Raw genomic sequence first — 144,179 nt, forward strand, 5'->3', positions numbered from 1 at the left:
TGGTAGAATTATTATGTTTTCCATAGAGCTGACTGACAAAATGGAATAACTTTAGGACAAATGTGGTTGCTTAATTTATATTAAACATTTTAAACTCTCAGAGGTTTAATTATATGTGTTAGCAATAGCAGAAATAACTATTCTGTGGAAAATTTCATGTGAATTCTATTCTCACAAGAAAATATTTTAAAGATTTGGCTGTCTATTTTTATAGGCCTAAGAAGTAGTTCTTATGGGCTCCCCTGGTAGCTCAGACAGTAAAGAATCCACCTGCAATGTGGGAGACCTGGGTTCAGTCCCTGAATTGAGAAGATCCCTTGGAGGAGGGCATGGCAACCCACTTCAATATTCTTGCCTGGAGAATCCCCATGAACAGAGGATCCTGACAGGCTACAGTTCATGGGGTCTCAAAGAATCAGACACAACTGAGTGACTAAGTACAGCACAAGAAGTAGTTCATGACTATTTCTTTGATTTATGAACAAAAAATATGTTTTTTCTGGGTTTTAGCCACCAGTTTTGGGCTGTTACTTATTTCTTTAGTAACAATTACATTTTTGAGTTATTGATGATCCCTCTGGCTAGAAAATAACTTCCTTAAACTGAAAAGTCTGCCTTCCATTTGGTAAATATTTTAAGCCCAATTTTCACTCTGGGAAACTGAAGAAGTTAATTTTTTGGTATGTGATAGGTATGTGATCAAATTAACAGCAAAGTCAGGCTTTTGAGGGATTGATACTCTTAGCTACTATATATGAGAAGTATATTAGAATTAAATCTGACATTACCAATGGTGAACTTCTCTGTTAATATCCTGAGGAAAGCTTATCTCCCTTAGTTTGCAAGTATCTGCCAATGTTAAGGAATATTTTGTCTCTAATTTGATCAAAGCACCCATAACCTGTGCAGCCAAGCAGTCAAAGAGAAGGCCAAGACTTTAACAGGAATGGAACCTACAATCAGAAGTATTCCAGTGGATTGTGAACAAATAAATCAGAGGGGAAGAATACTAACGTATGCTTTTCCTGAAAAAGTTACCTTCAGTGGGTACTGAGGTCCTCTTAGTAAGGTTTATTACAAAGTTCACTATCTCGCTAGTCACTGAGGAGGGAAACTAGATGTAAGGACCTGAATATGTGAGTTTAATTGGCCAGGCTTGTGCTTAGTCACTCAGCTGTGTCCTACTCTCTTGCGCCAGGTTACAGCAAACCGAAACACCCTTCAGAAGCAGCCTAGTGCCCCAGGGTTTAGTTCTCATGTTGGGGAAGAATCTATGCCTATCTCAAAGGGTGGGAGAGCTGATAAAGTGACTCATATTCTGACAACATCATAAAAAAAGGCATCTACAAACAACAGAGGGAAATTTTCTGTAGATATTTAATTTATAGGCATTTCCCCTGCTATATGTTTTCTACTAACCTTTTATTATTGAGGATAGAACTGGGAACTAAAAGTTCTGTCACTCAAGGTAGCTACATTCTGGTGATAACATTCTGTGTAGGAACTAAAGCAGAGTAAGGGAACAGAATCAAGGCTGATTTTTTTTTAAGATGGAAATTGTTTCTGAGTTAGACAAACACACACAAAGTTGTGAAAACTAGGTATAAGCTCACTGACTTAAAAGTTGCTTTTCAATTGGCCTAATTCATGCATGCTCAAAAGGGGCAAGTATCATAAGCTGCATCTGAACAAAAATCACATCTAGCCAGTTTTTGTGGGAGGGGAAGAGCACTGACTAATTTTGCTGAGCCATTTTGTCCTTTCATAAACAGGAAACTGTTCTAGATCTACTTCTTTGATCTCTACAATTGCTTAGGACTTATTTCAAGTTCAGGATCACATTTCACTTAAAAATTTTAAAAATAGAGATGTAATTTATGTAACAAAATTTACTATCTTAAAGTGCATAATTAGGTAATTTTTAGTATATTCACTATGTTGTGCATCCTTACTAATTCCAGAACATTTTCAACACGCCCAAAACAAAGTGTCTCTGTTAGCAATCAGCTCTCATTTCCATTTTTCCCCACCCTGATGCTGGGAGAGATTGAGGGCAGGAGAAGGGGGTGGCAGAGGATGAGATGGTTGGATGGCATCACTGATTCAATGGACATGAGTTTGAGCAAACTCAGGGAGACAGTGAAGGATAGGAAGCTTGATGTGCTGCAGTTCATGGGTTGCAAAGAGTCAGAGACAAATGAGTGACTGAATAACAACCATCCACTGGCAACCACTGACCTCTTTCGCTCTGTGGAATTGCCTATTTTTGACATTTCATGTATCCTTTATTTCATGTATCCTTTAGTGTATGACTTCTTTCCTTAGGATGTCTTCAAGATTCATTCATGTAGCCTAAAACAGTATTTCATTCTTTTTTGTGACTGAATAATAATCCACTGTGTGAATATACCACAACTATGTTTAGCCATTCATGCGTCAATGGACATTTGTATTGTTTCTTTTTGCTATTATGAATACCTACGCTATGGAATGCTATAAACATCTGCGTACAAGTTTTTATGTGAGTATGTTTTCAGTTCTCTTGGTTATATGCTTAAGAGGAATTTCTGATTCATGTGGTAATTCTATGTTTACCTTTTGAAGAGGTAAACTGAAAAACTGTTTGCCACAGCAACTGCACCATTTTACATTCCCACCAGCAGTTACAGTGGGTTCCAGTTACTTCCATTTTCAGCAACACTTGTTATTGTCTGTCTTCTTATTTTAGCCATCCTAAGTGAATGTGAAGTGGTATCTCACTCTGGTATCTCACTGTGGTTTTGAGTTACATTTTTCTAATGAATAATGATTTTTTTCATGTGTTTATCAAACATTTGTTTATGTTCTTTGGAGGTCTTATGTTCTTTGGAGGTCTATGTTCTTATGTTCTTTGGAGGTCTTTCAAACACTTTGCCCATTTAAAATTGAGTTGTGTTTTCAGTGTTGTAAGAGCTCTTTATATATTCTAGATACAAGTTCCTTATCACATGTATGACTTGACAATATTTTCTCCAATTCTATGTTGCCTTTTTACTTCCTTGATGGTGTCCTTTGCATTCCCGAAGTTTTCTCTTTTGATAAAATTCAATTTATTTTCTTCTTTTGGTGGTTTGTGCTTTAGTTATCATATCTAAGAAACCACTGCCTAATTCAGTATCACACAGATTTATACCCATCTTACTTTATAAGATTTTATTGTTTTAGTTATTACCTTTATGTCTTGGGTCCACTTTGAATTAATTTTTGTATATGGTGTGAGGTACAGGTCCAACTTCATTCTTTTGCATGTGAGTATCAAATTGTCTCAGCGCCATTTATGTAAAAAAACTGTCTTTAATTTATTGAGTTGTCTTAGCACCCTTGTTAAAAACCAGTTGACCATAGATGTTTGTTTATGGACTCTTGATTCTATTCCATTGGTTTGTGTCCTTATGCCAGCACCACACTTGTTTACTGTAGTTTTGCAGTAAATTTTGAACTTGGGAAGTGTCAGTCTACCAGCTTTGTTCTTTTTCAATACTGTTTTGGCTATTGGGGGGGTCCCTCGAGTTTGAACGTCAATTTAGGGACAGCTTGTCCATTTCTGCAAAAAAGCCCTGTTGTAATTTTGATAGGAAGTACATTGAATCAGTTGCCGTATTTGGAGAGTATTGAGATCTTAACAGTATTAAGTTTTCCAATCCATAAGCATGGTCTATCTTTCATTTATTTAGATCTTCTTCAGTTTCTTTCAGCCGAGTTTTGCAGTTTTCAGTGTGCAAGTTTTACTCTTCTTTGGCTAAATTTATTCCTAAATATTTTATTCTTTTTGATGCTATGTAAGTGGGCTTGTTTTCTTAATTTCAATTTCAGATTTTTCATTGGTAATGTGTAGAAATATGACTAATTTTTCTATATTGATCCCAATTTGTGGTGAACAGTAAATTTGGGTTAGAAACACACCATAGCATGAATCAAGGAACTTGGGTAATGTTCACCCATAAACTGACTTAATGAGCAGAAATCCAACTTGTTGTTATTGTTGTTGATAACTTTTTAACTGATTATTTTAAGATTATTCCTTCAAGTATTACTTCTGTTTTTCTTTTTGCTAGGTGAGGAGTGAGTGATAGGTAATTTGGCTTTTGCTGTCTATAGTCTCAGGTCTTTCACATGTATTTTTCCTATTTAAGTAAAACACCAAAGGAAAAATCCTCAGCACCTTGTCTCTCTGTATCATGAGAATACATTCTGTATATTCCTCAATGCTATACATTGTAAAGATTAATGGTGATGCAGAGAAAGCTAATTTATTCAACCAGTTTCTATGTTCTAGGTCTTATGCTAAGTGCTAAATGATAAGGAAAACTCAAGGATCAAACCTGAGTCTCCTGTGTCTCCTGCGTCAGAAGTGGATTCTTTAACCACTGAGCCATTGGGGAAGCCCAAACAAAACATAGTTCGATAAATGACAAATCCATCCACCAAGGAGCACATAGTCTGCTGAGTAAAGACAGTAACATTTTGACCATTTGAATGCGTGAAGGAACATGGCACTGTAGTGACATACAAGTGAGTTACCGGCCAGGTTTCTATTTTAATGGGACTCACAATCTAAAGGAGAATATAATGGCTCTGGTAAAAAAAAAAAAAAAAAAACATAGAGGGCACAATGGTAATATGGACAAAGGGCTTTTAACTTTCAAGGGTAAGGGAAGGCATCCCTAAGAAGGTGCCTGTTGTGTGCGGACAAGTTGGCTTTTAGAAGGTATAAGAACAAGAGGAATATTCATGTCAATGTATAGCAAAAAACCACTACAATATTGTAAAGTAATTAGCCTCCAATGAATAAAAATAAATGAAAGGAAAAAAAAGAGCAAGAGGAATAGCATTTTAGACCAAGAAACCTCATTGCAAAGGCCAAGATATGATCACCTACTCAGGGAACTGTAAGCAGAGAAGTAATTGTCCTAGTATATTGGAGACTCCAAATAAGGGTCTGCTGAGTGACTGAATTTAGCACTGGATGTAAGAGATGGCTGGAGCTGAGGATAGCAAGGTGGCTGAGATCACTGAAGGACCATACCAAAGAAATGAAAGGCTATGGAAAGCCTGTTGCATTTATTCTGTGCAATTTACACAGCAATTGGACTGGTTTAATTTGCAGCCTGAAATCTTTTTTCTTTAGACACAGTACAGATGATGTACAAAATACCAGAAGAGAGTTTAAAACCCATTTAGTTCAGTTCAAAAGCATCAGTTCTTCGACGGTCAGCTTTCCTTATAGTCCACCTCTCACATCCATCCATGACTACTGGAAAAACCATAGCCTTGACTAGACAGACCTTTGTTGGCAAAGTAATGTCTCTGCTTTTTAATATGCTGTCTAGGTTGGTCATTAATTTCATGGCTGCAATCACCATCCACAGTGAGTGTAGAACTAATTATTTGCAAATAACTAATAGGTGATATCTATGTCTATATTTATATATTACACTGATTTCAAGCAAAACTCCTGAGGAAAATACTTTTCTTTTTTTTGGTCTAGTGTGAGAGAGGGTATTTTAAAAATTATATTTGAAGTATAAAATAGCCTTTCATGAAACAATTCCATATTCATGTAGGTCATTTTTCAAGTTAGTGACATTTGACTTCATATAAATAGTACACTATAAATAACACCACAGTCAGGGCAAGGGAAAAAGGTAGCTGAGTCAAAATACTATCAAAGCCATATTAACATTTCAGTTTTGTAGCGGGCAGTGTGAAGGTGGAATGAGAAAGTCTAGCCTTTAGTGCTTTGATTTATTTAATTCTCCTGGAAAAGGTATTTTTTTAAAGTATTAATCAGGAGTAGTTCTACTCACAATCTTAATATTACTATGGGATGATTCATGATCAGACAATTAAACTAACTGAATTAAAAACAATAAAACTATAACCTTTCCCTCTTCTTGCTTGGCATTAATTTTTCCTTAAAGAAATGTAATTTTAATTTTTTTCAATGTGACAGTGATATGGTTTGAGTCATATAATTACAAGGTTCATACAAGAAACAGAAGGCCCTGTTTCATTGGCCATCACTGTGATGCCCGCTTCCCAAAGGAGACTGCTGTCCTGCTATTTAACTCCATGTTTCTGAAGAGCATCCTTCTACTGCCATGTCTTAGTTGTTCCGTTTTAGCTATTTTATGCCATTTCCTAATTTCCCAGTATACATATATCATATTGTTCAGTGTTTACTGTATATATTTTAACCCCTATTTTATACATTGTCCACCACATTCCATGTTCTACCAGTCAAGAGAGGTTAGTTATGCTGCATTAACAAATTACCACAAAAACCTTGGTGGCCTACAACAATAAAGGGTAACTTCTCATGTACACTGCATGTCAGCAGCAGGCCAGCTGCAGTTCACGCTAGAGTGTCAGCAGCTGGGACTCTGACGGCCAGAGGCAGCCTCCAACAAGGGTCCGCCTGGTGGCAGGCCGAGAGACGGGGCCCTAATGCTTCTGCCCAGAAGTGGCGCATTCACCTGTGATCGTATTTCCTTAGCCACCGTAATTCACACTGTCAGGTCTGACATCAGTGGGCAGGGAAGTATAATTCTCCTCCAGGGAAGTAACATCAGGTATTCCCAAACAGTCATACAGTCCACCACACTTGTTTTGTTTTCCCTGGAAGTTATAGTCCCTTCTTTCTTGGGTTGCTTAGTTTTCTCTAGATGTATCACCATTTCATCTATGTTCCACCAGAGCTGTGAAACAGAAGCTTCCAACACGTTAGGAAATGGATCATGTTGTGTGGGGGGCTTCGGTTGCCACTGCTATGTTTTTTCTCTTGGAGACATCCCTCCCTGGAGCCCTGCATTCTGTGTCAGAGCAGATGCTTTGTGCTCTGGGTCGGCTCCACAGTTGTCCTCCTCGAACTTCCCTTCACCTTTATCTCAGGAATTCTCCCTACTTTCTCCTTTGCTGGTGCTCCTGGTTAAGAGGAAAACCAGGTAGGTTTTCTTGGTTTCTACCCTTATTTTGATGAGATACCTCTCTGTGGGGCTTCCCAGGTGGCACTAGTGGTAAAGAACCCTACTGTCAATGCAAGGGACATAAGAGATGCGGATTTGATCCTTGGGCTGGGAAGAACCCCTAGAGGAGGGCAAGGCAACCCATTCCAATATTCTTGCCTGGAGAATCCCACGGACAGAGGAGTACAGTCCATGGGGTCACAAAGAGTGGGACGTGACTGAAGCAACTTGGCACACACCTCTCTCTAGCAGATTCCTGGGCACAGGCAAGGAAAAGTTTTGCTTTGACATCTTTTTCTGCTTCCTGCATTGGCTCTATTTCTTTTCTTTTATCTTCTTTCCTTTTTCTTCTGCCTCTCTCTCTTCCTTTTTCTATTTTTCTTTCTTTCTCCTGTTTGTTCATTTCAGGCTCTTTCATGTAAAGAGGTGTCTTCAAATATCTGGAGACCCTTGACTCCACCCATGTTTAAGAATGAGATGATTAAAAGTTGATGCGAGTCTCTGCGGGTGGGACTAGGACTTGTCTACTGTCGGGCTTCACTGTAAAGAGGTGAAAAGCCACATTCTCCATTCTCCTCAATTATCAGTATTTCTGTGCCTTTTCTTCTGTACCAGTTGGCTTTCCACCCAGAGGAAGCTTCTAATTCCCTGACAGGATCACAGCACGAATCTGAATTTGGAAAAGAAATTGGTGGGGGTGGGGTAATGGGAATATGTCTCCTAATTCAATATACACAACTTCATTTAATTCTGCTTTTCTAAGGAGTGAGTCACCCCTGCCCTGAGCTCTGCCTGGTATCCAGAGGAGCTCTGAGTCAAACCCTCCAGAAAGCAAACTTCCTGAATGCAGAGTTAAGGCCGCAGAGAGTGGAGATAAGGACTAGGGGTAAGAAGGATCCCACTGTTCTTCACAATAATACATAATACAAAACTTTTATCATACATTCTCATTTTCAGGCCCACTCTACTGCTTTCAGAGGTGGGGGCAGCTCCAGTTTCAGAGCCTTTCCAGGGTCTGGGATGTGAAAAGGTTCACCCTGGCTGGCTCAAACCCCTCCCGAAAGCTTAGGTACTAAATTTCTCAGTTTGGGTAAACTAGTTATCACTCATCCATCTCCTTCCATATTCCTAAGTTTGTTGACATCCTTCTTCAGCAGGGATCTCTTTTCCTGTTTGCTTTGTCTTTATGGGTTTATACCTTTTTTAAAAAAAAATCCCTTCTCTTTCATTTTAATGAGGTATCTGTAGTGAGAAAAGAAAAATGTGTGATAATGAACCACGTTTAACCAGAAGTTTCCTTACCATTAACATCATAGATGTAGTGAACATCTTTTCTAAGTAGGAAAAGTCCAGGTGTGACTATAGGCAGTTCTATAAGACGTAGATATAAGTACAATAATACACCTAAATTTTACTGAGTGCTTAATATGTGCTAAATGGTCCTTGAAAAAAAACATTTTGGCTGTGCTGTACAGTATGCAGGATCCTAGTTCCCTAACCAGGGGTCACATCTGTGCCCCCTGCATTGGAAGCATGGAGTCTTAACCACTGGACCACCAGGGAAGTCCCTAAACCATCTTTTAAATGCTTATTTTATTATATATATATACACATTAATATTTTATCTTCACAATAACCCTGAGATGGATTCTGTGATTCAACACCTAGCAGTCTGACTCTAGAGCACCTATGCTATATAATGTGGTACATCATTTCTAAACTACAGGAAATCTTATTTTCTTTCTTTCTTTCTTTTTTTTTTTTTAATATTTATTCATTTATTTGGCTGCACCAGGTCTTAGCTGCAGCATGTGGGATCTAGTTCCCTGACCAGGGATCGAACCTGGGGCCCCTGCATTGGGAGCTCAGAGTCTTAACCACTGGGCCAGCAGGGAAGTCCCAAGAAATCTTATTTTCAACTTGTCAGGTCTCTAGTCAATCTATACTTATTGGTAACTTAAGCTATAGCTAGGTTTTTCTCATAGATGTTGAGTATTTACAGCACATTATTTGTTGTGGCAAGGCTAGCATCACTTTTGAAGTGTCTATTTGAAGATACATGTTGGAGGTAGAAGAGAGTAATTTATGACAAATTCTAAAGCAGAGTCATTTAAACTGGGAATCCTGGCATGTGTTTGTTTTATAATACAGACAGATGGGCCTTTCCTGTTAAAGAAAGCAGTTACCGTCTGTAATCTGAGGGGTCAAAGAGAAGCAATTACAAATCCCACATTAGTAACACAACACTAAAACGCTTGGGTAAACGAAACATAACTACCAGAGTTTAATATCTTAAAGCACTGATGGCCTTGAACACCCTTACTCAGAGAATTCAGCTCTTCATTCTCTGTAGATTTTAGGACAAGATTCACTATCACTCTCTCCAAGGCCACTCATACTCCAACTCCACTGTTACTTCGCAGATAATTCTTTGCAAGACACAGATATATCTTTCAATCCTTCTGCCTCTCAAGTCCTCGACCTCTCTTGGAATGATCTTTGCCCTCTGCTATCTCAGGTACCCACTCTTATGGTCATTCCCTATGCCTTGTCATTACTTCTAATTTTAATTTCAAGCCAACTACTCTCCAACCCATCTCTTCTTTTTTCAGGTCATTCTCTACAGTACCTAAACTCCAGCAATTCTTCTACCTGATGAGAAACACATTCCACGCACTCTCCCACCTTTTCACAGTTCCCCACTGCTCTCAGTTCTCCACCTTTCCCTCTCAAAGCCTTACTTCTTACCGTGTCTGAAATTGGAATGCCTCCTTTGCATCTACCTTCAACTACCCTTTGCCCATTTCTCCCCATCATACTTGCCTGACCAAATCTCAGGCCTGGGTAATCGGACTGTCTACTCAGTACCTGCACATGAGCAACCAAATCTGGCTGGAGAAAAATGTGTGATCATACTGACTTACTTCATGACTGTAGCCCACCAGGCTCCTCTGTCCATGGAATTCTCCAGGCAAGAATACTGGATTGGTAGCCATTCCCTTCTCCGGGGTATCTTCCTGACCCAGGGATCAACCCTGGGTCTCCTGTACCATAGGCAGATTCTTGTTTTTTTTTTTTTAATTTTTTTTTTTTCATAGGCAGATTCTTTACTGTCTAAGTTACCAGGAGAGCCTTCACTATACTGGCTGATCTCATTATAAATTCATGTGGGCCCTTAGTAGTGCCTGGAAACCTTACCATGTTTCTCTCAATTCCCTCTCCCACACTCACAGACTATATTTCACCTCTCTTCCTCCCCCCTCCCCCACTAACCCCCTCACTACTTTCAGTTAATAACTACACGAACCAAAGTAAGCTAAACTGCTGTAACAAACAAAAATGTTATAGCTCCCACTCAACAGAAATTTGTATCTTGCTCACATAATAATCCAGAGTGGGTATTCCAGGCCAGTGGGCAACTCTCCTTCATCTCTACACCTTCTTTCTTACTGTCTGCCAATCCCAAGGTCTTGTAGTCATCTGCATAATCTAGCTGGCAGGAAGGAAAAAATGAATGAAGGCGGCATAGTGGCCTGGAAGTAGCCCACATCATCTCTGCTCACATTCTAGTAGCAATAACTTCACATTTGACCATACCCAACTGAAAGAAAGCCTGAGAAAAATAGTCTCTGTGCCCAGGAAGAATGAGAGAATAATACACTGTGATGGACAAATAGCAGTCCCCTAAAATGATGTTGTTTCTTATTTCACTGAGAAAATAGAAGCAACTAGAAAAGAACGTCTACTTTGTCCTGCTATCAGATCCACAAGCCTACTTCAGGATGTCCCATACATACGGAGACTGGAGGGATTATATTTCCAGGCTGTTCCCTAAGGGGCAGTGTCCAAGCTTTCAGTTAGAACAACATGGTCATAATGACCACATCACCTAATTACAAGTTCAAACATACCTTCTTTCCTGGTGCTTTTTTGACCTCTTTGGTTTTGGATATTGCGATCAACTCTCCTTCCTGCCCCTGTCTTTGTGAAACTCCAATGTATCTTGGTTTGGTGATTCTGTTTTACTCTGGTTCTCCTCCCACTTCCTCCTCTCCTTTGTTGACTTCTCTATCTAGATGAAATCCCTTCTTTATTTGTTGGCTTTTCTTGTCTAGGTCTGAGCTTCTTAAACTTCAAGGTGATACAATCACTTGGGGTTCCTGTTAAAGACCCGATTCAGCAGGTCTGAGATTCCACCTTTCCAACAAACCTCCTGGTGATGCCAGTGCTGCTGGGCCATTGACCACAAGGTTCTAAAGATGATGTTCTCCAAGATTCTGTCCTTTGTTTTCTTCTCTTCTCTCACATGTTATCACTGCCAGGCTGAACTTCCCAAACTATCTTCTAGTTCAACCCTCTTTCCCTTACTTCAAAACCTTTACATCTAACTTCTTAGTTGTCCACCTCTATTTGACTGACTCAACAACCTTTCAGACCTTTAAATGTCCAAGTCTAAACTAATCTCTTGAATTCCCTTGTGGTTCAGACAGTAAAGTGTTTGCCTACAATGTGGGAGACCTGGGTTCAATCCCTGGGTTGGGAAGATCCCCTGGAGAAGGAAATGGCAACCCACTCCAGTATTCTTGCCTGGAAAACCCCATGGACAGAGGAGCCTGGTAGGCTACAGTTCATAGGATCACAAAGAGTCAGATATGACTGAGCGACTTCACTTTCAAACTGATCTCTCAAAAAGTAGTTCCTGTTCCTACTGATAATTGTCTTTTTTCTATCTTCTATAATTATCTCCAAACTCAAACTCTCCAATACCTTTTATTTTTCTCTTCCTCCTTCATGCATGTTATGCTATCCTCTCTTACTGGAAAACCAACGACTCAGTTGCCAAATTCTGTAGATTCTGCTTCCACATTACCTTTCAGCCAAACTCTTTAAAATTTCTCCTGCCTTTACCTTTTAGTCCAGATTTATCAATACCTTTTACCTGGCCTATTGCAAGTTTATCTGACCATTTTCCCACCTCTAATTTCTGTATCCAGTTACAAAGAGGTGAAAGAAAAGCAAAGCTTTTAAACCTCCAATTTTTTATTTTTTATCTTTAACTTATTTTGTATTGGGGTATAGCCAATTAACAATGTTGTGATACTTTCAGGTAAAGAAGGAAGGGATTCAGCCATACATATACATGGATCCACTCTTTCCCAAACCCAGCTCCCCTCCAGGCTGTCAGGTAACATCGAGTAGTTTCATGTGCTACACCGTAGGTCCCTGTTGTAAACCTCCAATCTTTTAAACCACGAAAACTAATGTTTTAAATACAAATTCTTCCACTTAGCATTCCAGGCCCCATTCTCCTCGCTGTCTGCCACTTCTCAACATGCCCTAGGGTGTTACCATTTGCTTTTCCTTAACACGACTTTCACCGATTCGCCTTCATACCTGTTCTCATGTTATCTCATCCCTATCTCCTTCAAGGTCAATCCCAAACGCCTTCTCCTCCTTACTGCCTTTCTTTCCTCATTCCCCGGACTGGTCTGAGAAGTTTCCTGATATTCTGCAGTACTCTATTTTTAACGTGGCACCTCTCATGATTTATCTTTTATTATAACTGTTTTATCCCTTATTCTGAAGGCAAAGTAACATCTTCAATTTCCCTCAGTAACCCTGCAGCGTCTTACCTATGGGGGCGTCTACTATTAGTTGAAATCAAAGTGATTTAGGAAGATAATGTGATGCAACGGTAAGCAGCAGAGAATCCGAAGTCAGGACAGTTGGGTTCCTGCTCTGCCATTTATTAGACGTGAGGCTTTGGCTAAGTCGCTTAACTTGGCTTGGGCAACGGGAATCCTACTACTTGATGGAACACTAAGGGAGAGAACTCTACAGAGAACTAACTAATCGATGTTCGTTATTTTCCTTGCAGAGAGCTGGTGCAGCCTTTCTATTCAAATCTTGTTTGCAGGACCACTCCTACTTAACCAACCGGAGGTCGGGCCCCCAAACGGCTAGGAATTCGGGCCCCCACGTTCCCCGGGCCTCTTTCCACGGCAGGGCTCTCTGTTCTCCGCGATGCAGGTGAAGCCGCCGACCTGCGGGGGAATGGCCTGGAGTCCTATTCTCTCGGGAGACCTCCCTCCTCCCACTCACTCCGGGAAAGCTCTCCCCTTCCCGGTAACCCAGAAGACCGCGGCGCCGCCGCCTACGTGAGACGTTTGGACCCTGCCCGGCCCCCGTAGCTCCCCTTCTCCAGCAGGTGGTTCTGGTCCTTTCCCCCAACTCTGGGCGCTCACGTCACCGGCGAACCTCTACCCACGCGCCAGCGCCGCAACCAACCGAGAAAATAAACAAACCCCAGCGCGCGGCGGCGGGCGCGCCAGGCCCCTCCCCCGCCCCGCCCCGCGGCTCTCACACCGCCCCCTCAGCCGGGACTTCCCTCCCGCCCTCGGCTCACGGCCGCGCTCTCTCCGCCCCTCACTGCGGCCCGCAGCCGCGCTCCCCGCCGCGGTCCGCCCGGCCCGACGCCCGTTAGTGCCCGGCGCCCGCTCGCGGCGCCGCCGCGCGACCCCTGCCCGGTGCGAGCCCGCCCTGCCCCCCGACACTTGACCCAGCGCAGTCCCAACGCCCAGTGCGGCCGCCCCGGGAGCCGCGGAGCGGCGGCGGCGGCGGCGGCGGGGGGAGGAGGGAGAGGAGGGCCGAGCCGGCGGCCGGGGAGGCCCGGTGAGTACGCGGAGGGCGGGCCGCCTCGCGGGGGGTTAGCTCCGGCGCCCCTGAGGCAGTGGTGGCTGCCCGGCCGCGCCACTCAGGGCGCCCGGGCTCGGCAGTTGGGGACTCGGCCTGAGGCGACGGGCCCCGCTGGCCGGAGCCACTGGGCAGAGTGCGCGGGAGGGCCGCTCCTCAGGAAGGCCCTCGGCGCCCAGCTCGGGGGCGGCGGAGAGGGACCCGCGCCGACCCCAGGCCCGGGCGCACCGGCGGTGCCTGCGCCTCCCGAGATCCCGCGGGGGCCGGGCCAGGGGGCGACCGCGGTCGCGGGGCCGCCGAGTGACAGGTGCCGCCGCCCCCTCCCCGCCGCGGGCATCGCTCTCTCTCCCGGGAAGCCAGGCGCTCGGAAATTTCTGGAGCAACTAACCCGACTCGCTCTTTTTCTCCGTTGCAGGTTTTGAAACCGCTTCTTTGCCAGAGTTCGGTCTCTCCCAGCCCTGTTTCTTTCTCGTGTGTACTTTGCGCGAGTAAGTTTGGGAGCATCGGTTAACAGCCTATGGGTGATATTTGGCTTTCGTTCGTGCATGAGGTATAGTGAATTACTTCTTGAATAAAGTGCTCCTCCTCCTCCCGCTGGCTATTGAAAAAAGAGAAGGGTTTTGAATTTTTTTTTTTTTTTGGCAGTTATTGTTTGTAATAAGCAGTCTTCCAGAAATTTTGTCATCTCTAACACTTAGGGATCTTGGTCGATATTGAACAGTAAAGTAAAATGGCTTATTAAAAAAGTAAAAATGGCTTATTAAGTTGTATTTTCTCTCCACCTTCTTTTAGATTTTTCATTTTTAACTTTAGCTAGAGTCTCCAATTGAGTAAGTGCTATGGCTTTCATTAGACGCACTAATGAGAAAAATCGTCTTTCCTCTTCTGGACAGCCACTGAAATATTCGCTACACTTTTCATCATTGTCTGCTTCTTTACATAGTAAACGTGCTTGTAAGTGTAACCTGAATCGTCAGTTCGGTAAATTTGACTTGCTAGCTATAAGAATATTAAACTTGGTGGCAATTAAAAATATAAAAAATCTGTAGAAATACAGATTTTTTTTCAACAAGTTCATAACACATAAGTTTGCATTAGTCATCCTGATTAACGGAAGATGATGTCATACTTGTTAACAACACACTTAGCTATAAGATATCAATAAGGTGGAAGAGTGAAGAATTCAGAAGTTAAACAGGAAGAGATCATTGGGACTAATGAAGATACGTGTGCTTTATTCATGGGAGAATCCCTTAGTTCCTCACTCAGTACCTGCTTGTACTGTTTGCTTAGGTTTTTCAATCCACACAAATTTAGATGCTGCAGGTTAGAGATGGGAGACAGTATTGAACTATGAAGGAAAAAAATGTATGTATTAAGTTCGTTGATAGCAAAGTTTGGGTATGTTCCTGGCACTTACTGGTTGTGAACCTTAGTTTATAAGACGCCAAAGTGAAAGATATTGTGTAGTTGTGTTATTTGAGGAACAACATGAAAAAAATACAATGAAATTTTCACCAGATATTAAGTCACTCATACGCAGTGCCATTTCATTTTATGGCTTTTGTTTTTTAAAATCTAAGCTACTTTTCAGTGAGACCACACTGTATTCATTTCTTTTTTCACCAGGCTTACTGGTTGATTATGTTAGTGGAAGATCACTATTGTTTTTATAAAAAGGGATATATTTGGTGGTTCTTGATTGAGGAGCTTATACATATGTCAGTTGTCAAGTGCCCTAATTATGGTTCCCTGGACTGAGGGATGGCTACTGCTACCATCTTTCTTGACCCTAGGATGATCATAGTCGAGAAGAATGATATCATAGTGGCACTTTTTCTCAGAACTTTGGTAGAGGAACCCAAGAGGCTCAGGCATTTATAAAACCTGCTTCTTGCAGTTTAGGCTATTCATTTAGTAAATGTATTTACTTAACCTCCTGATGTATTCTAGTTCTTTTAAATTAATGTTTTAAAACCAGTTCTGTTTCCTAAACAAATATACCTTCTAAATGATATTAGTTGTGGTGATGATGAGTTAGTAGAATGGCACTTAACAATGAAGCAACTTTGAACTGCTAATAACCACTATTAACTCACTTTTGCATTTTGGGAATTGAGGATTATCTCTAGTGCACTTTGTGTTTTGCTACATTCTATTTTAGAGCAGGTCTTTGAATGAGTAGATAGTTGTGTACTTGGGGAATATAAATGTTTTTTAAAAAACCAAATTCAATAAATGTATCTTTTGTGTGCCAGGTCCTGTGATTTTGTTGGGGGTGGAAAGAAGAGGCCCTTGCCTTTCAGGATGTTGAAATCAGGATTATAAAGAGCTGGGCACAATAGTAAACATAATTTTAATTAAATCTGTCCAGTAATAAAAGTAAATATAAAGTACAGAAATATTGCAGAGGAGGAAATGATTAAACAGGCAGGTTAGAAGAAGCATTTTAGAGATGCTAGCACCTGATCAAGATTTTGAGGAACAAGTACTGGGTAGGCCAAAAAGTTCCTTTAGCTTTTTCTGTAAGATCTTATGGAAAAACCACAAAAAAAACACTTTGTGGCCAACCCAATACAGGTTGTAAGTGGAAGAGATATAGGACATTTTAGGCAAAAGGCATAGTAAAAGCTATAAGCAAGTAAAAGTAAATGTGTGGTCAGGAAGTTTTAAGTAGTTTTTTTGTTTGTTTATTTGTGGCTATGCTGGGCCTTCACTGTTGTGCACAGGCTTTCTCTGGTTGTGGTGAGCGCCGGCTACTCCTAGTTGCAGTGCAGAGGCTTCCCATTGTGGTGGCTTGTTTTGTCGTGGCACACGGGCTCTAGGTGCTCCGGCTCAGCAGTTGTGGTGCGCGGGCTTAGCTGCTGTGTGGCATGCGGAATCTTCCCAGGCCGGGGATTGAACCTGTGTGTCCTGTGTTAGCAGATTCTTATCTACTGTGCCACCAAGGAAGTCCTAAGTAATTGTTTTGGTGGAGTACAATGTCTGAGGAAGGACAGTTGCTTTTGAAAATCCTAACATATGTTCTAATATTAAGTAATTTCTTTTCTAGTACTGAGTATAAAGTGGAGACTTTCCTGTAATTTGATATTACTTACTAATGGTGTTCATTAAGAAAGTATAAAATATTGCACTTCATATGATGAGTTGCCTGCATGTTTATATTTGTAAACTTATTGTGCATTTGTTTTTAAGTTATCTTGTGAACTTTTGTCTTCCTTCAACTACTTAAATTAACCTTTAAATTATTTTTAAAAAAAAGACTTAGCAGGAAGAGGGATAAACAGAAAATGATATTACATTTCTGGACCAAAAAAACTGATTGGTGTAGTATTTTAGTAATGTGTATCTGTTTAACATAGAACACTAGCCATTACAGTCATAGACTGACCAATGTAAGTAACTTAGTGGATGTCCACTATATTTTTGTTTTGTGTACCTTAATTATCTCCATGTTATTTAGGTGTATGTATATAAATGTCTGAGCATTTGAGTACCTGTATTTTAAAGACCATGTGATAAAGAAAGAACGGGAAAATGGAGGAGGGAGAAGAGCTCCATTTGCATCTGTTTACCTAAGTATCTCTTTGATATGACTATAGGTGGAGATGCAGAAGTGTAGGACACAAGATCTCTAACCCTACCCTTACAAGAATATTGACCCTAGCCCTTTCCCTGAAATAGTATCTTTAAAAGTTTAATGTTTTTGTGGTCTGCTTATTTGTCTCTTTTTCTCTTTAAGATTTTTTAAAAGTAGTTTCAAATGAATTCCTGGATTATATGACTTTTCTTTTTTGTAAATTCAGAAAAATTTGTTAATGACGGCAGTGTTCTCTTAAAAACATGCAATACAATCAGTCTTTAACAATTGCTTTCTGTCATTTGTCTTCTCAGTCACTAACATAAGGGACCTGAGTCATGTCATTGTTAATTCTGACCTGTAGTTGCCCTTTCTAAGTTTTGACACAGGGCAGAAAAATCAATATTGCATTGATTATATTATGTTTTCTTTTTTGATTTTGGGTATAGATAGCCATTTTCCCTTTTCAAGATGAGATTTTTTTTTTTTCTTCTTACAGAAGGTCATTATAGACTATTTGGGGAAATAATGAAAACTATAGAAGGGAAGATAGGCATCATGGGTAGCCCCATACATCTCATTCTTTTTGGTATGTAAACAAATAGCATGTTTACAAACTGGGGATTATTTTTATTCCCTTCTTTCATTTAAAGTTTACATTTCACTCCTCTTCCCACTTGTGAAGTGTTGGTTAGTGTATGGTATATACATTTTTGATATATAGATTCCTCTCATGACTAATGAGGGAGTTGATGTGTTGTCTATCACTTTTTTTTTAAAAGTAGAACATATGATATAGTTGATGAGCCCTTCCAGTTGTCCCATCTCTCTACTCCCTCAGCTGCTAAGTAGAGCTATTTTTTGCCTTTAATTTTACTATTATATAAAGTCTAGTACAGGTGACTACCACTCTTCTATTCTTCTGACTAGACAAGGGATCATTGCTGGTGAACATTTCCCCCTTTCCATCTACCTTTCATTAGTTCAGCACATGGATTGCTAAGGTGTAGCATAGGTAGCTGCCTCATCAGAAAAAGTTATTTTGAGTGTTTATCACTAATTCTTTTCTCAGTTAACACAATGTATTCTATTGCTTTCTTTTCACTTTTATTATTCTCATTCATTCAGGAAACATTGGTTGCTTGTCACGTGTGTCCACTATTTAAGACATAGTCACTACTGTGATTCTTGGGTTTCAGGTAGATTGGTGTTTTCCTTATGCAGTATGTTAGATAAAATCTTTAGGTCTTTGACTCTTTCCAGTGGCTCAACCGCAAATTCTCAAGGCCAAAAACTTTTTTTCTTTTCATTTCAAAGAAAAAAAATTTCTGTGAGCTTTTAAGAGATGTTTAGAATGTCTGTGAACATTTCACTCATGCAGGACAATCCAGATATGAAATTCAGTTTTGGTATCAGTCCTAAATTGGAGAGGAAGTATATTTGTGTAAGCTGTTGGTGATGATAAGGTTAGATAATATTGCAGTGACAACCTGAAAAGCTCAGCAGCTTAATGCAGCAAAGTTGCTTTCCTTCTCAAGCTACATATCCATTACAGGTTAATAAGGAGATTTTTTTCATTGTAGTTTCAGACTCCATCAGACTTGACTGATGGAGACTTCTTCTCAGTATATGCTTCTGCAATAACAGAAGCAGAGGAAAAGCATGGCTCACCATGCTCTGGCTTTTAAAGCTTACATTTCACTGGTAAGTCACACTGGCCATGTCTGCATTCAACATGAGAGTGATACATAATTCTTTTTCAGGGAGGGGCAGTGAATATTTTTGAATAGCTATCATATGCAATTTATAGTTGCAACAGTTAAAATTAAATACAGTAGTTGTAGAACAACTGTGTAGGATTAGTGTGCCTAAAGTGGTCAGAACTACTAAAACTTAACAGGATTTTAACATGGCATGTTGAAGTGGAAGCAGAATTAATGTTTTCCATAATATTTTTGAGTCTGAAAATTTCTTTTCATTTTGTAGTATTTTCTCCCTTTTAATAACTTACAAAGCCTTAATTCTCATGTTTGTGGGAAAGAGTTAAGCCTCAAAATATGTCTTAATTTTATCGGTGTAATGTCATCTCTGTATGTTGTGGTATTTTATCTTAATTCATTTATTTTTCGGCATAGGAACAATAGGTATTAATATATTATAATAAAAATACTTTGATTTTGTAACTATTAGATGGCATCTTCAAATATCAGCTCTTCTTTGGTTTTCCCTCATTGTTGAGCAAAAAACTGAAAAATTTCTAAATAATTTTCTGGATTGTTAGGTCAAGATAGAACATTGAATATATGCTTCTCATTTTTGTTTCCTCCTGGGGGGTGAAAACATGATAACCATAGTGTGTGGTTAGCTTTCAAAATGTACCTTAATGATCCTTACCTCCTGGTATTCACACTTTTAAACAGTCTCCTTCTGCAGTGTATAAATAGGGTGTCCTGGGTAAGCAGTAGGATATTGTGGAAATAACAGTAGCTCGTTTAGGTGTGAGCACTGTGGCTCAAGGCAGACATGATAAAACTATAAAGAAAAACAAAGGAATAAGTAACACACAAATCAGGATAATAAATTATCTTTGAACAGGTTGGGTGTTAGGGGGATGCTACTGGGGAGAACCATAGGTTGGGTTAACATTTCATTAATCTCAGTGCTGGGTACTTGGAGTGTTCCTTTAGTTTTTTAAACTTAATATTTTATTCAGTTTTGTATTCAATACATTTCAAAGTAAAACATTTATGAATTTCACAATTAAGAAGATCTGTTTCTTTTGAACTGAGAATACTTAAGTCTTCTAGTAGTTACAAGGCTTCTTAGAACCTGCAGAGTGTAAGCAAATCTAATTTCTGGTCCTGACTTTGACAGTAACTTGCAGAATGGCTTAACCAGTCTAATTACCAGTTGTCTCATCTGTAAAGCCAAAGGATTTGGGTTAGATATTACTAGAGGACCTTTTTAAAAACAATTTTTATTGTATAGTTGATTTACAGTCTTGTGTTAGTTTCTAGTGTAAATAAAATGATTCAACTTTATATATATATTCTTTTATTAGAGGACCTTTGATATCATGAGTTTAAAAATTTCTTTAAAAGCTGAAAGATACCAATAAGGGATTAATTTCTAAAATATATAAAGAGCTCATACAGCTTGATATCAAAAAGACAACCCAATCAGAAAATAGGCAGAAGACCTAAATGGACATTTCTTCAAAGACAACATACAGACGGCCTACAGGCACATGAAAAGATGTTCATTATGCCCAGTTATTAGGGAAATGCAGATCAAAACTGCAATGAGGTATCATCTCACACCAGTCAGAATGACTGTTATTTTAAAAAAATCTACACATAAATGCTGAAGAAGGTGTGGAGAAAAAGAACCCTTTTATACTGTTGGTGGGAATATGAATTGGTGCAACCACTGTGGAGAACAGTACGGAGGCTCCTTAAAAAACTAAAAACAGAGTTACTACTATATGATCCAGCAATCCCACTCCTGGGCGTTTACCCAGAGAAAACTTTAATTCAAAAAGATATGTGTACCCCAGTGTTAATTTGTTGTTGTGTTCAGTTGCTGAGTCATGTCTGATTCTTTGCAACCCCATGGACTGCAGCAAGCCAGGCTCCTTTGTCTTCCACTGTCTTGCAGAGTTTGCTCAAACGCATGTCCATTGAGTCAGTGATGCTGTCTAACCATATCATCCTCTGCCACCCCCTTCCCCTTTTGCCTTCAGTCTTTCCCAGCATCAGGGTTTTTCCAGTGAGTCAGCTCTTCACATTGGGTGGCCACAGTATTGGAGTTTCAGCTTCAGCAGGAGTCTTTCAAAGGAATATTCAGGGTTGGTATCCTTTAGGATTGACTGATTTGATCTCCTTGCTGTCCAAGGGACTCTCAAGAGTCTTCGCCAGCACCACAATTCAAACGTATCAATTCTTTGGCACTCAACCTTCTTTATGATCCAGTCTCACATCCATACGTGACTATTGGAAAAACCATATCTTTGATGAGACAGTCTTTTGTCAGCAAAGTGGTGTCTGTTTTTTTAATACACTGTGTAGATTTGTCATAGCTTTCCTTCCAAGTAGCAAGCGTCTTTTAATTTCATGGCTGCAGTCACTGTCCACAGTGATTTGGGAGCCCAAGAAAATAAAATCTGTCACTACTACAAGTTTTTCTGCTTCTGTTTGCCATGAAGTGATGAGACTGGATTTCATGATCTTAGTTTTTTGAATGTAGAGTTTCAAGTCACCTTTTTCACTCTCCTCTTTCACTCTCGTAAGGAGGCTCTTTAATTCCTCTTCATTTTCTTCCATTAGAGTGGTATCATCTGCATATGTGAGTTTGTTGATATTTCTCCCGGCAATCTTGATTCCAGCTTCTGATTCATCCAGCCTGTCATATCACATGATGTACTTCACATATAAGTTAAATAAGCAGGATGACAACATACAGCCTTGTACTCCTTTCCCAATTTGGAACCAGTCAGCTTTTTCCATGGCTGGTTCTAACTGTTTCTTCTTGATGTGTATATAGGTTTCTCAGGAGTCAAGTAAGTAGTCTTGTATTCTCATCTCTTAAAGAATTTTCCACAGTTTGTTGTGATCCACACAGTTAAAGGCTTTAGTGTAGTTAGTGAAGCAAAGGCAGATGTTTTCCTGGAATTCTCTTACATTTTCTATGATCCATCAGATCTTGGCAATTTGATCTCTGGCTCCTCTGCCTTTTTTAAATCCAGCTTGAACATCTGGAAGTTCTTGGTTCATGTACTGTTGAAGCCTGGCTTGGAGAATTTTGAGCATTACTTTGCTACCATGTGAAATGAGTGCAACTGTGTGGTAGTTTGAACATTCTTTGGCACTGCCTTTCTTTGGGATTGGAATGAAAACTGACCTTTTCCAGTCCTGTGGCCACTGCTGAGTTTTCCAAATTTTCTGGCATATTGAGTGTAGCACTTTCATAGCATCATCTTTTAGGATTTGAAAAGGTTCAGGTGGAATTCCATCACCTCCACTAGCTTTGTTGGTTGTGATGCTTCCTAATGCCCACTTGACCTCACACTCCAAAATGTCTAGCTCTGGGTGAGTGATCACACCGTTGTGGTTATTTGGCTCATGAAGATCTTTTTTGTATAGTTCTTCTGTGTATTCTTGCCACTTTTTAATATCTTCTGCTTCTGTTAGGTCCATACCATTTCTGTCCTTTATTGTGCCTATCTTGGCATGAAATGTTCCCTTGATATATTCAATTTTCTTGAAGAGAAAGAAGGGATTTTCTTGATATCTCTTTCCCTTCTATTGTTTTCCTGTTTCTTTGCATTGTTCACTTAGGACGGTCTTCTTACCTTTCCTTGTTGTTCTCTATAACTCTGCATTCATTTGGATATCTTCCCCTTTCTCCCTTGCTTTTTGCTTCTCCTCTTTCCTCAGTCATTGTAAGGCCTCCTGAGACAACCACCCTACCTTCGTGCATTTCTTTTTGTTTGGGATGGTTTTGGTCACTGCTTCCTGAACCTCTGTCCATTGTTCTTCAGTCACTTTCTCTACCAAATCTAATTCCTTGAGTCTGTTCATCACCTCCATTGTATCATTATAAGGGATTTGATTTAGGTCATACTTGAATGGTCTGGTGGTTTTCCCTACTTTCTTCATTTTAAGCCTGAAATTTGATCTGAGCCACAGCCAGCTCCAGGTCTTGTTTTCACTGACTGTATAGAGCTTTTCCATCTTTGGCTGCAAAGAAAACATAATCAGTCTGTTTTTCATTATTTACTATCTGGTGATGTCCATGTGAAGAGACATCCCTTGGGTTGGAAAAGGGGGGTTGCTGTGACCAGCATGTTCTCTTAACAAAACTGTTAGCCTTTGCCCTGCTTCATTTTGTACTCCAAGACCAAACTTGACTGTTATTCTGGGCATCTGTTGACTTCCTACTTTTGCCTTCTGATCCCAATGATGAAAAGGACATCTTTCATCTTTTTTGGTGTTAATTCTAGAAGATCTTGTAGGTCTTCATAGAACTGGTCAACTTCAACTTCTTTGGCATCAGTGATTGGGGCATAGACTTGGATTACTGTGATGTTGAATGGTTTGCCTTGGAAATGATTTGAGATCGCTCTGTCATTTTTAAGGTTGCACCCAAGTACTGCATTTCAGATTCTTTTGTTGATGATGAGAAATACTCCTTTTCTTCTAAGGAATTCTTGCCCACAGTAGTAGATGTAGTGGTTATCTGAATTAAATTTGCCCATTCCCATCCATTTTAGTTCACTGATTTCCTAAGATGTCGATGTTCACTCTTGCCATCTCCTGCTTGACCATGTCCAATTTACCTTTATTCATGGCCCTAACATTCCAGGTTCCTATGCAGTGGTGTTCTTTACAGTGTCAGACTTTACTTTCATCACCAGATTCGTCCACAACTGAGCATTGTTTCCACTGTGACCCAGCTGCTTCATTCTTTCTGGAGCTGTTAGTAATTTGCCCTCCACTCTTCCCCAGTAGTGTATTGGATACTTTCTGGCCTACGGGGCTCATCTTCTGGTGTCACATATTTTTGCCTTTTCATACTGTTAATGGGCTTCTTGAGTCAGTAATGATTTGCCATATCCTCCTCCAGTGGACCACATTTTGTCAGAACTCTTCACTATGACCCTTCCGTCTCGGGCAGCCCTGCACAGCATGGCTCGTAGCTTCATTGAGTTATACGAGCCCCTGTGCCATGACAGAGCTGTAATCCATGAAGGCACTCGGTTTTCATAGCAGCCTTGTTTACAGATTGAATATAGTTCCCTCTGCTATACAGTAGGTGCTTTTATATATCATAGTGTGAATATGTTAATCCCAAACTAATTTAATCTTCCCCTCACCCCTTCTATCACCTGTGGTAAGTATGAGTTCATTTTCTATGTCTATGAGTCTATTTCTGTTTTGTAAATAAATTCATTTGTATTATTTTATTTTTTTAGATTCCACATATAAGTGATATTATATGATATTTGTCTTTGTCATGTTTACTTCACTTAATATGATCATATGTAGGTCCGTGTTGTTACAAGTGTCATTATTTCATTCTTTTTTATGGATGAGTATTATTCCATTGTGTTTGTATATCACAAACAGATGACTTGGATTACACAAGTCTATACACACACATGCATCCTCTTTATCCATTCATCTCTTGATGGCCATTTAGCTTGTTTCCATGTCTTGGCTATTGTTAATAGCGCTGCTGTGAACATTGGGCACTGTTTACAATATTTCCCAGGCAAGAAAACTGGAGTGGGTTGCCATTTCCTTCTCCAGGGGATCTTCCTGACATGGGGATTGGACCAGCATCTCCTGCATTGGCAGGTGGATTCTTTAGCACTGAGCCACCAGGAAGCCCCATAAATAATATGTATATATATATTTAAATAATTGAGTAAAAATATATACATGTATATAAATAACTGAGTCATTTCCCTGTACACTTGAAATTAACACAGCATTGTAAATTAGCTACAATAAAAGAAAAAAAACTGAAAGACATAGGGTGCACTGAGATTAGTTAACTAAAAGATAACGGTAGAAGGTGATTTTGAAAAGTTTCCTTTGGTTGAGAGAATTTAAGTTCTCTTTTTTTAACTATTGAGGTAACATGTATATTATTTTTACATAAAAACATTTTTACACGTATATTATAAAAACAATATATGCTATTAATTTTGTAATAGAATGTTTTTATATTATATATAATTTATATATTATATAGTTTTTCTTAGATATAATTTTTATATATATAATAATTTTTGTTACAATAGTCATGCTTTAGGGACATTTATATAGAAGAAAATTTTATGAACTTAATCATTGTAGTTACTGTTTCCAGTATTCTTCTGTCTATTGTGAAGAGCCACATTTCTATCTGGGATGATTTTCCCTGTAACTTAAAGAACCTCCTTCAGTAATTCTTGATGTGTGGTTCTGCTGGTTATGAATATTTTCAGGTTTTGCATGTGTGGTGGTGGCATTGGTTTAATCGCTAAGTTGTGTCTGACTGATTCTTGCGACCCCATGGACTGTAGCCTGCCAAGCTCCTCTGTCCATGGGATTTCCCAGGCAAGATACTGGAGTGGGTTGCCATTTCCTTCTCCAGGGTAAGTTCTCTATTTTGCCATCACTCTAGAATCAAACTTAAGGCGGAATTTGTATATAAGAATGTTCTTCCTTTCCTACTCCTTTTTCCCTGTCTTCAAAGTTAAGGATAAGCATGTAGTAGGGCCAGTGGTGGGAGAAGGAAATGACAGCCCACTCTAGTCCTCTTGCCTGGAGAATCCCATGGATGGAGGAGCCTGGTGGGCTGCAGTCCATGGGATCACTCAGGGTCAGATATGACTGAGCGACTTCACTTTCACTTTTCACTTTCATGCATTGGAGAGGGAAATGGCAACCCACTCCAGTGTTCTTGCCTGGAGAATCTCAGGGACGGGGGAGCCTGGTGGGCTGCCGTCTATGGGGTTGCACAGAGTCAGACACAACTGATGCGACTTAGCAGCAGCAGCAGGACCAGTGGTCTCTAGTGCAGTGAAATGATATATGTATTTTTTAATTTTATTAATAAACTGTATTGATTTAGGATGTTTTCCATAAATATATGTCTATATTATGGCAGACTTAGGATGTTCTTCATAGATATATGGTGGCATATTTATTTATTTATTTATTTTTGATAGGTAAGAAGTGATTTTTTAGACTAGGACCTTTGTGAGGTTGACAAGTGGGCGGGTGAGAAATGTCACACCCTTCAAAATTACTGGGCTTCTGTTTTATGTGTGTGTTAGTTGTTCAGTTGTGTCCTACTCTTTGGGATCCCATGGAGTGTAGCTATGGTGGCGTATTTAAAAGAAAGAGGAAAGTCACTAATTTTTGGAAACTGAATGGAAAAATAATTATATTGGTGGTAGACTTGTAATAATTGTGAAATCTCAGTATATAATTTTTTGTTTTATATTATGCAATTTTATGTTGTTTACTTAAGTTTAAAAAGTATGTTATTGCCAGTAGGACTGTGGGTATGAATCCAAATGTTACTAAATCCAGTGTCAGGAGAAGTGTGTGTGTATTTCTGTTTGTTCTGAAATATAAAACAGTAAAATCTAGAAACAGATTTTACTTTGTTTACTTATCTGCCTCCTTTCTCCCTTCCCACAGGAATTCTTGACAGAAGTATTTTGAAAGAGAAATCTTTACAATGGCCTCAGCAGTACTTAGTTCTGTTCCCACTACTGCCTCTCGTTTTGCCTTGTTGCAAGTGGATAGTGGCAGTGGTTCTGATTCTGAGCCTGGAAAAGGCAAAGGTCGAAATACTGGAAAGTCTCAAACAAATAAATCAACTACAAATGAGAAAAAAAGAGAGAAAAGAAGAAAAAAGAAGGAACAGCAGCAGAGTGAAGCAAATGAGGTAGCGATTATATTTCATGTCTGCTTTCTCAGTAGATTGTAAGCATGAAGAGGACAGTTACTATCTTGTTGATCCATGTATCCACAGTTCCTGGTCCATAGGTACTTGGTAATTATGACTATAATATATATAAATATATGAATTTGTGTGTATTTGAAGTCTAATGTAATGAACATATGGAATGCCTTTCTTTTCCTTGTCTCTGGAAGCTTATGTGCTTCTTCCAAAAAGTTCCTGAAAAACACAGGCAGTCTTAAAACGAAACAAAGATCATTTGTGAATATAAAATAAAAAAATATAGAAAAAGAAACAGATCAATTGTGAATATAAAATAAAAATATTTATTCTCTAGTGACTATAACTAGAGATATAACAAATTAATATTTTGGTATGTGTTTTCTGTACACATATATGTTTTTTGAATATATAGACATGTGCACACACATATGTCTACATTCATATTTAACTTAAATGAAAATTAGATTATATAATAGACTTTTATAACTGGTTTTTTAAAAATTAGCATGAGCAGTTTTCCATGTGAGTAAATAAAAATCAACATTATTTTAAATGACTCCACATTATTTAAAAGTATGTGGCTTTGTCATAGTTTACTTAATCAGACTATTGAGATAAACATTTAGGTTTCCCATTTTTTTAATTATTATAGATAATAATCCTATGACTAGCCTTGAAATGCATACATTTTTATGCATTTGTTTGTCATCTGTTTCTTAAGGGTAGTAAGTACATGGCAGATCCCTCTCACCTAAATACTCCTCAGTTCAGTTCAGTCACTCAGTCTTGTCCGACTCTTCGCTACCCCATGAATCGCAGCATGCCAGTCCTCCCTGTCCATCACCAACTCCCAGAGTTTGCTCAAACTCATGTCCATCAAGTCGGTGATGCCATCCAGCCATCTTATCCTCTGTCGTCCCCTTCTCCTCCTGCCACCAATTCCTCCCAGCATCAGGGTCTTTTCCAATGAGTCAACTCTTTGCATCAGGTGGCCAAAGTATTGGAGTTTCAGCTTCAGCATCAGTCCTTCCAATGAACACCCAGGGCTGATCTCCTTTAGGATGGACGGGTTGGATCTCCTTGCAGTCCAAGGGACTCTCAAGAGTCTTCTCCAACACCACAGTTCAAAAGCATCAATTCTTCGGTGCTCAGCTTTCTTCACAGTCCAACTCTCACGTCCATACATGACCACTGGAAAAACCATAGCCTTGACTAGACGGACCTTCGTTGGCAAAGTAATGTCTCTGCTTTTTAATATGCTATCTAGGTTGGTCATAACTTTCCTTCCAAGGAGTAAGCGTCTTTTAATTTCATGGCTGCAGTCACCATCTGCAGTGATTTTGGAGCCCAAAAAAGTAAAGTCTGACACTGCTTCCACTGTTTCCCCATCTATTTCCCATGAAGTGATGGGACCAGATGCCATGATCTTAGTTTTCTGAATGTTGAGCTTTAAGCCAACTTTTTCACTCTTCTCTTTCACTTTCATCAAGAGGCTTTTTAGTTCCTCTTCACTTTCTGCCGTAAGGATGGTGTTATCTGCATATCTGAGGTTATTGATATTTCTCCCGGCAATCTTGATTCCAGCTTGTGCTTCATCCAGCCCATCATTTCTCATGATCTACTCTGCATAGAAGTTAAATAAGCAGGGTGACAATATACAGCCTTGACATACTCCTTTTCCTATTTGGAACCAGTCTGTTGGTAAATACTCCTAGCTTGAGTTATATGACCAACATGTAATGTGCCCGTTTATTTTTAAAAGAAATACTGAAAAACATCTCTAGGCTGTGTTTGTCTTTTAATAGAGCAGTAGGTATATAAGGACCTTTCTCTATCACTGAGTAAGAGAAGTAGTAAAAGTGTTTTTTTCTCCCTATATTCATTTTATAATACCCCAAGACTGCGGAAAAGCCTTTTCAATTTGTTAATTTCCATCACCATTGTTTTCTGAGTATCTCTTTAAAATTTTGCCACACAGGGTCACTTTTTTAAAAGACATTTTTCTCACTATATAACCTTTCTGAAGTCCAGTCTTACAGAACTTTTGATTGCCTACCATTTCTTTTTGGAATTAAAGATGATTTGGGGTAACAGAAAATAAGGTAATAGTGGGGTTTACATTTGCATTACTGAGAATGAGCCTGAGGATCCTCCCTTCCCACTTGCGCGGGTATAGTTCTGTCAGTCTATTTTCTGTAATAAATAAGCACTGAACCTGCCATGGCTTCATGTCTAGCAGCATCTCCTCTTCTGGCTTTCCCACAGCAGAAACCACTTACTTAAAGCAGTGTTTGTATCTCATCACTCCCTCCTGCACAATGGTCTGTTGATTATCAGTTAAATTGTTGATCCTTGATTTAAAGCTTCTTTATTGTTTTTTTAGGACTTCTGTAACAAAATACCGCAAGCTGGGTGACTTAAAACAACAGAAATGTATTCTCTTAACAGTTCTAGAGGCTGGAAGTTCTAACCATGGTGTTAATAGGACCAGGCTCTTTCTGAGTAGAATCCTTCTTTTCCTCTCCTTCCTAGCTTCTTATGGTAGCTGTCAGTCCTCAGTGTTCCTTGGCTTCATATATCTTTGTCTATACCTTTCATTCACTAGGGCCCAGCCTAGTTCAGTTTAACCTTAACTTGATTATAGTTGCAAAGATCCTCTTTCTAAATGAGGTTATATTCACAGACAGCAAGAGTTAGGCCTACAGCATATTTTTGAGGGATACAGTTTAATCCATAAGAGCCTCTCAGTGCCTTTCTCCGTTTCAACCTCTGTGTCTCAGGTTGTTCTTCCTGTGAGGAGTGGCTTGGCCAGTTCAGTTTTAATTCATTATGTTACTTTGTGGGCTAGGCCCTGTATTTTTTAATAAACTTATCCATTGCTTTTATTGGAAAAATCTCTAAAGCTATTAGATTACAAGTTTTGTTTTTTTCCCTTTTAGAGATACAGAGGAAACTGCTACAGTCTTTACAATATAAGAGGAACAAAATTAGCATCTGTTCTCACTGGAACTTTTTACCTTGCTAACATTGTTAGGGTAGACGCTAATGTCTGCTGCATTAGAAACTCATTATTCTACATTAAATGTAAACAGCAGACATCTATAATGAGATAATCATGGGGCATGAATGTTTGAACTGCTCTGTCTCTTGTCATCATATTTTAAAGTTCCTCAAACTTACTAATGCCTGTAGAGCAATCTGTATCACCTAAGACAGACTGCTTTGATTTGTCCTCTTTCCCCACTGGACTGTTGTAACCATTTAAAGTATTTTCCTAACCATATATTACTAGTTGTAGGCTCTGTATTTTTCAGGACTAGCAAAGTAGTTGCTAGAGTTCCTTAAGCTATCTGCTCCCACTATTTAAACTTTTAAATTTATAAGCCATTAAAATTTAATCTTATTGAACCTTATTCTTTTGGATTTTAAAAGCACACTTGTTAAATCCATGGCTGATTCATGTCAATGTATGACAAAAACCACTACAGTATTGTAAACTAACTAGCCTCCAACTAATAAAAATAAATGAAAAAAAATAAAATAAAAAGCACACTTGTTATCCTGTTCTCTATTCCTATAAACCCTTTAGTAAACCAGGATCATTAAATGGTATAATAGAGTATAATCCATTTTTACGTATTAATCATTTCATCTAGAAATCCACCAAAACTTTCTTAAATGCTGGTGAAATTCTACAAAGATTACAAAAGTTCACATAGTGACTTTGTGAGTTAGCATAATGAGTATTTAGAAGTATAAAAATATTGATTTCTTAACTTCCAAAAAATCATTAGTATCCCAGTATTGGTAAACTGAATTTAATTTTTTTTTTGTTTTTTCCATAGCTCAGGAATCTTGCTTTTAAGAAAATTCCACAGAAATCCTCCCATGCCATTTGTAATGCACAACATGAGCTTTCATTATCAAACCCAGTACAGAAGGATTCACGAGAAGAAAATTGGCAAGAGTGGAGACAAAGAGATGAGCAGGTACAGCTAAGTAAATTAAGTTGTTTTGCTTTAGTTTTCAGTGAATTTTTGCATTTTTTAGATAGCATTGCATCCAACCATGATGCTACTGTTCTGAGGAGCATTTTATATTGGATTAACTCACATGTGTATGCTACTTTTAATAAGAGGTTCTGGTTTTTATCTAACTAGGAAAGCAGATAGACACATTTATTATTTTTGTTTGTTAGTTTCAAACAGTTATTTTCTGAGTTTTTACTTCATCTGCCTTTTTACAAATGAGGTAGAGATAGGGAAGGTAGAAAAGCAGGATTAAATTATTTAAAGTAAAGAAAATCATATTTGTAAGAACAATACTAACTAGAAATACTCAGTGACAGTTTTGTTTAAAGAAGAAAGACTTTGCGGGAAAACTTTTCCTTTTCAGTCTTGTTGTAAAATAGTTTGTGACATTTGTTTTTTTAAACCTATTTATGCAATGTTTTCTTCTTTTATGCCTCTATTAAATAAATGTCATTAATAACCAAATCAAAGAGATAATAAAACCAATCAGCTTCTTTTTGTGTTTGTGGTATTCAGGAAAATAACAAACTAAATTTGGAATGTACTCTAGGAGATGCTGTATGTATGAAAAATGAATAGTTATTTTCTTATCTGTTAAACTGTCATTTGATCTATTGGAAATATTATTTTAGCAGATGTTTGGCTTAATGGAGTGGCTATACCTATTGTGCTTGAGTTTCAGTTTTAAAAGAATTTAACTGTACTAAACCATGCTCTTAACATAAGCTATGTTAATTATAACATTTTCTATAGAAATTTGTAATGCCTCAGGCTCATCATTACAAGCATTTGTTATTACACTAGAGCTGTGCAAAAAGGATATTTCCAGGTACTGGTAAACTGGATAAATTGTCTTATTTTAGGGGGATTATTTGACTCTTTTTTTCCTTTTACAGCATTCATTATGACAGATTTTATTCTGGTTTACAAGTATTATTAATGATACACTTATTTAGACAGTAATAGAATTTTCCAGTGTCCTCACCAGAGAGAATTCCTCCCAGTGGCCCAAGGGACACTTGAAAATTAATAAAGGAAAACTGCTCAATTCTGCATTAAAATAAATTCCATGTAATATGGGAACTTAAGAACAGATATTTATTGCCTTTGTTCCTGCCCCCATTGATTATCGCCAAAATGACCAGGTAATTAGGAGGAAGAAATAGTTAACTTGGCCCTAACCCTATATAAAAATGTCATCCAAGGCTGAGGAACTTTGAGGAATTTCTACTAGATATACTATTGATGGGTCACTTAGGAAAACCTGTTACCTTATTTGGAAGTCTGACTTGTAGGAAAATAATCAAGGTCCTGGGAAGTAGCGTAGTTCCTGGGATAATTACACTGATAAGTAAAGAAGAGATAAGGCAAGCTCTGGAACTGATAGACAGTATACCACTTGAAATCTATATTACCGTGTGGAATAATAGATTTTAAAAGGGACCAGACTGACTATAGTAGGCAAAAGGCATGCAGTTGTGGTGGGTATTCTTCACACAGGGCAACAGCACTGTAAGAAACTCCACCTATGTCTTTACAACAAATGGTTTTGGGGAAACTGGATATCCACTGCGAAAAGAATGACATTCAAACTGAGCCGATTGAAAAGCTGGATATAGAAATCTTGTCTGTTATATGACTATTTTAAATACAGAAGAGTAATACCAAGACAAAGTTTCCTACTCCTAAATCGTCAAAGTGATAACATAAATTTACATCAACTAAGCCTCAACATAAAATCTGATAGCTGCATTAAACAGTAACAAGATAGACAGTAAAGAAGCATCCATTACATATACTTAGGAGCAAGCACTGGATCTTAGTTAATCTCATGTCAACGGAAGAAAAGTTTCTGCCACATAAAAGGAGAACGTTGTACTTAATGTCCAAAATGAAAGTGTACTTTGAAAAAGATTTGTTACGGGAACAGAAATTTTAGACAGCACCTATTTTTTGTTTTAATAAAAACCAAGGAGCTAGAACATTTTATAAAAGTCGAGGTGGCAGTTAACATTATATGGAATACAGTCCATAGAGCCTCCCAGTCTGTCATGACTGAAGTGACTTAGCATACACAGTACTGATTCCAGTGTTACCTTTTTAAAATTTTACATCATAGCCCCAAAATAATAGAAAAATCTCTTCTAATGGATGTTGAATGAAAAATAGATCAGATTCTGTGTATTTCTTTCTCCTGTTGTATTGATTCAGACCCCACATATCACTGGTTTTGTCCAACTCTGAAGTGGAATGTCTCCTAGCATGTGCATAGTTAATTGTTTTCTCACATTGTATCCTCTAGTCCACGTGATAAAGGCATTTTGCCAATAGCTTGTTCTGTTTTTTGTTTGTGAAAGTGATGTTTCTCATTAACCTTGTGGCTGGTATAATAAGTCTCTTGGTGATAATTTGACTTGCACTTGATTTCACTATAAAGAGTGCTCTTTGTGTTTTTTTTTTAACTTTTTCTTTAGCAACAAAATTCATCACTTTTGTTCTCCAAAGCATTACTTGGTACTTGTTTTGGAAAAACTCATACAGGTCACTGCACTTTAAAGTGAAACAAAAACTATGTCTTTAGGTCTGACCATATTTCATAGCAGAAAACTAGGAATAAATAGACTGATGATTCAGTAAATTGAAATTTCAAGTAGTTGGTGTCTTTGTTGTCGTTCAGTCGCTAAGCCGTGTCTGACTCTTTGCAGCCCCATGAACTTCAACATGCCAGGCTTCCCTGTCCTTCAGTGTCTCCCAGAGTTTGCACAAACTCATGTTCATTGAGTTGGTGATACCATCCAACCATCTCATCCTCTGTTGCCGTCTTCTCCTTCTTCTGTCAGCCTTTCTCAGCATCAGGGTCTTTTCCAGTGAGTTAGCCCCTCGCATCAGTGGCCAAAGTATTGGAGCTTCAGCTTCAGCATCTGTCCTTCCAGTGAATATTCAGAGTTGATTTCCTTTAGGATTGACTGGTTTGATCTCTGTGCTGTCCAAGGGACTCTCAAGAGTCTTCTCCAGCACCACAGTTCAAAAGCATCAATTCTTTGGTGCTCAGCCTTCTTTATGATCCAACTCTCACATCCATACATGACTACTAAAAAAACCATAGCTTTGACTATACGGACCTTTGTTGACAAAGTGATGTCTCTGCTTTTTAATATGCTGTCTAGGTTGGTTATACCATTTCTTCCAAGGAGCAAATGTCTTTTCGTTTCGTGGCTGCAGTCACCATCCACAGTGATTGTGGCACTGAAGAAAATAAAATCTGTCACTGTTTCCATGTTTTCTCTGTTTGCCTTGAAGTGATGGGACTGGATGCCATGGTCTTAGTTTTTTGAATGTTGAGTTTCAAGCCAGCTTTTTCACTCTCCTCTTTCACCTTCATCAAGAGGCTCTTAATTTTGGTATTTTAATTTTCTATTATTTTCCTTTTTAGCTGCTTATATGATATCACTTTTGTCCTGACACACAAATTTACATTCTGTATTCGCTGTATTAGAGTCCTGTTCATTTTTTAAATTAATGCTATTTTTATAAGTTGTATTATTTACTACTTTCATTGCTACTTTTAATCCTTCCATGAATCAGTGAACTATTTTTATTACTTTGATATATAATTAAAGCATTTAACTTAGTAAATGTCAACAGCACTCAAAAGATATGAAGGTGTGTTAGCTGACTTGAATGGAACATGATCATTAGTATGAACACATTTGTAGAATATTGACAGCTTTTAAAATGTTAGTTCAATAAGATTATTTAAAGTTTTCTGGGAAATGATTCTGCTGTCTACACTTTGAAAATCATTGAGTTAAAGGAGCAGAGGGCATTGCTGCTACTGTGGCTAAACACTTGGTTGCAGGTGTTAAATGGTATCAGAATTATGTCCTGTGTTCTGCAATAACCCTGTTCCCATGGTGCCTACGAGAACTGGAAATTAACTCTTCCTTTGGGATTGTTTTGCTTGGATTTAAAGTGGGTAAAATATTTATGGTACTTTGATTTGCAAATTTTTTTAAATGTAGTCCTAAAATATTTACTGCCCTCATTTTTCATCAGTTTTTCATACTCTTTAACTGATCATAAACCCTTGAGGCCATAGATTTATTTAAATACAAAAAAAATGTTTTACTACTGGATGGGGATAGGAGACATGAAGGAAGCTAAGAGGAAGGGAGTCTGAAGTACTCCGTCTTGGACACATGTAAGTATCTTCTCCAATCCTGTAGGCATTTTAGGGTCATTTCCTCTTTTTCTTCCTTTCCTCCTCTTCCCATCGGTACAAAGAAAATGATGAGCAGCTCTCAATTTGCAAACTTACATATAAGGTACTTTTTAAGAATCATGGTTTTATTTGCATTTTCTTATCCAGTACCTGTCTTTCAGGCCCAAACTTTTTCCCCTCTCAGTTCTACCTCTACATGTACTGATAATTAATTACATTGAAAACTACATTTATAGAAGTCTTATGATTAATTCTCTAATTTAGACAACTTTAGGAAATTTGGAATCATGTTTTCTTTCTTTTTCCTGATATTGTAGCTTTGTGCTACCTTTCTCTCTGTTATATGGAATCAGAAGTCTTATTTTTGATTCATCCTTCTTTCATTCTTCATATTTAATCAGTGTTCTAAAACTTGGTCATTCTTTGCTGAGAAATAGTGTTCTTTGTTTCCCGCATTGCTGTGGTCAGGTCCAGCTTTCTGTATGCTGGGACTGCAGTAGTTTAGCCAGATCCGTTGATTCTAAGTTCTCATTCTCCTAATATGCCAGTGTATGTCTTTAAAATCACTTTATCTTACCCTCTTTCATCTATCCTGAATCCCTAGTTTTTAGGGAGTTTCTGGAACCCAATTTTACCTACCTAAGCAGTCTAATTTTCTACTATTCTCCAGCATAGAGAAGTGGAATTCTAATTTACTTTGTGCATCTCTTGTGCAAGGTAGACACTGTACTAGATACTTTACATATTAAATTTTTAAAAGTACCCTGCAAGGTAGATATTTCAGTTATCTTTTTATGTATAAAGAAACTTGAGATTCACAGAAGTACATAACTTGCTGCGTGTCACAGCTAGCATGGGTGGAAGAGAAATTTAAATCATCCACCTGTGTGATCTCCCAAAGCCTGTGTTTTTTCGCATTCCTCTTGTATTTCATAGAATTCATCTTTTATCATGTATCCCATAATGTGTCTGTTCTTAATATCATACTTTTGTTCATATGACTCTTTCCTCCTAAAATACTTCCATTCCTTTTCTACCTATCCAAATGATATCTATCCTTTAAGGACCAACTTAATAGTTTCTTTTGTGTATGCTTCTTTGTTCTTGTTTACCTTTTTTCCGTCAACTTTTGTAGCACTTTTAATATCTTATTCTGTTTTCTGTGTGTCATGTGTGTAAGTTTTCTGTTCCCAACTGGGATAGAAATGCTTTGAGGGCAAAAGCCAAATTTATGCTGCTTCTTTAAGGCCTACAGGCAAAGCACATAGAAGGTTCTCTATGAATCCTTATAAACTGATTGATCATATAGTGACATTTTATAGAAGTTTTCATAAAGCTAAACTGAAATTTAAATCATTTTATCCTAATTGTATTTCCTTGTATACAAGCTTTTGTTAATAATTAGAAGGTAAATGTAAGCTCTAAACTGCTATATTTAGAATCAAATGTTGGGGAGAGCCATATTTTTTACTTTAAGAAGTTCCATTTCATTCATTTTTATCATGCTCTTAGAATCAGCTACCTATATACTTAAGTTATATGAGATAATATGAAAAAGAATAATGACATCTTGCAAGACTCCCAACTTCATCACCTCTTCTCTTGCCCAGGGATTTATTTTTGGAATATTAGTCAGAATATGTGACAAATTGGAAATAATCCTAAATGCCTTTTCTGTAAATTTTAAATGTCATTAATATGGATTAATAGCATGGTGGTAAATTGAAACAACTTTGCTCACAATAAATTTAAGTAGTTTTGTTACTTTTTCTATGGGGTTACTTTTGCTATGCTCCATATTGAAATATTTTGTCCTGTTTGCTTTGTGTTTTGGTGGAAAGGTTGATATAAATTTCTTTTTTGTGTGTGATATTAACATGAATCCATGTCGTTAACATGGAAGTAAGATTGCCGGGAGAAATAGCAACAACTTCAGATATGCAGATGATACCACTCTAATGGCAGAAAGTGAAGAGGAACTAAAGAGCCTCTTGATGAAGGTGAAAGAGGAGAGTGAAAAATCTGGCTTGAAACTCAGCATTCAAAAAACTAAGATCATAGCATCCAGTCCCATCACTTCATGACAAATAGAAGGGAAAAAATGGAAACAGTGACAGGTTTTATTTTCTTGAGTTCCAAAATCACTGCGGACGGTGACTGCAGCCATGAAATGAAACAACACTTGCTCTGTGGAAGAAAAGCTATGACAAACCTAGACAGCGTATTAAAAAGCAGAGACATCACTTTGCCAACAAAGGTCTGCATAGTCAAAGCTATGGTTTTTCCAATAGTCACGTTAAGAGTGTGAGAGTTGGATCATAAAGAAGGCTGAGTGCCTAAGATTTGATGCTTTCTAACTGTAGTGCTGTAGAAGACTCTTGAGAGTCCCTTGGACAGCACAGGGATCAAACCAGTCAATCTTAAAGGTAATCAACCCTGAATATTCACTGAAGGACTGATACTGAAGCTGATGAAACTCCAGTAGTTTGGCCACTGATGTGAAGAGCCAACTGCATTGGAAAAGACCCTAATGCTGGGAAAGACTGAAGGCAGGAGAAGAGGGCAACTGAATGAGATAGTTGGATGGCATCACCGACTTAATGAATATGAGTTTGAACAAACTCTGGGAGATAGTGAAGAACAGGGAAGCCTGGCATGCTGCTATTCATGGGTTGGACACGGCTTAGTGACTGGACAACTACAACGACAACATGAATCCAATTTCTTTTTACCTTTAAAAGGTATTGTTCTTTACAATACCTTTTAAAGGTATTGTATTGTTCTTTAAATACACATTTATATAATAAAGTATAAAAAATTAACCTTTGAGAAAGATTACTTTTTTCTGATTATTATCATTTAGATTGAAGTAATTCTTCAGTTCTTTTCAGTTACTCCTTACCTTAGAAAAAGTATGTACAATTCACTTGGGAATTAACGAGAATTTCTGTATGCCCTTATTTATGATTATAATTGTAATTGTATTTTTCTCTGAGTTAGATCAATTATTTGTGATAAACGTAGTTTTCCCCCTCTTTTTGTTATCTTAGTATAGGGTTAGATGAGATGCTTTCAAAGGGATGACATTGATTAGAAATAAATGATTTATCAGTTCCTAATGTCCAGTGTTAACATTTTTCTAATTTTCAAGGTATTCCTTTGAAACAGATTACTCCTTTTAGGAACTGATTTCTGTTTTAGTTCAGTTTTTTAAAATCATTAAACAGCAGAAACAAATCTGAGTAATTTTGGCAAAAAATAATTTGGTAAATGATACTAATTAACAGGTTTGAATTAAAAACTAAACAATGAGACCTTGGGAAAGATGAAAACTAAGAAATTCTGGGTGCTTTTAGGCATGAACTAGTAGAGCTGGTATACTCACTTTTAGAGGCTATGATCAGCTGATTGAACCCTTCTTACTTTGTGTTTGTTCTCAAAATTTAATTCCCAAGAGAACAAAAAAATAGCTCGGTCCTTTGCTCCCATCCTGTTGGTGGTTGCAATGGCAGCTGAGATGTTTGTGTGGTTATGCTAGCAAGTGGTATAAAGAATCAGGTGGTGACTGTCTTGCCAGAATCCTAGGACACTGGATTGAAGTGTTGTTATTCAGAGGAATAAAGGAAGGTATTGTGGGCAGATTAAAAGCAATGCCCCCTGAAGTTATATTTTTATTATATGGTATGCATAAGTTGACACATACATGTAAACAAATCCAGGATAGTTTACTCTTATCCTATTGCAACTATCCTATATTTAGCTGCAGACATACCTTACCCCCAAAGGTAGACAACCCAAAGTCTCCTTCAGCTATGGTACCAATTCTGTTGGACAGTTAGGAAAAGTAAGTCTTAGAGACTAATTTGATTGGAGGTGGCAGAAGCTGGATTGTCAGAGCTTAAGGTGAGACTGAGTGGTGAGAGAGAGGAACCAAAAGAGACAGATCGCAAAGAATCATTTTACTATAGTAGTATTAGATGACTTTAAAGGTAGACCAGTCATACAAAAGGAATAAAAAGAAAACAGTAAAAAGATGCACTGTAATTTTTCTGTAACATCAGGCATATTCCAAAACAATTGGTCACCTTATTTAAAAGTTCTGTACCTGCAAATTAGTCTATATTAACGATATGGTATGTTTTATAATGCTTATTGAGTTTTTAGTATTCTTATTTGTTTTTAGTAACGTTATATTTTCTGTGTCCAAAACTAGATACCATCTTTGACATCTGTTATAGTGTCAATTTCTTTGTAAGATTTTTTTATTAGAGTAAAAACATTGTGTTACACAACAGATAATTGACAATGAGGAAGTAAAAATATCAGAATTGTAAGTTTTTGCTTTGGTATCATCTATAAAACATGGAGTTCTCTACTTTGGTATGGATAGATAACTTTGGAGAACCCAGTTTTTTAAAGTATTTGTTTTCTTATTCTGTATATATTATCATGGTTATTTTGCTGGTGTTGTATAATGCTATATGTTTATTGTGAAACTGTTTTTACTTTTAGCTGACATCTGAAATGTTTGAAGCAGATCTTGAGAAGGCATTGTTGCTGAGTAAATTAGAATATGAAGAACACAAAAAGGTATTTACACATTTATTGATTTAGATATTTTAAGACGTCAAAAGTTTGAACCAGCCTTCCCGAATTTTGTATAAAAGTTCTCCTTTAAAGTCTGTCGTAAAAATCCATCCTTGTATCAAAGTATTAACATAAAGTTTTTATGAGATTCTCCTCAAGTTTTGAGAGATACCACAAACACGTGGACTGAGCTTTGTCTGGTGATTTGGAATGTTTAGTTAAGAAATTTCTCCACCCACAATGAAAGGGAGAGAGGAAATGAATAGCAGATGATTTATTTTAACTTATTTTAAATGAACACAGAAAATAGTTAAGATTTAAAAATTTGAGTAACTCTGTGTACGGGGGCATCCATTAAAAGACCCTCTACTGAAGATACACTGTAGTTAATTAAAGTAAATGAGAGGACGTTTCTGATAATTTGACCTTGTGAATTTAGCATTTATCACTAAGCTTTGATATTGGGTTATGTGTTGAAATGCATTATATAGCTTGTAACTGTAGGGATATTTAAGCAAAAAGCAGCGTTTGTTTCTATTTTCTGTATTTAATTGAGCATTTATATTATCTCCATATTGTTTAACATTTTAGTCTTTTGCATACATTGGTAATTTTTTTTTTGGTCTGTAAAATTTATTCAACTTGTGGTTACTCAGTGGTTGGTCATAAATGGCCTTTGGGCTTAAGGGCCTTTAGACTATATCACTGTACACTAACTCCTTCATTCAACATGAAGGGTGTAGAGGAGTGAACATTTACAGTAGATGATTTTGCTATTTATTTGTAGCTCACGGGAAGAGGATGAAAGTTGCCATCAGACTGGACTTGGTACACTGTATGTGTTAGTTTCATTTTCCATGTCCCTATTTGTATTATCTGGAATAATCAAGAATAACTGTAATCCTTACTGTTATTTGTTCATTTAGACACAAAGCTATCAATTACAACTAACTTTACTGTGGTTTAATCATTTAAATGAACTTTCAGATTACACTGGAAAAATCCTCCTGACTTGCTCGGTTTGAAGATAAAATTTATCAAATAGAATATTATCATACAGTGATGGTTTGTTGTAAAATATCTATCTACATTCTAAAGCTAAAAGGATTAGCTATACCTATAGAGGAGGAGTAGAGTAGATGGTATTGGTAAAATATGCTCCCAGCCAGTTTTTTTGCAGCAGTCATAGGCCGGCACCGAAAAGCGCAGGCTTTACTGGACTGTAGTGATTCTCAGGGAACGGCGGTCAGACTCCTTCCCTGTGCAGTGGTGGCGGCTGCCACTTAGTTGCTTCTGCTGCTGCTGCTAAGTCGCTTCAGTTGTGTCCGACCCTGTGCGACCCCATAGATAGCAGCCCACCAGGCTCCCCCGTCCCTGGGATTCTCCAGGCAAGAACAGTGGAGTGGGTTGCCATTTCCTTCTCCAATGCATGAAAGTGAAAAGTGAAAGTGAAGTTGCTCAGTCATGTCCAACTCTTAACAACCCCATGGACTGCAGCCTACCAGGCTCCTCCATCCATGGGATTTTCCAGGAAAGCGTACTGGAGTGGGGTGCCACTGCCTTCTCCAATGCATGGCTAGTTTGATGTAATTACACTGATGTAGATATTAAGTCAGTATTCCAATAAAATAACTAATTATTTTAGCCTAAATATTTTCATAATAGCTAAAGTGTGGGATGGCATTTTCTCTCCTGTCACTCGTTCACCAGATATTTTTTTTGAATAGTCAAAAATTGCTAGGCATGCAGTACAAAGATAGAGACATGGTCCAAGCTATTGAATTTAGTAGAGGGAGTGAAGTGAGAGACACACATATACTTGTAGTGTATAGTATTGAGAGATTTTATGTTTTCATTGCAGTGGGAATTCAGTAAGATAGAATTTTCTGTGCTTTTGTGGGGGTGGATTTTAGGAAAGGATTCTTTTTTTATTTGATAAATCTGAAGTGTTACAGTATGTAAATATAAGATGTATAGTGTGTTAGTTTGATCTGTTTGTATATTGTAGTATGATTGCCAGTGAAGCGATATTTATCATATGATAGTGTTGTAGTATATAGTATTATTGATTTTTATTCATTATACTGTGCATTGGATCTCTGTGGTTTATTTATTACTCATTATAAGTTTGTATACTTAAACACCATTGGTCTCATTTTACCATCCCCTGGTAACTAATTTTACTCTTTTGTAATAGGTTTGACTTAATTTTTTTAAAAAAGATTCCCCATATAAGTGAAATCATTCAGTACTTCTCTTTCTCTGTCTAACTTACTTCACTGAGCATAATGTTATCAAGGTCTATCCATGTTGTGACAGGATATCTTAGGAAAAGGTTCTTAAAGAGGAGTCTTACTTGATATATTAAAGGTTCATCAGTAGGCAAGAGAAAGGCATTCTCAAGGAAGGAGAGGAGGGTATGTATCTTGTATGTATACATGTGAGAGTAGCATTTTGAAAAACTATAATTTAGTACTTAGAGTTGCTGGAGATACTGCCACCAGAATAGACTATAAACATTGTGTGCAGACTTAGAAGATTGACTTTTATACATTTGTTGGGAGAGAGCTGTTGAATATTTTTAACTTTTCAGATTTCAGGTTTTCATTTTAGAAACTCACGCTATAACAGTGTAGAAGATGAGTGGTGGGGCTAAAATTAGAGAGTATTGTAATATCAAGTTAAAGAAGGCAAGGGAAATGACAAAATACGAAGTCCATGGGGTTGGAACGAGTCGGACATGACTGAGCGACTGAACTGAACTGAACTTCCCTGTTGGGGATGAATAAAAGAGAATAGATTTAAGAGCTCTTTAGGAGATAAACTCAACAAGACCTAGTGGCTAATTTGCACATAAAATATGAAAGAAGAATAGGCAAGGGTCACTGAGGTTTCTAGCCTAGACAGTGTGTAATGATGGTGACATTAAATAAGGTGCTCACCAGGAGTTCAACATGCTTAGTTTGCAGATATTTACTGAATATTCCTTGTGAGTTGTCTGTACATACACAAGTCATCAGGTAGAACTTTAAATTTTGAGTTTGAGGAACAACGGGTATAAAGGATATGAAGATAGGTTAAGAATGGAATAATGGTGAACAGCAGCTGCATTTTAAAGAATATAGTTGGGAAAAGAGAAACCAGTGAAGGAAAAATAAGCATAGTCAGAAGTGTATTGAGAAAACCAAGAGATGCTTAAAAAAAAAGTCTTTGGATTTAGCTTTGAAAAAGAAAACTGAAAGTGTGAGTTGGTCATTTGTGTCTGACTCTGCCACCCCATGGACTGTAGCCTCTGTCCATAGAATTCTCCAGGCAGGAATAGTGGAGTGGATTGCCATTCCCTTCTCCAGGGAATCTTCCCGACCCAGAGATCAAACCTGAGTCTCCTGCATTGCAGGCAGATTCTTTACCGTCTGAGCCACCAGGAGGTTGACTTTAATTTTAGTGTCAGAAACTAGCAGAAGCCAGATTTCAGTTCGTTTGAGAAAGGAAATTGACCCTAGATTATTGTGTTAAGTTTGGTCCTGAAATGAAGAAGAGGATGAGCAACTCAGAGTTATAGATCAAGGTATAGCTTTTAATTTTTATTTTAGTGTTTAATAGGCAAAAGATTAAGTATATCCGTAAACAGGTAACTTTTTATACAGTTTGGCTAGCCTCTGTTTTGATTTTTTTATTTGCCTCTTATCTTTAAAAATATAACTTTAAGAAACATATTGCGTATTGGTGAATTGATTTTACTGGTGTAAACCAAGCTTAATTATTTTTGGTACTTTTTTTTAGGACTATGAAAATGCTGAAAATGCATCGACTCAGTCAAAGGTTGTGAATAAAAAAGACAAAAGAAAGACTCATCAGGGAAAAGACAAACCTCTCACAATATCACTAAAAGAGTTTCAATCTGAAGGTAATATATGTACAAAATTTATTAAGCCAGAGAAACTATTCTGAGTCTTTGTATACTTAAGTTTAAGTACCTTTCTAATTTTTAAAATAAGATTGTTTTATTAATATGTTACTTACAATGTAAAACATGTAAACCTGCTTGGAAATAAACTATTTGGGGGTTAAAGTGATTTAAACACAGTCATTAAAACCTCATAAAATTTCAGTAAGAATTTATCTTTCTGTATTTCTGAATTTGCCCCTTTTCTAAAATTCACTGAAAATAAAAATTGATATTTGTAGTTTTGAGTCATCTTGAAACATATTATTGTCCTTACACATAAAGTAATTTGACTTACACTAAATTAGAAATAGGGGGCTTCCCAGGTGGCACAGTGGAAAAGAATCTGCCGGCCAGTGCAGGAGACATAGGAGACCTGGGTTCGATCCCTGGGTTGGAAAGATCCCCTGGAGAAGGAAATGGCAACCCACTCCTGTATTCTTGCCTGGAGAATCCCATGGACAGAAGAGTCTGGTGAGCTATAGTCCATGGGGTTGCAAAAAAGTTAGACATGACTTAGCAACTAAATAACAACAAGCCATGCTTACACCAGTCAAAACAGTTGCTGACCAGATAAACAGCAAGGTCCAACTGTATTGCAGGGAATTATATTCAAAGGAAAATAAGAGTAGTTGCTGACCAAATGAACAGCTGTTTGTTCATTGATCTTGAATTCAGTTTGACTCGTATGAATTTAAACTTAATACATTGGTCACCTCGTGGACTGTAGCCCACCAGGCTCCTCTGCCCATGGAATTCTGCAGGCAGAGAATACTGGCATGGGTTACCATTCCCTTCTCCAAGGGATCTTCCCAACCTGGGGATCGAACCCAGGTTAGGTCTCCTGCATTGGAGGCAGATTCTTTACCATCTAAGCCATCAGGGAAGCCGTCCATGAGGATTAGTAAGACCATAACAGTAATATAAAAGAAAAAAAAAATTCACTGTTTTTAGAAACAAGCCTGTCTGTACGTTTAGTTCAGTTCAGTTCAGTCACTCAGTCGTGTCCAACTTCTTGCAACCCCATGAACCACAGCACGTCAGGCCTCCCTGTCCATCATCAACTCCCGGAGTCCACCCAAACCCATGTCCATCAAGTCGGTGATGCCATCCAACCATCTCATCCTCTGTCGTCCCCTTCTCCTCCTGCTCTCAATCTTTCCCAGCATCAGGGTCTTTTCAGATGAGTCAGCTCTTCGCATGAGGTGGCCAAAGTATTGGAGTTTGAGCTTCAATATCAGTCCCTCCAATGAACACCCAGGGCTGATCTCCTTTAGGATGGCCTAGTTGGATCTCCTTGCAGTCCATGAAGCTAGGAATAAATTTAGAGGATTGCATTGTTTACATTTAAGGATGAGGAAAGTTTTTCCTATAGCCGACTTTTCTGATTAAGTCATTTTGTTTTGGGGTTAAAAGAACAGATACATGTTAAATTTCCAATTTTAGTAGGAATGCTTTTATTTTTTATCTTTTATAAGAGTTATGTCATTATAAACTAGGCAAAGCTATGAAAAGAATGTTTTTTAAAACTTTATTTTTCATATGTTTAAATACTATATAAATTTATTAGATGAGTTGAGAATGATATTAGTACGATATTGTTAAAGGCAGGCTGCACAACTATTTCAAAACATGACAAACACAATCATGGTTCTTCCCTGGCTTCACATTGAAAAATAAGTAGAACATGCAAGAAGAATGACTGAGTAGCCTATCAGGATTTGGTAGTTTGACCTGAAATTTATGATTTTGAGATTTACTGGGTTTATGGACTCTATTGTGATCAGTGGATGCTTTAGAGAATTGGACCCAGGTTTTAGATTTGCAAATAGATTTCTCATAAGAAACTATGCTGTTAAATTACTTTTAGTCCTTGAGAATGGAAAGTTTCTACTGTGCCTGAGAAACATTGTTAAATATTAGATACCTTGATCATCTCCAATTTAAATAAGAACACTTGCTACCTATTAGTTTCAACCTTTTGTCTGTGTGGTTTCTCTGTGTCTTCCTTGTAATCATTTCCCAGAAATACTGTGTTGTTACTAAGTCAATGGTTTGTTTAAGTTCAATACAGTTGTGTCAACATAAATATACATTAATTTTTTGGATTTTTTTCACAGTATTATCACATCACTATAATATGTAGTTTTAAAATTTAAAAAACCTAGCTAATAGTTTTACAGGACACAAATCACTGTTCTACCTTTTATTCCACAAAGGCAGTGGTCTGTACAATCTTTACACCAAGAGTACCCTGTGATTTGATTTTAGACATGTTTACCTCAAGTGCTCCCCCCCCCAAAAAAAATTTATGTGAAACAGCAAATTTAAACTATATGAAATTCAAATGTTTAGAATTTAATAGTACCCCTTGGTATGGGTGGCATTTAGTGGGATATGAGTCCTTAAGCTGAGCAAATTAGTAATTATATGGTAAATTTTAACATCTTTTCCCTAGAAAAGTAAATCTGATGTGAGTCCCAGACAACCCCCAAATGACTTCTGTGACTCTTACTGTTGTTGTTCAGTCGCTAAGTTACATCCAGCTCTTTTGTGACTCCATGGACTGCAGCCCACCAGGCTTCTCTGTCCATGGAATTTCCCAGGCAAGAATACTGGAGTGAGTTGCCATTTCCTTCTCAAGGGGATCTTCTTGATTCAGGGATGCAGGCGGATTCTTTACTGCTGAGCCACCAGGGAAGCCTGGTGTAACTCTTATAATTTTGAAATTCTTTTCAATAACTTAGTTTAAATATTTTGTACATATTGAAATATTTTATATGTTAATGTCCTTCAATGAAGTCTCACCATTTTTTTTTTCATTTACAGATCACATTAATAAAAAGACTGAGGTAAGTGTTATTGTAACCATCTTTATTCTAGAAAACATTTGTTGGTTTTAAGAGTAGTACTTTAGTGTTTGTCTATAAGTTTTTTTTGAGATACAGCCATTTAAAGGATAGCCCATGTTTGTCATGAATAATTAAACTCAATCCTTTGTCTTGCAATTAAAATAATATAAAGTACAATACAGTAGAATAAAAATACTATTTGCATGAAATATAGTATCATTTGACTTTTGCATCCTAATTATTGTGTGTCTAGAGGTTACCACATGTAAGCTTAAAATTTTAGGGAAAAGTGGTATAATACTTCAAACTTTATTTAAAAAAAAAAATCCTGAAACCATGGCTCAGGATATTTTGGAATTATAGAAATTGTGAGGTAAGCTGTGATTTTATTGTTTATACCTGTGGATAACCTGGTCATATATTTCTCTTATCATTTGCCATTAGAGGGTAGAGCAGCCTACACATACTTTTCTAGTGTTATTGGTCACTTTTTTCTGTTAAGACTAATACAGTCTCTATAAACCTTTTAGCATTGGCAGATACTTCTATAAAATACTTTCTAATATTGAGGAAGGTACTAATAAAATGTTCTTTTGACTTCTTTTTTTTTTTTTTTTCTTTTTTTTTTTTTTTCTTTTGACTTCTTTAGGTAATAATCTAAGGTTTCATTATTTTTGTGTCGTGTGTTTTCTTATTAGTAATTCCATTAATTGATTTTTTCAATAGTTAGATGTTCCTTGATTTCACTGTAGAATACATACATAGTTTTGACTATTTTTGTTGTTTCAGATGTCTTCTTGACAGGTCAGGGAGATGAAATCCATTTCTAAGAATACCACATCTATATAACTTTGTAACTATATTAGTAATATAGTCCTCAGCTGTGCACACAAACACAAAACTCATTTATTGTTAAAACAGATGATTGAAATTCTTCTAACATTATTTACAAACCACTATCACTGTTTTTAGATTAAAATTTAGATGACTGAAAATATAGACTGAGTATTATATATTAGAAGATCCCCTGAAGAAGGGAATGGCTACCTACTCCAGTATTCTTGCTTGGAGAATTCCATGAACAGAGGTGCCTGGTGGGCTACAGTCCATGGGATCACAAAGGGTTGGACACGACTGAGTGACTAACACACACACACCCACATATTAATTATGTGTTTTAAAGTGGAAAATGTGTACTTTTGGACTGATGTCATTTTTTTTTTTAGTCCATTGATTTATTGGGAGGGTAGTTTTATGCAAATGATAAAGCAGATAACACGTATTCTTCAGATAGTACTGGCAACTGTTAGTGGAGGGAAAGATAATTTTTATGAACTATTTATGCTTGCTCTTTTTTCTTCACTGACATGAAAGGAAAAAAAAAAGCAGACTGACAGGATCTATTTAATATATTTAACCCAAGTGGTATTTAAACAAACATGTGACATAACATATGTTTTGTGTTCCATTATAGTTTTAGGGCTGTATTGATCTATTTTTTAATCTATTTTTAAGTAATTTGATATGTAATAAAATTCACTGTGAGTAATCTTGATGATTAAGATGTAAACATCTGTAAATGCAGTCTAATTATAATTTATTTCCTGCATAAATATTTTAAGAAATTGGTCACAAAAATATGTATCTCACATTATTCTATGATATGTATTAAAAATATACCAAAGTTATGTTCTGCTGCTATTGGATGTATTACTAATTTTCTGGGGACTTGGATATTTAAACTGAAGAAATTGAAGAAAGTAGGGAAATTGAAGAAATTAGGGAAATTCTTAAATTGAAGAAAGTAGGGAAAACCACTAGACCATTCAGGTATGACCCAAATGAAATCTGTTACGATTATACAGTGGAAGTGACAAATAGATTCAAGGGATTAGATTTCAGTGCCTGAAGAACTATGGATGGAGGTTCGTGACATTGAACAGGAGGCAGTGATCAAGACCATCCCTAAGAAAAAGAAATGCAAAAAGGCAAAATTGTTGTCTAAGGAGGCCTTTCAAATAGCTGAGAAAAGAAGAGACGCTAAAGCCAAAAGAGAAAAGGAAAGATATACCCATTTGAATGCAGAGTTCCAAAGAAGAGCAAGGAGAGATAAGAAAGCCTTCCTCAGTGATCAGTGCAAAGAAATAGAGGACAACAACAGAATGGGAAAAACCAGAGATCTCTTCAAGAAAATTAGAGATACCAAGGGAACATTCACGCAACGATGGGCACAATAAAGGACAGAAATGGCATGGACCTAACAGAAACAGAAGATATTAAGATGAGATAGCAAGAATACACAGAAGAACTATACAAAAAAATCTTCATGACCCATATAAAACCATGATGGTGTGATCACTCACCTAGAGCCAGACATCCTGGAATGCAAAGTCAAGTGGGCCTTAGGAAGCATCACAACGAACAAAGCTAATGGAGGTGAATTCCAGCTGAACTATCTCAAATCCTCGAAGATGATGCTGTGAAAGTGCTGCATTCAATATGCCAGCAAATTTGGAAAACTCAGCAATGGCCACAGGACTGGAAAAGGTCAGTGTTCATTCCAATCCCAAAGAAAGGCAATGCCAAAAAATGTTCAAACTACTGCACAATCGCACTCATCTCACACACTAGCAAAATAATGCTCAAAATTCTCCATGCCAGGTTTCAGCAGTACGTGAACCGAGAACTTGCAGATGTTCAAGCTGGATTTAGAAAAAGCAGAGGAACCAGAGATCAAATTGCCAACATCCATTGGATCATAGAAAATGCAAGAGTATTACAGGAAAACATCTGCTTTTGCTTAACTCTCTCCACTTCCCTTGAGTGTGGGATGTATTTAATAACTTGCTTCCAAAGGTAGACTGTAGAAAATGAGGGAAAGTAACTACACTGGAGAAACCTGGCAAACACAGCCTTGACCAGGTGATAAATGTTAATATTAGTGTTAAATCATGTTGGTAGTATGTATCCTTGATGTGATGAGAACGGCCTAATCCTCTGTGGTTTTTTTCCCCTAAAACACATGTCTAGTTTTGAGAAAAACATCAAACAAATGCATATCCAGGACCATTCTACAAAATAACTGACCATTGTACCTGTATGACTTGAAAATATAAAGGTCATAAAAAACAAAGTCTGAGAAAATGTCATGGCTCAGAGAAGGCTAAGGAGACAGGATAACTAAATGTAATATATCCTGGATGGGATCTTGGAACAGAAAAAGAACATTAGAGAAAACTAGTTCTAGGGAAATCCAGATAAAGTGTGGAGTCTAATTATAGTAATATGGTAATAATGGTTCCTTCGTTGTAAGAAGTGTACCACAATAACGTAAGAAGTTATCAACAAGGGACACTGGGTGAGAGATGTGTATGGAAATTTTCTATTTTCTGAAACTTTACTGTAAATCGAAGACTTCTCCGCATTTAAAAGTTTATTTTCAAAATTAATCAGTGGGTTCAAGTGTTGTGAGTCAATATAAAGTTAGGGTTAAGGCTAGTAGCTATTAATAATTATTTCCTTGATTCATTATTTCTTTAGAGCTGTTATTTAACTTTTTGCTTCAGGAATACATGCATATAGTAATAATTTAATGGTAGAATTTATCAAATCAGTGGTATCTCAACTATTGTCATTCTCTTACTACATATTAAAATCCTCCTCATGTTTCAAGATTGACTCTGGGTCAAGCTGTGCAAGCGTATTTAGAGTTTTTCAGAACATGCTATACTTTCTCATCTTGCCTCCCATGTATTCTTTCCTTCCATCTTTCTCAGTGGTGTTTTGTCTATGAGTAGTTGTTCTTATAAGAGAGTGTGAAATCAGGAACAACGTATGTCACCATCTTGGTGATGTCACACGCCTCCATCTTTCTTTATTTGGCTAACTATGCTTTAGAACTTGGCCAAAAAGTCACTTTTTTTCCTGGAAAAGTTACCTTATCATTATCTTACTTAGATGCCCAAACATCCTGTGTATACTTGATAGCACTCAACATCCTGTTTTATCACTGTTTTGCTTCTTCACTAAAATTTGGTTTTTTGGGGTCTGAGACCATATCTTACTGCCTTAATTTCTCTGGTAGTCCTCACTCCTTTCATAGTGTGTGTTTGTGCACACGTGTGCACTAATTCCTTTCATACTGTGTGTGTGTGCGCTCGTGCACTCCTTTCATTGTGTGTGTGTGTGTGCACATGTGCACTAACTCCTTTCATACTGTGTGTGTGTGCGTGCTTGCCTGCATGTGCATATGCTAAGTCGTGTCTTGACTCTTGGTGACCTCGTGGACACATGAATGTTGATTGATGAATGAATGTTCTGCCTTCTTACTAAAACTTTCTCTAGCCTTTTTGGACTGCTTCTCCTGTGTATTTTTATCACACTGTAACAGTGAACAATTGCTCTCCCAGTTCAAGCACATTGTTAGGGTCTTCATGGAGCTCAATATTAAGAAGAATTCTGAGACTGCATCCTTGCTCAGCAAGAAAAGGTGCCACTATCAGTTAATTATGTTTGCCATTAATAAAAGAGGAAGAAGTGGCTTCGTGCGTTACTGGTATTTTTCATCTCTGACATGTTCAGAACAGTGCTTAATTATTACATTTATTATTATATCGTGTGATAGTTTCTGTCTTTCTCAGTAAATTGTGAGTTCCAAAAGAGTAGCTAATATGTAGCATAGTGCTAATTGCATAGTAAAGGTTTAACAAATAATTATTTCAAGTCATATTCAAAACTTGAGTCTGTCAGGGTCTGTTCTAGGGGAGAGAAGATAGATTTATCCCATTAATTTTTAATATTACGCTTATAGATAGAACACCATTATTTAGATTTTTTTAATTGGAATAAATTCAGAGCACCCAAGTGTGGAAAAGAGAAATAACATGCAGATGGAGCATTTTGAGGTTTGCATGTTACTGTATATTAAGGTATCTTAAAACTTTAAAGCTAGGAGGCTGTTCTTCTAAAATGTGGCTTGGAGCGCTTAGAAATATGAAACAAATTGACAACAAGTGCATTTGTATATGTCAGTTTATAAATGACATGTTCTTCAGATAGGAAACAGGTACTCAGTGGGAAACTAGATTTGTTTTTAATTGAAGTATAATTTGGACACAGTAGAATGCACCAGTCTTAAGTATGCAGCTTTGACACATATGTAAAGTTATATGACCTACATTTCTATTAAGATAAAGAACATTTTCATTACATCAAAAAATTCCCTTCTGTATCATCCCTGTCATTTCGCGTGCCCTACCCTGCTTCCTACAGGCAACCACTTTTGTGGTTTCTACTGTCATAGATTAGCCTTGCCTCTTTATTTAAAATAAAGCATACAGTGTGTTATTCTGTGGTCTCAGCAAAATGTTTTAAGATTCCTCCATGTTGTTGTGGGTCACTAGTTCTTTTCCTTTCCATTGTTAAATTATGTTCTGTGGTGTAAACATGTCACAATGAGTTTATTCATTCCCCTGTTGGTGAACATTTGGTTTGTTTCCATTTTTTGACAGTTATGAATGAGGCTTCTGTGATATTTTAAAGAACAGCTTTATCAAGGTATAATTTACAGGTACTATAAACATTATCCATTTTAAATGTAACTTTTTTTTTAAAGTGTACTGTTTAGTGAATTTAATGTGACTGTTTACAGAGTCGTACAGTCATTACCATGATCTAATTTTGGTATACTACTGAAGAGTTTTCCAAAGTGGCTGTACCATTTTATACTTGTGGAAGTATAGGTAGGAATTTGTGAAATAAGGAAAGTTATTGTTGCATTGCTGGCAGGAAGGCTAATAAAAGGTTTTTTAATGATGCTAACTAACTTTAGTACTTGCACTCTTGTTCAGTTCAATTCAGTCGTTAAGTCGTGTCCGACTCTTTCCGACCGCATGGACCACAGAACGCCAGGCTTCCCTGTCCATCACCAACTCCTGGAGCTTGCGCAAACTCATGTCCATTGAGTGTGATGCCATCCAGCCATCACATCCTCTGTCATCCCCTTCTTCTCCCTCCTTCAGTCTTTCCCAGCATCAGGGTCTTTTCCAGTGAGTCAGTTCTTCTTGTCAGGTGGCCAGACTACTGGAGTTTCAGTGTCAACATCAGTCCTTCCAATGAATATTCAGGACTGATTTCCTTTAGGATGGACTGGTCGGATCTCTTTGCAGTCCAAGGGATTCTCAAGAGTCTTCTCCCAACAACACAGTTCAAAAGCATCAATTCTTCAGTGCTCAGTTTTCTTTGTGGTCCAACTCTCACATCCATACATGACTATTGGGAAAACCATAGCTTTGACTAGACAGACCTTTGTTTGCAAAGTAATGTCTCTGCTTTTTAATGTGCTGTCTAGGTTGGTCATAGCCTTTCTTCCAAGGAGCGGGTATCTTTTAATTTCCTGGCTGCAGTCACCATCTGTAGTGATTTTGGAGCCGAGAAAAATAAAGTCTGTCACTGTTTCCATTGTTTCCCCATCTATTTGCCATGAAGTGATGGGACCAGATGTCATGATCTTAGTTTTCTGAATGTTGAATTTTAAGCCAACTTTTTCACTCTCCTCTTTCACTTTCATCAAGGGGCTCTTTAGTTCTTCTTTGCTTTCTGCCATAAGGGTGGTGTCATCTGCATATCTGAGGTTATTGATATTTCTCCTGGCAATCTTGCTTCCAGCTTGTGCTTCATCCAGCCTGGCATTTCACATGATGTCCTCTGCATATAAGTTAAATAAGCAGGGTGACAATATACAGCCTTGACATACTCCTTTCCTATTTAGAACCAGTCTGTTGTTCCATGTGCAGTTCTAACTGTTGCTTCTTGACCTGCATACAGATTTCTCAGGAGGAAGGTCAGATGGTCTCGTATTCCCATCTCTTTCAGAATTTTCCACAGTTTGTTGTGATCCACACTGTCAAAGTCTTTGGTATAGTCAATAAAACAGAAGTAGATGTTTTTCTGGAACTCTCTTGCTTTTTTGATGATCCAGAGGATATTGGCAATTTGATCTCTGGTTCCTCTGCCTTTCCTATTTTACTTTTTTTTTTGGTTTGGATTTTATTATTTTTTTTATTTTATGATTTTTTTTCATTTATATATATTAGTTGGAGGCTAATTACTTTACAGTATTGTAGTGGTTTTTGCCATACATTGACATGAATCAGCCATGGATTTACATGTGTTCCCCATCCTGAACCCCCCTCCCACCTCCCTCCCCATCCCATCCCTCTGGGTCATCCTAATGCACCAGCCCTGAGCACTTGTCTCATGCATCCAACCTGGACTGGCGATCTGTTTCACACTTGATAATATACATGTTTCGATGCTGTTCTCTCAGATCATCCCACCCTCGCCTTCTCCCACAGAGTCCAAAAGTCTGTTCTATACATCTGTGTCTCTTTTTCTCTCTTGCATGTAGGGTTATCGTTACCATCTTTCTAAATTCCATATATGTGTGTTAGTATACTGTATTGGTGTTTTATCTTTCTGGCTTACTTCACTCTATATAATGGGCTCTGGTTTCATCCATCTCATTAGAACTGATTCAAATGTATTCTTTTTAATGGCTGAGTAATATTCCATTGTGTATATGTACCACAGCTTTCTTATCCATTCGTCTGCTGATGGGCATCTAGGTTGCTTCCATGTCCTGGCTATTATAAACAGTGCTGCAATGAACACTGGGGTACACGTGTCTCTTTCAGTTCGGGTTTCCTCGGTGTGCATGCCCAGGATTGGGATTGCTGGGTCATATGGCAGTTCTGTTTCCAGTTTTTTAAGGAATCTCCACACTGTTCTCCATAGTGGCTGTACTAGTTTGCATTCCCACCAACAGTGTAAGAGGGTTCCCTTTTCTCCACACCCTCTCCAGCATTTATTGCCTGTAGACTTTTGGATAGCAGCCATCCTGACTGGCGTGTAATGGTACCTCATTGAGGTTTTGATTTGCATTTCTCTGATAATGAGTGATGTTGAGCATCTTTTCATGTGTTTGTTAGCCATCTGTATGTCTTCTTTGGAGAAATGTCTGTTTAGATCTTTGGCCCATTTTTTGATTGGGTCATTTATTTTTCTGGAATTGAGCTGCAGGAGTTGTATATTTTTGAGGTTAATCCTTTGTCTGTTTCTTTGTTTGCTATTGTTTTCTCCCATTCTGAATGCTGTCTTTTCACCTTGCTTATAGTTTCCTTTGTTGTGCAAAAGCTTTTAAGTTTAATTAGGTCCCATTTGTTTATTTTTGCTTTTATCTCCAATATTCTATGAGGTGGGTCATAGAGGATCTTGCTGTGATTTATGTCGGAGAGTGTTTTGCCTATGTTCTCCTCTAGGAGTTTTATAGTTTCTGGTCTTACATTTAGATCTTTAATCCATTTTGAGTTTATTTTTGTGTATGGTGTTAGAAAGTGTTCTGGTTTCATTCTTTACAAGTGGTTAACCAGTTTTCCCAGCACCACTTGTTAAAGAGTTTGTCTTTTTTCCATTGTATATTCTTGCCTCTTTTGGCAAAGATAAGGTGTCCATAGGTACGTGGATTTATCTCTGGACTTTCTGTTTTGTTCCATTGATCTATATTTCTGTCTTTGTGCCAATACCATACTGTCTTGATGACTGTGGCTTTATAGTAGAGCCTGAAGTCAGTCAGGTTGATTCCTCCACTTCCATTCTTCTTTCTCAAGGTTACTTTGGCTATTCGAGGTTTTTTGTATTTCCATACAAATTGTGAAATTATTTGTTCTAGTTCTGTGAAGACTACCGTTGGTAGCTTGATAGGGATTGCATTGAATCTATAGGTTGCTTTGGGCAGTATACTCATTTTCATAATATTGATTCTTCCAATCCATGAACATGGTATATTTCTCCATCTATTTGTGTCCTCTTTGATTTCTTTCATCAGTGTTTTATAGTTTTCTATGTATAGGTCTTTTGTTTCTTTAGGTAGATATGCTCCTAAGTATTTTATTCTTTTTGTTGCAATGGTGAATGGTATTGTTTCCATAATTTCTCTTTCTGTTTTCTCATTGTTAGTGTATAGGAATTCAAGGGATTTCTGTGTGTTAATTTTATATCCTGCAACTTTACTGTTTCTCTTTCTGTTTTCTCATTGTTAGTGTATAGGAATGCAAGGGATTTCTCTGTGTTAATTTTATATCCTGCAACTTTACTATATTCGTTGATTAGCTCTAGTAATTTTCTGGTAGAGTCTTTAGGGTTTTCTATGTGGAGGATCATGTCATCTGCAAACAGTGAGAGTTTCACTTCTTCTTTTCCTATCTGGATTCCTTTTATTTCTTTTTCTGCTCTGATTGCTGTGGCCAAAACTTCCAAAACTATGTTGAATAGTAGTGGTGAGAGTGGGCACCCTTGTCTTGTTCCTGATTTTAGGGGAAACGCTTTCAATTTTTCACCATTGAGGATCATGTTTGCTGTGGGTTTGTCATATATAGCTTTTGTTATGTTGAGGCATGTTCCTTCTTTTCCTGCTTTCTGGAGAGTTTTTATCATAAATGGATGTTGAATTTTGTCAAAGGCTTTTTCTGCATCTATTGAGATAATCATATGGTTTTTGTCTTTCAATTTGTTAATGTGGTGTATTACATTGATTGATTTGTGGATATTAAGGAATCCTTGCATTCCTGGGATAAAGCCCACTTGGTCATGATGTATGATCTTTTTAATATGTTGTTGGATTCTGTTTGCTAGAATTTTGTTAAGGATTTTTGCATCTATGTTCATCAGTGATATTGCCCTGTAGTTTTCTTTTTTTGTGGCATCTTTGTCTGGTTTTGGAATTAGGGTGATGGTGGCCTCATAGAATGAATTTGGAAGCTTACCTTCTTCGGCAATTTTCTGGAAGAGTTTGAGTAGGATAGGTGTTAGCTCTTCTCTAAATTTTTGGTAGAATTCAGCTGTGAAGCCATCTGGTCCTGGGCTTTTGTTTGCTGGAAGATTTCTGATTACAGTTTTCATTTCCTTGCTTGTGATGGGTCTGTTAAGATCTTCTATTTCTTCCTGGTTCAGTTTTGGAAAGTTATACTTTTCTAAGAATTTGTCCATTTCTTCCAAGTTGTCCATTTTATTGGCATAGAGCTGCTGGTAGTAGTCTCTTATGATCCTTTGTATTTCAGTGTTGTCTGTTGTGATCTCTCCATTTTCATTTCTAATTTTGTTGATTTGGTTCTTCTCCCTTTGTTTCTTAATGAGTCTGGCTAATGGTTTGTCTGTTTTGTTTATCTTTTCAAAAAACCAGCTTTCAGCTTTGTTGACTTTTGCTATGGTCTCTTTTGTTTCTTTTGCATTTATTTCTGCCCTAATTTTTAAGATTTCTTTCCTTCTGCTAACCCTGGGGTTCTTCATTTCTTCCTTCTCTAGTTCCTTTAGGTGTAGAGTTAGGTTATTTATTTGACTTTCTTCTTGTTTCTTGAGGTAAGCCTGTAATGCTATGAACCTTCCCCTTAGCACTGCTTTTACAGTGTCCTGCTTTTACAGGTTTTCGGTTGTTGTGTTTTCATTTTCATTCGTTTCTATGCATATTTTGATTTCTTTTTTGATTTCTTCTATGATTTGTTTGTTATTCAGAAGCATGTTATTTAGCCTCCATATGTTGGAATTTGTAATAGTTTTTTTTCCTCTAGTTGAGATCTAATCTTACTGCATTGTGGTCAGAAAAGATGACTGGAATGATTTTAATTTTTTTGAATTTACCAAGGTTAGATTTATGGCCCAGGATGTGATCTATTCTAGAGAAGGTTCCGTGTGCACTTGAGAAAAATGCGAAATTGATTGTTTTGAGGTGAAATGTCCTATAGATGTCAATTAGGTCTAGCTGGTCCATTGTGTCATTTAAAGTTTGTGTTTCCTTGTTCATTTTCTGTTTAGTTGATCTATCCATAGGTATAAGTGGGGTATTAAAGTCTCCCACTATTATTGTGTTACTATTAATTTCCCCTTTCATACTCGTTAGTATTTGCCTTACATATTGTGGTGCTTCTATGTTGGGTGCATATATATTTATAATTGTTATATCTTCTTCTTGGATTGATCCTTTGATCATTATGTAGTGCCCTTCTATGTCTCTTTTCATAGCCTTTATTTTAAAGTCTATTTTATCTGATATGAGTATTGCGATGCCTGCTTTCTTTTGGTCTGTTTGCATGAAATATCTTTTTCCAGCCCTTCATTTTCAGTCTGTATGTGTCCCTTGTTTTGAGTTGGGTCTCTTTTAGACAGCATATATAGGGGTCTTGTTTTTGTATCCATTCAGCTAGTCTTTGTCTTTTGGTTGGGGCATTCAACCCATTTACATTTAAGGTAATTATTGATAGGTATGGTTCCGTTGCCATTTACTTTGTTGTTTTGGGTTTGTGTTTATACAGCCTTTCTGTGTTTCCTGTCTAGAGAAGATCCTTTAGCATTTGTTGAAGAGCTGGTTTGGTGGTGCTGAATTCTGTCAGCTTTTGCTTGTCTGTAAAGCTTTTGAATTGTCCTTCATATCTGAATGAGATCCTTGCTGGGTAGAGTAATCTGGGTTGTAGGTTATTCTTTTTCATTACTTTAAGTATGTCCTGCCATTCCTTTCTGGCCTGAAGAGTTTCTATTGATAGATCAGCTGTTATCCTTATGGGAATCCCTCTGTGTGTGATTTGCTGTTTCTCCCTTGCTGCTTTTAATATTTGTTCTTTATGTTTGATCTTTGTTAATTTGATTAATATGTGTCTTGGAGTGTTTTGCCTTGGGTCTATCTTGTTTGGGACTCTCTGGGTTTCTTGGACTTGTGTGACTATTTCCTTCCCCATTTTAGGGAAGTGTTCAGCTATTATCTCCTCGAGTATTTTCTGATGGCCTTTCTTGTTGTCTTCTTCTTCTGGGACTCCTATGATTCGAATGTTGGGGCTTTTCACATTGTCCCAGAGGTCCCTGAGGTTGTCCTCATTTCTTTTGATTCTTTTTTCTTTTTTCCTCTCTGCTTCATTTATTTCCACCATTTTATCTTCTACCTCACTTATCCTATCTTCTGCCTCCGTTATTCTATTGTTGGTTCCCTCCAGAGTGTTTTTGATCTCATTTATTGCATTATTCATTTTTAATTGACTTTTTTATTTCTTATAGGTCCTTGTTAAACCTTTCTTGCATCTTCTCGATCCTTGTCTCCAGGCTATTTATCTGTAACTCCATTTTGTTTCTGAGACTTTGGATCATTTTTATTATCATTATTCTAAATTTTTTTTTCAGGTAGATTCGCTATCTCCTCCTCTTCTGTTTGGCTTGGTGGGCATTTTTCATGTTCCTTTACCTGCTGGGAATTTCTCTGCTTTTTCATCTTGTTTAGATTGCTGTGTTTGGGGTGGCCTTTCTCTATTCTGGTGGTCTGTGGTTCCTTTTTGTTGTGGAGGTTTCTCCCAGTGGGTGGGGTTGGCTTGTCAAGGTTTCCTGGTTAGGGAAGCTTGTGTCGGTGTTCTGGTACGTGGAGCTGGATTTCTTCTTTCTGGAGTGCAATGGAGTGTCCAGTAGTGAGTTTTGAGATGGGTCTATGTGTTTGGTGTGACTTTGGGCAGCCTGTATGTTGACGCTCAGGGCTATGTTCCTGCGTTGCTGGAGAATTTGTATGGTATGTCTTGCTCTGGAACTTACTGGCTCTTGGGTGGTGGTTGGTTTCAGTGTAGGTATGGAAGCTTTTGGATGATCTCTTATTAATGTTCCCTGTAGTCAGGAGTTCTCTGGTGTTCTCAGGTTTGGGGCTTAAGTCTCCTGCCTCTGGATTTCAGTCTTATTCTTCCAGTAGCCTCAAGACCTCTCCAACTATACAGCACTGATAATAAAACTTCTAGGTTAATGGTGAAAAGATGCTCCACAGCGAGAGACACCCAGAGAGGTTCACAGAGTTACATGAAGAAGAGGAGAGGGAGGAAGGAGATAGAGATGAGGAGGAGGAGAAAAAGGGGGACTCAAGAGGAGAGAGACAGATCTACGCAGTACTCTGTTCCCTAAGTGTTCTCTGTCCACAGAGATTCACAGAATTGGATTGAGAAGAGAAGGGGGAGGGTGGAAATAGAGGTGATCTGGGGGAGAAAAAGATGAGTCAAAAGGGGGAGAGTAATCATCACACTCCCGACTAAAAATGGGTACTGAATATTGGATTCTTAAATGTCCAAAATTGATATCAAATACTGAAAAACAAAGATTAAAAATCTAGAGTAGAGGTTAGACTCTTAAAAATACAGTATTGAAAACAAAAAGACAAAAAATTTAAGAAATATATGTGAAGTTTGCTTTAAAAAATAGGGTCTTTTTTTTTTTTTTACAAGATTTTAGTGGGTTATTAAAATGAAAATTAAGGAGTTATAGAGGAGTAATAGAGGACTTTTTAAAAAATTAAAAGAAAAAAAATTTTTTTAATTAAAAAATAATAATAGTAAAAATATATCTAGGAATTTTTCTGGAGCTGTTGTGCACAGTGTGGGTTCGGTTCAGTTTCAGATAGCTCCTTGTTCCAGCTTATACTTCTCGATATCTACACCTTCCGGTGTAGTCGGTGTTAACTACAGGGATTTTAATCTGTTGCACTGGTCACTTCTGAAGCAGTTCCCTTTGTTTATTTGGCTTCTCTTTGCAGGTCTCTTCAGTGTCTAATTTCCGCCCTGACTCAAGCGGGTGGAGGTGGTCTCTTGTTTAGGTTGCCTTGTTCAGTTGTGCTGTGGGGAGGGAGGGCACTGCAGACAAATATCACTGGCATGTGTGGGGAGTGCTCACAGTGCTCCGGCCCCACTGGGTTTGCCCCCACTCGCTGCGTGTGTGCTGTCCCCGTCTACACTGCACAGGTTGCTCTACAGGGAGCAGGCCCTGAGTTGCGTGCACTTCCCAGGCCTAAGCCACTCAGGTTCCAGTTTTCGGGTACTCCACAAAAGCGCAGACTCGGTTGGGCCTGTGTTTTGTGCCTTCCCTGCCCGAGCAGCTCAGGCAGCCAGGAGCTTGACGAGAGCCTTATCCCCTCCGTGGTCCCAGCCTCAGTTTCTGCGCACGCCGGTTCAGTGCACCTTGTGTCTGTTCTGGGGAGCTGGTCTCTAGCTGCGACCCTCCCGGCGGATGTCAACCATCCAGAATCTCAGGAAGTCTTTGGTTAGAAACTGGAAGCCTGTTTGCAGTTTGGTAGGGGGTGCCGTCTTTGGGGCCGAGTTTGCCCCTTTCCCCTCCCCCCTGCCTCCTGCCTCCAGCAGGGGATGTGCCTGTCCGCAGCCAGCTAGCTCTTCTCTGGAATTGCTCAGTCCTTCCTTTGTTCTGTGAACGGGCGGGCAGTGTCTTCGGTTAGGGCTTTTCGCAGGTTAATTTTCTCTCTCTCTCTCTCTTGCTATCCCACAGTTTAAGTTGCTATCTCAGGTTAGCGCCCTCCGATTGCCCTCAGGGCATTCAGGCCCGGTCCTTGCCCTAAGTAATGCTGCCAGCTCCTCTCCTTCAGAGGAGAGGAGCTTGCTGGTGGCGGATGTGAGCGTCTGGGGTACTTTTCTGCTGGGAGTTGCTTTTAGGCATGTAATCTGTGGGTTTTATTTATTTTTCCTCCTGGTTAGGTTACCCTCCGAGATTCGAAAACTTCCCCCAGTCCCGCCAGTGAGAGGGTTTCCTGGTATTTGGAAACTTCCTCTATTACGACTCCCTTCCCAGAAGGGTCTCCGTCTCTAACTCTTTTGTCTCTCTTTTTATCTTTTATATTTTGTCCTACCTCCTTTCAAAGACAATGGGCTGCTTTCCTGGGCACCTGATGTCCTCTGCTAGTGATCAGAAGTTGTTTTGTGGAGTTTGCTCAGCGTTAAAATGTTCTTTTGATGAATTTGTAGGGGAGAAAGTGGTCTCCCTGTCCTATTCTTCCGCCATCATAGCTCCTCCCCTCTGCCTTTTCTAAATCCAGATTGAACACCTGGAAGTTCTCGGTTCACTTACTGTTGAAGCCTGGCTTGGAGAATTTTGAGCATTACTTTGCTAGTGTGTGAGATGAGTGCAGTTGTGCAGTAGTTTGAACATTCTTTGGCATTGCCTTTCTTTGGGATTGGAATGAACACTGACCTTTTCCAATCCCGTACCCACTGCTGAGTTTTCCAAATTTGCTGGCATATTGAATGCAGCACTTCCATAGCATCATCTTCTGGATTTGAAATAGCTCAACTGGAATTCCATCACATACACTAGCTTTGTTCATTGTGATGCTTCCTAAGGCCCACTTGGCTTCACATTCCAGGATGTCTGGCTCTAGGTGAATGATCACACCATTGTGGTTTTCTGGGTTGTGAAGATCTTTTTTGTATAGTTCTGTGTATTCTTACTACCTCTTAATATCTTCTGTTTCTGTTAGGTCCATGCTATTTCTGTCCTTTATTGTGCCCATGGTTGCATGAACTGTTCCCTTGGTGTCTCTAATTTTCTTGAAGAGATCTCTAGTCTTTCCCATTCTCTTGTTTTCCTCTGCTTCTTTCCACTGATCACTGAGGAAGGCTTTCTTATCTCTCCTTGCTCTTTTGGAACTTTACATTCAAATGGGTGTATCTTTCCTTTTCTCCTTGCTTTTAGCTTCTCTTCTTTTCTCAGCTGTTTGAAAGGCCTCCTCAGACAACATTTTGCCTTTTGCATTTCTTTTCCTTGGAGATGGTCTTGTGTTACTGCGTCTTGATCACTGCCTTTAATACAATACACGCTTGAACTAAACTTTAAATGAAGAAAGATTTTCAATTTTTATTTGTATTCCTTTATGCCAACAACAGCAGGAAGCGTAGTTAAAAGCAAAATGCTTTTTAAAATAATAAGTTGTAATAATTCTTAGAAATAGATTTAATAAGTGATGTGTAAAACCTATATTGGGAAAATTATAAAACTTTATTGAAAGATAGTAAAGACTTAAATAGAGACAATGTGTTCATGGATTGACAGACTTACTATAAAGGGGTCATTTTTCCTCAAATTAATCTGTAAAATCAATGTAATCTCAATCAAAATCACAGTTTAGTTTTTAAACTAAAAATGAAATCACTTCTAAAATTAATGTGCAAGTGCAAAGAACCAAAAATAGCCAAAATATTCTTGAGGAAGAAAAAGATAGGTGGATTTGAACAATCAGAGATCCAAGATTTTTTTTGAAACTAATATGGTAAGGATTTGGCATAGTGATAGACAAATAGACCTTTAGAACAAAATGGCCCATAAACAGAACAGCCATGTATGTACCTTGATTCTAGTAAAGTGATGTGAATATTACTGGAAAAAGGATTTACTTTTTAGAGTAAGTGGGGGTTTGAAGATCAACTGAATATATGGGGGAAAAAAAGATGGGATTATTACTTTACATCAGTTCAGTTCAATCGCTCAGTCATGTTGGACTTTTTGTGACCCCATGGCCTGCAGTATGCCGGGCTTCCCTGTCCATCACCAACTCCCAGAGTATACTCAAACTCATGTCCATTTAGTTGGTGATGCCATCCAATCATCTCATCCTCTATCGTCCCCTTCTCCTCCTGCCTTCAATATTTCCCAGCACCAGGCTCTTTTCAAATCAGTCAGTTCTTTGCATCAGGTGGCCAAAGTACTGGAGTTTCAACTTCAGCATCAGTCCTTCCAATGAATATTCAGGACTGATTTCCTTTAGGATGGACTGGTTGGATCTCCTTGCAGTCCAAGGGACTCTCAAGTCTTCTCCAACACCACAGTTCAAAAGCATCAATTCATCAGCGCTCAGCTTTCTTTATAGTCCAGTTCTCACATCCATACACGACTACTTGAAAAACCATAGCTCTTTTGGCTTAAAACTCAACATTACTTCACATCATACACAAAAATTCATCCACAGTGGATCAAAGGCCTAAAAGTCAAAAGCAATGTTCCAAATAATTCAGGTGCAAATGCAGGAATAATATGTTCATGACTTTAGGGTAAGAAAAACACATAACCCACTAACTTTAAATGTATACATTGAATCAAGGACTTTTTCCCATTGAAGTATGTTAGAAGAATGAAATAATGGTCTTCAGAGTAGGAAAAGATTTTTTCCAAAGAACTCAATTGAAAAATGGGTGGAAAAACAAGTACTCACGAAAGAGCATATTTACATGTGCTTAAAACATACAAAAAGATGTCCAGCCTCTTTCCTAATCAGGGACACATGCAAATTAAAACCACAGTGAGAATACTATTTACCTTCTGTGTTGGCAGAAATCAGAATCTGATGATTTGAAGTGTTGCTGAGGATGTAGAATATGAATGTGTGTGCTAAGTCACTTCAGTTATGTCTGACTCTGTGATCCTATGGACTGTAACCCCCCAGGCTCTTCTGTCCATGGGATTCTGTAAGCAAGAATACTGGAGTGGATTGCCATGCCCTCCTCCAGGGGATCTTCCTGACCTAGGAATCGAACCTGTGTCTCTTGGCAGGCAGGTTCTTTACCACTGGTGCCACCTGGGAATCCCCCAGGAATAAGGAATGCTTATGAAGAGGTAATCTGTTACAAATAGTTTGGTCCAACATAATATTGGAAATCCTGGTCAGGGCATTTAATTAGTCAAGAAGAAATAAAAGACATCCAAATCGGAAAGCAATTAGTAAAACTATCACTATTTGCAGATGACTATTTGCAGTTAATGCTTGACTAGTGCAGGGGTCAGGAGTGCCAACCCTCCATGTAGTCAAAAATCCATGTGTGATTTATAGTTGACTATCTGTATAGCCAGTTCCTCTGTATTAGAGGTTCCTCTGTGTTTGAAGTTTTGCATTCAAGGATTCAGCCAACCATAGATAGTGCAGTACTATAGTATCTACTATTGAAAAAGTCCATATATAAGTGGACCCATATGGTTCAGACTCTTGATTGTTCAAAGGTCAGTTCTAACATAGAAAAGTATAGACTTCGCAAAAAACTATTATAACTAATAAGTGAACTTTGCAGGGTACAAAACCAGTATACAGAAACCTCTGTCATTTCTATGTACTAATAGTAAACTATCAGAAAGAAAAATTAGGAAAACAATCCCATTTGCAATTGTATATCAGAAAAATAAAATACCTAGGAATAAATTTAACCAAGGAGGTGAACACTGAAAACTGGTATACACTGAAAACTACAGGAATATCCTAGGAGATATTTCAGATACCCTAGGTTCAGTTCCAGACCACCACAATAAAGGAAATACAGCAGTAGAATGAGTCACACAGATTTTTAGTTTCCCAGTGCATATGTTTTGTTTTTAATATACTGTAGTCTATTAAGTGTACAATAGCATTATGTCCTTTAAAATGTTCATATAGTAGTTAAAATACTTTATTGATAGTAAATGCTAATCATATGACAACACAGGATTGCTGTAAATCTTCAGTTTGTAAAAAACTCAATAACTGTGAATCACAGTAGAGCAGAGCATAATAAAACAGGGTATACCTGTATTCTCATCCACTGGTCCATTTATTCCTGTGCTAATACTGCAATGTGGTCATCACATCATAATCTCTTATATATGAAATAGTGAGGGGCAGTTGTTAGTCATATTAAGAAAATCAAATTGGATCTCTACCTTCCATCATACATTAAAGTCTATTCCACATAGATTAAACAGTTACATATGAAAGAAATTATACCACCCTTCAGTTCAGTTCAGTCGCTTAGTCGTGTCCGACTCTTTGCGACCCCATGAATCGCAGCACGCCAGGCCTCCCTGTCCATCACCAACTACTGGAGTTTACTCAAACTCATGTCCATTGAGTCGGTGATGCCATCCAGCCATCTCATCTTCTGTCATCCCCTTCTCCTCCTGCCCCCAATCCCTCCCAGCATCAGGGTCTTTTCCAGTGAGTCAACTCTTCGCATGAGGTGGCCAAAGTACTGGAGTTTCAGCTTCAGCATCAGTCCTTCCAATGAACACCCAGGACTGATCTCCTGTAGGATGGACTGGTTGGATCTCCTTGCAGTCCAAGGGACTCTCAAGAGTCTTCTCCAACACCACAGTTCAAAAGCATCAATTTTTTGGCACTCAGCTGTATTCACAGTCCAGCTCTCACGTCCATACATGACCACTGGAAAAACCATAGCCTTGACTAGACGGACCTTTGTTGGCAAAGTAATGTCTCTGCTTTTTAATATGCTCTCTAGGTTGGTGATAACCACCCTTAGAACTATAAAATATAGGAGAATATATTTCTCACAGGAGATAGGGAAAAACTTATCAAAAACATTATAAAATGAAAGGTTGATAAGTTGGATGCTGTTCAAAACAGGTAACCTGTTTTCCACAAAAGTACTAAACAGAATTTTAAAGGACAAGGCACAAATTGAGAGAAGCTATTTTCAACACATAGAACTGATAGACAATTAGTGTCCAGATACGTAAAGAACTATCACATTGTTAAAAAAGAGATTGCTGTCTTATTTTCCTACTGGCTCATAGGATAAAAAAATTTAAAAATAGATAAGAGACATCAAGCATTTTACAAAACAGGGAAGTATTAATAGCAAAAAAACGAAAAAATGTTCAACTTTGCTGCTGTTGGGAGAAATTCAAATGATGACCTCACTGAGAGCTTTTTTCCCCACTCAGTACATAGGCAAAAATTATGAAGTTTGGAAATACCAAGGTTCAGAGGTTATAAGTCAAAGGAGTTATGGATTGGTTTACATTGGTGGAAATATAAATTAGTACAAATATTTTGTATAAGTTTGGTGTTCTTGGAAATTTGGACATACATTATAACCTAGGAGTCAATAGACTTCGGTAAAGGAATAGGCAGCAAATATTTTAGGCTTTGGGACGTATCAGAATCTCTTTCACAAGTACTGAACTGTGCCACTGTGACATAAAAGCAGCCATAGGCACACATACATGAGCATGGAATCTTATTTACAGAAAACTGTGATAGGCCCCTTTTCGGCCGTATTTTGCTGATCCCTGATAAGACCTATCAGTTCTCATACAGATGTACGTGCCCTAGAGAAACTTCCCCATGTATCCTGTAAACTATGTGCTTGAATGTTTATAAATGTGTAACAGCCCAGCCAAAACAGAAAAAATCCAAATGTTAATCTTCAGTGGAATGGATAAATTTTAATTATAATCACACAATGGTTTATGCAGTAGTGAAAATTAATGTATAAATCTAGGCAACAAAATAGATGAATCCAAAAGGGAATGTTAGGCAACAAAATGGATGAATACAAAAGAAAATGTTAAGTGAAAAATTCTTAGAACCATATCAAAGTGATACCAATTTTTTAAAACATAAAATCAAGCAAAACTGAATACTCTTGCCAAAAATGTTTAAGCTACATATAAATCAAGGCCTAAGGTCTGACGGGCTTCCCTGATAGCTCAGTTGGTAAAGAATCCACCTGCAATGCAGGAGACCCTGATTTGATTCCTGTGTTGGGAAGATCTGCTGGAGAAGGACTTTCATGAAAGGACAGTCCATAGACTGTATAGTTTATGGGATTGCAAAGAGTTGGACACGACTGAGCAACTTTCAGTAAGGTCTGACTTCCATTTTACAGGATAAATACGGATTAGAAGCACAAGTTAAATGATACCTAATAGAATCAATGAGGCATCTAGAAGATGCACACTTTGTCGGACAGTTGGCCTGGTCTCTTCAGTAAAGTGTTATGGAGAAGGAAAGGTGGAGTGTGGGGAGGGGATGTTCTGGATTAAAGGAGATGTGAGAAATGATCAGTAAAAGACAGTTTTATACAATTGAGGAGATTTAAATATGAGTAGGTATTATAATGTTTTTGTTAGGTGTGATGATGTTATAGTTAAATTATAAAATTTATTTTTTTGTAGTTCACTCCATGTGAAGTTTGGGATGAAATATCAATACTATAAAATAGCTAAGCGAAAAAGGGGATGGGGTAAATTGTTAAGAAAGTATAATGACTGTTAAAAGTAGTTGTAGAGTATACAGGTAAAAATCTTCATAATGAAAAGTAAAACAAGCAAAATGAAAATATATTGTTTTCTGATGCATCTATAAAATAATAGTAAAAGATGAAAATGATAAACTCTGAATTTGATACTCTTGTGGAGGGCACATAGTATAGGTAGTAGTCTAGTTTTTAAGTAAAATAGTGGAATCATGGGTGTCCTTTTAAAAAAAGCTTTACTCAGTTACAATTTACATAGTGTAACATTCACCTATTTTAAGGATATAAGCCAATAATTTATAATTTAAAGAACTGTGCAGCCATAGCCATAGTTCTAAGACATTTCTGTCATCCCCCAAAGTTCCCTTATATCCATTTGTAGTCAGTTTCAACTCCGTCTTCAGCCCCTGGCAAGTTCTGATCTATTTTGTGTTCCTATAGATTTGCATTTTCTGGTAATCTAATGTGAAGAACTGTACAAAAAGATCTTCACGACCCAGATAATCACAATGGTGTGATCACTCACCTAGAGCCAGACGTCCTGGAATGTGAAGTCAAGTGAGCCTTAGAAAGCATCACTTCGAACAAAGCTAGTGGATGTGATGGAATTCCATTTGAGCTATTTCAAATTCTAAAAGATGATGCTGTGAAAGTGCTGCACTCAATATGCCAGCAAATTTGGAAAACTCAGCAGTGGTCACAGGACTGGAAAAGGTCAGTTTTCATTCCAATCCCTAAGAAAGGCAATCCCAAAGAATGCTCAAACTACCACACAGTTGCACTCATCTCACACGCTAGTAAAGGTAATGCTCAAAATTCTCCAAGCCAGGCTTCAGCAATACGTGAACCGAGAACTTCCAGATGTTCAAGCTGGTTTTAGAAAAGGCAGAGGAACCAGAGATCAAATTGCCAATACCCGCTGGATCATCGAAAAACAGTGTTCCAGAAAAACATCTATTTCTGCTTTATTGACTACACCAAAGCCTTCTACTGTGTGGATCACAATAAACTGTGGAAAATTCTGAAGGAGATGGGAATACCAGACCACCTGACCTGCCTCCTGAGAAACCTGTATGCAGTTCAGGAAGCTACCGTTAGAACTGGACATGGAACAATAGACTGGTTCCAAATAGGAAAAGGAGTATGTCAAGGCTGTATATTGTCACCCTGCTTATTTAACTTATATGCAGAGTACATCATGAGAAACGCTGGGCTGGAAGAAGCACAAGCTGGAATCAAGATTGTCGGGAGAAATATCAATAACCTCAGATATGCAGATGACACCATCCTTATGGCAGAAAGTAAAGATGAACTAAAATGCCTCTTGATGAAGGTGAAAGAGGAGAGTGAAAAAGTTGGCTTAAAGCTTAACATTGAAAACTAAGATCATGGCATCTGGTCCCATCACCTCATGGGAAATAGATGGGGAGACAGTGGAAACAGTGTCAGACTTTATTTTTCGGGGCTCCAAAATCACTGCAGATGGTGACTGCAGCCAAGAAATTAAAAGACGCTTACTCCTTGGAAGGAAAGTTATGACCAACCTAGATAGCATATTAAAAAGCAGAGACATTTCTTTGCCACCAAAGGTCCGTCTGGTCAAGGTTGTGGTTTTTCCAGTGGTCATGTATGGACGTGAGAGTTGGACTGTGAAGAAAGCTGAGCACCGAAAAATTGATGCTTTTGAGCTGTGGTGTTGGAGAAGACTCTTGAGAGTCCCTTGGACTGCAAGGAGATCCAGCCAGTCCATCCTAAAGGACATCAGCCCTGGGTGTTCATTGGAAGGACTGATGCTGAAGCTGAAATTCCAATACTTTGGCCACCTCATGCGAAGAGTTGACTCATTGGAAAAGACCCTGATGTTGGGAGGGATTGGGGGCAGGAGGAGAAGGGGACGACAGAGGATGAGATGGTTGGATGGCATCACCGACTCAATGGACGTGAGTTTGAGTAAACTCCGGGAGTTTGGATGGACAGGGGGGCCTGGCGTGCTGCGATTCATGGGGTCGCAAAGAGTCGGACACGACTGAGCAACTGAACTGAACTCAATGTGATCGGCTTCCCAGGTGGCGCTAGTGGTAAATAATCTGCCAGCCAATGCAAGAGACACAAGAGACGTGGGTTCGATGCCTGGGTCGGGAAGATTCCCTGGAGAAGGAAGTGGCAGCCCCTCCAGTATTCTTGCCTGGGAAATCCCATGGACAGAGGAGCCTGCTACAGTCCATGGGGTCACAAAAAGAGTCAGACACAGTTGAGCACATGCGTGCGTGCCACAAACACACAATGTGAATGGACTCATAATGTGTATTCTTTCATATCTGACTTCTTTCACTTAGCATAATGTTTATTTTTTTGTTTGCTTGGCTATGCCACATGGCATGTGGGATCTTAATTCCCCAATTAGGGATTCATCCCACATCCTCTGCATTGGAAACCTAAATTCTTAAAACACTGGACTGTCGGGGAAGTCCCTAGCATAATGTTTTTGAAGTTTATCTATGTTATAGCATGTGTCAATAATTCATCTTACTTTATTGTTGAGTAGCATTCCATTGCATACATGTTGTTTATTCCCTAGTTGATGGACATTTACTACCAACATCTGATGCTTGTCTTTGTGTGGAGGTGTTTTCATTTCTCTTAGGTGGATACTTAGGAGTGAAATGGCTGGATTATATGAAAATTTATGTTTGACTTTTATTTAAGTGTCTTGTCAAGCTGTTTTCCAAAGTGAATGTACTGTTTATCATTCCCACCAGCAATGCATGAGGGTCCCAGTTTCTCCACATCCCTGCTAACACTTGATATTGTCTCTTGTTTTGATTATAGCCAGTGGTCATATGAGTGGTTGTCTCATTTTAACTTGCATTTCCCTAATAATTAGTGATTTTTAACATCTTTTAATTTACTCATCGGCTATTGCATCTTATTTGGGGAAATATTTATTCATATCTTCTGCCCATTTTAAAGTGTGTTGTCTTATTAGTGTTTTCTAAAGTTCCTTTAGATATTCTTGATACAGAACCTTTATTAAATATATGACTTGCAAATGTTCTCTCCTAGGCCATGACTTGTCTTCTTACGTTCTTAATGTTCTTTTGAAAAACAAAGAATGTTGCAGTCTAGTTTATCAATTTTTTCTTTTATAAGTCATGCTTTTGGTGTTCATTTAGTAACTCTTTACCTAACCCAAGGCCACAATAATTTATTTTATGGTTTTAATTCTTCCCTGAAAGTCTATAATCCATTTTTTTTCATTGTAGTAAAATACACATAAAACTTACCGCTTTAGCCATTTTAAAGTATACAGTTTAGTGGCATTAAGTGTGTTCACGTTGTTGTGTGCCCATCACCACCATTCGTCCCCATAGCTCTATTCATCTTATAAAATCTGTACCTATTAAACAATAACTCCTCATTCTCCCTGGCCAACACTGGCAGCCACCATTCTACTTTCTGACTTTGACGGCTCAATGTAGCCAATAGAAGTGGAATCATACATAAATACTTGTCTTATTGTGACTGACTTATTTAACTTACTGTAATATCCTCAGGTTTTCATCTGTGTCATAGCATATTGCAGAATTTCCTTTGTTTTTAAGGTTAATAGTCCAGTTTATGTATATACCACGTTTTGTTTATCCCATTTGGTGCCGGTCACTTGGGTTGCTTCCATGTTTTAGCTGTTGGGAATAATGCTGCTGTGGACATGGGTGTACAAATACCTCTTTGATACTCTGCCTTCAGTTCCTTTGGGAATATGCCCTGAAGTAGAATTTCTGGATCATATGGTAATTCTCTTTTTAATTTTTTGAAGTATTTACGGCTTTTATACAGCAGCTATACCACCAACAGTGTGCGAGGGTTACAGTTTCTCCACTTCATTGCAAACTCTTGTCTTATTTTTTTCTGGCAATACCCATCCTAATGGGTGTGAGGTAGTATCTCATTGTAATTTTGGTTTGCACTTCCCTAATGAAGTGATGTTGAAGATCTTTTCATGTGCTTATTGGCTATTCACTTATCTTCTTTGGGGACCTGTCTGTTGTAGTCGTTTGTCCATTTTTTAAATTTAGTTGTTTCGTTGTTGTTGTTACTGAGTTTTAGAAGTTCTCTGTATATTCTGGATATTAATCACTTATCAGATACATGATTTGAAAACATTTTTCCCCATTCTGTGGGTTGACTTGTATTCTTGTATTCAAGCAGTATACAGGACAGGATACTGCTGAATCCTGTTTCGTGGTATTTTGTTGAGGATTTTTGCTTGATGTTTCATAAGGGATATTAGTCTGTAGTTTTCATGTAGTGTCTTTATCTAGCTTCAATATCAAGGTTATGCTGGCCTCATGAAATGATTTAGGAAGTGTTATCTTCTCTTCAGATTTTTGGAAAATTTTGAGAAGGATTGATTTAGTTCTTGTTTTTATTTTTCTTTTTTAATTGGTAGAAAATTGCCTTATGGTATTGTGTTGGTTTCTGCTGTACAACAGTGTGAATCAGTCATTATTTATATATATATTATATATATATCCCCTTTCTCTTGATCCTCCCTCCTCTCCCTCCATCCCACCCCTGATTTAGTTCTTTAAATGGTATAATTCACCAGTGACACCATCTTGTCCAGGGCTTTTTTTTTGCTGGGAGATTTTTGATTACTGATTCAGGCTCTTTACTGTAATAGTTACAGGTCTATTCCAATTTTCTATTACTTGTGATTTAGTCGTGAAAGGTTTTGTGTGTCTAGGAATTTTCCACTTCATCCAGGTTATCCAGTTTATTTCACATATATTTGTTCATAATAACTCTCTTATAATCATTTCTGTGTAATGAGTAGTAATGTCCCTATTTTCATTTCTGATTTTAGTAATTTGAGTCTTCTCTCTTTTCTTTCTAAGCCCATCTAGCTGAAGATTTGTCAATTTTTAAAAATTTCTTGAAGAACCAACTCTTGGTTTCATTAATTTTTTTCCCCTCTATTTTTCTTTTCTCTACTTTGTGCTAATCTTCATCGTTTCCTTCTGTTGACGAAAAAAGATGCACAATGTGAGAGTTGTGAGTTAAGTTTTCTTCCAGGGAAAAGGAGGACTGTAGTCTGGGAGACAGCACCTCAGATAGCTCTGAGAAACTGCTCCAAAGAGGAAGTGGAGGAAGGTCAACATATAAGATTGTGGTGAAGAGGGAGTTCAATGCAATCAGGTACTTATTTTACAAAAGATTTTCTGCTGATGTCATCTTGAAGGAATTTAGTGCTTTTCTAGATAGATGCAAGGATTAGGATCATGAAACCAGTTCCTGAAAATATCTGTCTAAAAACCTGCTCCACCAGTTTCCCTGGAGCACAGGGTGCCTCAGTCTCCACCCTGAATTCTTCTCAGGGCATGTCAGAGGTCAACAGCTACAGCAGCACAGGGCTCAAACTCTGCAGAGGCAGATGGCAAATGCCTTTTTTTTTTTTTTTCCCCATTTATTTTTATTAGTTGGAGGCTAATTACTTTACAGTATTGTAGTGGTTTTTGCCATACATTGACATGAATCAGCCTTGGATTTACATGTGTTCCCCATCCCGATTCCCCCTCCCACCTCCCTCCCCATCCCATCCCTCTGGGTCTTCCCAGTGCACCAGCCCTGAGCACTTGTCTCATGCATACAACCTGGGCTGGTGATCTGTTTCACCCTTGATAGTATACTTGTTTCAATGCTATTCTCTCAAAACATCCCACCCTTGCCTTCTCCCACAGAGTCCCAAAGTCTGTTATGTACATCTGTGTCTCTTTTTCTGTTTTGCATGTAGGGTTATTGTTACCATCTTTTTAAATTCCATGTATATGCATTAGTATACTGTATTGGTCTTTATCTTTCTGGCTTACTTCACTCTGTATAATGGGCTCCAGTTTCATCCATCTCATTAGAATTGATTCAAATGTATTCTTTTTAATGGCTGAGTAATATTCCATTGTGTATATGTACCACAGCTTTCTTATCCATTCGTCTGCTGATGGGCATCTAGGTTGCTTCCATGTCCTGGCAATTATAAACAGTGCTGTGATGAACATTGGGGTGCATGTGTCTCTTTCAGATCTAGTTTCCTCGGTGTGTATGCGCAAATGCTTTTGACAAGTGCCAATTTGTAGTTGACAGGGCCTCGTCATGGTTATAAATTTGACCATATTGGGAGCTGTGAGGGAAGCCCCAAGAAACTTAGTGTCCTTAAAATTCAGTTAAATTTTACATTAACATAGCATAACAGCAAAGAACTATTCAGGAAATGAGTCTTAGTAGATATAGACCTCCATTAACAAGGTCTTCCCTGATAGCTCATTTGATAAAGAGTCATCTGCCTGCAGTGCAGGAGACCCTGATTCGATTCCTGGGTAAGAAAGGTCCGCTGAAGAAGGGATCGGCTACACACTCCAGTATTCTTGGGCTTCCCTTGTGGCCCCGCTGATAAAAATCTGTCTGCCGTGTGGGAGACCTGGGATCAATCCCTGGGTTGGGAAGATCCCCCGGAGAAGGGAAAGGTCACCCACTCCAGTGTTCTGGCCTGGAGAATTCCATGGACTGTATAGTCCATGGGTCACAAAGAGTTGGACACAACTAAGCAACTTTCACTTTTCGACTAACAAACCAGCATTTAACGTTCATCGAAACATCTTTTCTTCCCAAAATTACCCTCATTTTTACCAAATATAACCAAATTAAGACTAGTTTCTTTGCAGAATAAGTCTGGTTACAATAAACTTGACCTGACAATCTATATAACCATAATTGATCTTAGACTTTGTAGCTTTGCTGAAACTTTTATGAAGAGTCTTAGACTGAACTTCAGGGCTAGGAGAGTCATGCCAAAAGCTTATCACAGATTTCACCTAACAGATCTATGTGAATTCCTCCCTTGTTAAGGTCTCCAAAATTCCTTGAGATATCTGTGTCTGTTAGTGAGATACTTCCTAAATTATCTGATAAAGCTACTGGAAACCTGAGAGTTTCCAATCTATGGAGGGATCAGATAGAAAAAGTAAATGTTTCAACTTTGCTTACAAAAGTATAATTTACCAAACTACTGTAAGTAATTAGTTTGAGGGAAAGGTTTTCCTTACACCTGGAAAACAGAGGCTCAAACCAGTAGTTTTTCAGATAGAAACCATGTAAGTTTTAAACATATTCACCAGTTCTTTCGGTCCTTTTGTTAATCTTGGTAAAGCCATCAGGCTTCTCATTGGAATCTTTTCATTTCTTATCTAGTTCAGCATTATGATCTGAAAATAAGAAACTTGTATTTATCCAAAAGTCCTTTCTATAAATCTTCTTGAAAAGGAAGTATTTTTGCAAAAACATCAGAATAAAACCATAACTGCCTATAATGGTAAAAGACTTAAAAAGGCACTTTTAAAATCTGATTACAGTGCAGTTGACAAAGGAACTTGGTTATGGCTGTGACAACACTTTAAGAGAACTGATAACATGTATCAGAATTTTAGGCACTCCATTTAATTTCAGGATATCTATATTAGTAACATTTACCATACTGTATAACCTAAGGGGATTTATTATTTATTCAACAATACCTCCCATGCAATTCAGCATACCAAATGAACCTTATTAGTTTCAATATCTGTCTCTAAGATGTTTGAGAAGCCTTCTAAAGCATCCCAAAGTTAGCTGGTGGTCAAAAGTGCTTCATTAGAATTTGATTTAGGAAGTTTTGTCAATAAATATCAAAGGGATTTAGGACACTCAGATAGGACCATAAGTCACTGTGAAACAGTAGTTACTTAGCCAAAGTAACAATTAAATACTTCAAGGGAAAATGTAGAACAGATCATTTAAGAGGTAAAGAAACTTGAAAATCAGTTATCAAAGGCAATTTAACATCTTCAGAAAACTTGTCTCTTTTTTAACAGAAAAGCCAAATTTAAGTTCTACACCAGCTTACTTTTTTTTTTCTTTTTTTTTTTTCAACACCAGCTTACTTTTAAAGTTAATTTACTCAACTAAACTTCCCACCTAATTTATTTTAGCACAGTTTTAACTTTAAAGTTGTTGAATATCTGGAAAGATCCTAAAATATAATCATTTCTGAAAGTTCACCTAAAGCTCTTTATCTCATTTGTATTTTGTTTCCTTAAAATTTTTTCCACATTGAGTTAGTTTTCTTGTCAGCAGATTTGTAACAGATAGAATAAGGTCTTATTTGACCTCTAATAAACCTAGGTACAGGGCTTCCCTGGTGGCTCAGATGGTAAAGAATCTGCCTGCAATGCAGGAGACCCGGGTTTGACCCCTGGGTTGGGAAGATCCCCTGGAGAAGGGAAGGGCAAGCCACTCCAGTATTAATGCCTGGAGAATTTCATGCACAGAGGAGCCTGGTGGGCTACAGTCCATGGAGTCATAAAGAGTCTGACATGACTGAACAGCTGTTACACACACAAACCTAGGTACAACAGGAATATTATACTTAACATTGATAAGCCTAGACATATCTATATTAATCAAACAAACAAGCTTAAGCCACCTTCAATAACAGATATCAGTTCAGTACTGAATATTTCTTAGATCATGGATCCTAAAATTTATCTTGGCCAGTTTTTTATATATTTAGATTTAATTTATAAGCTCTTTCTTTTTTTTTTTAAGCTCTTACTTTCAAGTCAACTAAAGCAATTCATTTACAAGTTAACTTTTACACAGAGATTGAACCAGAAATCTCAGTTTTTTTCAACTTGAGTTCAAAAGGCTTTTTCCCCACTCCCCACTTTTTGAGTTCCTGGGTACCGGGGACTGTGTCCCCACTCAGTTGTTTGGCATGAAGCATCCCAACCCTGTAGCCAACAGGCCAGGTCTTGGAGCTTGTGAGCTCAGATGTCAGCTTCAGCAGTATTCACATCACTGAATTTTCCCCAGTATGTCTGTCACCAGTGTGTGTCCCCAGGGTGAACCGCATCCACCCCTCATCTTTGCAGGAAACCCTCTGAGATGAGCAGATAGATATAGTTTAGGTTTCTATCAAATTACTGCTTTTTCCCTTGCCCTGGTGTATGTGAGATTTTGTGTTCAGCCTTTAAGAGTGAGATCTCTATTTCCCGCAGTCCTGTGGGGCTCCTGCAATTCAGTAAGCCCCGCTAACCTTCAAAGCCAAATGCTCTGGGGGCTCATCTGCACCTGTGGGTTAGGGGGCCTGACTTGGGACTCAGAACTCTCATTCCTCTGGGAGAACCTCTGAAATATAATTACTCTCCAATTTGTGGGTCATGCACCTGGGGAGTTTGGGATTTGGGATTTGACTATATCACAAGTCCACCCCTTCCACTCATGTCTTTAGTTGTAGAAAATCTTTTCTGATAGGATCTAGTCTTCTTCATCATTTTTTGTTTTTGTGTTTGTTTTTTTAAACATATTAGTCTCTTAAATCATGTAGAAAACAAAAAGTATAGTCACATGCCATAGTTACAATAGTACAGGCTTTTATAATTACCCATTTATTGTAATGTTTGTTTCCCCACGTGGCTTTGAGTTACTGTCTGATGTTCTTTTTACCTTCCCAGCACTATCTTGAGCATTTCTGGCAGGTCTGCTGCTGCTGCTGCTAAGTCACTTCAGTCGTGTCCGACTCTGTGTGACCCCATAGACTGCAGGCCCCATCCCTGGGATTCTCCAGGCAAGAACACTGGAGTGGGTTGCCATTTCCTTCTCCATCTGGCAGGTCTGGTGCTCACTAACTCCTTCAGATTTTGTTTTTCTGGGAATGTCTTGATTTTTCACTCACTTTTGAAGGAGAGTTTTGCCACTTACAAGATTCTTGGTTGAAAGTTTTTTTTATTCTTTTAGTATTTTTAGTATTTCAGCCGACCATCTTCTGGCCTTCAAGTTTCTGCTCATGATCTTATTGAGGATCCTTGTATATGATGACTTGCTTCCTCTTGCTGCTTTTATGATTTTCCCTTTTGATAATTTATTATAATATGGCTTGCTGTAAGTCTTTCTTGAATCCATCTTACTTGGAGTTCTTTAAGCTTCTTAGATGTTTATAGTCATATCTTTCATCAGATTTGGGAAGTTTTTAGTTATTATTTCTTCATACAGTCTGTCACTTTCTCTTTCTTTTCTCCCCCTAAGACTCCTACAATGTGTCTGTTGTCCTGCTTGATGGTGTCCCACAGGTCCCTTAGGCTCTGTTTGTATTTCTTTAATCTCTTTCTTTCTGTTTCTTAGCCTAGATAATTTCTGTTTCCCTATCTTTAAGTTTATTGATTCTTTCTTCTGCATGCACAACTCTGCCTTTCAGTCTCTCTAATGAATGTGGTGTTTCAGTTATTGTACTTTTTAGCTCCAGAATTTCTTTTTGGTATCTTTTAGGTTTTTTAATCTCTACTTATATCTCCATTTTGTTTGCACATTATTTTAAAGTCTTTGTCTAATGTAACTGCCATAAATAAGTCTTTTCCAGGAACAGTTTCTGTTGATTTTTTTTCCTTTCAATGGTTTATACTTTCCTATTTCTTTTATGCCTTGTAATTTTTTTTTGGTGGAATATGAATCTAGTACTGAGTCTAACATTTGAGTGTAGTAATGTGGTAACTCTGGAAATCAGATTCTCTACCTTCCGGGGATTGGTATTTTCTTATTACTATTTTGGGGTTTTTTTGATTGTTATCAGCTGTCTGTTTCACAGACCAACATAACATGTACGCTTAGTGTCTTAGATGTTTAATGAGCCTTTCCTTAGGCATTTGTAGTCACTTTCTAATTTTCCCCCTATAGGCAATTGTTTTTTAGTGGCCTGTTTTTTAATGTCTGGTTCTTAAAAATGGAAAAGCAAAAAATGAAGTGGGTGTGGGGAGAAGACTAGCCTTTTAAATCCACTGGAAGTCACTTCAGCTGGGGCTGGGGGGGGAGGGCGTTTACAACAATGAGGGGGAAGTGCAGCAACAGTGGCTGCCTGTCTGTCTGTCTCTTGGTCTGCATCTCTGTGAAGAGAAACAATAATTAGTGACCAGAGCACAGGTCCCCACTATTTGGAGGAGAAGTTCCTTTCTGCCCACCCTGGCTCCCATAAGTTGTGTCCAAGCTACTCCAGGAACATGCACACAGCTCTCTACCACATCACTAAGGGTAGTGGATGGGTAGTTGCTACTGTACTGAGATATAAAATTGACCAAACTTTACTGCAGTTTACCACCCAAGTGTTCCCTTGAAATTCGCAAGCCTTCAACAGACTTCAGAGTTCCAAAACAGTTGTTTCAAAATCAGATTCTGAAAAAAAAAAAAAATCAGATTCTGCCAGTGCAGTTATTGTCTATGTGAGGACTCGGGTTGCTGGTGTTTCCTACTCTGCCATCTTCACAGAATCTTCTACATGATCTAATTTTGAGTTAATTTTTATGTGTAATGTAAAGAGTTCACATTCAGTTTTTGCATGTTTATATCCAGTTGTCCCAGAATGATTTGTTTAAAACAGTTTTATTTTTTTAATGAAGTACCTTGACACTTTCATAAAAAATTAACCATAAATGTGAAGGTTTATGTCCCATCTCTCAATTTTGTTCCAATGATCTATACAGCTATACTTGCACAAATACCATAGTGTCTTTTTAACTATATTCTTGACACATAATAGGTGCTCAAAATTTTAGTTAAATTGAAATTGACTCTGCCAGGAAAATGTTGCAGGGAAGAGAACACTTACTCTGCTGCAGTGGGTGAATAACTGGAGTTACCTGGTAGCACTGAGGGTCGTCGGGGGTTGTGCGGCAGTCATAAGTGTGGATGACAGAAGATTTATGTATATATACATATGCATATAGATACAGGGATGTGTCATGTGTGTATATACATATTAAAGGTTCTGACGTCCCTTTACATTTTTTATTCCATCTAAAACTTCTTTTAACCAAAAGAATTAAATTTCAGCTGATTCCTCAAGAGAAAGAGAAGGACTCCAAAGGGAAGAAACTACTCTACCTTACGTATATCACAAACAAACCAAAATATGACACTCTCATTTTCTTCTAAATCCTTGGATCATATCACTCTGAAACTATTCTAAACATTTAGTGGAAATTACCAGTGTTTATGCTTTTAACCTTAATTTCTGGATTCCAGCCTGTATATAAGTCTTTGTGGAGGAGGGGTAACTTTGACAATACGACTTTTAAATTTGCATATTCTGAGGTAAATCATGCAGTTTCTACTCAAAAATAACTTTTCCAGAGGTTTTGAACTTAAGTTATTCTCTTATTTTTTCTGTTTCTCATACATACATAACTCGGTTAACTATCTTTTGTGGCTGGAATAGATGTTTTCGTATTTTATCTTCTGACTTACTGTTAGTGTTTAATAATTGGGGGCTTATAAAATTAAATGAAAAGTTCTAATTTTGATTATTTGGACAGAAAATTGACATTGAATTGCCTAGACTTATTAAAGAATATGTGTTCTTACACATGCTGCATTTTTGTCTTTTTTCTTTTGAGGTGTGCATGTTGTGAGAGGTGGGGTGGTATGTGGTTTATTTATTTTTGTTTCATTTCTCTAGTTTCCTATCAAGGTGTCTTTTGAGAACTTCTGTCCTTAGGCTGAAAAGAAAGTTTATGCCTCACTAAAGAAAAAACATCAAGGACAAAATTTAGGATAGGCATGCTGGTAAATGGTAGTAGCCATCAAAAAATAGAAGACAAAAAGACTGGAGTTGCAGTCTTTAAAGTAGTGAAATCCAGAGGCTGATTAGTTGCCATCATTATGCCATACCTGCCTTTCCCAGTAGCTCAGCAGTAAAGAATCTGCCTGCAGTGTGGGAGAGGCAGGTTTGATCCTGGGTCAGGAGAAGATCCCGTGGAGTAGGAAATGGCAACTCACTCCAGTATTCTTGCCTGAAAATCCCATGGACAGAGGAGCCTAGTATGCTAAAGTCCATGGGGTCACAAAAAAGTTAGACATAACTTAGCAACTAAACAATAACAAATGCTGTACCTTCCATAGAAGCTCAGCGGTATTTTAAGCATTGTTGTATTCATTGCTTTGAAATGAAATGTTATCAGAATATACTGGAAGTACTTTATGAAGCAGATTTAGAGTTCTATCTATACCACTTAGCAGAAGAATCACTCATGGGTAAGTTAAACTTCTTGTGACCATGATTATTTTCTGGGGAAATTATTCTTGCTCTATCAGTTTCTTAATGATGTTAATGAGATTCAAATAAATGGATGTTTCTGTAAGTGTTTTGAAATATAAAGTGCTCTACAAGCATTTTAAATATCATTTGTGTATATTAAGCTCTGATACATAAGTTTTTTTTCTTTCAAACTCTTTCTAAGATAATGTGAAAGGAAATGGATGGACAGTCATAGAACTGTTGGGTCATTTGCTCACAAATACAATTGAAATGGGTAAAATAGGGAATATTAAAGCTCAAGAATGTGGGACATAGGGAAAACCTATAAGAGAGAAAGGAGCATTTTCTTCAGTCTGTCTTATGACAGGAAAGGAAATGATACTTTTCTTGGAGAACATATAAAATCTGTAATTTTACATAGTTGAGTAGATTGTGATAAAAGCATCTCTTTATCATTCATGTGTAAAATATGTGTAAAAATTATTTTCAAATATACTGTAAAACTTTGAGTAATACAAGGCTAGAGTAGTTAGGGCAGTGTAGTATGGCATAAGGGTAGACATATAGGTGACAGAGTAAAGTTGAGTCTAGAAAGAAGCTTTAATATTTATGTTGAATTAATTTTGAACAAGAATGTCAAGATAAGTTCAATGGGAAAATAATAATCTTCTTAACAAATAATGCTAGGTAGCCACATGCAAAAGAAAGAATTTGGACCCCTTCTACATATCATACACAAAAAATAACTCAGATTAGAAACTTAAATGTAAGAGCTAAAGTTATAAAACTCTTAGAAGAAAATATAGAAGTAAATCTTGGTGACCCTGAGTTAGGCAGTGATTTCTTGGATAAATTGGACTTTGTCAAAAGTAAAACTTTTGTGATACCAAGGATACTTTTCACATCAAGAATGTGAAAAGACAAGCCACAGAATGGGAGAAAATATGTGCAAGTCATGTTGTTTTTAGAATATATAAAGAACTCCTACAACTCAGAAATAAAAAGTAACCCAATTAAAACTTGGGCAAAATACCTGAATAAACATTTTTCCAAAAAGTTATACAAATGTCCAGTAAGCACATGAAAAGATACATTAGCACAATTAGCCATCAGAGAAATACAGTTCAGAACAACAATGAATCTCATTCACACACATTTCACAGTCACTGTAGTATTTATAATTTAAAGAGATGCATAATAACAGGTGTTGGTGAGAATGTGGTGAAATTAGAACCCTCATACATTAGTACATTGATAGGCTGTAAAATAGTACAGTCACTTTGGAAAACTATTTGGCAGTTTTTCAGATGGTTACACAGAGTTACCATATGTCCCAGAAAATCTACTTCTAGATATATACCTGGATATGTAAGAGATCTGAAAACATGTCCACACAAAAACTTGTTGCATGAATGTTTATAGCAGCAATATTCACAGTAGCCAAAAGAAGGAACAGTTCAAATGCCCATCAACTGATGAATGGAGAAATAAAATATGGTGTATCAATTAATGGGATATTATTTGGCAGTAAGGAATGAAGTGCTGATAGATGCTATCATGTGGATGAACCTTGAAAACATTTTGCTAAGTGAAAGAAGTCAATCACAAAAGACCTTATTCTATATGATTCCATTTATATCAGATATCCAGAATAGTCAAATATATACAGACAGAAAGTAGATCAGTGTTGCCTAGAGAACAACTGAAGGGGGCAGAGATTAGGAGAGAATGGGAGATGATGCTAGGAAATTGTGGGTTTCTTTTTGGGCTGATGAAACTTTTTGAATGAGTATGGCTGTACAACTCTATGAGTATGTTAAAAAAAATGTGCTAATTAAATGAATAAATTGTATGGTACATGGATAAAAATAATTGAAAAATAAAGCAATACCCAACTCAAAAATGTAAAGAAAAGGACATTTGCATATGTGTTTCTGCTGATTATCACCTGAAGATAGAGAAGAATCAGATGGTTGATTGTCTCTTGATTATAATTTTTCTTTCATTCTCTATCCTTCTAGTGGCCAATTAGGTTTATTAAATGTGTGCACTTTTGTGTTGATTGATAGTGAATCTTAATTCATTTTTGACAGGAATTGAGTTCTTCTCAGACTTTGTCACATGATGGAGGATTCTTCAATAGACTGGAAGATGATGTTCATAAAATTCTTACTAGAGAAAAAAGAAGAGAACAGCTTACAGAATATAATGGAACAGATAATTACACAGCTCATGAGCACAACCAGGCATGTAAAATAGAAAATTCTCTTTAAATCACAGTGAATTTTTTTTTCATTTTTTAAAAATGTAAACAGTGGAATTCAATTATGACTGTATAGAACTATAGTTTTAGTGTATTATCTTAGTCATTATTACACATATTTATATTAAAAAGTGTGAGGTACTTTATTAATTGGTTAATATTTATTAAGCATGTACTATAGTGCTTGGTATTGTTCGGCATCAATATTGGGGAGTGGGAATATCAAGATGGTTAAGACCATCCTTGACTTGGACACTCAGGGTAGTTGGGGATAGGAGGAAGTAGACTGTAAAGAGAATGTCACTCAGCATGATGAAGGATTTAAGAGAGAGATGAACAATTGAAAAAAAAAAGTTTTTAAATAGAAAAGGTAATAGACCACTCCTTGGGTAATTGGGAAAGGTATATAAAGAAGTAACATTTGCAATGGATTTTGAATGCAAATAACTGTATAAACTGAGAAATAGAGAAAAACCTAAGGGAACTGCAAGAGCAATGGCCCAGAGCTATGCAAAGCCTTTAGACTGAATATTCAGGAAACTGAAAAATTATGCATCTAAGAAGTAAAGACTTAAGTGAGTGTGGGATAACATGATTAGAGAAATAGATTGGAATTAGGTTATAAGGGTCTTTTAATGTGAAAATAAGAAGTTAGAATTTTGTCCTGCAGACCAGGGGTTGCAAACTATATAGTTGGTCTGCAGTCTGTTTTTGTAAGGCTCACAAGCTAAGAATGGTACTCAATTTTAAAATACTGTTTGGAAAAATACAGAAAAAAACCCAAAAGATATTATCATATAGAGACCTCTGAGTTTGCATTTATTTTTCCTACCATAAACCACCAGTCTTCTGTTTTGCTTCCTCTTAAACTGTGAATCTGTTTTTTACCTTCTGTTGACCTCTAGTCTATCAATAACTGTCCTCTCAGCCTGGAGCGTGTGATAAGTAATTTCAGTCATGTCCCCATGAGCGCTCCCCTTACTTCCTTGACTTTCTGGCATTCCCGTCATGTCAGTATGCAGCATTTGCTCTCACAGTACTGTCTGCCTTCGCTATTACAGTTTAATTTTTGTTTAACCAGGTATTGCTGGACAATACTCCTTCCTGTTTATATTCTCTTCTGAAAATCAGTGCTGTGTAACTTTTGCCATATCCTCATTTCTACTTAATGGTGGTTTGATTCATTTTTTTTTTTTACTTTAATAAATTCCTTCCAGTGGCTATTTCAAATTGAAAAGCCCATTTTCCATCCTTTTACTGTCTTCAATGGATGTTAGTTTTTTGTTTCCTCTGATAAATTCAGTCATTCAACAAATTAAACACTTAAACTGTGTTGTTATATAGGACACAAACGGAGCCAGACTCTTAAGAATTTTTTATTCCAATGCAGCAATAATATTGCCTTATAAAAACACTGTTTCACATGAAAATTTATTTTTGGCTTAGTATGGGACATCCTTGCCCGCCCTCAGATACTTGTGAGCTTCTTCCTTTCTAGCACTGAATTAAATTTGGTGTTTTCCTGAGTTGCCTTGACTGTCAAATTTTGTGTACAATGCAAGCAGCCATGTTAACATTTATAGGTAGTGTATTTGTTTCCTCTTTTTACGTTGATTTTTATTTTCCCTTTTGTGGTTTATATCTTATTCTTTAAGTCATCTCAGATCATTGTAAGAATCATATTAATATACTCAAGCAAGTGATTAGGTGTTTCAGATCTTTTGTAGAGCAAAGCTGGGTACACGTAAGTTAAATTATTAATTAATGTTAATGATATTTTAAAGTCAAAGTGATAATGCAGTGTAGTAGAAAGAGAATAATCTCAAATCAAACAAGCCTAATAACACAAAATATAGCACTGCAGTTTATCAGCTCTGTTATGTTGGAATGAAATTACCTGCCTTTCATGCACTGTTATTACGAAAGTTAGCAATTATGGTGTAAAATATTAGAGCATTTATACACAGCATATGCTTAATAGATCATTGTTTTTGTACACAGTAGGAGAAGTGGAAAGTCAAAAAAAAGGTAATTCATAGGAATGGAGATAAGAGATGGCTTTCTTAAGAGAAAATAATTTTTGAATTGGAATTTAAGAGAGTAGAATTTGAACATGCGGAGGTGAGGGAGGAGAAGCTGGAATGCCATGAATAAAAGGATGGAGGCAGTAAAGTATAAACCAGTTTAATACAATATTCATTGAGGAGTATAGTGTAAGTTTGGCACAGTGGGTTTGGAAGGATTGTGGAGGACTTAAAAGCCTGATTTATGATTTTGTCAGGAAATAGAAAAGAATAATTTTTTAAAGTTTTTGAGCAGAAGACAAAGTTCTACATGGTAATATTAAATTCACTGCAGTGCCTAGGAATAACTGAAGGAAGGTGAAAACTAGAGATGGGAATCAGACAGTGGGCAGTATGGGGAGGATGTAGAAGAGCAGGAACAGGTGACTGGTAGTAATGTCACTTGGTGTAGCTGTTTTGGAGAACAATGTGGCATTAATTTCTACAGTTGAAGATGATGGGTAAACTGTGTTCTAGAAATTCTGCCTTAGAGTAAACCCTGGAGACATCTTCAAGAGGAATGATTCAAGCTCAGTTGTTTGTGACAACAAAGTCAGTAGAAGAAATGAATGAATTATAGCAATACATAACAGCATGGATGAATAACAAAAACATAATCTTTAATGAAATAAGCAAGTCACCAAATAGTAATAGTTTGATGCAGTTTATATAAATTCCAAAAAATAGAAAGTTTAACTGATTACTCAGGGATACATCTGTATGTTGTAAAAGACTATTAGCAAGAAAGAGAGTGACAAACACAAATTCATAATAGTGGATATTCTCAGGAATGGGGAGAAAGGATATGATTGGGGAGAGAAATGTGGGGGATGCCAAAATATTGGTAATGTTCACATAATTTGCATATTGGTTTATTTTTCTTTTTACTTGCCATGTCAATTTATATATTTTGCACATGTAAAATTTTTCATAAGTAAAAAAGTTGAGTATTTTGTCATGTCATTGAGTGTAGTTGGGGAGAAAGGAATATTGAGGCCATTAAAAAATATTTTCTTTTTGTCTACCTCCTTCCTCTCCTCCTCACACTCCTTTTTCAGGGAAAACTTTTTTACAAGTGTTAAAATCATTTTAAACTGTGTATTAGTGTACCAGAAATTTTTAAAGGTGAAAAATACATCCACACTAATTCAGTCAGTCTTTAACATTTGGTTTCATTTTTGTATAGTACTTTTCCAGGAAAACATGCATAGGTATTTTAAAAATAACTAAGAAAAAGAAAAAATAAAATAAAAAAATAAAAAAAAATAAAAATAACTAAGAATCAGAAATATAGTTTCTGTAGCCCCTTTTCTAAACTGTAGTTACATTCTGTCAAGTCAACATTCTGTAATTGTTCATTACTCAGTATTTTTTAAACTATTTTCTTAAAAAAAAAAAAACTATTTTCTGTAAGTTTTTTTTAAGGTTTATTGTTTTATTTATTTTGGCTCTGCTGGGTCTTTGTTACTACACATATGGGCTTTCTCTAGTTGCAATGAGCAGGGTTTATTTTTGTAACCCGTGATGCTCGGGGTTCTCATTGTGGTGGCTTTTCTTCTGCAGGGCACAGGCTCTAGGTACTTGGGCTTGGTAGTTGTGACTCCTGGGCCCTAGGGCACAGGCTCAATAGTTGTGGCACACTGGTTTGGTTGTTCCAAGGCATATGAGATCTTCCCGGACCAGAGATCAAACCCATGTCCCCTGCATTGGCAGACAGATTCTTAATCACTGGACCAGCAGGGAAGCCCTATTACCCTATTACTGAACATCTAGGTTGTTTAGAATTGGTCACCTGGTATTCATTGAATATATTCATCTATTTACTTTTTTGATGAATTTGTCCTTTGAATAAATACATTCTTAAAAATAGTAATTGCATCAAAGCATGTAAACACCTGTATTGCTCTTGATATGTATCAACATTGTCTTCTGGCAGCAGGATATGAAGTTACTAACTTCTCCACAGCTTCACTCTGTGTGTGTGTGTGTGTGTGTGTGTGTGTGTGTGTGTGTGTGTGTGTGTGCGCGCGCACACGCGCGCGGGCACGCATGCGTGCTGAGTCACTTCAGTCGTGTCTGACTTTGCTACCCCATGGACTGTAGCCCATCAGGCTCCTCTGTCCATGGGATTCTCCAGGCAAGAATACTGAGGTAGGTAGCCAATCCCTTCTCCAGGGGATCTCCCCGACCCAGGGGTTGAACCCAGGTCTCCTGCATTGCAGGCGGACTCTACCATCTGAGCCACCGGGGAAGCCCGCAGCTTCACTGGCATTCCCCCTAATGGTCTTTAGGGCTCTGTTTTATCAACTGCCTGTGTAGTGTATTTCACTCTCTTGTTCTATGAATACCTTAGGCTCACTATGCTGAAACTTGAGGTCATCATTGACTTTCTGAACCAAGCATTCAACTTGACTTCATCATTTCTGTTTGGGGTTTTGTCATTGTATCCAGATGTTCCGGCTGTGAATCTCCCTTTTCACTTTTTCTGTTTCTCAAAGTTTGGGAATTTTTAATCTCTGAAATAGTTCTCAGATATATCTTCTCTTCCACTTTAACATTTCTCTAATTTAGAATCTCATTATCTCTTACTGGTATTATTTCAGTAACCTAATAAGACTTCCTGCCTCCTGCCTTCTAATTCTAGATAATTTATCTTATACACTGTTAATAGAGTACTTTTTAAAGAGTGAGACTTCCATCCTGCCACACTATGTCCTTAAGTTTCAGTGTCTGTTGAATCATTTACTAAAGCCCTCAAGCTTTTCAAATGAAGAGTCCCAATCCATTTAACCAGTCCTAAAATAAATTTAGTAGATTGCAACCAGCACTCTCAAAAAAAAGTTATCAGCATATATGACATCTTTTCATATTTTATGAAATTTTTTTCAGTGTATATATGTTTATGTACATAAATGCAAATATATATACATATGCTGACATGTTTATGTATTGAGTCATGATGCAAAACATTCCTTAATGTGGGTCACTGTCAAATAAGTTTGAAAGCATTGTTCTACAGTGTAGCTTCAGCCTAAATAACTTTAGTCATACTCTTTCCAGTTTTTTCTTCTAGCCAGACCAGAGCACTCCTTGTCACTATGCTGAATCATTCCCAGCTTTGCTCAGGGTTCATTTCACATGTCATATCTATCCTGATGCTTTCTCTCATTGCCCTGTTCCAGTCCCAAACATAGAAAACCTGGATATGATCTTTCCTTTTTTCTCTATACCCTGTAGCATTTTGGTTTTCTTATGGCACATTTCACACAGCACATTTTTATTTGTTGTTTGTAGACAACAAATCCCTTGTGGACATAGATTTATACACCTTTTTATTTTCAGTTTAGTATAATATACTTAGAAGATAATTTTAAATTTTATTTAATGAAATGTAACACTTAATAAAAAATGAGTGTACCTTATAACAGTAAGGTTTTCTGTTTTAAAAAGTGCCATTTGTTGTAAAAATTCTAGAAGTAACTGCTAAGTGAAGAACTTATAATGCAAAAATAAATATTTGAGGGCTTAATATATATTTTCTAGATATTATATTAAGTACTTAAATTTATTATTTCATCTAATTCTCACAGTTAACTGTGAAGATAACAGGTATCTTTATGATCCCCAGTTTACAGATACAGTGGGAGAAAAATTGACCCTAATCTCATTCACCCGAAGAAAACTATCATTGATACTTTCTTGTGCTTCCACTTTTCTGTATGGGTTTATACTTTTTCCCCAATAATGTAGAAACTTAACATGAACCACTTTTCAGTTACATACAGAGATGGTGAACATTTCAGATCATTAATACACTGACCCTTGAACAGTGCAGCTTTGAACTGCTTGTGTTTATTTACACATTGATTTTTTTTTTCTGTTGAGGTTGGTTAAATCTGTGGATGCAGAGGGACCACATATACAGAGGGCCGATGCTAAATGACCATATATGTGGACTTCTGATTTCACAGAGGGTTTGCGTCCCTAACCCCAGTGTTGTCCAAGGGTCAGCTGTAATGTTTTTAGATGAAATAATTATGTTTACAGCTAAATTGTTTTCAGTTACCCACACTGAGAAAAAAATTTAAATGTACCAGTTTTATGTAATATTGCTTACTACTGAAATTGTACACTTTTTCATTTTTAATTGGTCATATGCCTGCCATGTGACTGTGACCATTTTTTTTAGTTTTTCATTTACCTTTTGATTTTCTTTCAGTTTTTTGGAGATTTTTCATCAAATTAAATATCAGTCTTTTCCTTTTTGTTTTCTCTCTTTTATATTATGTTTGGAAGGACTTTCTTTTTTTAATTAATTAATTTTTAATTAATTTTAATTGTGGCTAATTACTTTACAATATTGTAGTGGTTTTTGCCATACATTGACACGAATCACCCATGGATGTACATGCCTCCCCCATCCTGAAGCCCCCTCCTACCTCCCTCCCATTTTATCCCTCAGGGTTGTCCCAGTGCACCGGCCCTAAGCGCCCTGTCTCATGCATCGAACCTGGACTGGCAATCTATTTTGCATACGGTAATATACATGGTTCACTGATATTCTGTCAAATCATCCCACCCTTGCCTTCTCCCACAGAGTCCAAAAGTATGTTCTTTACATCTGTGTCTCTTTTGCTGTCTTGCATATAGGATCATTGTTATCATCTTTCTAAATTCCATATATATGTGTTACTATACCGTATTGGCATTTTTCTTTCTGACTTACTTAACTCTGTATATTAGGCTCCAGTTTCATCCACCTCATTAGAACTGATTCAAATGCATTTTTTTAAATAACTGAGTAATATTCCATTGTGTATATGTACCACAGCTTTCTTATCCATTCATCTGCTGATGGACGTCTAGGTTGCTTCCATGTCCTAGCTATTATAAACAGTGCTGTAATGAACACTGGGGTACACGTGTCTCTTTCAATTCTGGTTTCCTCGGTGTGTATGCCCAGCAGTGGGATTGCTGGGTCATATGGCAGTTCTATGTCCAGTTTTTTAAGGAATCTCCACACTGTTCATAGTGGCTGTACTAGTTTGCATTCCCACCATCAGTGTAAGAGGGTTCCCTTTTCTCCACACCCTCTCCAGCAGTTATTGTTTGTAATCTTTTTGATGGCAGCCATTCTGACCAGCGTGGGATGGTACCTCATTGTGGTTTTGATTTGCATTTCTCTGATAATGAGTGATGTTGAGCATCTTTTCATTTGCCTGTTAGCCATCTGCATGTCTTCTTTGGAGAAATGTCTGTTTAGTTCTTTGGCCAATTTTTTGATTGGATCATTTATTTTTCTGGAATTGAGCTGCATGAGCTGCTTGTATGTTTTTGAGATTGTCAGTTGCTTCGTTTGCTATTATTTTCTCCCATTCTGAACGCTGTCTTTTCACCTTGCTTATAGTTTCCTTTGTTGTGCAAAAGCTTTTGAGTTTAATTAGGTCCCATTTGTTTAGTTTTGCTTTTATTTCCATTACTCTGGGAGGTGGGTCATAGAGAATCCATCTGTCATTTATGTCAGAGAGTGTTTTGCCTATGTTTTCCTCTAGGAGTTTTATAGTTTCTGGTCTTACATTTAGATCTTTAATCCGTCTTGAGTTTATTTTTGTGTATGGTGTTAGAAAATGTTCTAGTTTCATTCTTTCACAAGTGGTTGAACAGTTTTCCCAACACTACTTGTTAAAGAGATTGTCTTTTCCCCATTGTATATTCTTGCCTCCTTTGTCAAAGATAAGGTATCCATAGGTATGTGGATTTATCTCTGGGCTTTCTTATTTCTGGGCTTTGTTCCATTGATCTATATTTCTGTCTTTGTGCCAGTACATACTGTCTTAATGACAGTAGCTTTGTAGTATAGTCTGAAGTCAGTCAGGTTGATTCCTCCAGTTCCATTTTTCTTTCTCAAGATTGCTTTGACTATTTGAAGTATTTTGTATTTCCATACCAATTGTGGAATTAGTTGCTATAGTTCTCTGAAAAATACCGTTGGTAGCTTGATAGGGGTTGTATTGACTCTATAGATTGCTTTTGGTAGTATACTCATTTTCACTATATTGATTCTTCCGACCATGAACATGGTGTATTTCTCCGTCTATTTGTGTCATCTTTGATTTCTTTCATCAGTGTTTTATAGTTTTCTATATACAGGTCTTTTGTTTCTTTCACTTTAGTTCAGTTCAGTCAATAGTCATGTCCGACTCTTCATGACCCCATGGACCGCAGCATGCCAGGCCTCCCTGTCCATCACCAACTCCCAGAGTTTACCCAAACTCATGTCCATTGAGTCAGTGATGCCATCCAACCGTCTCATCCTGTGTCGTCCCTTCTCCTCCTGCCTTCAATCTTTCCCAGCATCGGGGTCTTTTCAAACGAATCAGCTCTTTGCATCGGGTAGCCAAAGTATTGGAGTTTCAGCATCAACATCAGTCCTTTCAGTGAACACTCAGGACTGATCTCCTTTAGGATGGACTGGTTGGATCTCTTTGCAGTCCAAGGGACCTCTCAAGAGTCTTCTCCAACACCACAATTCAAAAGCATCAATTCTTTGGCTCTCAGCTTTCTTCACAGTCCAACTCTCACATCCAACATGACTACTGGAAAAACCATAGCCTTGACTAGATGGATCTTTGTTCGCAAAGTAATGTTTCTACTTTTCAATATGCTGTCTAGGTTGGTCATAACTTTCCTTCCAAGGAGTAAGTGTCTTTTAATTTCATGGCTGCAGTCACCACCTGCAGTGATTTTGGAGCCCAAAAAAAAATTAAAGTCTGACACTGTTTCCACTGTTTCCCCCTCTATTTGCCATGAAGTGATGGGATCGGATGCCATGATCTTAGTTTTCTGAATGTTGAGCTTTAAGCCAACTCACTCTCCTCTTTTACTTTCATCAAGAGGCTCTTTAGTTCTTCTTCTCTTTCTGCCATAAGGGTGGTGTCATCTGCATATCTGAGGTTATTGATATTTCTCCTGGCAATCTTGATTCCAGCTTGTGCTTCATCCAGCCCAGCATTTCTCATGATGTACTCTGCATATAAGTTAAATAAGCAGGGTGACAATATATAGCCTTGATGTACTACTTTTCCTATTTGGACCAGTCTGTTGTTTGATGACCAGTTCTAACTGTTGCTTCTGGACCTGCTTATAGATTTCTTAAGAGGCAGATCAGGTGGTCTGGTATTCCCATCTCTTTCAGAATTTTTCACAGTTATATTGTGATCCACACATTCAAAGGTTTTGGCATAGTCAGTAAAGCAGAAGTAGATGTTTTTCTGGAACTCACTTCCTTTCTTGATGATCCAGCAGATGTTGGCAATTTGATCTCTGGTTCCTCTGCCTTTTCTAAATCCAGCTTGAACATGTGGAAGTTCATGGTTTATGTACTGTTGAAACCTGGCTTGGAGAATTTTGAGCATTACTTTGCTAGCGTGTGAGATGAGTCCAATTGTGTAGTAGTTTGAACATTCTTTGGCATTGCCTTTCTTTGGGATTGGAATGAAAACGGGCTGTTTCCAGTCCTGTGGCCACTGCTGAGTTTTCCAAGTTTGCTGGCATATTGAGTGCAGCACGTTCACAGCATCATCTTTTAGGATTTGAAATAGCTCAACTGGAATTCCATCACCTCCACTAGCTTTCTAAGGCCCACTTGACTTCGCATTCCAGGATGTCTGGCTCTAGGTGAGTGATCACACCATCGTGGTTATCTGGGTTGTGAAGATCTTTTTTGTATAGTTCTTCTGTGTATTCTTGCCACCTCTTCTTAATATCTTCTGCTTCTGTTAGGTCCATACCATTTCTGTCCTTCATTGAGCCTATCTTTACGTGAAATGTTCCCTTAGTATCTCTGATTTTCTTGAAGAGATCTCTAGTCTTTCCCATTCTATTGTTTTCCTCTGTTTCTTTGCACTGATCACTGAGGAAGGCTTTCTTATCTCTCCTTGCAACTCTTTGGAAGTCTGCGTTCAAATGGGTATATCTTTCCTTTTTTCCTTTGCTTTTTGCCTCTCTTCTTTTCACAGCTATTTGTAAGACCTCCGCAGACAGCCATTTTGCTTTTTCGCATTTTTTTTCTTGGGGATGGTCTTGATCCCTGTCTCCTGTACAGTGTCATGAACTTCCGTCCATAGTTCATCAGACACTCTATCAGATCTAGACCCTTAAATCTATTTCTCACTTCCATTGTATAATCGTAAGGGATTTGATTTAGTTCATACCTGAATGGTCTAGTGGTTTTCCCTACTTGGTTCAATTTAAGTCTGAATTTGGCAATAAGGAGTTCATGATCTGAGCCATAGTCAGCTCCCATTCTTGTTTTTGCTGACTGTATAGAGCTTCTCCATCTTTGGCTACAAAGAATATAATCACTCTGATTCAGTTGTGGCCAGCTGGTGATGTCCATGTATAAGAGTCTTCTCTTGTGTTGTTGGAAGAGGTTTGTTATGACCAGTGCATTCTCTTGGCAAAACTCTAGCCTTTGTCCTGCTTCATTCTGTACTCCAAGGCCAAATTGGCCTGTTACTTCAGGTGTTTCTTTTTCACATTCCAGTCCCCTATAATGAAAAGGGCATCTTTTGGGGGTGTTAGTTCTAAAAGGTCTTGCAGATCTTCATAGAACAGTTCAACTTCAGCTTCTTCAGTTTTACTGTTTGTGGCATAGACTTGGATTACCGTGATATTGAATGGTTTGCCTTGGACGTGAACAGAGATCATTCTGTCTTTTTTGAGATTGCATCCAACTACTGCCTTTCGGACTCTTTTGTTGACTATGATGGCACTCCATTTCTTCTAAGGGGTTCTTGCTGACAGTAGTAGATATAATGGTCATCTGAGTTAAATTCACCCATTCCAGTCCATTTTAGTTCGCTGATTCCTAAAATGTCAGCATTCACTCTTGCCATCTCCTGTTTGACCACTTCCAATTTGCCTTGATTCATGGACCTAACATTCCAGGTTCCTCTGATATTGCTCTTTACAGCATTGGACCTTCTTCTATCACCAGTCACATCCACAACTGGGTGTTGCTTTTGCTTTGGCTCCATCTCTTCATTCTTTCTGGAGTTATTTCTCCACTGATCTCCAGTAGCATATTGGGCACCTACCGACCTGGGGAGTTCATCTTTCAGTGTCCTATCTTTTTGCCTTTTCGTACTGTTCATGGGGTTCTCAAGGCAAGAATACTGAGGTGGTTTGCCATTCCCTTCTCCAGTGGACCACATTTTGTCAGAACTCTCCACCATGACCTGTCTGTCTTGGGTGGCCCTACATGGCATGGCTCATAGTTTCATTGAATTAGACAAGGCTGTGGCCCATGTGATTAGATTGATTAGTTTTCTGTGATTGTGGTTTCAGTCTGTCTGCCCTCTGTTGCCCTCTTTCACCATCTACTGTCTGGAAACAGTGAGAGTTTTACTTCTTTCCAATCTGGATTCCTTTAATTTCTTTTTCTTCTCTGATTGCTGTGGCTAAAATTTCCAAATCTATGTTGAATAGTAGTGGTGAGAGTGGGCACCCTTGTCTTGTTCTTGACTTTAGGGGAAATGCCCTCAGTTTTTCACCATTGAGGATAATGTTTGCTGTGGGTTTATCATATATGACTTGTATTATGTTGAGGTATGTTCCTTTTATGCCTACTTTCTGGAGGGTTTTTATCATAAATGTATGTTGAATTTGTCAAAGGCTTTCTCTGCATCTGTCATATGGGTTTTTTCTTTCAATTTGTTAATGTGGTGTACACATTAATTGATTTGCAAATATTGACAAATCCTTGCATCCCTGGAATAAAGCCCACTTGGTCATGATGTATGATCTTTTTAATATGTTGTTGGATTCTGTTTGCTAGAATTTTGTTAAGGATTTTTGCATCTTTGTTCATCAATGATATTGGCCTGTAGTTTTCTTTTTTTGTGGCATCTTTGTCTGGTTTTGGTATTAGGGTGATGGTGGCCTCAGAATGAGTTTGGCCGTTTACCTTCTTCTGCAATTTTCTGGAAGAGTTTGAGTAGGATAGGTGTTAGCTCTTCTTTAAATTTTTGGTAGAATTCACCTGTGAAGCAGAAGGGCTTTCTTATTCAAAGATGATAGCTATTCATATTATATAGAAAGTGAAAGTGAAGTCGCTCAGTTGTGTCCAACTCTTTGAGACCCCATGGACTGTAGCCTCCCAGGCTCCTCCGTCCATGGGATTTTCCAGGCAAGAATACTGGAATGGGTTGCCCTTTCCTTCTCCAGGAGATATTCCCGACCCACGGATTGAACCCCGGTCTCCTGCATTGTAGGCAGACGCTTTACTGTCTGAGCCACCAGGGAAGTCCCATATTATATAGATTTCATGTTAATACTTAAGGGGTTTCATTTTTTTAATTAAAATAGTATTTTATGTTATTCAATCATTATATACTTAGTATAAAACAATTTTGATGAAACGAAATTTTTAAACAGTAAAGTGAAATTTTCCATAATCTCACATTCTAAGAGAGTGTTAAAAATGTTGATGTATACCCTTCTAGGATATATATATATATGTATACCCTTCTAGGATATATATATATGTATACCCTTCTAGGATTTTTTCTTTGCATGTAGTATTATAACTTGGGGATCATAGGGCCATATTTTATGGTTCTGTATCATCATTTTTGGGCTTCCCTGGTGGCTCAGCCTTTGACTGTGTTGATCACAATAAACTGTGGAAAATTCTGAAAGAGACGGGAATACCAGACCACCTGACCTGCCTCTTGAGAAATCTGTACACAGGTCAGGAAGCAACAGTTAGAACTGGACATGGAACAACAGACTGGTTCCAGATAGGAAAAGGAGTATGTCAAGGCTGTATATTGTCACCCTGCTTATTTAACTTATATGCAGAGAAGATCATGAGAAATGCTGGGCTGGATGAAGCACAAGCTGGAATCAAGATTGCCAGGAGAAATATCAATAACCTCAGATATGCAGATGACACCACCCTTATGGCAGAAAGTGAAGAAGAGCTAAAGAGCCTCTTGATGAAAGTGAAAGAGGAGAGTGAAAAAGTTGGCTTAAAGCTCAACATTCAGAAAACTAAGATCATGGCATCTGGTCCCATCACTTCATGGCAAATAGATGGGGAAACAGTGACTGACTTTATTTTTCTGGGCTCCAAAATCACTGCAGATGGTGATTGCAGCCATGAAATTAAAAGACACTTACTCCTTGGAAGGAAAGTTATGTCCAACCTAGATAGCATATTAAAAAGCCAAGACATTACTTTGTCAACAAGGGTCCATCTAGGCAAGGCTATGGTTTTTCCAGTGGTCATGTATGGATGTGAGAGTTGGACTATAAAGAAAGCTGAGCGCCGAAGAATTGATGCTTTTGAACTGTGGTGTTGGAGAAGACTCTTGAGAGTCCCTTGGACTGCAAGGAGATCCAACCAGTCCATCCTAAAGGAGATCAGTCCTGGGTGTTTATTGGAAGGACGGATGTTGAAGCTGAAACTCCAGTACTTTGGCCGTCTCATGCGAAGAGCTGACTCATTTGAAAAGACCCTGATGCTGGGAAAGATTGAGGGCAGTAGGAGAAGGGGACAACAAAGGATGAGATGGTTGGATGGCATCACTGACTTAATGGACATGGGTTTGGGTGAACTCCGGGAGTTGGTGATGGACAGGGAGGCCTGGCGTGCTGCAGTTCATGGAGTCGCAAAGAGTCAGACATGACTGAGCAACTGAACTGAACTGGTGGCTCAGTGATACAGAATCCGCCTGCTATGCAGGAAACATGGGCTCGATCCCTGAGTCGGGAAGATCCCGTGGAGAAGGTAGTGACAACACACACCAGTATTCTTGCCTAGGAAATTCCATGGACACAGGTGCCTGGTGGGTACAGTTCATGGATTCACAGAAGAGTCGGATACAACTTTGCAACTAAATAACAAAACATCATAATTTTTGGTGATTTCCATTCTTATTGTTGGGCATTTAAATTGATGTCCAATTTTTTGTTGTAATCTTCAGTGAACACTTTCATAGATACTCCCCCCTCACTTATCTATCTAGATGAATTCATAGAAGTAAGATTCCTGGGCCTCGCTTATCTATTTAGATAAATTCCTAGAAATGAGTTTCCTGGGCCATTATAATAGTATGTATATTGCTAATTTTGATCCAAATTTTTTTTCCAAAATCATATTATACTATCATCTTTTTCTCTAGGCTTCAACAACGCTTGCCGCTTTACTAGCCTTCAAATGCTCTAGCTCTTTTCTGCCTCAGGGCCTTTATGTTAATACATGCTCTTCTTTCTACCTGGAGGGCTCTTACCTCCCTCCACTTCTTACTGAGGCAGTTCCAACCCAGTCACTCAAGGTTCATCTTAAAAGTGTCAGGACCTCAGAGAAAGCTGCTCTGATCCACTAGGGAATAACCCACATTATTCCCTTTATAGCACTATGTTTTTCTTCATTGCTTAAACTCCATTTCTAATTGCAGCATTTCATAATGTAATCTCTGCCTTCTCCACCAGAGAAATCCCATGAGGGCAAGAATCTTTTCAGTTCTGTTCACTGTTGTACACCCAGCACCTAGCAGCTAGGTGCTCAATGAGCATTTTGTTTTAATTTATTTCTTAATTGAAGGTTAATTGCTTTACAGAATCAGTGAGTATTTTTGGAATAAAATTATGTTGCCGTGTTACTCATTAGATAAAGAGAACCGATATATATTCTTAAGAAGTATGACTTTTGGTTGATTTTTTACATTTAAATTAAGATGGCAGGGATTTAACTTGATTTTTTCCCACTTAGCCATTTGTCCCATATCCTACCATTATTCTGTAATTCAGTCTTTTCTCACTTTAAAATATTATAGTTAGTTATAATAAATTCTTAAGTCTCTTTCTGGACTTCCTTTTTGGGTACATTGCTTTGTCAACCTAGGCACCATGACATGCTATTTTAATCACTTTTGCTGTATAGTATATAATTACTTGATAGGCACATTCTACTGCATCAACTTTTGTTTTTATCCTGTGTTCTCCCAGATAAAATTTTGACTATGTTGCTAAGTTCCAAAGAAGAAAACTCTATTGAAATTTTATTGAATGTACAAAGTAATATTTAGTATTGCCATCTACAAACATGCTTTGTTCTATCCTTTTCAATATTTTATCATTCATTGATCCTGAAAATTACTAAATTTTATTCTTAGGGTTTTTTTTATTGCTGTCAGGATAAAATGTTTTTTCTTACTATATCTTATATGTGTTAATTGATGATATAATGAAAAAACTAATTTGGGGTTTTGTATTATCATTTGTTTTGTACTTTTCTCATAAGTTTTCAGTTCTATTAGGTTTTTAAGATAAACTAATAACACCTTGTCACAAACCACTTTTAGTATGTTTATTCCAGGATGGAAATATTTCAAAGCTCTCATATTGTTATAGGTTATATTTGTAGTTTGAGATTAGACATAAATATCTTATTTGCTTGTACTGTCCACAGTTACAGTTGTAAAATTGAATACAAGTGGAAATGTAGTTAACAGTTTAGGTTGCTTTAGAAAATGAATTAAAATTGGGATTTTTTTCCCTCTTAAACCTTTCATAAAGGATATTGTAAATCAGACTTGATAAAACTATCTTAGTTCTAAAATGATGTTTTCCCTGTTTAGGAAGTAGTTCTAAAAGATGGAAGAATTGAAAGATTAAAGTTGGAACTTGAAAGAAAAGATGCTGAAATCCAGAAGCTGAAAAATGTGATTGCTCAGTGGGAGGTTTGTATATATTTAGTGTTGTAAACTAAAAAATTCTATAAATTTGTACATTTTCTGTTTTTATTATATGCAAATATGTTTAATATTTGATAGAAATAATATCTGCTATTTAGGTTTTCAGCTCATTGATTATATATAATCTAAATGATATTTTTTTATCATAGTAAAATAGATATAACATTAAATTTGCCATTTTGACCATTTTTAAGTGTATAATTCAGTGGCATTAAGTGTTGTATAACCATCACCACTATCTGTTTCCAGAAGGTTTTCATCATCCCAAACAGACACTCTGTACCCATTGAACTCCCTATTTCTCCTTGTACTGCAGTCCTTGACCTCTACTCTCTGTGAATTTGCCTGTTCTAGGTACTTCATATAAGTGGAATCATATGGTATTTGTCCTTTCGTGGTCTGACTTACTTCACCTGCCATAATGTTTTCAACATGTATATCCACGTTGTAGCATATAGCAGAACGTCACTCCTTTTTATGGCTGAATAATAATACTCCACTGTGTGTTTATACCACTCTTTTTTATTCACCTGTTGAAGGACACTCATGTTGCTTCCATCTTTTGGCTATTGTGAATAATATAGCCATGAACATTGATGTCAAGTATCTGAGTCCTGGCTTTCCTTTCTTTTGGTATATACCTAAGAGTGGAATTGTTGGATCATATGGTAGTTCTGTGTTTAACTTTTTTGAAATTTTTAAATGTTTTTAATTGGACTGTAATTGGTTTACAGTGTTGTGTTAGTTTCTGCTGTACAGCAGTGTGAATCGGCTCCATGTGTGCATCCTTACCTCCCTCTCGAGCATGCCCCCGCCCCACCCTTCCGTCATCACAGAGCACCAGGCTGTGCTCACTGTGCTGAGTAACACTTCCCGCTAGCTGTCTGCTTTACACATGATAGTGTATGTAATGTCATGCTACTCTCAACTCATGTGGTAATTCTGTTTAACTTTTTAAGGAACCGTCAGACTTTCCCATAGCGGTTGCACCATGTTACTTTTCCCCCAGCAATGCATAAGGTTACCAGTTTCTTCATATCCTCACCAACACATGTTATTTATACAGTTTATTTTAACCACAAAACTATTACTCTTCTCCTTTGTCAGGCTTTAAAAAAATCTCTTATTCATTTCAAGTAGCATTCTTTTTTTGAAGTAATATTTATTCACTCAACGATTATTTGTTGAATGCCTATAATATGCCAAGTGCTTTTCTGGGCCCTATATTTGTACTAATGAAGAAAAAAATGTCAGGTTCCAGCTCTGATGGTTCTTACATTTCCCTTCCTCTTGTACTCATGCCTTTAAGAATCATCCCTGTTAAAAACCCTCCTGAACTTCACCCACTTCTCCCTTTTCTTGTCATTTATATTTTATTTTGCTTTTGTTGAGCACTTACCATGAGTTAGGTACAGTGAATGCAAAGGTGAATTAGTAAGAAGCTCGTAGTCTAATGGAGAAAATAAATCATGTAAATAATTGCAGTACAATGCAGAATTTGTGACAGATTTGACAGAGTGTTCTAGAAACAGGAATGAATCTGTTGCTGCTATTGAAAATTGCTAAGGATTTCACCCAAAAAAAAAGATAGTTTTCCCACATTGAACAGTGCATACAAAGGGAAGAGAATGGGAGGAAATGCATTGTTGCTGACATGTAGAGAAATGGGAAGTTGTAGGAGAGATTAGAGACGTTAGTTGAGGTGAGATTATTAAGGTATTTGCATTTTAGACAAGGAGAGGGCAGTAAAGGTTTTAGAAGGAAAATGACCCGAGAGTTGTTTTGTGGAAGATGATGCACCTAGCTAAGACCTGGAATGAAGACAAATCTGGTAACATAATTAACAGGTATTGAGTGTTAAGAGGAAGAACACGTTTTTAACTGGTTTGGGAAATGGGAACTAACAGATCCCATGTTGAGTTGGACATGTTGAGTTTGAAATGGCTGTGGATGTGGGCATAGATGTTCAGGATGTTGAACATCTGTGTTGGACCCTGTGGAGTCACAACATATGTGTATTTAACTTTGTGTTCTCTTTTTCATGATGTTAAAAGTACTAATGAGGACACTATATTCCATATGTTGTTATAAATTGCATAGTACTAGGATTTTATACTTTTAGGTTTTCACAGATATTAATATATTTCCTGTTCAGGACTATATATGCAAAACTATGTATAAAGAATTTTCATGGATAATTTTGCTCATTTACAATCTTTCCTTTATGAACTGGCTAGACCTTGAAGAGTAACTAACGATATGCCTCCCTATATACCCTGATCTGAACCTTGGACAAAGGCTTGAGCTCAAGAAACAGTTTGATGAGATATTAACGTTGATCGAAGCCCTGAGAGAATTTCATAATGGATACAGTTCTGTATTCCCAGTAGATACATTTCTGTATTCCTAATGAGTACAGTTGTAATTGACTGTGTATGTTTTCCCTTCATATTTTTGTGTTTCTGGGGACTTATCTCCCCCCTTCATTTCCTAGCTTCTCAAAATTCCACAAGTCCTACAACCTTTTATGTTCACTGTGCTTGCTGCTTCCATTCAGTGTGTTGTCTGCAGTATCACTGAATAACATTATTGCTTTATCCTCAGCAATTTACTGGACATAGTACCTAGTAAAAGTCATCTGCTGGACTTAATTTAAAATACATCAAATTTGTTTTATAAGGAAGATTTTTGAATCTGGTAACTTCTGTACATATCTGTGTACATGTTGAGAGAAGAAATGACAAGTTTCTTATATTGATCTATTTTCTTTGACCTCCTCTATTTCTATAATTATTATATTGTTTTCTGTAATGTATTTATTAAATATTTATAAATAGTTCAGTGTGTGCTATATGTTGAATAAAGGTACTGTAGGGGGAAAATTATCTGGAATCTGGATGTTAATGTGGGAATACAATTCCTAAATTGTTTATAATGTATAATTGTGTCATTTGTGTAGTTTGAAAAGAAGCCATTTTTTAAAAGTTGAAAATAACTGAAAAATATTTCAGTAAATTACTCATTTCAGCCAAAAATTATTTTAACAGTATTTAGTTAATGAAATAACAAAAGATTAGTAAAGCCTTAACTGAGCAAATACAGAACTGTACTGTATAGTAACCACTACATGTGGTATAAAATTAATATGCTACATGAATTTTAAATAAAAATAATTTTTTTAATTTGTATAAGTAAAGGTTAAATAAATTAAAATTTTAACTTAATAAAACTAAATACAATTCACAGTCATTTTCTCAGTAACACTGGCTACATTTCTAGTAGTTAGCAGTCACATATTGAACAGTGGCAATTATAGAAAAGATACAGAGTTCTAGTATAGTACTGTATAGAACTGTGCATCATTTTTCTTTTTGTTTTCATGTAATTATTTTGAATTGTATAAGGATTTTATTCAAGGAGGAAAAGTGACTCTTAAAGAAAAATTTAGTTTTATTCTCTTTTCTCCACTTTTATTCTACTCTATTTATTCAGTCACCTGTAATATTGATATATATATATTATTATACTGGGGATTTAAATAATATTTCTGAATACATTTTCCTTCATCTTGTTTCTTTCAGAAGTAATTTATGTCTTTGCGCAAGTCTAGAATTCATAGTTCCATAAATTGTTAGTAAGGCATTTATCACATCATATACTTTTTAAAAAATTAAACCTTTTTATTTGATTATTAGGCAAAGTATAAAGAAGTAAAGGCAAGAAATGCACAGTTATTGAAAATGCTTCAGGAAGGTGAAAGTAAGTGATTTCTGTTTTTAGAATTAATCTTAAAAATATTTGAAGGTAACTTTCCAAGATGTATGATTTATTAACTCAACAAAATAAAAGATTTCCCAAAATGGTAGAAACTGGATTGTTTTTGATAATTTTAGGATTGCAAGTCTCTCTTACAGCACCTTAGTATTACACAAGTTTACAACTATTGAAGTAAGAAACTCTTGAAATTTCAATTCTTATGAATTATTGGACCACATTTAGAGGGAAAACAGGAATAACATTTTCTTAAGATTCTATTTATTAATAGAGGAGAAGGCCTATCATCATTTCAGCTTTTCCTTCCCCCTGTCTTCCTGTCCCCACTCTTCATACTTTTGTGGCCACTCTAAACTTTAGGCTATAGATCACCAGTGGGAAGCCAAGGAACTCAATCAAAAATGACTAGAGATAATACTGGAGAAGGAAATGGCAACCCACTCCAGTGTTCTTGCCTGGAGAATCCCAGGGACGGCGGAACCTCGTGGGCTGCTGTCTTTGGGGTCGCACAGAGTCGGCCATGACTGAAGCGACTTAGCAGCAGCCGCAGAGATAATAACGTTAGTAAAGTTGGTGTTATATGAAACTCCCCTAATCAGCTGCATTTCTGAATATGTATACCAAATGGCATTGGTCTTGAAAGCTATGTGAAAAATTTACGTTAAGAACAAGTTTGTATTAAATTTGTAAAAGAAAATGATGAACCATATAAGACATAAAGACATGAATAGATGAAATTAAGTGTAACAAACAATTTCCCTTGTTAACAAATGTTAATGAAATCCCAAATATAGCTCCTGTGAGTACTGTATAGCACTTGAGAAATTAAGAATTTATGAACCACACCTTAAAAGATAGTAATCAAGATACCTAAAATTGTTTCAGATATGAAGATAGTAGGAGTGGAATTGTCCAACCAAAACTTAAACTATATTAAATAGCAGTTATTAAAACAATATGAGTAAAAACCAGAAATCCTGTCCAATTGAATAGAATAGATAGTCTTAAAGTAGAGTCAAACATTTTTTATAATTTTACCATTTTTATAATGTAACTTAACTGTTACACAGCTTAACTATGATAAAATAGAAGTTAAATAATAATGGGAAATGACATTATTTGAAGTTAGACATCAGCATCCTGAGATGAATTTAGATTTATGCATGTCACTGAGCTCCATGTGGATCATTTCATGAATAACGTTATGAAAATAAAATAATGTTTACAAGATATATTTCTAATTGAAGAAATTAAGGGTATCATTGAATACTGGATGTATGATTTTTAAATATGTAAAAATAAAGTAATATTCCTTAGGGAAACAGTTGTGAAAAGTGAGAAAGTTAACTGATAAAAACTTATTATCAAAAATAGACTAAAATGGCTACCATAAGTAATATCAGTGTCCATACTCCATACTATAAGTCGTCCAAGTAGAATAATTTTATATAGAACTATTACATGAAAAATATGGTACATTAGAGTATACAGATGTTAGCATTTATAATATAAATATAAATGTAAATATAGTCATATTATAATACAATATGTGTTCCTAAAAATCACTAACCTTTACAAAATCATATAAAGACCACAAAATTTATAGAGAAAATGGAATTAGCATACAACATTTAAAGATTTCATCAGTGACATGAAAAAAAATGGGAACTTAATTAAAAAGTAAGTTTTTTTCATGTTAAAATGGTTAAACACATAGTACTATAATAAATATGGCACTTTACTTTGAAGACAACCTAAAGTTTGCTGTAGAAGTTGGTTTTAGAAGGGTTGCAGCTTGTGTTGTTACTATTAAGTGATGGAAGGATGGACAGTAGGTGTGGTTCTTCACATAGTGAACTGAAATAGTTGGTAGGTAATTTCAGGTGTGTGCATGGCTGCAGTTTTCTGTATTCACGAAATTGTGCTTAAAACAAGTATACAATTCATGTTATGTTCAAGTTGTTCTCTGATGTATCAGTCTCTTTGAAACACAAAACAGCATTACAGAAAAACTGTAGCTAAAATATGACATAATTGTTAAAAATCACTTGTTTCTCAATGAGGGTGCTTAATTCTGAGGATGAAGGAGTAGAAAGTATAATTTGTAAAAGTTCTCAGTTTGAGTCTTGAGAGAGTGTGATATGTTTCTTGACACAGCATCTCACCTTAGTGCATGTCAAACTGGGAAAAATTTGAATGACACTGTTATATTGGAAGAGCTGTGGTGATAGAGATTTCTTGCTTTCCTAAAGAGGGAAAAACCTTTAGATAAGTGAATAGTTCTGAAACTATAGATGTTACATGATTAACTGTGCTCATATGAGCTACATTTATTTGATAGTGCTTTAATGGTATGAAAAGTCAGATGAAAAGAATTTTTGTGGGCCTTAGAGTATGCACCATTGACAATTTTAACAACAAAAAAACCACGCTACGTTGTTTTTAAAATCTTGCTTTGACTAGTCTAGATAGTTAAAGTTTTTTTCCCTATGTGAAATGTTTTATTTACTCTGTCCTTATCCTTTTTAGTATAGATGGAAAAAATTAATCTTTTATCATATCTGTACAATTAATATTTTACCACCATGGAAAATGTAAATTTTCCAATGAAAACTGCTGTGGTGATAATAATGATCAGAATTTACCAGTGGAAATAAAGAGCTATATATAGGTTCAGGAATACAGTCATTAAGTATGAGGACAATTTAATCTTTGCCTGACTGCACTGCTGTCTTGGTTCACCAAAAAGTATTATTAAAGTATCTGAGTGATTGAAAAGATTATACTGCTATTTTTCCTTTTTTGTCAGTGAAAGATAAAGCAGAAATACTTCTGCAAGTTGATGAATCACAAAGTATCAAGAATGAGCTAACAATACAGGTAAGGAAAACTATTTATTCTTTTGTCCTGAATTAGGAAACTTGACTAAACAGAAAGACAGCCCTTCAGTACTGCAAAAAATATGTTTTAAACCATACTTCATTATCACTGTGCCGTGCTGTAGCAAATGAATGAAGATTCTATTTACTGTGCTAAGAGAGGTGTGTATGTCCTAAAGAATAGGGGAAGATAAGGTTGTATTTTAGTTGATGTGGACTATGAATATAGGGATAGAAAGGGCAGATAGAATTTCCCGTGTTCACGTACTTGATTTTTTCCCCTTCCCATCCTTATCCTGTGATCTTGTCTTAGAACAGTGAACTTGTCCTGCCTATCTTTATAATATACAGCTGAGCAAAATGCCTAATTGAAATTGTATGTAAGGAGAGAGGTTCTCTTCTGATGCTCATTAATCTAGTAGTGAAAAATCATCATTGCAAATAAGTGTTAAGAAATAAAGAGTATTGATCAAAAAAGTCTCTTTTAATTGAATATTTGGTTATAGGTAACTTCACTTCATGCTGCATTAGAACAAGAAAGATCTAAAGTGAAAGTGTTACAAGCAGAATTAGCCAAATATCAGGTATGCTTTTGTAAGTGTTTTCATCACAAATAATACATTTAGAATAGATATATACATGTGAGGATAAATGCATTATTTTATTCTTAGGCCACAGTTTATTCACCAAATTTGTTATTATTGGTTATGTAGTTTACATATTAGAAAATGTTTACTCTAGATATTGGTGTATACAGCAATAACTAAAGTAATTCAGCGTGGTCTTTGGTGCTACACAGATGATGTGGCGTTATGTGCCAGTGCATCCTGTTGAGGGAAGGTACATAGTGATGCTCCTCCCGTGACATTGTGAGTTTGATCACTGGGGTGCAGCAGTATCTTTTAGATATCTTATGGTAAAGATATCTTCCCCCTTTGTAATCAATAAATAATATGTGATATTATAGTTTGAGATTGTGTGAATATTCTTTTTACTCAATGGTTTTAGCATCCATTGATGATATTTGTAACAGTTATTATTTTGGTAGTTGCAAAAGAGTGATTTTTCTAATTCTATCATTTCTTCTGCATTTACAAGCTGGCATTGAGTATTTTTTTCTGGATGAAGCCATAAATAATGTCATGGCTTTCTTTCAGTATATGTGTACATGTGTGAATATATACAAACACATATATTTGTGTATACATATGTATATGTGTCTATGTCATGATATAAAATTAGTTAATTAATGTGGAGTCATAGTCAAAAAAGTTTGAAAGAGAACATAAAAGTTTTTTAGCTCTAGCTTTTGACATCTCATCAGTCCAGGAAGGAAGATTCCCTTTGGGAAGCTTTGAAAAGGATTGTTGGATTATTATTATTTTTAAAAAAACTCTTGTTTAGAAGCAAAGTAAGAGTTTTAAGCTGTATAACATTGGTAAATATGTATAGTGAGTATCTACCTTGTGGAAAGTTTTTTAGTAACTTTATTTTTTATTTCCCTTCTGTCAGGAAATAAATCTTGTTTTTAATACCTGTCATTATACATCTCAAGTTTTACATAACCTCTTCAGGTTTTTTCCCTCTGGATAAATCTTTTCAAAGCTTTTATTTGTTCAGGAGTGAGTAATAGCATTCTTTATTTGATTTTTTTTTTTTAAGAAGGTTGTTATAGATATGTTTTTGAACTCTGAGAGGGAAGTTATAGGCAGAAAAAGGATGGAACAAAGAGAAGCTGCCAACATTATTAAATGGGTCTGGGTTCCTTGTGCCCCTCATATAACCACCACTCTGAGAAATGTACTTTCACAGGCAAGTCATTCCCAAATTTGGCTGATCATCAGAATCTCTTGGGAACTTTTTGAATTACAGATTGTTTAGCCCACTCCTAATTATCATAAATAAATTGGGACAAAGTCTGGGCATCAGAATTTTTAAAATATTACTAATTAGGTGATTCTAGTGATTAAGTTTAGGTATCTTTGCCATAGTTTATAAAAATGAAAGATTATTAAATTATTATAAATACCTTATACCATTAGTGTTAATCAGTCATGTCTGATTCTTTGTGAGCCCATGGACTGTAGCCTGCCAGGCTCCTCTGTCCATGGAATTCTCCAGGCAAGAATACTAGAGTGGGTAGCCATTCCCTTCTCTAGGGGGTCTTCCCAACCCAGGATCAAACCCAGATCTCCCACATTCAGGCAGATTCTTTACCAACTGAGCCACCAGGGAAGCCCCCATCAAACCATTATTTATAGTTAAAATGGAGGGTAGAATAGTTATGGATGATTAAATTTTCTTTTTTGTACCTTTTTGCTTTTCATATTTTTAAAATATTTGCTTTTTGAATCAGAGTAAGGCAGAAAATGTTAACTTTAAAAATAATTAATGAAAAATTACTTTCTGGCTTTTAAGCTCCCTTTCTCTTTCTTTGGCTCAAGTTAAATACCATTGATAGAGTTTCATTTGGGGCAAATTAAATACAGATTTTTATATGTCACTGAGCAATATGAAAAGTATAATATTCTTTTCAACCCACTGATGAACAAAATCAGATTTCTAATGCTTTCTTACATGAACAGAACTATACAACACTTGAATTGGAAATCAAATTACCCAAAGGGGTAACGAAGCAATTCCCCAAATTTGCTGATCATATGGAGCAAGTTGTTTATTTTAGCATAGATCAAAATTTTTATTTTTTAAAAAGATCTGGGACAGTGCAGATGAGCTCTAAAAAATAAGATACGGGTAATCATAGTAAGTCCAGACTAATTCAGATAGATGGCTGTTTTCTACAACCTACTTTAACCATTGATAAAAGCCATGTAAAAATAATTTAGTTGTTAATTCAAATTTGCAACAAACTCAAAAAGAAGTTCCTTCCTTTTCATAGTCAAAAATGCCTTTGATCTCATTTATTCTTAAAAGGAAACTTCCCTCCAAAATGTTACTTTCTAAATAATTTACCCTATTTCTCTTTGCAGGGTGGCAGAAAAGGGAAAAGAAACTCTGAATCCGACCAGTGTAGGTGATTCCATTAGCCTTTGAGGTCAACACAAAAGGAAAACTTTCAGGGTTTTACAAAAATGTATATATTTAATGCTGTGCAACTGCTGAACTATGCAGTTTTTGTTGAAGAAATTTAAAATGATTAGCTCACTAACTGTATAATTTTATGTCCTTTTGGCTTAAAGTGAAAAGAAGAAAAACAGAATTCCAGCAGAACTCACTGATTATTGTATACTATTCATACTTCTTATCACTTTAGTTTTTCATCAGTCAATAAAATTAATTTACTCTTCCATTAATATGTTTGGTTTTTTAAATTTCAGAAACAATGTGAAAGTGTGGTTTTTGTTCATAGCACAATCAGTTTCTTGGATTTCAGCTCACTGAATATTTACCTAGCACTTTGTCCATCCTGAACCTTATAGGACATACAATATATCGCCAAATGGCCTATGTTCAGGCAAAACAGAAGATGGGGGTAGGAATGATTACCAAAAATAATTACCATACATATTAGAGTGTGATTTCACCTTGTTTGGAAATTGAGAAAACTTGCATGAGATGGTTTTTGGAGGGTGGATACCTTTTCTGTAAATTTTTTGAGAAGCATCCCAGGCAGAATAAGCAAAATCTGGGCAGAAATATTTATGTAAAGAATAGTCTGACTTGAGGATCAAAATGTGACACTGAGAATAGGAAGGGTGTTGACTGGGGGGGAGTGAAGGTAGACTTTTCATTGGTATAATGAGTTAGTAGTTTATGGGATTGAGGTTTTTTTTAGTGTAGTCAGTGAAATACAAATATGATTCATTAAAATCCAGAGAGTTTTTTTGTTTTATAACAAAGATAAACACGTAAATACTGGTACTGGCCTCCAAAACCAGCGTTATAAGAAAGACTCCACTTCATGACAGTCTTCAGAAAAAATACTTTGTCATCATTACTTATATGTCTGGCTTCTTCCATAACTGTGACTTACTGTTCTCAATGTTTAGTTCTCTATGTGGATTTCAAAGTAGATGTTAAATAATTATTTGTTTAATTAATTGGTAAAGTAGTAAAGATTTTTAAGATAATTTCCCTCTAATTTACCTTTGATTAAGAGTAGGTACCCTCAGAACCTAATTAATTAATTATATTTGGTAATTCATGATACCATATTTTTCTACCCAGTGATGAACAAAATCAAATTTCTCATGTTGACTTATATAAACAAGCTATTCAATAGAACTTGTATAGTTTCCATTATAATTGAATTACCAGCGCCCATCATATTATCATCTGCTTTTGATTAGCTACCTGTACACTATCCATTTGGTACATTATCTAACATCTAGCACAGTGCTTGGCAAATATTTCAATAAATATGCCGTTTTCTACTAGTGTGAATATCAGGCTTCACCGGTCGCTCAACAGTAAAGAATCTGCCTGCAACACAAGAGATGGGGGTTCAGTCCCTGGGTTGGGAAGGTGCCCTGGAGAAAGAAATGGCAACCCACTCCAGTATTCTTACCTGGAAGATTCCATGGTCAGAGGAGCCTGGCTACCATCCATGGGTTTGCAAAGAGCCGGACATGACTTGGTGACTAAATGACGACAGCTAGTGTGTATGTAGTTTAAAATTACCTGGGCACATAGAAAATTTCATTGATTATTCTCTTTTGCCTTGAATATTCTCAGGAGTACTGCATTCATGACTTTGTTTTTCCCCCTGAATTTTTTTCCCTTTATTTATGTATCCACTCCTATGGATAATCTATTACTTCCAGGCCAATGTCTCAACAGAGAAGGCTTTAGTAAGAGATAGAAAAGACAGTCAGTGATCGGTTAATGAATTCTTCTGTTTGATTTGTCAGGCATTCTGTGTTATTAAATACCATTCCTCAGATTCTTTTCTGTTTCCTGAATGTTCAGTGAAATTATTGATAGCTTATTATGTACTAGGCACTGTGCCAAGTACTTGAGATGTAAATATGTCCACAATCAATTGGAAGAAAATAGAAATATAGAGAAATATTCATAAAATATTCCAGTAAATAATGATATATTCAAATTGCTATTGGGGTACAGAAGAAAATACATGTTATTATTTTAAATATTTTAGATAGCTTCTGTGGTATTTTTTACATTTTCTATAGTGTGTTAGTGATAGCCAGCACTTATGAACTACGGCTATGTTCAAGTCCCAGTTCTAGTATAGCTGTGTGGCCTTGGCTCATGCTAAATATGCATGAAATTGCAGCATGAAATTTGGTATCAAATGAGAACAGCTAGTGAAAGTATTGGGTAAAAAACTGTGTAAGATGTCATTCTTACGTTCAAATTATTTTCAGTCTAATATGAATAAAAGCATAGCACTTAAGTAACTAAAATTCAAGATAGAATACAGTAGATTCCATAACAATTATATGGAAGTAAGAGTATATTTGTTCAGTGTATTTTATATTCTTTTTAAAACAATAATGTTTTAATTGGTTAATAGGTAGCTTTCCCAAAGAGTTTTAAAGGGCAGAAGGTTGTTTGATGAGAAAGGAAAATTTAAAAAGTGGGGTAAAGGAAAAGCGATGTATGTGTTCAGGGAATAGAAAGATAGCAAGGCATGTGTTGAGAAAATTGAGTGTCTTTATTTTTCCTGGAGCATAGGAAATTAATGAGATAGCCAGAAAGGTTGTTTGGGGATAGCTACCCTTCATCTGAAATTTTAGATTAAGAAATCTATGCATAATTTGGTAGGCATGTGGAAACCATTAAAAGTTTATATACAGAGAAGTGATGTAACCAAAGTTGTCCTTTAAAAAGATTTAAAGGCAATGATGTAATAGGAATTATTGAAGAATAAATTTGAAAATATCAAGGAAGCTTTTATAATAGTAGAAACAGGAGGTAAAGAGGATCTGAACTGAGGATAACTATTCAATTTAACAACTAAAGAATATGACCTTCAGAATAGCTTTTTCAATGGCACAGATCAAGGCATTGAGGGAAAAAACTCTTTAACACTTTGTGGCAGTTACAAGACAGGGGCTCCAAGGTGCTTTGAAGGGACTACAGAATTGAGTGAGGGTTGGTCAGTTTAAGACTGAGTAGACATTTACGACAATATGTTCATGAACCAAAAGGAGCCAGTTAAGAAAAGAATGAGACTAGGGGAATGGTGGGCTTGCTTCAGAGCTCATCAATTAAGTATTTACTTTGTTGTTGTTGTTTAGTCGCTAAATCATGTCTGACTCTTTTGCATCCCGATACCCTGTAGCCTACCAGGCTCCTCTATCCATGAGATTTCCCAGGAAAGAATACTGAAGTGGGTTGCCATCTCCTTCTCCAGGGGATCTTTCCAACCCAAGGATACAACCCACGTCTCCTGCATTGCTGGTGGATTCTTTACCACTGAGCCACCAGAGAAGCCCTAATATCACCTGGGAGATTTATAAAAGAAAAAGTACCAACACCTGTGCCTCATCCACTACTAATTCATCAGAATCGGCGAAAAGTGGGGCCCAGAAATAAATATTTCTTAAACTTCCAAGGTGATGCTAATTGTGTAGCATCCAACTTGGATACTACCTACCACTTGAACAGATAAACTCAATACATATGTCAAACAAATGCATTTTGGTTGTTTGGGACATTTTATAAGGTACACGGCAATTTGTCTTAAGACTTAAAACTTTCTACCAAAATTTTTGCAGGATTACTATCAGTTATGGAGTGTTTCCATCATTAAATTTATCACAAGTGATAGTGTATACTTCCGTACTATTTTACATTAAACATGTATTATTTTTGTAACTTTTAATAAAAGATAAAAACATTCAGTAATTACATTTTATAAGATAAATTTGCATTGCAGGCAGATCCTTTACCACTAAGCTACTTGGGAAGCCCTAGGTATTTACTTGCCATTGTGTAATTTGGTTTCCTTATCAACACTGTTTGATTCATAGTTTAATTCTAAATTAAGCTGCTTTCTATTAATGGAGTTATTGCCTTTTCCATATAACAGTTTAAGAATGTTTAAGCAGAACTCAAGGACTTAAAAAAGAAATATAAAATGATTTTGTGATCGGACATTAGTAAACTTCAATGAAGAAATAATTCCTTAAGCAACAGACAGAAAGTGAACGAGCCTCCAAAGTCTGTAAATTACTGAGGGATTGTCCTGGGGTAAATTTTTAATTGAATTTAAAATGTTATTTACTTAAAGTTAATACTCACTTCTAGTATGGTTGTTCTGAAGTAGATATCCATATGTACTATTAGCAACCTTATACTTAGATTTCTGCCTTTTGGAGAAGCACTATAGTAATACGTTTCAGGAGCCAGAAAAACGTTTATACCCACTGATTCCCAATATTGGATAATTTATCCTAAGAAAACAGTTTGAGAGAAGAATAAACTTTAAAAGATCTATACAAGTATAACAGTATAATAGGGAACCATGGAGTAACCCAGAGGTATAGTTGCAGTGCCTAATATAAATACCCAACTCAAATGATAACACATCAATGGGATTACTGTGTAGCCTTTTAAGGTATAATTCGAATAACTGTAAAAACATTGAATATCTTGAACAAAGTTTAAATACAAAGACAAAAATTTGGACACTCATTATAGCTAATGTGAAAATGTATATATGGGTATGTATAAATTGGAAAGTAGTAATTCCCAGATAAAGTTGCTTGTGTTGGGATGGGGGAATATGGAAAAGTATGGATGGGTTTTCCCCTTAAATTTTATCGAACATACCATTTTTTTGTAATTAAAAAAAGGAAAAAATACTACTGCTTGGATTTGTGTTAAGTAATTTCCTGTTATGGAAGTAGGTTGTAGTAACTTATTTATTTTTTTGACACGTTCAACTGAATTGTGGTAACATACAACATCTCCTGGACATGAAGGTTTTGTTTTTTAATCTAGGACTCTTCACTTTAATAGAACTGAACCAGGGAAGGCGGCTTTATGAATCAAAATGACTATGAGGCTGCAAGAAAACTTGTAAAATTGTAATCAATTTTGATTTTTCCCAGCCTGATGATTTCCTTTCCTTTTGATGATTTTCCTAGCTTGATGTTTCCCTTGTTATACTTCTCATTCAAAAAATTTCAGAACTTTAGAAGTTTTATTAGTGACATCTATTCAAAAATTAGTTTTTTGATATGCATATTACAAACTAAAATTTGAATTATTTTATTGTATAAATTATGGTATGCTCCCTACTCTGAACTGGTTAAGGAAGATGTAATTTTCTTCTTGATACCTCACTGTACATAATATGTAGTGATTATACCATTTTGTATATAATTAATTTTTATAACTATTGAGATACAATTAGCATACAACTGCACATGATATATGGAATAAGTAAACATAATCTGATTTTAGTACTTTGAAATTTGTTAAGATATGCTTCATGCACCAATATATCATCTAACTAGTATATGTTATGTGTGGGCTCAACAGAATATGTATTATGAAGTTGTTGGGTGCAGTATTCTACAATGTACAATTAGATTGAGTTTCTTCAAATCTACTATAGCCTTAATTATTCTCTGTGCTTTTTTCTGTCAGTTATTGAGAGACATATGTTCAATCTGACAGTGATTGTGGATTTGTCTACTTTTTAAGAATGTTTGTCAGTTCTACTTTTGAGGTACATACAAATTTAAAATTGCTTTCTATTCTTGGTGATCTTATTTTTACAAAGTGACTGTCACTAATATGTTTTTTTGCCTTAAAAGTATTTCATCCAATATTATATCCACATTAGTTTTTAAATAGATGCTTTTCTAAACAGCATAGTATGCTGTTTTTAAAAATCCCAGTCTGACAAACTTTATTTCGGATTATTTTTCTCATTTTCTTTGAGTGACTGACTTCCTGACCTCTTCCTTTGTTCAGCCTTCAGTGCTTTTAAGAAGTCCATCAACATTTTAGCTTTTCAAACAGAAAAGTTTATCTAAATAAACTGGCTTATCATATCTCTGGAAAAGGAAAAATAAAAATTCTATTTTTTCTATTTCTTTTAATGGACTTATAATTACCGTTTAGAGTACAAAAAGTTGATTTCAGATACAGAGTTGACATTTTAAAAATTTTCTTTTTCCAATTTGTTAGTAAATTTTGTTCTTTAAAAAAATTTTTTTTTAATTGGTGAAAAATTTCTTTCCAATTTTGTGTTGCTTTCTGCTGTACAGTGGGGCTGCCCTGATTGCTCAGTATCCACTTGCTAATGCAGGAGTGTGAAGTGTGAAAGTTGCTAAGTTGTGTCTGACTCTTTGCCCGCCCCATGGACTCCATGGAATACTCCAGGTCAGAATAGTGGAGTGGATAGCCTTTCCCTTCTCCAGGGGATCTTCCCAACCCAGGGACTGAACCCAGGTCTCCCCCATTGCTTTTGAACTGTGGTGTTGGAGAAGGCTCTTGAGAGTCCCTTGGACTGCAAGGAGATCCAGCCAGTCTATCCTAAAGGAGATCAGTCCTGGGTGTTCATTGGAAGGACTGATGTTGAAGCTGAAACTCCAATACTTTGACCACCTGATGTGAAGAGCTGACTCATTAGAAAAGACCCTGATGCTGGGAAAGATTGAGGGCAGGAGGAAAAGGGAATGACAGAGGATGAGATGGTTGGATGGCATCACTGACTCAATGGACATGGGTTTGGGTGGACTCTGGGAGTTGGTGATGGACAGGGAGGGCTGGCGTGCTGCAGTTCATGGGGTCGCAAAGAGTCAGACACGACTGAGCAACTGAACTGAACTCCCCCATTGCAGGCAGATTCTTTACCAGCTGAGCCACAAGGGAAGCACAAGAATACTGGAGTGGGTAGCCTACCCCTTCTCCAGGTGCTTTCCGTCCCAGGAATCAAACCAGGGTCTCTTGCATTGCAGGTAGATTCTTTAGCAGCTGAGCTATTAGGGAAGTGTGGGTTCAATCCCTGGGTCAGGAAGATCCCCTGGAGAAGGAAATGGCAACCCACTCCAGTCTTCTTGCCTGGAATATCCCATGGACAGATGAGCCTGGTGGGCTACAGTCCATGTGGTTGCAAGGAATCAGACAGGACTGAGCATGCACACTACTCTACAACACTAATCAGTCATAATTATATATATCCCTTACCTCCTGAGCCTCCTCCACTCCCCCCATCCCGTCCCTCTAGGTCGTCACAGAGCACCAGGCTGGGCTCCCTGTGTTATTTAGCAACTTCTCAGTAGCTGTTTTACACATGGTAAGTGTATATGTGTCATTGCTACTTTCTCAATTTGTTCCATCCTCAGCTTCCCACACTGTGTTCACAGGTCTGTTCTCTATTAGATTCATCAGTACCATTTTTCTTGATTCCATATATATGGCTTAATACACGATACTTGTTTTCTCTTACTGACTGACTTCACTGTTTAAGAGGCTCTAGGTTCATCTACCTCACTACCACTGACTCAAATTCATTCCTTTTTATGGCTGAGTAATATTCCATTGTATAAATGTACCACAGCTTCTTTATCCATTCATCTGTTGATGGCATCTAGGTTGCTTCCATGTCCTGGCTATTGTAAATATTGCTGCAGTGAACATTGGGGTACATGTGTCTTTCAGAATTGTGGTTTTTCTCAGTGTATGTGCTGAGCAGTGGGATTGCTGGGTCATCTGGTAGATTTATTCCTGGTTTTTAAAGGAATCTACATGTTGTTTTCCATAATGGCTATATCAGTTTACATTCCCACTAACAGTGCAGGAAGGTTCTCTTTTCTCTACATCCTCTCCAGCATTTATTGTTTGTATATTTTTTGATGATGGCCATTCTGATTGGTGTGAGATCATGCCTCACTGTAGTTTTGATTTGCATTTCTCTAATAATGAACAATGTTAAGCATCTCCTCATGTGTTTATTGACCACCTGTATGTGAGTTGACATTTTTAAATAACTCATTTAAAGCAGGTATTGCTGGAGAAAAAAATAGCCAACAAATAGAGTTGAGGTTACTCTTTAACAGTGTGGTTCATTTTGAGCCAGTGATTCTAATGTTACCAAACATAGTGTTGTCTAGTTGCCTGATATTGAGACAACTTTTTTGGTTTCTGTGAAGAACTGTGCTACTCATACTATTTAACATCTAGACTTATGTAAGAGTAAAGGGATTTTTGTTTTTTATTTTTTGGTCAGAATAGCAGGTTTTTTCCCTGCTTATTTCTAAATGTTATAATATCAGTCTTTTATGCCTATATGATAACAAACAATATTATCATGGGATATTATGGTGAGTCAATTCTCCAATGACTTAAAAACTGCAGCAAGTCATGTTCACTATTAGGCTAAAAAGCAAAACAAAAACAGACTTAGGGGAAGAGTGTGTGTGTGTATGTGTGTGTAATCATCACACACAAATATTCTTAACAGCCCCTCCCTTCCCCTAATTTGCCCATGAAGTCTGTGCTCTATATTCTATCAAGAAGTTGCATCTATAGTCTCCCAAGTCAAAAGAAATAGAAGTAAGAATTAAAAATGAGACCTAATAAAACATAAGATTTTACACAGCACACGCACACACAAAAAAAACCATAAGCAAAATTAAAAGATAACCTATAAACTGGGAGAAAATATTTGTGAATGATGCAGCCAACAAGGGGTTAATTTCAACATACGGACAGCTCATATAAGTTCAGTCACTCAGTCATATCCGACTCTTTGCGACCCCATGGACTGCAGCATGCCAGGCTTACCTGTCCATCACCAACTCCCGAAGCTTACTCAAACTCATGTCCATTGAGTTGGTGATGCCATCCAACCATCTCATCCTCTATCGTCCCCTTCTCCCACCGTCAATCTTTCCCAGCATCAGGATCTTTTCCAGTGAGTCAGTTCTTCGCATCAGATGGCCAAAGTATTGGAGTTTCAGCTTCAACATCAGTCCTTCCAATGAATATTTAGGACTGATTTCCTTTAGGATGGACTGGCTGGATCTCCTTGCAGTCCAAGGGACCCTTTCAAGAGTCTTCTCCAACACCACAGTTCAAAAGCATCAATTCTTCAGTGCTCAGATTTCTGTATAGTCCAACTCTCACATCCATACATGACTGGAAAAACCATAGCTTTGATTAGATGAACCTTTGTTGGCAAAGTAATGTCTCTGCTTTTTAATATGTTGTCTAGGTTGGTCATATCTTTTCTTCCAAGAAGCAAGCATCTTTTAATTTCATGGCGGCAGTCACCATCTGCAGTGATTTTGGAGCCCCCCAAAATAAAGTCTGTCACTATTTCCATTGTTTCCCCATCTATTTGCCATGAAGTGATGGGACTGGATGCCATAACCTTCGTTTTCTGAATGTTGAGTTTTAAGCCAACTTTTTCACTCTCCTCTTTCACTTTCATCAAGAGGCTTTTTAGTTCTTCACTTTCTGCCACAATGGTGGTGTCATCTGCATATCTGAGGTTATTGATATTTCTCCCGACAATCTTGATTCCAGCTTGTGCTTCATCCAGTCTAGCATTTCTCATGATGTACTCTGCATATGTTAAATAAGGAGGGTGACAATATATAGTCTCGACATACTCCTTTTCCTATTTGGAACCAGTCTGCTGTTCCATGTCCAGTTCTAACTGTTGCTTCTTGACCTGCATACAGGTTTCTCAAGAGGCAGGTCAGGTGGTCTGGTATTCGCATCTCTAAGAACTTCCCACAGTGTGTTGTGATCCACACAGTCAAAGGCTTTGACATAGTCACTAAAGTAGTAGTAGATGTTTTTCTGGAACTGTCTTGCTTTTTTGATGATTCAGTGAATGTTGGCAGTTTGATTGCTGGTTCGTCTACTTTTTCTAAATCCAGCTTGAACATCTGGAAGCTCACGGTGCATGTACTTTTGAAGCCTGGCTTGGATAATTTGAGCATTACTTTACTAGCATGTGAGATGAGTGCAATTGTGTAGTAGTTTGAACATTCTTTGGCATTGCCTTTCTTTGGGATTGGAATGAACACTGACCTTTTCCAGTCCCGTAGCCACTGCTGAGTTTTTCAAATTTGCTGGCATATTGAGTTCAGCACTTTCACAACATCATCTTTTAGGATTTGAAATAGCTCAACTGGAATTCCATCACCTCCACTAGCTTTGTTGGTAGTGATGCTTTCTAAGGCCCACTGACTTCACATTCCAGGATGTCCGGCTCTAGGGGAGTGATCACACTGTCGTGATTATCTGGGTCATGAAGATCTTTTTTGTATAGTTGTTCTGTGTATTCTTACCACCTCTTCTTAATATCTCTTGCATCTGTTAGGTCCATACCATTTCTATCCTTTATTGTGCCCATCTTTGCATGAAATGTTCCCTTAGTATCTCTAATTTTCTTGAGGAGCTCTCTAGTCTTTCCCATTCTGTTGTTTTCCTCTATTTCTTTGCATTGATCCCTGAGGAAGCCTTTCTTATCTCTCCTTGCTGTTCTTTGGAAGTCTGCGTTCAAATGGGTATATCTTTCCTTTTCTCCTTTGCCTTTTGCATCTTTTCTTTTCTCAGATATTTGTAAGGCCTCCTCAAATAGCCATCTTGCCTTTTTCCATTTCTTTTTCTTGGGGGTGGTCTTGATGGATGTTCTCCTTGATGAATGGTCTCCTGTACAATGTCACAAACTTCGGTCCATAGTCCTTCAGGCACTCTATCAGATCTAATCCCTTAAATCTATTTCTCACTTCCACTGTATAATCGTAAGGGATTTGATTTAGGTCACATCTGAATGGTCTAGTGGTTTTCCCTACTTTGTTCAATTTAAGTCTGAATTTGGCAATAAGGTGTTCATGATATGAGCCACAGTCAGCTCCCAGTCTTGTTTTTGCTGACTGTATAGCGCTTCTCCATCTTTGGCTGCAAAGAATATAATCACTCTGATTTTTATATTGACCATCTGGTGATGTCCATGTGTAGAGTCTTCTCTTGTGTTGTTGGAAGAGGGTGTTTGTTATGACCAGTGCATTCTCTTGGCAAAACTCTTAGCCTTTGACCTGCTTTGTTTTGTATTACAAGGCCAAATTTGCCTGTAACTCCAGGTATCTCTTGACTTCCTACTTTTACATTCCAGTCCCCTATAATGAAAAGGACATCTAGCTCAAACAAAAATGGGCAGAAGACCTAAATACATTTTCCCAAAGAAGACATACAGATGGCCACCAGGCACATGAAAAGATGTTCAACATCACTAATTGTTAGAGAATTGAAAATCAAAACTACAATGAGGTATTACCTCACACCTGTGACAAAGGGCCATCATAAAAAAGTCTACAAATAATAAATACTGGAAAAGGTATGGAGAAAAGGGAACCCTCTTACACTGTTTGTGGGAATGTAAGTTGGTGTAGCCATTATGGAGCACAGTATGGAGAGTTCACAAGAAAACTAAAAATAGAGCTATTATATAGACCAACAATCTCAATCTTAGACACATACTCAGAAAAGGTGACAACTCTAATGTGAAATGGAACATGCACCCTGGTATTCATAGCAGCACTATTTATAATAGTCAAGACATGGAAGCAACTTGAAGTGTCATTCAACACATGAATGGCTAAAGATGTGTGGTGTACACACACACACACACAACATGAACTATTACTCTGCCATAAAAAAAGAATGAAGTAATGCTATTTATAGTAACATGGGTGGACCTGTTATTGTTCAGTCTCTCAGTTGAGTCTTACTCTTTTTGGCCCCATGGACTACAGTACCTCAGGCTTCCCTGTCCTTCACTATCTCCTGGAGTTTACTCAAATTCTTAGAGTTGATGATGCTATCCAACCATCTCATCCTGTCACCCTCTTCTCCTGCCCTCAATCTTTTCTAGCATCAGGGTCTTTTCCAGTGGGTCAGCCCTTCACATCAGGTGGCCAAAGTATTCGAGTTTCAGCTTCAGCATCAGTCCTTCCAATGAACATTCACGGTTGATTTCCTTTAGGATTGACTGGTTTGATCTTGCCATCCAAGGGACTCTCATGAGTCTTCTCCAGCACCACAGTTCAAAAAGAAACAATATTCCAATACTCAAAAGTGCTTTAGCCCTACTTTCCATTTTGGCATCAACTGCTGACTTGTAAAGAATCAATGAATGTCTTGAATTTGCAGTAACACTAAGGCTATAGTACTTTTTAAACCACTTTCTTAACCTGTGCTATATGGAAAAAACATTTCCCTAATTTAGGATGATGTTAAATTGCAAGATTCATGAATTCAGATAGTTAATATCTGGGTTTTTGTTGTTTAGAATTTTTTGAATTGTTGATTCTTTGGACTAGATGAACTTTCACTTTATTTCTACATGAATGACATTCATGACAGTTATAAATGTAACATTGAAAAAGAGGGCTGCTTCTACATTGGGCAAGAAGATTTATGGCATAATATTGTTTTTATCTTTCAAATGCTGGTACAAGCCCATTTTTCCGCTATAGTACTTACTGTGATATAGATTTAGTATACATAAGCTACACTCTACCACAAACTTCTTATCTTACTTGAAGCCCGGATATCCCAAGAACATAGATAACCCTTGACATCTTGTTGAATGGCAGATATTTCGTCTGACACATTCCATGGATCTCAGAATTTGGAGGTGACTTTCTTATTCTTTGCTGCCCAAGCAATTTTTTTCTAACCTTTGTAAGCCAAAGCTCTTTTGAAGTTTATACCATAAACATAATTTTTCCAAAAATTAAAAAAATTAAAACTCACTTATCTAAGAGCTCAACAAACCTCAAGCCCAAGAAAATGAAGGAAATTACACCAAGGCACATCATACTTAAGTTACTCTAATCTAGTGACAAAGAGAAAATTTTATAAGCAGCCAGAAAAAAAAAAAAGACACATTGCTTACAGAGGAAATAAGATGAGGTTGAAAGCAGATGTCTCATTATAAACAAAAGAGGTAAGAAGACAGTAGAGCTACATCTTAACTGAAAGAACAAAATTGTCAATCTAGAATTCTATACTTAGCAAAAATTCCTCTTAAAACCAAAGAAAAAAGACATTTCAGAGAGAAAAAGGGTGAAACAATTCATCACTAGACATATACTACAAGAAATGCTGAAGGAAGTTCTTTTATGCAGAAAGAAAATAATAGCCAATGGAAATATGGATATATATATATATATATATATATATATAAAGGAATTAAAAGCATAGATAGGGTAATAAACTCCATGGGTAAATATATCTGATTTTTTTCTTTTTTCTTTTTTTTTTTTTATTTTTTTCTTTTTTATATAAATCTCTATAAATGACATTTCATTGGTAAGTAATTTGTGGAGCTTATATTAGTAAAAAGTATGACAACAAAAGTTAGCAATGGATAAATGGAAATACAGTTTTTAAAGTTTCTTATACTTTATTAAATTATATGAAATCATTTGAGGATAAACTGTGATAAATACTAAAACCCCAAATCAACTAATAAGAAAACAAGATGTGGCTAATACAATCAACACAAGAGAGAGGAATCGGGTGGAGAGGGAGGTGGGAGGGGGGATCGGGATGGGGAATACGTGTAAATCTATGGCTGATTCATATCAATGTATGACCAAAAAAAAAAATAATAATAAATTAATTAATTAATTAAAAAAAAAATAAATAAATAAATAAATAAAATAAAAAAAAATTATATGAAATCATTTGAGGATAAACTGTGATAAATACTAAAACCCCAAATCAACTAATAACAAGATGTGGCTAATACAATCAACACAAGAGATAAAATCCTAAAAATATTCAGTTAATCCAAAAGAAACAAAGGACAGATGGGACACATTTTTTTAAAAAATAGAAAAAGATGGCAGACTTAAACCTAACAATATAAGCAATCACATGCAAATGACCTAAATACCACAATGAAAAGACGGATCATATTTAATCCTTTCAAAAGGCAAAATCCAGCTATATGCTTCCTATAAGAAATGTACTTTAAAGATACAAAGAGAAATTGTACTACTTTGTACTAGCAGTGAACAAATGGAAATTAAACAATACAAACTCCATGGGGATTTTAACTCTACCTTCTATTACCTGCTTAGTGGCTTTTTAGTACAGATAACCTTTCTTTTTGAAACACTTTCTACTTATCAGAAATAACAGAGAAAACTGAAACCATTCTAGGATTTCAAATAGAGATATAGGAACTGGGTACTTACAAAATCATTGGAATGATTAAAGAGTGGACTTCAGGGAGCTAGTGCTATACCTTCGGTTCTGAAAGCTACTACCTCAGGTCTCACAAAGCTACAGGAAATCCCTCCCAAAGTTACATCTGTTTCATAGCCCAAAGTGAATCACACTAACAAACACAATTGTAGGAAACTTAGCCTGTGCCTTTCAAGCCTCCATGCAAGCCTTCTGAGTCTCACAATGGAGGAACCTAAATTATACCCAGAACCTTGTAAAAAGGGCCTCTTGAATACATGATCTCTAGTTTCCATCTTCTGAGTAACATATTTGAGCATAGAAGGGCTTGAGAAAAGATGCTGATCACAAACTGACAATATGCTGTAGCAGGTTGACTTGTGTCCTTCCTAAAGATATTTTCAAGTCCTAACCCCCAATACTTGTGAATGTGGCCTTATTTGGAGTAAGGATCTTTGCAGATGTTAATCAAATTAAAATGACTCATACTAGATTAGAGTGGGCCCTAAATCCAATGACTGATAACTTTATGAGAGAAAACAGAGGGAAATGAACATATAGGGAAGAAGGCCACACGGCAATAGAGACAAGAGATTGGGATGATGCCAGGTATAAGCCAAGGAACACCAAGGATTGCCAGGAGAAAACCAGAACCTGGAAGAGGCAAAGGATTCTTCCCAAGAGCCTCCATGGAGGCATGACTCCGCCAACACTTTGATTTCAGATTTCTAGCATCCAGAACTGTAAGAGAATACATGTATGTTACTTTAAGCCACCAATTTTAGCAACTTGTTATGACAGCCTTAGGAAATTAATCCATCAGCTTCTACATCATCAAACTTTCCTAATTTTCTTCCTACTTTACTTGCTACTCCTGTGGTCTCCTTTGTAGGATCTTCCTCTCTGACCTGTAAATATTGTAGTGCTCCGTGACCTGGTTCTGGCTGTCTGCTGCTCTCACTCTGCATTATCACCCTAGGTGAGTTCATCCACTGTTGTTGTTTAGTCATTAAGTTGTGTCCAACTCTTTTGTGACCCCATGGATTGTAGCCTGCCAAGCGCCTCTGTTCATGGGATATTCCAGGCAAGAATACTGGAGTGGGTTGCCATTTCCTTCTCCAGGGGGTCTTCCTGACCCAGGGATTGAACCCATGTCTCCTGCATTGGCAGGTGGATTCTTTACCACTGAGTCACCTGGGAAGCCCCAAGTTAATCTATTACCATGCTTTAAATACTAGCAATATGTTGATAATCTCTCAAATTTATATTTCCAAACCCGATTTCCCCCAGGTTGGATATAGATTACATATCCAACTGCTTTATCCTCATTTGGATATTTAAGAGACATCTTAAACTCATTTTATTCCCTCCCCTCCCAACTTTTCCTCTCTCGATAAATGATACTAATATCCCCATGCAGCTGCTTAAGTAAAAAATCTATTATTATTGATCTTTCCCTCTCTGTCATTCCATCACTTAGGAAGTCCTCTCAGGTTTTCCTCCAAATATATCTCAGATTTGCTCCTCTCTCTCCAGCTCCACTGCCAACATCCTGTTCCAAGTCATTTTTATCTCTATGTTGGACTAGTGGTCTCCTTCTAATTGGTCTTCTTGCTTTGGCTCATGTACCCACACTGTTCATTTATATACAACCAGGGCAAATTTTTAAAAGAATATAAATCAGGCCATGTCACTCTGCATAAAGTCATTCATTGACTGTGCATTGCCTGGAAAATAAAATTCAAACCTACCTCTGTGGCATATAAGATCCTGTATGCGTGGGCTGCCCTCTGTCTACTTCTCCCATCTTCTTGGACTGTAATGCTCCAGCTACACTGGCTTTTTTTTTTTTGATGCCTAAACACAATAAGCTCTTCAGTACTTCAGGTAGGCCTTTGCACTTTACCATGGACTGAAAGTTTGTGTCTCTCCCATCCTGCCAGATTTATATTTTGTAAACCTAATTTGCAGTGTGATGGTATTTGGGGGTGGGACCTTTGGTCATAACGTTGGAGCCCTCATGAATAGGATTAGTGCCCTTAAAAGAGTCACAAGAGACTTTGCTTCCCCTCTGTGCTGCCATGTAGGACACAGTGAGAAGCCTGTCTGTGAACCAGAAAGTCTTCACCAGATGCTGAATCTACCAGCACATTAATCTTGGACTTCTTAGTCTCTAGTACTATAAGAAATAAATTTCTGTTGTTTAAGTCACCCAATCTATGACATTTTTTCTTGTAACAGCCCAAATAGACTAAGATACACTTGATGCTTTCTCTCCTTACAATACTCTTTCCTTAGTTCTTAATAGATAACTCCTCATACTTCAGGTCTCAGTTCAAATGTCATCTCCTTCAAGGGGGCTTTTCTTCACTATTCTGTTTTAAGTAACTTATTAGTTACTCCCTACTACATCTTAACACTAAATAAATTTTGTCATTTATCTAAAACTACCTTATTTTTGTAGGTTCTTAATTGTGTTACTAGAATGTAAGTTCTATGAGAGCTAAGATCATGTCTTTTGGTAATGCTGTATCCACAGTACTTTGTGTGTGGCATGTTGTGGATTCTTAATGGAAATATCTTAATAAATGAGTGAATCCAGCAAATCTTTAGGTCATGAAATATTCTAGATTCTCACAGTGAGAATGAGCAAACTTTGAGGCTAATTTAAAATCTTTGTCATTTAAAAAAGAAACCATCATAGCCAAGTATTCATAGTCTAGCATCCAGTAGAACCAGAGAATATTAAAGGGTGAATAAATCTTAAGATTATATGCAATCTACTCAATTTACAGCTAAGGAAATTGAGACCCAAAGTTATACCATGTGTATTGATATAAATATCTGGAATATTCCCCCTTTGGAGGACCTCTTTCTGTGCAAACAAATGCCACTTTTAACAAAGACTATCTGTCCCTTTGGGCTTACCTGGTAACTCAGTGATAAAGAACCTGTCTGCCAATGCAGGAGATGTAGGTTCCATTCCTGGGTCAGGAAGATCCCCTGGAGAAGGAAATGGCAACCCACTCCAGTATGCTTGCCTGGAAGAATCCCATGGACAGAGGAACATGGTAGGCTACAGTCTATGGGGTTGCAGAAGAGTTGGACATGACTTAGTGACCAAAAAACAACAATTTGTTGCTTTGCTCACTGTTAGCCCCCAAAATGCTGTATGCTTTAATAATTTAATAAGCAAGAAAATGCTAAATGCTCAAGTTAAAAGTGGTTTGAATTCAGGAAAACATGCTGTCTTAGGTACATAAAAGTTTGAGTGGCCAACTATACAGACACTGTCAAGCCAATGAATACAGTGGTTCTCACTATGAGTTCCTAATACAGTACATCCAGTTAGCCTGAAATAGAGGAGTCTATGGCCCTCTTCTGGGCAACTTGAATTAACAAAGTCACATATTTTGGTACATATTAAATATGCTCTAACTCAGTGATTGAACTGTCCCTCCCTGACTTCCTCAGATGCTCCTTCCTTACCCCTAGGTTGATGGAATATTACCTTTCCTCCAGCATATCCCACCATCAGAGTGTACTGTATCTGCCTAGAGTGGTGAGACCTTTCCTTCCCTTTACTCTGGGCTAGGGACCTTCATCTTGACTCCCCACTGAGAAGACAGAATACAAGTTTGTTGCTTATGGATAAGTTTATATTCTCTATGAAGTGACTCACTAGAAGAATGAAAAGGATCTACTCTCACCTGTGGAACCACAATATTATTAGTTTTTAATTAGAATAAACCATAACTTACAGAAGATCTTTCAGTGACCAAATACTGGAGCTAGGTACTAGAATTCTGAATGAAGTTCCATTCCATTATATCTTTCTCAAACCAGTTTGCAGATCAACTGCATTAGACTTAATCAGTGGTACTTATAAAACGTGTCATCTTGATCTTTACTCCAACCATGATGAACCAACACTTCCATGTCTGGGTATCTGAAAATTTAAAAACTTCCTTGAGAAATGTGTATGCATGTTAAAATGTGATCATCACTACCCTACTACTGTTTTTTATGATATCTACATTAAAATAATCATTTCCACTGGCAGTTTTCAAAGTACTTCTCAAGTGTCATTAAGTTCACAAAACAATTTCCCCTGTAAAATTCACCTTGGTTTCTTTATCTTTAAATTAAAAGTTTTATCAGATAATGTTTTAAGTTCTAAAGTTAAATGTTGTTCTTCCCAGAACTCTTGAAACTACAGAATGCACATTTAGTATTCAAACAGTGACTATCGAGATTTATTTATATTAAATGATTGGAAATTACCACTATCACATGATTGAAAGTCATGTCACAGTTTAAAGAATAAACTATTTACAAAGATTACCAGCTGTCTACAGATGAATCAGCTTCATATAACACTTCTTTGGCTGAAGCAAACTACTGTCACAAATAGTACCATTTGTTGTAACACCTCTGAAGTAATGAACTTCATGTAGAACCTATTTTAAAGGAGTCTCATTTGAGCTAGAACTGCTGTCAATGGGGCACTGTGAATAAGATGAACTCCAACTGAAGAACAACATTCCTAATATACAAAGGAGAAGAAAGATTTAAAATTATATAAAGGAAATATTTCAAAAATAAGTTATCACAAATACTGTCTTGTAATAACTGCCTTTTTTTTTTTTGCTTTCAGAAACTGACCTGTTGTACCTTGTGGGAAAAAAGTGTCAAGTAGCTCTAGTCTGACTTCTTAAAAGTGATATTTATCACATAAAAATAAAGCACTTTACTAATGTCACTAAGATTATCTGAGAGAACATCGGGTGCTGAATTCCCAGCAGTCAAGGCAACTCAAAACAGAAAAGTGTGGTTGATCTAGATCAAAAGAGCAAAATGAAATTCAAGTGCAGGAGTATTTGTACTAATTTTCAAGCAAATTTAACCTCCTACAGTAAGGAGAACAAAGCTGGATATAATCTGTCAGTTCTTTTAAAAATGTCCTACAAACCTGTCAGTTTATTTAATGATAAATATATATTAGATCATGAAAATTTTTTTTTCTCACTTCTAAGTAACATTTGGAATTCAAAATTCATGTGAACTAATCAGCATTAACAACATCCAACATCCAATAAAAAATCACTAGTCATGTTTAGGAAGCAGCAAAATGTTACCCATAATTAAGTGGAAAATCAGTCAACAGAAGCAGATTCAGAATTGCAGAGTTAATGGCAACAAGGATGTTAAAAGAGCTATGATAAATAATATAAAAGAGAAACATCTTAATAGTTGCAGGGTAAAAGAAATTACTTAACAGCTGAGTTAAGAATTTACACAGACTTCTTGTCAGATATATACAAGCCAGAAGACAATAGCATGATATCTTTGAAATGTGAAAGGAGAAAAGAAACTGTCAATCCAGAATTCTACAACCAATGAAATATCATTCAAAGATAGTTGAGATACATGAACAAAAGCTCAGGTAATTCATCACCAACAGGTGTGCTACAAAGTAATGTGACGAAATCCCCTCTGCAGAAAGAAAATACTACCAGATAGAAACCTAGAACTACACAAAGGAATGATGAGCAGCACCAAAATGGAAATATTGGGTAAATAAAAAATATTTTTCTTCATGTTCTGATTTTTTATAAAGATAATTGACTAAGCATAAATCTAATAAAGCATTGTTCAGTTCAGTTCAGTCGCTCAGTAATGTCCGACTCTTTGCGACACCATGAACTGCAGCACGCCAGGCCTCCCTGTCCATCACCAACTCCCGGAGTTCACCCAAACCCATGTCCATTGAGTCAGTGATGCCATCCAACCATCTCATCCTCTGTCTTCCCCTTCTCCTCCTGCCCTCAATCTTTCCCAGCATCAGGGTATTTTCAAATGAGTCAGCTCTTCGCATCAGGTGACCAAAGTATTGGAGTTTCAGCTTCAATATCTGTCCTTCCAATGATCACCCAGGACTGATCTCCTTTAGGATGGACTGGTTGGATCTCTTGCAGTCCAAGGGACTCTCAAGAGTCTTCTCCAACACCACAGTTCAAAAGCATCACTTCTTCAGTGCTCAGCTTTCTTTATAGTCCAACTCTCACATCCATCCATGACCACTGGAAAAACCATAGCCTTGACTGGACGGACCTTTGTTGACAAAGTAATGTCTCTGCTTTTTAATATGCTGTCTAAGTTGGTCATAACTTTCCTTCCAAGGAGTAAGCATTGTAGGGCTTATTATATATATATAATATAGAACAACACTGCCTTGCACAAAGACAGGAGAGGGGAATGAAGTAAACACTCCCAAGATTCCTACATCCTGTATGAAGTGGCATGCTATTTGAAGTTAAACTGTGATAAATTAAAATTCAGGGTTTCTTAATCTTGGCACTACTTACTTTGGAGACTAGATAATCATTTCTTATTGGGGGGGGGGCACTATCCCATGCACGGTAGGAGTTTCAGCAGCATCTGAAATTGGTCTCTAATTATTAGCTGCTAATAGCAGCCCTACCCCCATCCACACCCCAGTTTTAATAACCAAAAATGTCTTTGGACATTGCCCAAATGTCCCCTGAGGGGCAAAATCACCCCTGGAGTTGAAAAAACAATGCCTTAGAGCAACCACAAAAAGAGGGGGAAATTATACATATTTGAAGCCAGTGGTGGAGATCAAATAGATACTAAAAAATACTCCAAAAGAAGGCAGGAAAAGAGGATAAAAGCAACAAAGAATAGATGAAACAAACAGAAAACAATATAAAATGGAAGATTTAAAACCCAAACCAACCAACCAAAAAAAAAAAAAAAAAAACACACACAAAAGCTCTAAACACATTGATAAGTACATTAAATGAAAATGTTAAACAAATAACTCCAAATGACAGGCAGAGATTATCAGACTAGACTGAAAAAAGCAATAGCAATAGCATGTTTAAAAAAAACATTCTAGCTACAAGAACTCTCACTTTAAAGACACAGGTAAACTAAAAGAACAGAGTAAGATATAATATGTAAACAATCATCCTAATAAAGCTTAAATACCTAATAAAGCAACATATATGATCCAGTCATATTCATTCCATCTACTCCTAGGTAGAAAAACATGCCAACACAAAGATATGTACATGAGTTCATAGCAGCTTTATTCAGAATAGCCACAGACTGGAAGCTACAAACATAAAAGTCCATGAATAGTGGAATGGAAACACAAATTGGAGTATATCCATACGATGGAATACTGAAAGAAACCACTAATAGGCACAATACAGAAGAACTATAAAATAATTTTCCTGAATAAAACAAACTAGACACGAAAGAATACATACTGATTCAATTTATATGAAACTCTAGAAAAGATTAATCTTAAATGACAATCAAGACATCAGTATTTTCCTGGGGCCATGGTTGGAGGTATGGATTGACTGGAAAATGATAAAAGGGAATTTTCAGACTGCTAGAATGCTTTATATCTTGATTGTGGTAGTGGTAACATAGATGAATACATTGTTAAGGTTCATGGAACTGTGCACTTAAAATAGAGTGTGCTTTATAGTGTGTAATTATATCTCCAAAATATGGATTTAGAAAATTCTTGCCACATATTTTGTTTAGTCAGCAAGTCATGTCCTACTCTTTGCAATGCCGTAGACTGCAGCATGCCAGGCTCTCAGTCCTCCATTACTGGAGTTTGCTCAAATTCATGTCCAATGAGTCAATGATGCTATCTAACTATCTCATCCTCTGCTGCCCCCTTCTCCTTTTGCCTTCAATCTTTCCCAGCATCAGGATCTTTTCCAATGAGTTGGCTCTTCACATCAAATGGCCAAATTATTGGAGCTTCAGCTTCAGCATTAATCCTTCCAATGAATACTCACTGTTGATTTCCTTTAGGATTGACTGGATTGACCTCCTTGATTCCAAGGGACTCTCAAGAATATTCTCCAGCATCACAATTTGAAAGTATCAGTTCTTCAGCACCCAGCCTTCTTTATGGTCAAACTCTCACATCTGTACATGACTACTGGAAAAACCATAGCTTTGACTACATGGACCTTTGTAAGCAAACTGATGTCTCTGCTTTTTTGACACGCTGTTTAGGTTTGTCATAGCTTTCCTTCCAAGGAGCAAGCATCTTTCAATTTCATGGCTACAATCACCATCCACAGTGATTTTGGAGCCCAAGAAAATACAATCTGTTACTGCTTCCACTTTTTCTCCTTCTATTTGCCATGAAGTGATGGGCTGGATGCCATGATCTTAGTTTTTTTCGTGTTGAATTTCTTTTTTTTTTTTTTTTTTTTTTTTTAAATTTTTTTATTAGTTGGAGGCTAATTACTTCACAACATTTCAGTGGGTTTTGTCATACATTGATATGAATCAGCCATAGATTTACACTTCGTGTTGAATTTCAAACCATATTTTTTACTCTCCTTTTTGACCCTCATCAGGAGGCTTTTTACTTCCTCTTCATTTTCTGCCATTGGAGTGGTATCAGCTGCATATCTGAGGTTGTTGATATTTCTCTTGGAAATCTTGATTCCAGCTTGTGATTTATCCAGCCCAGCATTTTGCATGATGTACCTAGTCTGCAAAGAAAAACAAGCAGTGTGACAACACACAGCCTTGCCATACTCCTTTCCCAATTTAGAACCAATCAGTTGCTCCATGTCCAGTTCTAGTTGTTGCTTCTTGACCCACATACAAGTTTCTCAGGAGACAGGTAGGGTGGTCTGGTATTCTTTCTCTTTAAGAATTTTCCAGTTTATTGTGATCCACACAGTCAAAGACTTTAGTGTAGTCGATGAAGCAGAAATAGATATTTTTCTGGAACTCCCTTTCTTTCTCCATCATCCAGTCAATGTTGGCAATTTGATCTCTGGTTTCTCTGCCTTTTCTAAACACAGATTGTGCATCTGGTTCATGTATTGCTGAAGCCTAGGATTTTGAGTATAACCCTGCTAGCATGTGAAATAAGTGCAATTGTATGGTAGTTTGAACATTCTTTTGCATTGCCCTTCCATACATATTCCATGTTAAAAAAAGATCGAGTCAAGCAAAGAAAACAACTAAAAGTCATCTGTAGTCAAACATAAAACAATTTGTATTTTATTTTTATATATCCCATTAAATAATTAAAATTTAAAAGATAGCACATAAGATAACATAAAAACTTTAAAAATATCATTTAAGATAATATAGCACTAATCCCAAAACAGGTGTGCAATACTATTGTTAACGAGAAAAGTATGAAAGTTTACTGAGAGACAGTAATGATCTAAATAGACAGATATGCAATGTTCCTGGAGTAGAAGGTCTAATGTTTTAATATTTTAATTCTCTCAAATGGATTTATAGATTTAGATCAACCTCAGTTATTCTCAACAGAATATTTACTGTGTTCTGTGGTACTTGACCAGCTGAAGGAAAGGGCCAAGAAAAGCCAACACACTCTTGAAGATGAAAAGTTATTTTGGAAGATTTGTTCTTCCAGCTACCAAGAACTCTTACAACATTACATTAACTGTAACTATGACACTGCCTCAGAAGTAGACAAGTGAACTGATAGAATGAAAAGTTTATGTAGAGGACACTTGTATCAATATTCGGCTTAGGAGAAGAGTGGCACTACAGATCAGCTGGAAAAGGACTGTCTTTTGAATATGTTGTCCTGGTACAATTGGACAAAAAATGTTTACCTCATACCATGCAAAAAAATTAATTACAGATAGATTGAAGAGCTATTTGTGAACAGCAAACCCTAAGGGTTTTAGGAAATAACGGTCATGAGTGGCATAGTGGCCCTCCAAAAGATATATTCATCTGAAACTCCACAATGTAAATTTACTTTGAAAAAGTCTTTTTGTAGATGTTTTTAAAATAAAGCTCTTGAGATGAGATTATCCTGGATTAGGTGGGTCTGAAATCCAGTGATGAGTGTCTTCATAACAGAAAAAAACAACGAACAAGACACACAGGAGAAATAGAGAAGGCCGTGTGACTAGAGGCCGAGACTGAGTCATGACCTACCGTCCAGGAAGGCCCAGAGCTGCTGGCAGCCAGCAGAGCTCTCAGCAGGAGAGGCAGAGCCTCCAGAAGGAAGTGACACTCCTGATACCTCCATTTCAGACTGCTGACCCCAGGAATGGTAGCAGAATACATTTCTGTTGTTTTAAGCCATGAGGTCTGTGGTAATTTGTTGTGGCAACTCTAGGAACTAATAACATAAAAGAATATCTTCCTTTAAGCACTAACTATAAAGAGAAAGATTAACTATCTTAAATTAAAACTGAAAGAACCTCTTTTCATGAACATATTCTATGAAAGAATAAAAAGGCAAGCAATGGAGGAGGGAAAGCTATTTGAATATATAGCTGACAAAAGAACAAAGTTGAAAAATGGGCAAAAATCTTGAACAGACACTTTACAAAGGAGTAAATCCAAATGGATGGTAAACATAAATAAAGGTGATCAGCTTTGTTAATAAAGGAAATAAAAATTGAAACCAAAACAAACATTACACACCCAGCAGACTGTTAAAATCAGACAGAAACTCCCGTATCAGGCTCTTTACAAAAAGAGAAATCCAAATGGCCAATGAAAATATGAAAATGGGTTCAGTCTCATTTAAATTCAAACCACAGTGAGAAACTATTTATCCCTGTAACCAAAATAGCAAAAATTTAAAGATCTAATAAGACCAAAAGTTGGTAAAATTTTGTGTTAATCAAAATTCTCTTACAGAACTGATGGGGTATAAATTGTTACAACCATTTTGGAAAACATTTTAGCATTATCTTGCAAAGCTTTGACGTTTGGACATTTCTCTTTGTCCTGGTACCCTCAAACTGTTTAATAAAGCCCCCTAAAAGTTTATTGCTCTTGTATTAACCAGAGTGAGAAGTATCATTTATTCAGCCTTTCCACTAGATGGAAAACATTAACTTTCTAAGGTGAGATATAGATACTGGTGAGACGCAGCACCCTTCAGTAAGCAAGTGTTTAATAAGAAGGCACCTGTGATGAGATCCAAGAAAACCCAGACTCTGTACTTTGTCTGTGTTGACCATTTAGCTGATGATAATCGTCTAGGTGTTCATTGCCTTAGTCTCTCCTTTCTAAGTCTTAGATTTTAAATATTGGTCATATAATTCATAAGAGTTGGAATTTATCCTTTGGAGTATTCTGGAATAAAGGCAATGTTGAAAAATAAAGTGGTAAAACAGATGTAATAGTCCAACTGTAAACAAAAAGAATACCTTTTAGTTTTCAGTGAAGGCTATATTCTCTTCCTTTTTACTGCAATTATAACCCATTTCTTTTCTTGTGCAGTTAGTACACTAGATCCAATAGACTCAGTTTCTACTTTGAAAAGAAGCTACTCCTTTTGAAATACAAGTTTTCTCCCCCCATAGCCAGCTTTACAAGGGTTCCCCTGGTGGCTCAGACGGTAAGGAATCCGCCTGCAATGCGGGAGACCTGGGTTTGATCCCTGGGTTGGGAAGATTCCCTGGAGGAGGGCATGGCAACCCACTACAGTATTCCTGCCTGAAAAATCCCCATGTAAATCCATGGCTGATTCATGTCAAAGTACGACAAAACCCACTACATTATCGTAAAGTAATTAGCCTCCAACTAACAAAAATAAAGAAAAAAAAAAGAATCCCCATGGACAGAAGAGCCTGGCGGGCTACAGTCCATGGGTCGCAAAGAGTTGGACACGACTGAGCGACTAAACGCGGCGCGCACAGCAGCCTACAAAGCGTGCTCCCCTCCTCCCTCCTCCCTCCTCCCTCTCTCTCTCTCCTTCCGTACCCTCTCCCTCCACTCCCTCTTTCCCTCTGTCTCCCTTTACCTCTCCTTCCCCTTCCTCTCCCTCTCTCTAATGCTTTCTCCCTCCTAGTACTAGCTTGTATAGGTGATTTTAAAGTTATAGCGTTCTAGGCCATCATTTTAAAAACTCTGCAAATAACAAATGCTGGACAGTGTGTGGAGAAAAGGGAACCCTCCTACACTGTTGGTGGGAAAGTTAATTGGTGCAGCCACTATGGAAAATAGTATGGAGACTCCTCAAAAAAATAAAAATAGAGTTGCCATATGATCCAGCAATCCCACTCCTGGGCATATATCTGGACAAAACTATAATTTGAAAAGATACATGTACACTTATATTCATAGTAGCACTATTCACAACAGCCAAGACATGGAAAAAAACTAAATGTCCATCAATAAATGAATGGATAAAAAAGATGTGGTATATATATATACAATGGAATACATATACGTTGTACATTGTATACAACTGTATATGAATTGTAAAATTGTATACAATCACATATGAATACATTGTATATAATGTGATATATATATATATATATACAATAGAATGAAATAATGCCATTTGCAGCAACATAGGTGGACCTAGAAATTATCATATCAAGTGAAGTAAGTCAAAAAGAGAAAGACAAATATCACATGAATCACTTATATGTGGAATCTAAAATATAACACAGATGACCTTAGCTACAAAACAGAAATAAACTCACAGAGAACAGACTTGTGGTTACCAGTGGAAGGGTGGGAGAGAAGGATTGGGAGTTTGGGATTAACAGAGGCAAACTATTATATAGATGATGGACAAACAACAAGGTCCTACTACATAGCACAGGCAACTATATTCAGTATCCTGTGATAAATCCTAATGGAAAAGAATGTGAAAAAGAATATATTATATATGTATAACTGAATCACTTTGATGTATAGCATAAATTAACACAACATTGTAAATCAGCTATACTTCAATAAAATAAAATTTTAAAATAAACATAGCATCCTCAAAAGCAGCCAGGTATTAAATATTTTATAGACTCTAAACTCCTATAAAAATAGGTATAGATTCAATCTACCTATCCTGTAAAGTTTTCATTTAATTATCAAATTCAGCTTGTATGTACAATAAAAATCTAATTACGTTGTTCCTTTAGATATATTTTTACACTGTCTTTCTTTTTTTTAATCACAAAAACTTCCAGATACTAGGAATAGACACTACACAGACACTAGGGCACAACTTAGCCTCTTTGGAAGTTGAAAAACAATATTTGTACTGAAAATTCTTAGCTGTTTTTTCCTCCACTGAATTTTAAAGTGAGAAGTATATTACTTTGGCTGGTTACCTAGCCCAGCCAAAGCAGGAATCCTTCTGTAACATCTGTGATACCAGATTTTCTCTTGCCCTCTACATGAACATTCACAAGTCAATTTTGGTCAACTCTAAGCACCTCTAATAGGATGTACTGAATCCGCCTCCTTTTCATTTCTCCTTACTGGTCTTAATTTTGTGCAGAGACCACATGACTACTTAACATCTATTTGAAAACAACTACCATGTTCACACTGAAACTTTTTTCTCACCCAAGTAGAACTTTCCCAGGGTTTTCAAGGTTTTTATACATGTATCTATTATATATTTTCAAACTCTCCTTCACCTGTCATTGCAGAAATTTATAATGATTCTGTCATTCATTATATTGCTAGTCTCCTAAGTATTATCTTCTGTACATTCCCTAAGGATGACTCTTATCTCCCATGATGACAAATATGTTGAATAGAATAGGACAAAGTATAAAGTCCTGTGGACTTCCCAGGTGGCTTAGTGGTAAAGAATCCGCCTCCAATGCAGTAGACAAAAGAGATACAGGTTCAATTCCTGGGTTGGGAAGATGCCCTGGAATAGAAAATGGCAACTCACTCCAGTATTCTTGCCTGGAAAATTCCATGGACAGAGGAGCCTGTGGACTACAGTCCATGGAATTGCAAAGAGTCAGACATGACTGAGAACATGAGCCACAGTCCTGTGGCATGCTGCTAGAAACTTTCTTTCAGGTGGACATTTTTTAAAGGCATTTTTTTGGTATAAATATTAGACAAGCTTTGAAGCCACCTAACTTTTCTATTTTCCAGCACACATTCCCCCATTTTATTTACAGAGATGTTGTTTAAGGTTTTTGTCAAAATATCTTGCTGAAATTAGGGTTATTATGCCTGATTGTCAGCCCAGAAATGCTATCAAAACCTATCAATAAAGTTACTCTGGCACAATCTTCTCACCAAAACTCATTTTGTCTTCTAGTGCATGCCTGCTCAGTTGTTTTAGTCATGTCCAACTCTTTGTGACCCTATGTAGCCCACCACGCTCCTCTGTCCATGGGATTTTCCAGGCAAGAATACTGGAGTGGGTTGCCATCCCCTTCTCCAGGGGATCTTCCCAACCCAGGGATCAAACCTGTCTCCTGTGTCTCCTGCATTGCAGGTGGATTCTTTACCACTGAGCCACTTGCACACTATTTAATTTTGTCTAATTTTAATGGTTAAAAAATTTTGGAGAGAAAAGTTACAACCTAATACATAAACTATACATACAAAAAAATTTCTTTGCCCATGATCATTTGTTTTGTAAAAACAAGAACAGTCTCTTATATAACCACAATACAACCATCAAAATAATGAAATCAACACTGCTATATTACTACCATTCAATTCTTAGCCCCCGTTCAGGTTTCTGAAACTGACCAAACAATATCCTCTATAGCAAAAGCACTCAGCTCAGAACCATAGGCTGCATTTTGTTGGCCTGTCGTCTTCCTCGTCTCCAGTGTGGAACAGTTTCATACCTCTGCTTGATTTTGATAGCTTTGACACTTTTTGAGTATTACAGGCCAGTTATTTAATAAAATATCTCTCAATTTGGGTTTGCATATTTCCTCATGATTTTAGACTGGAAAATCACAGAAGTGGGGCCGTATTTCTCTCAATGTATCCTATCAAATGATGCATGATACAGGTTTGTCCCATTTCTGGAGACATTTCCTTTGATTGCTGAATTGAGAGGGTCTTCTAGACTTACCCAGTATAAAGTTACTCTTCTCCCCTCTGTAATTAATAATTTATATTTGTTGGGGGGAGATAGTTTAAGTTATGTAAATGTACTAATCTTTATCAAAATTTCAATTTATTCATTCACTTATGTCTTATGGACTTATGGTTTCCTAAGTGGCACTAGTGGTGAGGAACCTACCTGCCAATGCAAGAGACATAAGAGACACGGTTTTGATCCCTGGGTCGGGAAGATTCCCTGGAGCGGGAAATGGCAACCAACTCCATTATTCTTGCCTGGAGAATCCCATGGACAGAGAGCCTGGTGGGCTACAGTCCACAGGGTCCCAAAGAGTCAGGCACAACTGAAGTGACTTAACATGCATGCATTCTATTCAGTGAGTTGTAATCATTATTTTGTTCTCAAATTGTCCCCAACTTAGTTATAGGGAGTCTCTTCAAGCTGACTTTTGTGTACTTTGAGTGTGCATCTGTTTGTGTACTTTTGACACATCCGAACATTCTTAGCAGTATTTTTTTTATTGCTCTCTGGGAGAAAAAAACGTACCTTTCCTACTACAGCCCTCTGAGTCAGGTATTTTCCAGGGAACTGGAAGGTGACTCAGTACCTTCTGAAGGGGGAAGCCAAGATCTGTCTGCTTGGTGTGCTGTCTTCCTGCAAGAGTCCTAACGTTACCAGGTGATAAGGGAGAAGAGGCTAGGTGGGAGGTATTCACCTAATAACCTTAGGACTCTTTCAGGAAGACAGAGAGGAAGGAGACTACTTTGTTTTAAAGGGTTTAAAAACATCTCTCTAAGTTAATGAGGTATATCAGAGGTACAAAAGATCAGAGAAAGATGCAACAAACATTTGTGTATCAATGTGCTTAAAGAATAAAACAATACAGATAAAAGGAAGCACCTCCCCCCATCCTTCCCCAAGGCCATCCCTTTCCCTACGACCCTGAGGTCAATACTACCCTGATGATTTTGTTCTTGTTTCTGCACACACTTTAACATTTTAACATTGTTTTGAATGTTTAAAACTTGAGATAAATGATAAACTATAGATCATGATGTGCAACTTGCAGTTTTTGGCCAATGTTTTTATTACACAGCAGGTAAAATGAGAAAGCCAGAGATATATGTATCAATTCAAGATGTTTTTAAGATTAAATTTGTATTTTCCATAAAAACTAATGAAGTTTAGCATTTCCATTTGAGTCAAATGTCCATTCTTTTTAGGTGTCTGTTTCTTATCCATATATAGACATTTTTATATTTTCTGGATACTACTTCTTTATTGGTTATAATTTTCCCATATTTATTTTTTAGCAGATAACTTGTCTTTTCATTTTGTTTTGAAAAAGCTTTTGATGAACATAAATTTTTTATTTTAATATAATTAACTATGTCAGTGTTTTCTTTATGATTTGTGCTTTTTTGTGTGTGTGTGTTTTTTTTTTTTAAAGAAATCCTTTCTTAGCTGTTCAAAGCTGTGAAGTCTTGCTTTCCACATTTGGGTCACCAATTCCATACAACTTCCTCCCTACCCAACTCAGACTATGATACCATCTGCTGACATGCATATTAATACAATCATGCTCTTCAGGGATTACACCTTGGCTATCCACAATTGAAACTGAGTCTTTAATCTTCTTAAAAAGCTAAAACTTTATCTTGTAAAGCATTTCCCCTTAACTTTATTGAAGAATATTAGGAAGGTCTTATATAACTAGTTAATATAACTAATGCAGCCTATATATGTTATGTACTATATATTATAATATATAAGGTCTTATATAAATAATCAGTTAACATAAGTAATTAAAATAATCATATAATACATGGTTCTTCAGAGACACAGAAGCAATGAGTGTGTGTGTGTGTATAATATATCTAGAGAATCAGCTCATGCAATTAAAGAGGCTAAGAAGTTCCACAGTCCATCATCTGCAGGTGGGAATCCAGGAAAGTCATCAGTGGAGTTCTGAGAACTGTAGGGCCAGTGGTGTAAGTCCTAGTTGAGAGCAGTCTATGTGACTGTTTGAGCTGATGTCTCAGTTTGAATAGTCAGGCAGGAAGAGGGAATTCAACCCTCCTCCGCCCTTTCATTCTAATCAAACCCTCAAAGGACTGGATGATGCCCACTCACCTTGGGGAAGACTCTCTACTTTATTGAGCCTACTAATTCAAACGCTAACCTCATCCAGGCACATCCTCATAGATACACCCAGAAATGATGTTTGATCTGGGCACCATGTGTCCTAGTCAAGTTGACACAGAAATTTAACCATCACATCCTACAATTAGCAGTTTTATAAGCCTTGGTACTTAAGTGGTTTTATTTTTCTGTAACTGTAAATTCTCCTGACTTGGAGAACAGAGAGTCAGAAAGAAATAAATGAAAAAATGTTGCCATCTCCTAATTGAATTCATGCCGATTTATAAGAATCTTATTCTTTAAAGAATCCTGGACCAATTCTGGCCTGCGGCTCATTTTTCTACTTATTTTTCTATAGCCCAAGAATTAATAACTGTTTTTACATTTTTAAAGGTTAAAAATCAAAAGGGGATATATTTCATGACCTATAAAATTACATAAAATTTAAATTTCAACATCTATAAATGAAGTTGTATTGTAACACTTGATTTATTATTGTCTATGGCTGCTAAATGCTTTAACAGCAGTGTAGTTGAAATAGAGATTGCATGGCATGCAAACTTTATAATCTTTACCATCTGGTCTTTTATAGAAAAAGTTTTTTGACCTCTGACAGTCTCTTCTCAGATATGTCTTTAAGGATGGAGAAGACTAGAATAAAAATAATCTCGAGAACTTTCTAATGCTACAGAGTTTCAGGCAAATATGAATTGTTATAAGACTATGTTGGAAGACAATTCTCCATTGGTCTCCTCAATTTCTGCATGTCAGGTGAGAAGAGGCACTGACCACTTTTGTTGAAGACTGTTAGGTAGTTAGAATAGGGAAAAGGAGTCCAAAATGGTGGTGGCTAAAAGACAAGGAAGGGAAAAACCCGCAAAAATAGAACAAAGGAAGGTCCAAGGACCGGAGTGAGGACTTCAGGTAGAACAGCACTCCTGACTAAGCCCAGTTTGCATAGGGCAGGCCCAGGGGAAGAAAAAAACATATAGAAAGAGGAGCCAAAGGGCTCTCTCTCTCTCTCTCTTTCTCCCATGCATGTGTGCACTCATTCTCTCTCTCTCTCTCTCTCTCTCTCGCCTTGAAGATGGATTTTCCTGCTATCTTCTAAATAAAATAGAGCTGTAACACTGAGCTGTAACACTGATTTCTCTAGGAGCTATAACACGATCCGTTCGAGACCTGAGAGCTATAACACGGTCTGTCCAAGACCTGAGAGCCATGTCACGCCGAGGGGGGCTTTAATGTCCGTCACTCCAAATCTTTGTCGTGACGAGACAAGAACCAAGGAGCAAACTACTGGCCTGACAAAGACCATCTCTTCAATAATGCTTATATAGTGGACAACAGCCTTGGAAGATGTAGTGTCTGGCTCCTTCTGGAGCAAAGGATATGTGTGTTTACAGCTCTGGAACATAGTGTTCCACTCCAGAGAAAGGTAGTTTACTGCCTATTACGAGAGATTTGGGTTCTCCAAGCTCAGAGAATCCTCTTGTGTAATACAACCCATAGCAAGTACAGAAGATACTGGTCCTCCTTGCCTTGTCCCGTGGGAACTGTGCTCTGGGGAAATGGTACATGACAATGCTGATACTCTGCCTTGGATGCTGCTGCTATGGTTGCAAGTAATAAAGTCCTTTGTCTATGACCTTGGAGCCTTGTGTCTTCAGTCCACATCCACAGAGCTGGCAGCCTGACTCGTCAGCTTGCAAGTAGGGCAAGTAAAAGTTGACAGTAGCTCAGCCTCAGGCTTATCCCATTGTAACAACTAGTACTCGGTTTCACCCTCTTTCCGACCACAGTGACGGAGATGTGCACTACATTGAACACGAGAGGGAAATCTGCAACTGCTATGGCAGAATCCAAGCTAATTTTTACAACTCTGACTGGTTGGCTGGGGATACAATGCTTGTTAAGAACGGCAACAGTTACACTGTTCTTCACCTCCGCCCTTCCTTCAGGACTATCATGCTAATCTTAGATCTAAGCAGAGATGACAGTAAAAGGTCTCACAGGTTTTTCTTTTTAAAACACATCCAAACTGCTATAAGACTTGGTCCCCTCAGATTTTCCTGAGGCAGACTCATTCCTGTGGCAAGCTGCAAACCAACCCTTTAGATTAAGGCTCTTACTGCCCCAGATTGGGTTTACAATGCTGGTGAAGTAACCCACTGAAGATTGAGAAACAGACCCAAAGAAATACAAATAACTTCTTGCAATCATCCCTGACATCATGGAAACTCCCACTAGCATTTATATTGAATTTAAGAGATCTTATTTTGATAAGGGGGCAACAGATGGCTCAGATTAAGGTGGACTCCTCCAGAAAGGCTGTCAATTGAAGGACACAAACTCTGGGCAAAGCTGGGAAGCATGACTGTGGCTGCCAGAGAGCCTAAGACTGCAACAGTGTGGGCAAATGTTGACACTGCTATCTAGTGCAGGGTTTTGAGTGGACTGAAACATTGACATTTGGTTTCCTTACCAAACCAAACAAAAGCTGAGGTCAGCCCCTGCACTGCTTGAAACAAAGTCAGCGCACCTTGTTTTCCACACAGTCATGCTCTCCTTCCTTTTCTCTTGCTCCCTCCCTCCTCTTCACAACAATCACAGTCACTTTAAGGGAATGATGGCTGGGGGAGGGGCCAAAGTGTCTATGTCAACAAGGGGGACCAGAGCTCTATGCTGGCATGCTGGGGAACTTTGGGGAGGGGATGAAGTCAAACTTGTGTTGCTCTGCTGGATACAGGGGTCCTAGTCTCCATTCTACCAGCCCCATACGGGAAATGGCTCTTGGATTCAGCTAATGATGCTCAAGCAGGGCTCACCTGGGGAAGAGCTGACATGATCTTGTGGGTTGGGCTCTCCAAGCCAACTCAACGTATAGTTGCTGCTACTTTTATTATCTAAATGTACAGTAGGAATCAATGTGTTACATACTTGTGTTTTGTCATCCTCTTCGTACCAGAAGAGAGTCTCCTGATGGGAACAGCTGCATGTAGAGAAGCATTAGCACTCTTGAGGCTCCATAATTTCAGCTACAAGTCTATGGGACTGATGATTTTGCCCACTGGACACCCTGACAAGGCGAGGCAACTTCCATCTATAGGTGCCCCTTGGGGTTTTGACTCATAGCTTCCTAACAGGGCTGCCACATACACCCCTGAGCTCTTGTTGAAGCCAGAAGCCCAACTGATAAAGGCCTTTCCACTCAGCCTAATACTCCCATCTTGGGGTGGGTTGACTTGGGCTGAAGAACACCAAGGAGAAGGGCTCAACAAGTCTTGCTCATCAATGGAAATGGTATGTTCACGCATACCACTGTTTGGGCCCTGGTGGCATTTTGGCATTATATGAGAAAGCAGCAGCTATCTCCCAGGAGCAAAATTATTCTTTGTCTTCTCCTCCCTCAGGCTTTTCTGCTCTAAACAAAGCCACTGGTTCAAAGGGACCCTCAAATCAGTTTCCTCTAAATGCCTGGGCCTGGTTCACAAACTACTGGTTTGACTAGCCTGAGACCTGACAGGAGTTCTTGGAGCTGTTATAGCTGTTCAATCCCAGTGTTAATATGTACAACCAAAAGTGCACAAGATCACTTCATTCAGTGGGCAGAATTCAAGGCCACTCTCTTATCTCTTACCAACAGTCCTCTTGATGAACCTTGTTATTTTATTTGCACCGACTGTTGGGCTGTTGCCAACAGCCCAGCTCTTTAGTCTGTACTTTGAAAACTACAGATTGGCAGATTAAGTACCCTCTTCTCTGGGGATGTGAACTGTGGAAGCAAACCACAGCTGCTGACCCAACCACTTGGGTCTCTCATGTGGAGATCTATGGTAGGGGCCATCCTGAGGAGATTGACTGTAGTCAAGCTGCTGACAGAGCATTGCACTGCCTTTCCTGCCATTGTTCGTCATTGTACTGGACATGATCCACACCCATCCTCATAAACTGGGCAAAGTAGAAAAGTCTATGTTTCTGATGCAAGGGCTACCACTGCATGTCAGACTTGGACTGCTGACAAAAGGTGACGCGTTCATTTCACAGGGAATGCGGATACATTGCGTGAGTGTTGTCCCCACCTACTCCTGGCAATTTGATTACATTGGACTTCTGACCCTGTCTCAGAGCTGTTGGTAGTGGCTCACTGCTCCTGACACTTTTTCAAGCTTTGGTGTTATTGGTCTAGTCCAATCAACTGACTCTAACCACACCACTGTGGCCCCTGACAACTAATCTGTGTCATGTTTTTAGCTTTCTGGACCATTTACAGTCTGACAAAGGTACACTTTTGGGCTACTGGCTAAGGTACTTAGAGGACTTTTCCATGCTGTTATCCATAGACCTCTGGAATTGTTGAGTGTTGGAACGGTCACCTCAAAAATCAACTCAAAAAGACCTCTTCTTCTATATCTCTCACCTCCTCCTAGTTCACATGTTTTAATACTAGGTATTTTGGTCACTGAATGGTCTCCAGAAAGGAATCATCTCCTTTTGCCCACTTCCTAGGTAATGATAAGAACATAGGGGATAGGAGTTTATAAACTTACTTTGAAAACTCAGAAGTCTACCGGGGGCATGACACTTCTTTCTTTCCCCTACTGACAACTACTGGCTGGCTGGATTGGTACCGGGTTGGTACACACTCTTGGTGGCAGCCAAGCCAAATGGAGCCTATGGAATTTGAATTTAAATCTGGTTCAGCTACTTGGATTCTCTTATTGGATGAATATGGCCCTAGATTATAAGGATAATGATTACATAGTGGAATACTTGCTCCCTGAGTCCCCTAACATGTTCCATAAGGGCCAAAATGGGAGACATAATGAGTGCCTATATGTTTTAGAAAAATGTTCCTGTGCCTTTTGCACCTACCCTTCTGAAACAGGAGGGAAGGGGGCAGGGCACAACCTT

The 144,179-nt window shown here is 37.3% G+C and overlaps 2 protein-coding genes across 3 annotated transcripts; both read left to right on the plus strand.

Moving 5' to 3' along the window:
- Window positions 1–13,028: 13,028 nt before the first annotated feature.
- LOC122710041 (translation initiation factor IF-2-like) lies at window positions 13,029–14,119 on the plus strand. The gene is made up of 2 exons (XM_043927487.1): window positions 13,029–13,162; window positions 13,315–14,119. Exons 1-2 carry the CDS (start codon window positions 13,029–13,031, stop codon window positions 14,117–14,119), a joined length of 939 nt encoding a protein of 312 aa, XP_043783422.1.
- GKAP1 (G kinase anchoring protein 1) lies at window positions 13,598–108,416 on the plus strand. 2 transcript variants are annotated; one of them, XM_043927194.1, is made up of 13 exons: window positions 13,598–13,676; window positions 14,113–14,247; window positions 26,475–26,724; window positions 30,588–30,731; window positions 39,508–39,585; window positions 43,366–43,489; window positions 46,358–46,380; window positions 82,452–82,604; window positions 98,331–98,432; window positions 102,143–102,206; window positions 105,031–105,101; window positions 105,607–105,684; window positions 108,091–108,416. In XM_043927194.1, exons 3-13 carry the CDS (start codon window positions 26,515–26,517, stop codon window positions 108,136–108,138), a joined length of 1,095 nt encoding a protein of 364 aa, XP_043783129.1. In that variant the 5' UTR covers window positions 13,598–13,676; window positions 14,113–14,247; window positions 26,475–26,514; the 3' UTR covers window positions 108,139–108,416. The 2 variants fall into 2 exon arrangements, with proteins under 2 accessions (XP_043783129.1, XP_043783130.1); XM_043927195.1 differs by having other exon boundaries at window positions 13,621–13,676; window positions 14,113–14,185.
- The last annotated feature ends 35,763 nt before the right edge of the window (window positions 108,417–144,179 follow it).

The sequence above is a fragment of the Cervus elaphus genome, chromosome 16 (assembly GCF_910594005.1).
Source record: "Cervus elaphus chromosome 16, mCerEla1.1, whole genome shotgun sequence".
Classification (NCBI taxonomy): Eukaryota; Metazoa; Chordata; class Mammalia; order Artiodactyla; family Cervidae; genus Cervus; species Cervus elaphus.

Bases quoted from the DNA above. Each gene is read 5' to 3' on its own strand.
- LOC122710041 (XM_043927487.1), top strand. From the start codon at position 13,029: ATGCAGGTGAAGCCGCCGACCTGCGGGGGAATGGCCTGGAGTCCTATT. The intron at 13,163-13,314 runs GTGAGACGTTTG...AACAAACCCCAG, and splicing joins ACCGCGGCGCCGCCGCCTAC to CGCGCGGCGGCGGGCGCGCC.
- GKAP1 (XM_043927194.1), top strand. From the start codon at position 26,515: ATGGCCTCAGCAGTACTTAGTTCTGTTCCCACTACTGCCTCTCGTTTT. The intron at 30,732-39,507 runs GTACAGCTAAGT...TTTTACTTTTAG, and splicing joins GGAGACAAAGAGATGAGCAG to CTGACATCTGAAATGTTTGA. The intron at 39,586-43,365 runs GTATTTACACAT...ACTTTTTTTTAG, and splicing joins AATATGAAGAACACAAAAAG to GACTATGAAAATGCTGAAAA.